Here is a 144,179-nt window from a genome sequence, read left to right on the forward strand (position 1 = left end):
TTTAGCCAGAGATAGATCACGGAATTGATGTTTGAGATCCTCTTCTTTAGAAAAAGCCTGAATGACAGAACTGAAAGGCTAGCAAAGCCACAGCATTCACCGCCAAACTAAAAGGGACAGAAGAAATGATAATTGTCGATGGTTAAAGCAGAATGCAGGTCAAAAACAAAACGAAGATAAATGAGAATGGCTCACCAGGACCTGAAACCCCAGGCTCTGGGGACAAATGGTGATCACTGACAAAGAAAATGGGGTGGAAATCCCCAGTGTGATGCAGATTTGTTTGAAGTTGAGTGCCCAGCTCCTAGAGATGGGAGTCCCCACAGGCCAGCTCATCCCTCCCCCACAGACCTTGTGAGCTCACAATACCTAGCCTTCTGATGGCAGTTGCCTTATAGGGATTTAAACTGATCAAAATGGAAAGATTTGGATGAGTGGAACCCGAGTCAGCTATAAGCGTGAAGTCTGAGAATTCAGAAGGCTCTGAAGTGTGGACAGGTGAGGCTGATGGGAAAGAGAACTCAGGGAACTCTGATTTATTTCTGTTCCTTTAGAGATTGAAGTTTTGGGCCTTGATGTTTACTTAAACCATATTTGTGGCATTTGGAGTTTAGGATGTATTAGAAAATAAAGGCCTTTGATTTTTTCTTGACCTTTTCCATCTATCAGCTAAATTTGACTTATTAACAATATCTAGCAAAAGGTGGCCAGCATACACAGAAGAACTATACAAAAAAGATCTTCATGATCCAGATAACCACGATGGTGTGATCACTCGCCTAGTGCCAGACACCCTGGAATGTGAAGTCAAGTGGGCCTTAGGAAGCATCATTACAAACAAAGCTAGTGGAGGCGAAGGAATTCCAGTTGAGCTATTTCAAATCCTAAAAGATGGTGCTGTAAAAGTGCTGCACTCAGTATGCTGGCAAATTTGGAAAACTCAGCAATGGCCACAGGACTGGAAAAGGTCAGTTTTCATTCCAAACCCAAAGAATGGCAATGCCAAAGAATGTTCAAAGTACGACACAATTGCACTCATCTCACACGCTAGCAAAATAATGCTCAAAATTCTCCTAGCCAGTCTTCAACAGTACGTGAACTGTGAATTTCCAGATGTTCAAGCTGGATTCAGAAAAGGCAGAGGAATCAGAGTTTAAATTGCCAACATCCAGTGGATCATCGAAAAAGCAAGAGAGTTCCAGAAAAAACATCTACTTTTGTTTTATTGACTACACCAAAGCCTTTGAATGTGTAGATCACAACAAACTGAAAAATCCGTAAAGAGATGGGAATAACAGACCACCTGACCTGCCTCCTGAGAAATCTGTATGCATGTCAAGAAGCAGTTAGAAATGGACATGTTAGAAATGGACAGCCCAGCGTTTCTCATGATGTTCTGCATATAAGTTAAATAAGCAGGGTGACAATATACAGCCTTGACATACTCCTTGTGAAATGCCAGGCTGGATGAAGCATAAGCTAGAATCAAGATTTCTGGGAAAAATATCAATAACCTCAGATATGCAGATTGGCATCACCCTTATTGCAGAAAGTGAAGAGGAACTGAAGAGCCTCTTGATGAAAGTGAAAGAGGAGAGTGAAAAAGTTGGCTTAAAACTCAACATTCAGAAAACTAAGATCATGGCATCTGGTCCCACCACTTCATGGCAAATAGATGGGGTAACAATGGAGACAGTGGCAGACTTTGTTTTCTTGGGCTCCAAGACCACTGCAGATGGTGACTGCAGCCATGAAATTAAAAGACACTTGCTCCTTGGAAGAAAAGCTGTGACCAACCCAGACAGCATATTAAAAAGCAGAGACATTACTTTGCCAACAAAGGTCCATCTAGTCAAAGTATGGTTTTTCCAGTAGTCATGTATGGATGTGAGAGTTGGACTATACAGAAAGCTGAGCACCGAAGAATTGATGCTTTTGAACTATGGTGTTGGGGAAGACTTTGAGAGTCTCTTGGACTGCAAGGAGATCCAACTAGTCAATCGTAAGGAAATCAGTCCTGAATATTCACTAGAAGGACTGATGCTGAAGCTTAAACTCCAATACTTTGGTTACCTGATGCAAAGAACTGACTCATTGGAAAAGACCCTGATGCTGGGAAAGATTGAGGGCAGGAGGAGAAGGGGATAACAGAGGATGAGATGGTTGGATGGCATTACCAACTCTATGGACATGAGTTTGAGTAAGCTCTGGGAGTTGGTGATGGACAGGGAAGCCTGGCATGCAGCAGTCCATGGGTTCAAAAAGAGTTGGCAACGACTGAGTGACTGAACTGAACTGAGCAAAAATCCTGTCCATTTGAAGACAGGATTATGTATCCTTGAATCTAGCTACTCTCCCTAATCCTTTGGGGAAAAGACCATATTCTCTTGTTTTAGTTCCATCAGAACTGACCAGGCAAAGGAAAGAACTGGGTTTTATACTATGTCTTAAAAGCAGGTAAACTAGAATCCCTAGAATGGAATCATCTCCAACTAGAAGCATAGCAGTATGAAAGAGTATTTCATCCATATACTCATAAAGATACCAACCAGTTCTTTTTAAATTAAAGGATCAAATGGGCATCACAGCAAGCCTTTTGGGGAAAATGAGTCAAAATTATACTTTCAAGCTAGTGATATCTGTAGACTACAAAAATCAACTAGAAACAAAACCAAAGACTGTAAGACTGATTCCAGTTCCAAAACAAATTCTGTAACTTTATCTTTTCTTTACCATGGATAATCCATTTGACCTGACATTTAGCATACTGCAGTGACAAAGAGCAAAGATCTAAAGCCCAGACATCTATCCTTTGGAAACTGAGTTCTAAATGCCAATGCAGTCACTTTCTAGTTGGATGATTTTGAAGTTATTTAAGTTAAGTTTTCTCATCTGTAAAATGGGAATAATAAAGGTTGTGTGTGTGTGTGTGTGTGTGTGTGTGTGAGTGAATGTGTAAACTATCTCCCTCTCAGACAGGAGGGAAAGAGAAAATACAATGTATTACACAGAAAGCACTTTTAAAAAATAAAAGTACTACCCTCAATAACGTAAGGATTACTCAGGGCATACTTCTGCCATCACACACAACAGAAATAGATTAAGACTAGTTTCTATCTATTGAAGTGGCTCTTTCAATCGCTTGTAGCATAAACAAGAAGCCACCAGAAGACTAATTCCCATTCAACATGAGGAAAAGTTAACAATAGTGGTCCTAAAACAGGCTGCTTCTGGAGACTTGTGAGTTCTTTGTAACTAGTAGCAGGACGTTAGGAAGGGGAATAAGATCAGAGGGGAATGAGCAAGGGACTCAAGGACATCCACATCATCTACTGGCCTGTACTGTATGAGGTATTTTTCAAACCAAAAAAATTTTTCGCTAGAGAAATTACAGAAGGAAATTCTACATGAAAGCTATACTCTTGACATAGGCTTCTCTGGTAGCTCAGTCGGTAAAGAATCTGCCTACAGTGCAGACCAGGCTTCTATCCCTGGGTCAGGAAGATCCCTTGGAAAAGGAAATGGCAACCCATTCCAGTATTCTCACCTGGAAAATCCTACAGAGGAGCCTGGCAGGCTACAGTCCACGGGGTCATAAGAGTTGGACATGACTTAGCGACTAAACCAACCACTTGCTTGATTCCCAATCAGTATCTTTCCTACACAGTTTTACACTAAAGAAAAAAATGTCATTTCCTATTGCTTTGCAAGTATTCCTAAAAACACCCAAGCATAGGGACTGAAAACCTAGCTCCATGAGACAGTGGTCTAAAAAGCAAAAGCTACATTAATGACGTAACACAGGATTTTGCAGTATTGCTCACATTTGTCAAAAACAAACCTTTACGTGTATATGTGAATTCAATTCTCCAGTTTATCTTGTTAATAAAATAGTTGCCTTTTCATAAGAATTTTAAGAAAAACAACAACAAAAATTTCTGGTAAGAGTATCTGAATGCCTATTTACTGTGTTTTTTTTTTTTTTAATAGTCTAGAAGCCATCAAACAGAACTTGTGGGTGATATACCTAAAAGTAGACCCAAGGCAGAGCACCTCCCTTGTCTCAGTGAGTGTAGAGACCAGGACTCTGTAACACAGTAGAAACACGCGCAGGACTCGCCTGCTGTCAAACCTCCTGATTCACTTCCTGGTGTTGCCATCTGCCAGCTACATGACCTAAAATAAGTTACTTGATCTCTCTGTATCCCAGTGACATCATCTTTTACATTGGAATAACACTCTACTTCGTGGACGTATTGAGAGAATTAAATTACAAAATACTGATAAAAACTGCTTGCACAATCCACAGGCATGTGAGTGACTGCTTATAAAATAATAGCAACTATTAACACAGTGGCTCCATCTGGACGGATGAGTGAAAACAGACCTTCTGAAATATTTAAAAAATGAAAGTTATTATAGAAATAACACGTTTAGTGTAAAATGTAGAAATGACTACAAAGAAGTTTAAAAGAACATTAAAATCCCCCTGATTCTACCAAGTAGAGAAAAGGTTATTTAACATTTGGTGTATGTCTTCTGTTTTTCCTCACAACTTTTTCCTAGTTGGTGATCCTATGTACACAGTTTGACAGAATGAAGACTAGGGTTTGGAACCTGGACTGTGAAATTATGTTGCACTTCCAAATTTGATGCATGTAGCAAGGCACCTAAAGCCCCTGCCCTGGAACAACCCAGAGGGATAGGGTGAGGAGGAAGGTGGGAGGGGGGTACAAAATGGTGGGACAAATGTATACACATGGCTGATTCAGGTTGATGTATGGCAAAAACCATCACAGAATTGTAATTATCCTCCAATTAAAATAAATTAAAAAAGCCCAACTTACTGCCTATAAAACTGCCATTGTGTAAAGCCAATACATGTCTGAAGTGAAGTGAACTTAAAGTTGCTCAGCCGTGTCCGACTCTTTGCAACCCCACGGACTATACAGTGAATGGAATTCTCCAGGCCAGACTACTGGGGTGGGTAGCCTTGACCTTCTCCAAGGGATCTTCCCAACCCAGGGATCGAACCCAGGTCTCCTGCATTGCCAGCAGATTCTTTACCAGCTGAGCCACAAGGGAAGCCCAAGAACACTGGAATGGGTAGCCTATCCCTTCTCCAGGGGATCTTCCTAACCCAGGAATTGAATCAGGGTCTCCCGCATTGCGGGGCGGATTCTTTACCAACTGAGCTATCAGGAAGCCCAATAAATATTTAGTTTTTTTAACACTAAAAAAAGAAAAAAGAAATTATGTTGCACTTCCTTCTTCAGTGTCAGAGGTGAGCTACTCCCAGTGACATCACCTTGAAAACCCTATTTTTCTTTTCCTATTCTTTTTCTCCAGGAATTTGCTATCTACCTAGTAAAGACATGGGCTTCCCTTGTGGCTCAGCTGGTAAAGAATCTGCCTGAAATGAGGGAGACCTGGGTTCGATCCCTGGGTTGGGGAGATCCCCTGGAGAAGGAAAAGGCTACCCACTTCAGTATTCTGGCCTGGAGAATTCCATGGACTGTATAATCCATGGGGTCGCAAAGAGTCTGAGATGACTAAGCGACTTGGACTTCACTAGTAAGGACATAGCCCTGTGATCCTTGGCTTCGTAATGTAAAATTTCTCACTTTCAAATGTAAATCTCTTTCCTGAAGACTCTCTGGAGGTACTCTCTCCTTATATAATTTACAACTTCTCTTTCTCCTTTCTCTTCAACACCCAAACTCCAGACTCAGTGAAGCTCAAAGCTTGGCCCTGCAGAATTTCTCCCCGCTCCCCACCCCTATTGATGTGGAGGATGATAGAGATAGAGCATCTTCCCACAACAATTTCCTTCAACATGCTTAAATATACAAATTACATAAAACTTCACAGATATAATTACCCCTTTATCCTTGTATTAAATGTATGACAAACATAGCTTTAATCTGGATAGTCAAGATATTGATTGTTCCCCACTCTATAATAAGGCACAGTGGTTGGCAGAGTCAGGGATCATCAGCTGCTACCATCTAATCCAGCATTTCAAAAAAAAAAAGTTTTATTCATTTATTTATTTTTGGCTGTTGCTGCACAGAATATTCTCTAGTGGCAGAGACCAGGGACTACTCTCCAGTTGCAGTACACAGGCTTCTCATTTCAGTGGCTTCATCTTGTTGCCGAGCACAGGGTCTACAGTACGTGGGCTTCAGTAGTTGCAGCTCCTGGGCTCTTGAGCACACGCTCAATAGTTATGGCGCACGGGCTTAGTTGCTCTGTGGCATGTGGGATCTTCCTGGATCAGGGATCAAGCCCATGCCTCCCGCATTAGCAGGCATATTCTTTACCACTGAGCCACCAGGGAAGCCCCTAACTTAGCACTTTTAACTCTAGTTCCTTCTGATTGCAGCTACTGCAATTTTCAGCAATAAAACATGTCACCATAATCACAAGGCACTATCCCTACCATCAGCAACAACCTTCCATTTATCATAGGCTTGAATAGTATATCTATTACTTTTTACATATACTACCTCACTCAATACTCAAAACAATCTGTGAGATCACCTATTTTGTAGGTGAAGAAAAATTCGAATCAAGGTCTGTTTTAAATCCAAATCCACTGAAATTTTATTCTATTTAATACCTTGAAAAACCTTCTCTGAATCACTCCTAATTCTGGAGCTTTAGCCCAATGGTGTTTCATGATACTCTAAAAAAAATCTTTTAGATTTATGCAGGAATACGAGAGCTGAGAGAGAAAGACAGTAAAACACACACACACACACACCCCTGTGTCCGGGAAGGCAGTCCTCTTTGAAAGAGCATGGTTGTTTCTGGAGGAAAACACACAAAGTGGGGAGACCCAGAGAAGATGCCTGTCCAACCAGTCAAATTGACTAAATCAATCTTGGAGTCAGCTATCACCTCCAGTATAACCACAGCCTCACAAAGCAGGCTGGTAATAACACATGCAGGTAACCAAATCCCTTGGAGAAACTGCAAGACAGTTCAGTGTCATGTCATCAAGTACTTCTGCTCTTTGGCTGACAGAATAGAGGTTCTAAGGTTATAACTTTCTTATATGACAATTATTCTATCACTCGGTGAATTATTTTTCAGTTGAAACCCTATAACCTGTAGAAACAGCGTAATCTGTGTATTTTCTTCTGAGGACTAAAAATAAAAGCTCAATTTTCCAAAATGCTCTGGAAAAAGATGCCTTTTAATTCCATTTCCCTGCCTCTCTGTGACAGGTCCTTTACTTGGCCAATGGCAGTGAGAGTAGCAAGGGACCCAAGCAGAACAAGCTGCCACTGTGCTTCAATTTTCAAGCCTCTCAAAATGAACAGAAAACAAGCTCAAAAATGTAATACCTGTCATCCTGTCTGCAATATCCATTGCTGGCCCTGCCCTACATTCACCCTCATTATCTGGCTTGTCTGGAGCTTCTGGCTGGTCTTTGCTATAGTTGTTGTTTAGTTAAGTCATGTCTGACTCTTCTGCGACCCCATGAACTGTAGCCCACCAGGCTCCTCTTTCCATGGAATTCTCCAGGCAACAATACTGGAGTGGGTTACGATCTTTTTTTCCAGGGGATCTTCTCAACCCAGGCATCTGACCTGTATCTGCTTCATTGCAGGCGGATTCTTTACCACTGAGCAACTTGGGAAACCCTCTGGCTGATTCCTCATAAAAGGAACTTCATCATTACTGATCTGACTAATGATGGCTCAGAGAGATCCAGGTTGAAGAGCACATGTAGCATACATATGTACTTTCATGCATGTGTACACACATGTACACACAAGATGGCCAGCATCACACATACACAAAGGATATACAGAAACAGCTGTACCACACAATTTAAGTAGCACCATGCTAGAGCATGAGCTTCCTTGGTGGCTCAGATCGTAAAAGCGTCTGCCCACAATGTGGGAGACCTGGGGTTCGATCCCTGGGTCAGGAAGATCCCCTGGAGAAGGAAATGGCAACCCACTCCAGTATTATTGCCTAGAAAATCCCATGGACAGAGGACCCTGGTAGGCTACAGTCCAGGGTGTCACGAAGAGTCAGACACAACTGAGCGACTTCACTTTCACTTTCTTTCATGCTAGAGCATAAGCAAATAGCTGGTATTGAGTTGAAAGGAAACATAAATGAACATCGATAACCAAATGAACTTATGTAGGAAAATTTAATCTTGAGAGTTTGACTGAATGGAGGTATGATTTCGTAAAACCAGTCCTTATTATGACCACATATAGAAAAAGTTCATAAAGGCTGTAAAGCATACTATTGATGCTAGTATCTTAATTTGATTGTTGCTCCATGATTTACCAAGGGCTGTCAGCCATTCTTTCATTAGGTCCTTACCATAGTTTAGGAAGGTGAAACCAAGACATTGTTTTTTTTAATATCCAATTCCTTCATTCCTTTCTTCCATAAAACATAGAATGCCTAACATGTGCCAAATTGTTTCTGAGGCACTGAAAATTCAGCAATGAACAAGACATATAAAAGAGTTGCTGTTTTCACTACAGTTTATGTTCTAGTAGGAGAGAGACAATATACAATTTGCTTACATACATAAATAATAAACAAATCATTTAGAATATAATAGGATGGTGAAGTAATTTAAAAAGTATAAAACACTATGGAAAAATAAATAAGGATATTGGGAAGTGCTGGGGGAGGACTGCAATTTTTTTTTTTTTTTTCATTTATTTTTATTAGTTGGAGGCTAATTACTTCACAATATTGTAGTGGGTTTTGTCATACATTGACATGAATCAGCCATGGAGTTACATGTATTCACCATCCCGATCCCCCCTCCCACCTCCCTTTCCACCCGATTCCTCTGGGTCTTCCCAGTGCACCAGACCGGAGCACTTGTCTCATGCATCCAATCTGGGCTGGTGATCTGTTTCACTACAGATAATATGCATGTTTCGATGCTGTTCTTTCAAAACATCCCACCCTCGACTGCAATTTTAAACAGCAGTGTCAAGACAGGTGTTATATGAAAGAGTATAACTGGGAGGAGAACAGTCTAATCAGAGGGAACAGTCTGTGTAAAAGTCCAGGGGCAGGAGCTTGCCTAGATTGTTCTAAAGTGCAACAAAAAGACCACTGTGATAAGGAAAATGATATGAGATGAAAACAGACAACGGAGAAGGGGGCGGAGCCAGGCCTTTAGGACTTTAAAGATCTTTAGCTTTTACTCTAAGAACAATGTGAAGCCATTTTGGCTGTTTTAATAAGAAAAGACTATAGGGTAACAAGAGTAGAAGCAGGGAGACTATCTAGAATGCTATTACAATAACCCAAGCAAAGAGATGACTGTAGCTTGGTTCATGGTTATAGCAGTGGAACTAGTGAGAAATGGATTCTGTATACAATGTGAAAGGAGAAGAAATCTCTTGATGAGGAATGTGGGTAGCAAAGACACATGGTGCTAAGGAAGCTGCTAACGTTTTTGGTTTGCGCAACTAAAAGGACAGAAATGCTACTTATTGAAATGAGGAAAAATGGAGCAGATGTGACGATGCTGTTAAAGTGCAACACTCAATAAATCAGCAAATTTGGAAAACCTGCCAGTGGCCACAGGACTGAAAAAGTTTTCATTTCAATCCCAAAGAAGGGCAATGACAAAGAATGTTTAGACTACCATACAATTGAGCTCATTTCACATGCTAGCAAGGTTATGCTCAAAATCCTTCAAGCTAGGCTTCAGCAGCACATGAACCAAGAACTTCCAGATGGACAAGTTGGGTTTAGAAAAGGCAGAGGAACCAGAGACCAAATTGCCAACATTTGTTGGATCATAGAGAAAGCAAGGAAATTCCAGAAAAACATCTACTTCTGCTTCATTGACTAGGCTAAAGCCTCTGACTGTGTGGATCACAATAAACTGTGGAAAATTAAAGAGATGAGAATACCAGACCACCTTACCTGTCTTCTGAGAAACCTGTATGCAGGTCAAGAAGCAATGGTTAGAAGCAGACATGGAACAACTGAGGGTTCAAAATTGGGAAAACAGTATAACGAGGCTCTATATTGCTACCTTGGTTATTTAACTTCTATACAGAGTACGTCATATGAAATACCAGGCTGGATGAATCACAAACTGGAATCAAGACTGCCAGAAGAAATATCAACAACCTCAGATATGCAGATAATACCACTCTAATGGCAGAAAGTAAAGAAGAACTAAAGAGCCTCTTGATGAGGGTGAAAAAGAAGAGTGAAAAAGCTGGCTTGAAACTCACCATTCAAAAAACTAAGATCATGGCATCTGGTCCCATCACTTCATGGCAAATAGATGGAGGAAAAGTGGAAACGGTGGCAGATTTTTATTTTCTTGGGCTCCAAAATCACTGTGGACAGTGACTGCAGCCATGAAATTAAAAGATGCTTGCTCCTTGGAAGAAAAGCTATGACAAACCTAGACAGCATGTTAAAAAGCAAAGACATCACTTTGCTGACAAAGGTCTGTCTAGTCAAAGCTATGGTTTCTCCAGTAGTCCTGTATGGATGTGAGGGTTGGACCATAAAGAAGGCTGAGCACTGAAGAATTAATTGATGCATTCAAATTGTGCTGCTGGAGAAGACTCTTGAGAGTCCCTTGGATTGCAAGGAGATCAACCAGTCAACGCAGAAGGCAATGGCAACCCACTCCAGTACTCTTGCCTGGAAAATCCCATGGACGGAGGAGCCTAGTAGGCTGCCGTCTATGGGGTCGCACAGAGTCAAACATGACTGAAGCAACTTAGCAGCAGCAGCAGCAACCAGTCAACCCTGAATATTCACTGGAGCCAAAGCTCTAATACTTTGGCCACCTGATGTGGGAAAGACCCTGATGCTAGGAAAGACTGAGGGCAGGAGGAGAAGGTGGAACAGAGGATAAGATGGTTGAATGGCATCACTGACTCAATGGACATGAATTTGAGCAAACTCTGGGAGACAGTGGAGGACAGAGAGGTCTAGTGTGCTGCAGTCCATTGGGTTGCAAAGATTCAGACACAACTTAGTGACTGAACAACTGCAGAGCAGATTTGAAGACTTTGAATTCAGTTTTGCAAATGTCAAGTTTTGCTATCTATTCAACATCCTAGTGGAGAAGTTGAATAGGCAGATAGATACATAGGGTTAACAGAAGTTTGGGTTGGAAAATATGGGAATCGTCTTCATTTAGTTGACATTTCCCTGGAGAAGGGAAAGGCTACCAACTCCAGTATTATGGCCCAGAGAATTCCATGGACTATACAGAATTCCACGGGTCGCAAAAAGTCGGACACGACTGAGCAACTTTCACTTTCATAGATGACTTAACACACATAGATGATTCAACACCACACGCATAGATGAAATCACCAAGTGAGAAAGAGGTAAAGACCAAGGAATGGTGCTCTCCAATGTAAAAGGTGGGAAAAAGAAGATTCAGCAAAGGAACCTAAAAAGGAACAACCATCAAGGGAGGAGAAAAACCAGGAGTGTGTGGAAATCTTTCGAGGCAAAAAGAAGACAGTATTTCTAGGAAGAAGAAGTGATCAATTGTACTGATGGCCCTAATGATGAAAATTAACTGACCACTGTATTTAACAATGTAGAAGCTGCTGTTATCAGAAACTCAACAAAGAGTTGCTTCTATGGAATGACGGAGATGAGAGCCTGATTGGGATGAGTTTAAAAGATTATGGGAAGAAAGGACCTTTGCTATTAAGACAATGGAGGAATGGTTAGTGAATAGATGGTATTTTTAAAATGGGAGAAATAATGGCATGTTTCTATGGTATTAGCAATAATCCACCAAAGAAGAAAATTGATCATGTAGAAGAAAGGGGAAGGATTACAGTGTACTTGAACAGAGTGGATATGCAATCTCATTCACAAACCAAGACACAGAAAAGATGCATTCATGATTACACAACCAATAAATGATAAGAGCCTGGATATGAACCCAAGCCCCATAGTCAACATTCTCTAACACACCATGATGGAGGAGGCCTATGTCACCTACTATAATATGCTTGGCAAATGGTCATCATCTTCTGCCTAATAACATTATTTCAGAGCATATGATTTCATAAGTAGTTCATTTCAACATATTCAATGTTTAATGTGTGTCAGACACTAGGTTGATGGGGAATGAGGAAAGAATATAAAGGTGAATGACACACTTTCTCTAAGGAAATTCACAATCTGGTGAAGCTTAAACAAATAACCAAGACAAGACAAAATAAATTAGAGTACTGCTGGACAGTTCTAATGATGAAAGTATTCCCTTACACTTAGGCACATTCTACCTCTAGAAAATGTCTCCCAATTTGCTTCTAAGTCTGCCCTCTCCAGCAATGACAATATCTATTCTTTAGGGTATGTAGATGAATCACAAGTTCTTTCTCACTGGTAGAAAATTATTCCAACTGGATCTGGGAATAAACAATAGGTCACAAGCCTAAAAGCATATACAATAAGGTAAAAGTAATGAAACCACCAATGTGAACCTATTTTATTACTTTATTTCAACCCCACCTTTTGTAGAATGAAAGACAATTCACACTTAAGGTATTAAGCTCAACAGTGGAACTAATTACAGGGCTTCACAATATGGAGATAGCTTATATCACAGGAAATACTCAAACTTCTTCAATTCTCTCAACTATATACATTAAATATTTCAGAAGAAGAATGCTTTCTGAGTATAAAAACATGAGTTCAATCCCTTAGCAAAATACCTTATATGTGTATGTGTGTGATTTATTCAGCTTGTTATAACTTTGTTGATTCTTTTTATTAAAACAGGTATATACTCCTCATTTAGAAGTCCTATGGACTTAGAGAAAACAGAATTTTGTGGTCTTAAGTATCTTTTTCTTTCTATCTAATAACTAAGAACATTTGCATGAAAAAAGGCATCCTCTTCTATCTAGGGTATTCTTTTTTTAGCCACAAGGCTTGTGGGATCATAGATGCCTGACCAGGGGTTGAATCTGTGCCTTCAGGAGTGAAACAATGGAGTCCTAACCACTGGATCTCCAAGGAATTCCTTACCTAAGGTGTTCTTTTATTAGAAACCAAATCACCAATGTACTGCATATGCAGCAACTGTGATGATAACTAAAGAAGAGTTAATATTTTGATGAAGAAAAACATTAGGAGCAGGCAGATATAATAAATCACGATCTATTCCCTCGGCCTGGAATTCCCATATGCACTCCTCCTAGCAAACACCTATTCAATCTTTTAAGAGCCTCTACAAATGTCAACTTGTAAAATCTTCCCCTCCTCATCCTTATACCCACTTTGTACTCTCTTTGCTGTACTCTAATAGCATTTTGTAAACAACTCTATTGTGAAACTACATTGAATTTACTGTCTCCTATTTACTTCCTTTAATTTATCTGCATTCCAAGTCTGTGAGTTTCTTGAGGGAAGAGGGTTACTGTATCTTTTCTTTGTGTTTCCAGTGTATCACATAGTGTCTGGAACATGGAAGGTATTCAATAAACGATGATGGAGTGAAAAATGATCAATGAGTCAGTGAATGAATGAAATGAATGGAAAAGCAAAAATAAGACTAAAGGTTAGGGGAAAATAAACAATGAGTTTTAATAACTAAGAGGTTCACTAATTTAGTCACACCCCCTTCATTTTACAGACAGGGAAACTAAAACTTGTATTAGTTAAATGACTTGTCTACATTAGTTACTGTCTATAGCAAGGCTATAGAGCAACAGGAGTTTGAACCTCAACTAAGCCCCTGACCTTTTTTCATTATTATAATACTGACCACATTGTATTGTCAGTCTTCCCCATCACATCTAATTCCTTGAAGACAGTAATGATGTCTTATCTATCTCTAATCTATTCTTTGATTATACTGACGAAGCTAATATTGCTCATGGTGCCATAGAAATAACCTCAAAATTAGACATGTGGACCTGCAATCCCCTTTAACATGACTTCTCTAAATTCCAGACATTCAAAAACATCTGAGTGTGCTTTATTGAAATAGCTATTGATTCTGAGCTTCAGAATCAAATGCAGTCCAGTTCAGTCGCTCAGTCGTTTCCAACTCTTTGTGGCCCCATGGACTGTAGCATGCCAGGCCTCCCTGTCCATCAGCAACTCCTGCAGTTTACTCAAACCCATCTCCATTGAGTTGGTGATGCCATCCAACCATCTCATCCTCTGTCATCCCCTTCTCTTCCCACCTTCAATCTTTCCCAGAATCAGGGTCTTTCCAAATGAGTCAGCTCTTCACATCAGGTGGCCAAAGTATTGGAGTTTCAGCTTCAGCATCAGTCCTTCCAATGAACACTCAGGACTGATCTCCTTTAGGATTGATTGGTTGGATCTTCTTGCAGTCCAAGGGACTCTCAAGAATCTTCTCCAACAACACAGTTCAAAAGCACCAATTCTTCGGCACTCAGCTTTCTTTATAGTTCAACTCTCACATCCATACATGACTACTGGAAAAACCATAGCCTTGACTAGATGGACCTTTGTTGACAAAGTGATGTCTCTGCTTTTTAATATGCTGTCTAGATTGGTCATAACTTTCCTTCCAAGCAGTAAGCGTCTTTTAATTTCATGGCTGCAGTCACCATCTGCAGTGATTTTGGACCCCGGAAAAATAAAGTCAGCCACTGTTTCCCCATCTACTTGCCATGAAGTGATGGGACCAGATGCCATGATCTTAGTTTTCTGAATGTTGAGCTTTAAGCCAACTTTTTCACTCTCCTCTTTCACTTTCATCAAGAGGCTCTTTAGTTCTTCTTCACTTTCTGCCATAAGGGTGGTGTCATCTGCATATCTGAGGTTATTGATATTTCTCCCAGCAATCTTGATTCCAGCTTGTGCTTCATCCAGTCCAGCGTCTCTCATGATGTACTCTGCATATAAGTTAAATAAACAGGGTGACAATATACAGCCTTGACGTACTCCTTTGCCTATTTGGAACCAGTCTGTTGTTCCATGTCCAGTTCTAACTGTTGCTTCCTGACCTGCACACAGATTTCTCAAGAGGCAGGTCAGGTGGTCTGCTATTGCCATCTCTTTCAGAATTTTCTACAGTTTGTTGTGATTCACATAGTCAAAGGCTGTGGCATAGTCAATAAAGCAGAAATAAATGTTTTTCTGGAACTCTCTTGCTTTTCAATGATCCAGTGGATGTTGGCAATTTGATCTCTGGTTCCTCTACTTTAGTGAAATAGTGTAACAACCCTGAGCTTCAGAATCAAATACACCTAAGTTTAAATCCTAGCCCAGGTGGTGCAGTGGTAAAGAACCTGCCTGCCAGTGCAGGAGATGCAGGAGTCGTGGGTTTGATCCCTGGGTCAGGAAGATCCCCTGGAGGAGCAAATGGCAACACACTCCAGTATTCTTGCCTGGAAAATTCCATGGACAGAGAAGTCTGGTGGGCTACTGTCCATGGGGTTGCAAAGAATCAGATGCAACTTAGCACGAACACATGCATTAGGGATATTATTTAAAACTTTTGAACTCAGGTGCTTCATCTGCAACCCAGATCAGAAACAGGTGGGTTTGTATGGGGGTGATTCAAAGATAATTCTAAGTTATTTAAAATAAATGGTTGATTAGATTATGATTCTAAAAAATATGAAGTAAAAAAAAAATTAAAAATAGGAAGTAAAAGGAAAAAAGAGGAGATTGGGGACTGGGAGGAAGGGAAGGACAAAAGATATTTTAAGACGTTAAAGCCTTTGCAAGTAACCACAAGAGGGCATTAAAAACAGAGGGGGAAAGATCTAAGATATTAAAAATTCTTGGTTGGAAATATTTCTTTAGGAAACAAAGCCACTTCTGACCCTAAACTGTACATTCATAAAAGAGACTGGGGTGGGCGTAGAGGACGTGGAGAAAACAGTTCATTCAGTGAGGCCCTAGAGGGCAGAAATAGGATCATAGAATAAATGTTGCAAGTAAATTTTGATTTGCCCCAAGAAAGAATTTTATGATAGCATGAGGACCTGGTTATGGAGTCACTAAGTCTGAGAGGCAACAGCTTTGCTTTGGAATCCCGGAAGCTTAAGTATCCCATTGTATGACTTTGGCCCAGTCATTTTACCCCCAACTTCAGCTGTCTCATCTGCAAAATTCAGACCAAAGGTTTTATCCTTTCTGTTTGGATGCTGGTGCTTATTAAGACACTTCCTACATCCCTGAGTGTAACAGAAGAAATTGATTTGTGACCATCAATGCATTTCCCAACCAAACGCAGATGAGTAAATGAGGATATAACTTAGATCAGGAAGAGGAGGTAAAACTTTGTGTATGAATTAGCTGATCCTCATATTCATCCTTTTAATGAATAACACAGAGAACACATGCATTTCTGTTTCTGCTTTGAGACCTCTCTTATCCGTTTTTCTGTTTACTCTTTCAAAGGTCATAAGTTTACCTCTGGGTGAATACATTATGGTAGAAGAGCTTTTATAAATTATAATAGAAAGACTTTTAAATCGATTTGGACACCTTGAAATGTATGTGAAATTAGCTTGGCAAGGCAGCCATCTAACAGAAGATAAGCTGCAGGTTAAATTCTCTAAACTGTGTTTTCTGATTGTATCTATACAAATTCTGTTTGGACATGGAAACTGTAAGTATCAATTCACCATGAAATAACAAATCTAAGAAAAGACACTAGGTCCTAAACATAAGTTTTCCACAATTTAGATAATATTTTTCTTAAGAGAATAGGGCACACTGCTAAAATTCTATTCAGAAAATGTGAATAGATTAAAAATGAGTTTGATAAATTAATACAGTAAAGTACAAGAAAATAAGATGTCTTATGGTCTGTATAACATTTTTTTTTTTTTAATAAACTAGAATAACGTTTATTTCTTGGACTGTTTTGTACATGCTGTATTTGTGGGAAATCACGACCTCTGAAGGAACTCGGAGGTCAACTGCATTCTGAGCTGGCTACAGTCAGGTTGAGCTCAGCACAGTTAGGCAGAAGCTTGCTTCTCTTTGTAGGTTGCCATCATCTTCTTGATTTCAGCAATAGCTTTCCCAGGATTCAGCCCCTTGGGGCAGGTCCGCGTGCAGCTCATGATGGTGTGGCATCGGTACAGAGAGAAGGGGTCCTGCAGCTTGGCCATGCGCGCTCCTCCGTGAAGTCGTCTCTGGAGTCGATCATCCAGCGATAGGCCTGCATGAGGACCGCGGGGCCCAGGTACTTGTCTCCATTCCACCAGTAGCTCGGGCAGCTGGTACTGCAGCAGGCGCAGAGAATACACTCATAGAGCCCGTCCAGTTTCTCACGGTCTTCTATGGACTGCAGGTACTGCTCCTTGCCCCCCTGGGACTCATCCTTCTTCTTTAAGTAAGGCTCGATGGACTTGTACTGCGCATAGAAGTTGCTCAGATCAGGAACAAGATCCTTTATCACATACATATGTGGCAGAGGGTGGATTTTGGAAACTTTGTTGAGGTTGGTGTCGATCCTGCGGGTGCACGCCAGAGTGTTGCCTCCGTTGATGTTCATGGCACAGGAGCCGCAGATGCCTTCTCTGCATGATCTTCGGAAGGTTAAAGTAGAATCAATTTCATTCTTAATCTTGATTAAAGCATCCAACACCATAGGACCACAGTTATTCAAATCAATCTCATAAGTCTGCATGTGAGGTTTGTCCCCAGTCTTGTCTGGGTCCCATCGATAGATGGCAAATTTCTTGATTCGTGGTGCTGCGGCTGCAGCTGTCTGGGCCCCACGGCAGGCCTGCAGGCGGGCCGCGCCAAGGGCTGCGGCCGGGAACCGGCGCCTCAAGGAGAGAGCGACCACCGCCGCCATCTTGGCTCCTGACGTTGGTCTGTATAACATTTGAGAATGTGTTCTAAAGAAAAATTGTTGTCCCTTTGATGTAACTTTGCAGAACTGAGCTAAGGGATAGGGGTATAACTTTGAAACTGAAAGCATCACTGTGCTAAATCAGAGGAAAATAAATCATAATTTAACATTTTTCAATTAAAGAAATCTGTTTGGAGGTTCCAAAACACTATTCTGTTTGATATAGGCAATCAGATTTAAATTCATTTTTTTCACAAGTTGAGAGGGGAAAAAGTTTTAGTAACTATTACTCAAATCATCTCTATGGTATGTATAAGGTACACAGTAAAGAGAAATGGCTGGTCATAGGAAGACTTGTTTTCTAATCCTAGGGTGAGTTGCTGTGTGGCTTCAGATAAGTCCCTTATTACCTTAATTTCTTCAGCTATATACTACCTAGTATGAACAAGGAGAATGTAAATGAAAATCCTTTGAGAGGTATAAATTGTTCTGCAATGAAATATCACTAATGCATAATTCTTTTCCTCATTCTATTAATGTTGAAATGTCCTTAATATATCTTTGGGATAACTCATAATTCTTTCTTCCCTCCACCAGATTTGTTAAGTAAATAATGGAAGGCATTTTGGTAAGATAGGTAAAAGATTTAGTGAAAAAACCTGCTAAAGAAATAAAGCCAAATGCCTCTGAAAAAGGTAAGGGTACATTAAATGAAAAAAGCAAAGATCTACATTTAATGTGTTCATAAGACAGATACTACGTCTTTATTTTTCAAATTTGTCAGTTAAAAACAAAAGTAGTGGTGTAATATACTCAAGAGGTTTAATGTTACATTAATCAGAGCTGACAACCATGAAAACTATTTATTGTTGTATTTGAACCACTAATTTCAGATGAAATCTAAAACAGTCACGTTCCGATTGTTAACACTGACATGCCAACAAAAACCTTAAGGAAATCTCTGTAGCTAGATCACACTGTTGTTATGCACTCACTTGAGAAAACAAAAATTGTATGTAACTAAATCCTACTGTACCTCTACAGAGGTTTTGATAAAACACACCCAGACAGTCAAAAGTTGAGTAAATTATACTATAAAGCTTAATTTAAAATCTATGTTATCACTCACTGACTTCTGATAACTACACTTTTCGATTTAGTGTATGTAGTTAGAGCATTGTCTAGCCTAAATGAATCCGTGGTTCCATTTCTATTCCTACAGGAGTCAGTTAACTTGAAAAAGAAGAAAAAAAAGGACTAAGATAAATTGTGTATGGACAACTTGGGCAAAAAAACTACTTGAAAAGCCATCTTTGCAAATGAAGTACAATAATGCTCCAAACTATAGATAAATAGGAAAAGAAATGAATAAGCTCTACTTAATCTAAATATAGAAACAGGGCACGCAGTGATCCAGTTAGTAAAAGGCTTTCTTCTCTATTGCTAAACCTAATACTTCCCAGAGCAGATCTTGTTCTGACGTGTGAATTTCAGCAAGTTGATTAAATTCTGATCTCCATAGGAAAGTTATGAGAATTATAGTAAACAGTGATTATATCTGTGTACTGATAGATGTGAACTACATTTCTGGGGGTGAGCACACTGTGTAGGGTTTAGAGACTAGAAGCAAAAATATGTTGCACACATCAAACTTACATAATGTTATAAGCAAAATTACCTCAGTAAAAAATAAATCTAAAGTTTAAAATGAGAGAAAAATAGTGAATACAAGCTAACTACTAAGTAAAAGCAGCAGTAGCAGGAATAGCAGCAGCCACTGGTCTCACTCTGTCCTGAATGCCTACATAAGTCTTGAGAATAAAAACTAAGAGCGCTTTACAAAGGAAAGGGTGATCAACTTTAGCCAGTGGTGAAGGAGTATCACTGGCTTTTGAATTTGACAAGAAATACCCTGTTTTAAGGGAACATTTTCAAAGCAGAAAGGTAGGGAGCCTGATTATAGGTGGTTAACAAAAACAAATGAAAATGGAGATGGCAGGATTGAGAAAAATAATATGACTGAGACTATCTTGCTCCATGGGTTCTAACTCACAAACACGAAAAATGTTTCATTAGTGCTTGACAATATATAAAGCTATTATGATTTCTACAGAGCACTTTGGTGATGAATTAAAAATTGGTAAGTAAAGTGGGCATGGGAAGGTGAGCCATATCTCTAAGTAGATATGGAGAATGAATTTTTAGCGATTGTAATTAAATGTAGTCTCATGCCAACTAGATTATTTCTACGCCATTGAGATCTACTGATAAAAGCTTCTCATTGACAATGTAAAGGAGAAGAGAAACAAAGTGGCTGAGACAAGAAGCAATAGGACAGGCAATTTCTTTCAAGCTGTAAAAAACTGCATGTTTTAAGGCGGATGGTAAAGACCAAGGGAAAGGGAAGAGAAGGGAAGATACAGAACAAGAAAAGCTTAGCAACAAAGTACCTCACATATTGGGGCTTCCCAGGTGGCTCAGTGGTTAAAAAAAAAAAAAAAAAAAAAATCCACCTGCCAATGCAGGAGAGTCAGGGCTCGATCCATGGGTCGGTAAGATCCCCTGGAGTAGCAAATGGCAACCCCTCCAGTATTCTTGCCTGAAGTTTCCATTGACAGAGGAGCCTGGCAGGCTACAGTCCATGTAACTGCAAAGAGTTAGACATGACTGAACACACACACACCCCTCACATATAAGGATAAGATTCACTAATATTAGCACCTAACATCTGCTGGGAACTATTATCATTTAAAAACTGTTATATTTATCATTTAAAAATTATCATTTTTAAATGATAATTTAAAAATTATCATTAAAAATTATCATTTAAAATTATTATCATTAAAAATTGTTATAATACAATTTACATCTGATTTTTATTGGTGTCAATATAAATTATAAATTAAGTAGAAACATTATTTATCCTTTCAGATTTATAATTTACCTTGAATTCATGTAGATTCATAGCTTACAAAAGCTTTCACATAATCCTCACAAAACAAAGTGAATCTGCAATCAGTTTTTTAATTCTTATTTTCAGGTAGAGAGATGGAAAGCTTGAAGGTTAAATGATTTGCAAAGGAGGCTTTTTTTTTTCCCTTAAGTACAAAGTTGATTATGAAGAGTTATTTTTCCTAGAGAATTTTTGGGGTTTGGGTAGATTTTTAAGGGGTTGGACTTCATGACGAGCACTTAGTCTTCCACAAAAAGTTTTGCTTGTGTTCAGATTCCCTCCTTCTGCTTCCCCAAAGACCTGTGCCCTGATGCTGCTCCACTTTTGATCAGGCCTCCTAGAGGCAACATAATATCCATGCACAGTTCTCATTTTCCCTCCTTATTCCCCCAATTTAACAACTTATTTCTCATTATTTTCAGAGCAATCTTAACTTCTCTAATTCATTCATTTACACTAATATATCAGAACTAACAACAGTTTAACAAATTACTTCCTCCCAGATTTGCATTTTAACCTGGGGCCTCTTAAACTGTTTAATAATGTGGGCATTTCTGACTCTGAGAACCAAGTCAAAGAAGCTTGGTCTTTTCTGGCATCCCATCACACCAACACAGCAAAAGCATCCTTTATAGGCCTTTTTGTAGGAATAATCCTAACCTTTATTTCATGTGCGTGCATGCGTGCTTAGTCGCTCAATCATGTCTGACTCTTGTGACCCCATGAACTGCAGCCCGCCAGGCTCCTCTGTCCATGGAATTTTCTAGGCAAAAATACTGGAGTGGGTTGCAATTTCCTACTCCAAGATCTTCCCAACCCAGGGATCAAACCAGCATCTCCTATGTTTCCCGCATTGGCAGGCAGATTCTTTACCACAGAGCCACCTGGGAAGCCCCTTATTTAATGTAGGTTATATTAAACAAAATAATATGGGGGAAATATTCACAGTAAGACTAGTTAAAATTATAATTCTTTTGTACAATTTAACTTTGTGATTGGCTAATGACTGACCCAGGGATTGAACCTAGGTCTCCTGCATTGCAGGCAGATTCTATACCATCTGAGCCACCAGGGAAGCCCCACAGTGATCATGTTAAAACCAGATTTCATCTTAATTCAATAAAATGTTATGGGCGTTAGCAAGTAAGTTATATGTGTAGGTCATCCTTTAATACTATGACTATCACTGATTTTTAAAGGGCTTTCCTGGCAGCTTAGCTGGTAAAGAATCTGCCTGCAATGCAGGAGACCCCGGTTCCATTCCTGGGGCAGGAAGATCCCCTGGGAAAGGGATAAGCTATCCACACCAGTATCCTTGGGCTTCCCTTGTGGCTTAGCTGGTAAAGAATGTGCCCACAATGCAGGTAGACCTGGGTTCAATCCCTGGGTTGGGAAGGTTCCCTGGAGAAGAGAATGGCTACCCAATCCAGTATTATGGCCTGGAGAATTCCATGGACTGTATAGTCCATGGGGTTGTAGAGAGTCGGGCACAGCTGAGTGACTTCCACTTCACTTCACTTCTGATTTTTAAGAAGAGAAGAGATAATTTCATAAGTGTTGAATGGTGAATTTATACAAATTTCCTATGATCATTCCTGAGGTATTTTAGAGTGTTCATACAAATAGACCAAAAAAGAAAACTTTATATATATATACACATATATATAAAGGAAAACCCAAAACTATTCATGTCACTTTTTTTTTCTGATTGACTCATCCTTCATTATTTTTTCTAAAGATCAGGAGCCACATATTTAGCTTTGAAAATTAAGAAATCTGTTTCAAGTGTCATTCTGCTTAGTTCTGTAAGTACTAGTTCCTGGATCAAAGATAAAATGAAGTAGATGGGGCTATCCACTTCACATACAATCTCCCTGCACCTTAAATGTACTGTGGAAATGTGGTTTTCTAAGACTTTATTAATCTCTGGTTAGCTGAGGGAAGGGAGGCTTATAGACACTGCTTACAGATGGCTGAACCAATGGTTATTACCACGAGGAACTTTGATCTGAAAAGGAGCAATCTTAAGATGGCAGAGAAAAGCAGGGTGATCACCCTAGCTCTTGCAGGTGAAGAACTGTTAGTTTTTTTAACTGCATACATATATCCTGAATCTACAGTACATGGTTTCCTTTGTATGATGAAGCTACCCACTGCCTTGACTGCTGTTTTCTATTCAGCTTTCTTGTTTTTAACAACCCAGGAGCAACACTGAAGGATTTCAATTTCCAAATGGTTTGGGAAGATGTAAATAATAATAAACAGCTATGGTTAACCAACTATGCTTTCCTTATTCTACCTTTTTTTCTTTTTTTAAAGATGTGAACCTAAAGACATATATAGAATATAAAATAAAACTTAGGTACCTCAATAATCTTCCCTCAAGAACGATTACTAGTATCTTCTGGCAAGGTTTACTAAAACTTTAAAAGGCAAAATTTCCACCCCTAACATTTTTCCTTTCGTTTCTCTCTCACTCTCCTTTTCCAGACCCTCTTCACCACTTTCTGTAAGAAAGGGGGACTAAAACATTGTCTGTGTGTTTCTCAGAGTACTGTAATGATTTTGAAACCTCATAGTATTTATCCTCCAACTGTCACTTTAGTACAGAAGCAAAACTCAATTTAGAGGATTATAAATATGAACAAAACTCAGTTCTTGACCTCAAGGAACTTTATAGGGTGGTAATAATCCTAAAAGAAATATTAATAATAATGATAAATACATTTACTTTTCTCTTTACACTTAAGGAAGGGTTACACATGCAAAACTTCATCTGATATTTTAAAATATCCTTGTAAGGAAGACAGGACAAATACTACTTTCCCAACATTACAGAGGAGATATAGATAAAACATGCAACTTATTTAAAGCCATAAAAATAAACTTATGTTGTGATTATAACTAAATAAACATGTTATAATTATCTATGTGTTGACCTTTGAACAACACAAGTTTGAACCACACAGGTCCACTTACACACAGATTTTTATCAATCAATAAATAATACTTTACCATAGGAACTGTGGTTGGTTAAATCTGAGGATGCAGAGGAACTGCAGGATACAGAATACTGACTGTAAAGATACACTTGGATTTCTGACTGAAGGAGGGGTTGCCACTTCTAAATCCCATGTTTTTTCAAGGGTCAACTGTATACACACACACACACACACACACACACACAGAGCTTATCACCCTGGAAATGTGTCTTGGCTTAAGAAAATATTTTATCACACTAATCTATAATGCTTAAAATTTCATTTAGAAAGTCCATGTGTGTGCGTGTGTGCTCAGTCACATCCAACTCTGCAACCCCATGGACAGAAACTCACCAGGCTCCTCTGTCTATGAAATTTCCCAGGCAAGAATACTGGAGTAGGTTGCCATTTCCTCCACCAGGAAATCTTCCCAACCCAGGGATTGAACCTGTGTCTCTTGCATCTCCTGCATTGGCAGGCAGATTCTTTACCTCTGTGCCACTTGGGAAGCCCTAGCAAATCCATACTCTACAAGTATCTATAAGAAGTTCCATTCGAGCACAGGCTTAAATAGAGAGAAATGCAAAAAAGATTACTGGATGCTATTACATTACAAGTGGGTCAGTTTAGTACATGATAATTGGGTTCCTTAGAAAAATCGAAGGTTGGGATTACTTTTTGTCCTAGAACAAAATGGGAAAAGTTTGATGGGAGGAAGGACAGAAAGGTCTTGATAGACTGAGGTAAAGCCCTGGGCACAAGCAGCCTGAGGATTTGTAAGAAACTGAATAGGGTAGAGGCAGTGAGGATGTTAAAAGAAGAGACTTTCTAGCCTTCCAATTTTGTTCCACTAATGCCAAAATCCTGGGCTTGGTTGCAGTTTCCAGTAGGCCTACATTGGTAATTCTCCTCCAAGACCTCTAAAGAAACACTTAATGGTCCTTTAAAATTAAATCAGCTTTGGTACCACCTACTTCTCAACTTTCACTTACCTCCCCTATCTGCCACCATCCTTGTTCTTTCCTAGGATTTTCTTTAAAAAACAGTAGTTCTAAAGCCATTTTTTTTTTCTGTTCTTTTCTCTCTATTCACTTACTGAGGTCACATCTTGCCATCTGCTGTTCTGTTTCAACACTGCTCTCTCAACTTCTTTCTAACATATTTTTCACAAATTTAAGGTTCTTTGGGTAGCTCATTAAAAACAAAATTTATGCACTGCACTGTGTTGCTGCAAGTTAATCAAACTTTAGGTTTTAGTTCTTCAGTATTCTTGCCCACTTCCTCCATTTAATCCTTGATCTCCTTGTAACATGTAAATGAAGGCTGTGGACATTTCAGTGCCTAGCATGGTACCAGGCTCATAGGTACTCAAAAAATATTTTTCATAACTTTAATTAATAAATTTATATAACTTTAGATATGAACATTCAGTATGTAAAACTCTGGAAATCCTTGGAAGTAGTTTCCTCAAAGTTAACAAGCTCATAAATTCATTCATGAAAGACTGGATTAGAAAATTCTACAAATCAAAGCATAAAAAGCAACTCTAATGTTTGCAAACTTTGCAGTGTTTTTTGTCTTCCTTTAATTCATTCATATCTTCTTCTCAGGATATAGAAACGTTTGTGTTGCACCCACTTCAGAAGAAGATGTATATGGCTTCAGAATTGAGTATGAGAGTCATTAAATTTTAATCTTGTTTAGGAAACTGCTTATCTTGGGAAAAGGGCAAGTTGCCATTTTTTCCCCATATGGAGACTGTGGAGACAAGGGAAACCCCTCCACATTTTTTCCACAATTTCATATTGTGCTAGAGAATTTCTGATTTTGTTTATTCATTAAACATTTTAAGACTATTTTTGGTTAGCACTGTACTGAGTGAGATATACGAATGGAGTCAAGTGCATCGTCCTTGCCACTAAAGAAGTTACAATGCAAAGAGAGAGAACCAGGCGCGGAACTCGGAACAAAAGCTGTGACTGCATAATAATATACTAGTGTGGGGTGGGGGATGGGGAACCTGGAAGTCCAGTGGTTACTAGGAAAGTGGTATCCAGGAGGTGAGAGCTTTTAGGCCGGCTCCCAAAGAGGTTGATTTTAATGATCTGCAGGAGTGAAAGTAAAAGGGCTTTCTACTTGGGAGATAAACATCTGCCCTGATTTAAATGTGGGAAAAGCCCGAAGTGTGGGAGACTTAAGGAGATTGACTTCCTAGCAGTCAAAAGGCGGATTTGGGAAAGGACTGATTTTGAAAATACAACTGATAAGTTTGGGGAAGTCAGTTGATAAAGATGGGAAAGGATAGAGATTTTTGTTGTGGTTGTTATTAAAGCTTAGATTTGATGTGGTGGGTAAACAATAAATAGAGAAATTACATGAGAAGAATGATTTTTATGATAGCTATGTAACAATGAGATTGCAATAGAGAGGTCCTGATGCTCAGGAAACAAGCTAGATATACCATATTTTAGGCTTAGGTTGGTAAGACCTGAAATAAAATGGTAGCTGAAGAAATTTCAAAGTTGAATAGATAGTAATAAAAGGAAAAGGCTATGTTACAAACTATCCCGTTACTTACTATTCTTTAATTATTAGCCCAATTAACAATGATTTCCAGATAATTTCTCTCCAGTCCTCCCTTCCCATTCAGCACCTCTCCCTAGTTTACACCTTTGTATCAAAGAGATTTTATTCAGGACATCCTTCTCAGTATTCTCCACCTATGCCTTACTCAGCTTGATTTTGCTTCATCATCTTGCCATTTCACTTCCTGCTGTTCATTGAGTCAAGTCATCAAATTATTTTAGTCCTTACAAGACCTTAAGGGCATTTATGATCTCAGAAAATTCTCTGAAATTCTGGCAACTAGGGACTTTGACCACACAACAACATAGGATTTATTTTCAAATTTAGAATTTTTGATTACTGATGGTACTCATTCTAAGCGTTTAAAAAAAATTATTGTAAAAACAAAAATTACTTGTAATCTTGCCACCATTATTGAAATGCTGATTTATTCCTTCCAAATGTTAAATGTGAATAATCTTCACATATTTTAAAATGCAGTACATATCTTTTAATTTAATGGGAGGATAATTGCTTTATACTGTTGTGTTGGTTTCTATCATACATAACATGAATCAGCCAAAGGTATACATATGTCCCCTCCCTCTCAGTACATCTTTGCATCTCGCTTTTAGTTTTTACTTTCATACGGTTATTTTGGAGGCTCCTAGAATTCAAGTAGCTCTACTCCAAATTTTGCTAAGACCCCTGCTACTGCTGCCTCCCTGTAATTCAGTCTCTACTCCCTGTATCCTCTGATTATTCATAACTTTTGCTCCTTTGTGGTTCTTGCTGCCTGGCATCCACCACTTGCCTACTCAATGCACCTTTAAATCATCATTCAGTCCACCTCAGTCCCTCTTTCTCCTTGCACGGTGTTTGTGGAGAGCTTTAACAAGCTTCCTACAGAATGGGAATGGCAGACACAGTTGTCTTGATCTATATTCCTTCATTTCTTACTTTCTGAAAATAAGGTTTTTGATGACTATATAATATTCTGTCCTGTGAATATTCCAGATGTACCTAACTGTTCCAACAATGATGAACAGTTAACATGTCTTTGATCTTCACTATTGTAAATAACAGTGAGATGAGTAGCCTTCTAAGTTGCCTGAATCTCAGGTAAAAACTTTTTGGATTTCTGAAAGTTGAACTACTACAGAGGTGGCAATCTTGATAAAGTCTGCCAAATGAACTTTCAGAAAGGGTTTTATGACTTTAAAATAGGAGCAAGGATTTTAACTTGTTATAGTTTGCTTACTAGGAACCACAGGGAAATCTATACCATATGCTAGAAATACTTATAAGAAATGTTTGCTTTTAAGAGATGCTCTCACATAATGAATTCAGTGCATTTTAGAAATGAAGATGATTGGGAAGATTACAAGACAGCAGTGCGTGTTTTGAGTGGGAGGAATACACTTGGGGGGACAGACTTGAATTGGAAAGATTATGCACTTAAGTATACAGAAAAAGGAATGAAAGGCATATTAAGCTATACAAATTCATTCCTTATCTTTAGCCTTCAGTGAATATTACATTTTATACAGTTGAACCTCCTTGTACATATTTGGTATCTTTCAACTATGAATTGATAAAGCTATTACCATTTTGTGATCTGCAGAAGAATTCCCGAGGCCAGCATCCTAGATGTTAGACTGTCCCCTTTGGTTAGAATTTTTTTCCCTTCAAATCTTTGTTGTTGGGATAGTTTTGGATAATACGCTATGAATACCTTTGTGTGCTCATTTTTTAAAAGCCATACCATTGAAAGATATTTCCCAAAGTGGAACTGTTGATTAAAAGATATGAACAACTGTATTGCTTGCATATATACTGCAAGATACTGTACTCCACTAACGTCTTAACTTTGCACGTTTGTATCACTGGTTCTCGCGTCTTGCCATTTTCCATCCTCTCCACGAGGTAGCGGAGCACAAATGGCTCAGAACCCAGCGCAAAGTATAATAAAAGCTCAATAAATACTACTGGATTAATCTTTCCGTACCTGTAGGCTTGATTTTTCTCCAGACTTTTCTCCCTCAGTCTCTTCGCTTCGTTTTTTTCGGAAACTACTTCATTACCTTCAATCGGCAATTTCAGGTAAAGTAATTTTGGACAGAGGCAACTTCCGCGTCCCTTACATCTTACTTCCCATTCTGGAAACTTATTTGCCCAATTGCCGTCTGAGGAAGCCAAATTCAAAGCAGTCACTGCCAGCTAAGCTCACACCCGGCTGCCTCCTCGGGAAGGGAACGTTTTCTTGAAAACTTTCTAAGCCAGTCAATGTAGGCAGATTTCGAAGAAAACGAGATGGCCGCGCGTTTCTGTCAACCAATTCGACGCTGAGAGGCAGAAATTCTATGAAGGGGCAAACGTCTGGGGAATATTTTGCATCTCACTAGCTTGGGGTTGATGTCCTCTCCCACGCCCCGACGGCTAAGACAGGTGCGAAGCCCGCCCAGGAGGAGCTTCTGCCTTCCGAGCTGAGCCACAGGGCGCGCAGGGGAACGTCCATTCCCGGATGCCTAGTTGGCGCCTGGGCGCCGGGTTCCCCCACACCTCAGGCCGCCAACCCGCGGGTCCGCAGTCGCCGCCGAGGCCGGGAGGGGGCTGGGGGCGGGGTCGGCCGTGGCGTCACCACTGACGTAGCCGCCCCACCGGGCCGCCGCCGCTGCACCGGGGAACGGGGAGCTGGGAGCGGGGGCGCGGGAGACGAGCGCTAAGATGGCCGCTCCGGCCGGGGCTGGTGAGTGTGCGTGAGGGGCGCGCGCGGCTGCGGCGGTTGGCGAACTGAGGCTCCCTGCGGGAGCGGAGGTCCGACGGGAGCCCCCCGGGCCGGGAGGCACCTGGCGGGGTTTTCCCGCCGCGCCGGGCGCAGTGGAGTTCCTGAGGGGAGGGACAGAGGGTTGCGGACAGACTCAGGGGAGCGAGCCGAGGGGCGCGTGGAGGAGGAGGTGGCGGCAGCAGCGGCGGCAGGTCCGGCGAATTTAGAATTGGCGCCTCTGGAAAGTTAAGGTGGGTCGAGTGATGCCCAGGCCGGTGCCGACCACCTCAGGAGTGCTCGGAGACGCTGCTAGGAGCCGCGTCCCCTGTGGCCAGGGATGCCGCGTAGCCACCCTGTGCTTTGCTGGGGGCGGAGGGCGAGTTGGGAGAAAGGGCGAAACTGGGAGACTTGGAGATGCAGACGGGGAGTTGTGCCCTGATCCGCGTTGCGGAGCGTGGAGAAGATGTAAGCGCAAGTGATCGCGTCTCTGATGCGGGCCGGGGCGCTCTGCGGAGCTGGCGCTGTGGAGATAAAGCCACATTCTGCTCCTGGCTCTGATTGCCGCCAAGTGATGCTAGAAGCGCCTCTGGGATGCTTTGGAAGGGCGGTTCTAGTCTTCCCTTTATAAGAAATGTCTTGCCTTCCCTCCATTGATCGGGCTCCGGCACTGCCAGCGGCACTGCCAGCACCTGCTGCCACTTAGAGACACTTAGACTTTTGAATACCAGCTTCTTAAACCATCCCGCTGGCTGCGAATAGGCTAAATTTCCTTGGGGCGCGTAAAGAAACATGTCACAATACATAAGCAGAAAAAACTACTCAAGTTTAAGAGATGGGACTCGCCCTCTCCCCCCACCTCCTCAATAAAAAAAGAAACTGAAACATTGTAATTGTTTAAACTGAAAATTTGAGTTGTTGTAAATGCTGGTAACTGGATAATTTTTTGCAGTTTTAATTTTGGAAGTTAAAAAAATAAGCAAGTCTTGAAAGAGCCTCTTTATCCTCTAGCCCCGTTCCCCATTTTTAAGCTTTAATTGTCAAGTCCTGCGAGTTGGAGGCTTGTAAAATTAGCATAGAAATACGACTTTCAGGCCGTGCACTTGAATTCCTTATTATCTCTTAAGTAGCTGCCTGTGGGGTAAAAGTATGGGGGTGGTGTTGGGCCTAGAATTCCACTTTGAGTTGTCTTTAAAACCAGCTTTAGGTGTAAACAAGGAAAAAGAATTGGCTGTTCCCTGTATTCAAATTCGGAAAGCCAAGCATAAGTTAAAGACCTCTTTATAGACTATTTCATAATCACCGTGAGATTCAGTACTCAATTGTCTTGAAAGAGATGAACACTTTGTATTCTTGGAACCCTGATCTTTTTATTCTGAATTTAGCGTCTCAGGATGTTTGAAGAAGATTTAATACATTTTGGTTCATTTAGCCTCTCTCCCCCACACTCCAGTCTTTCTAGCTTTTTGTGTATTAGCTATTATTTTGCAATGGATAGCAGATTTTTCAATCCAGCATTTATCATTGTAGACTATTCATGTTGAAATGTAAAGACAGTCTGATATTGAACAAGTAGTTCAGTACATATATTGCAGAAAGTTAGTGTTTGGGGGCTGATTTGGTTGTGCATGCCGTATTTTTCATTAAAAATATCAATTGTCCCAAGTTTTTTAGCTTAAGAACTTTTTAATGATTCGTGAATCTGCATTTAGTATTGAGGGAGGAAAGGAACAGGCCGAGCTGACTCCATCTTGAAAAAGAAGGAAACTCCATCTTGCACTTTCAGTGAGCTTTGAACTATGTGCCTGGTAGCAATGGGGATAACATACCTATGGCGGAACTGGCCTCCTGGACTGATAAACACCAGATTCCATACCAAGATTTCCCCTGGCCAAAAAGAATGTAATAATCCCCTATGTAGTCAATCACCTCTGTAATCTTTATGGCACCCTTTGTTGTAGGCTACATTGTATAACCAGCTGACCCTTCTGATTATGAATCATGGCTGTAACCTGATTGTATCTCTCTCTAACACTTTCCAGGCTAGGTTTAAGGAATTTGGGGAAGTGGGCTTGAGCAGTACACTTAAGGTATTTAAGATTTTCACAAAAGTTGGTTCGGGTCCTTGGCTAAGAGGAGACTTGCCTTGGGCCCACCTGTGTAATAAACTGCACTCTACTATCTGCATTGTCCTTCTGAGTGAGTTTGTTTCTCGAAACGCGTGGCTACAACAGTATAATACACCATAACAAAACATTTGGAATATTTAAAATGGGAAATCCATTGATGATTTGGGTTAAATGTTTGAAGTATATTGTTCTTACCAGATTGTCTTTACCCCTCTTTTTCACAGATTTTTTTTAACGTTATAAAAAGGAATCAGGTATCATATATACCCTCTACCAAAATTTACACCCTTGAATCTTACTGAGTATTATTGATAGCATTTGTGGTTCACAAGAGGATTTCCTGTTTGTTGGATTGCTTGAGAGCAGTCTCTGATTATATTTTATTTGTATCCATAGCACCTGACTTACTGCTTTAACATGAAGAAAAAAATCTCTGTAAATGTTGCTGAATTGGGTTTTTGGTTGGTAGAAGTACAGCGAGAGGCAACATTTTGGCATTACCAAGAAAGCAGGGGAAAAAAATGAGCTTTGAGGTTTTTCTCCTTTCTACAGTGTTAGCCAGAAGACACATTGCCTTGTCCTAATGAAGCTGTCTGGTTGAGGGAGAAGAGAGGCTGGAGCATGGGCTTAGGAGTCTAATCAAGATAGGAAATGTATGTTCAGTCATTTTCTGGATTCAGTAATGGGGACAGTTTTGCCATTAGACCCAGCCCAGGCTCCTCTATCCATGGGATTCTCCAGGCAAGAATACTGGAGTGGGTTGCCATTTCCTTCTCCAGGGGATCTTCCCGACCCAGGAATCAAACCTGGGTCTCCTGCACTGCAGGCAGATTCTTTACTGCCTGAGCTATCACTAGGTTAAAATATAAAAGGATTCTACCAATACTGACTTCTGGCAAAGATTACTGTAAGAAGTACAATTGATTTTTCATAGCATTTCAGACATCATAAAATCTTTATTATAAAGAATTCATTTTACATGGAGTTTTACGTGCCATAGAAAACTAATTTATAGTCCAAGAATATACTTGTTAGGCTAGATCATAGATGTGCTAGAATAATAGTCTGGCGTTTTACACAAAGTGTTTGAACTCAATTTATGACCCATAGTAGAATGCTCAGTCTTTTTATGAATGTTTCCTGTATTGTTATGAAATTAGCTACAGTAGGTTGGTATAATGATACGTATTTTGGAACAAAATTGCCTATGAAGGCAATACTTGTAAGTTGTGGTGGGTGAGGAAATCAAATAGTCTGGCAGCAGAACTTGCTTTTCAGGAGTTTTTTCGTGTATCATCAACTAGCTTCAGTCTCTGTGCCTCTGGAGAGGCGTGCTAGAGACTAGAAGACCCAGGGAAAGAGTCTCCTTTATTGTTTAATAAGGAGTTTCAAGCGAGATCAGAGTAATTACAGATTCTAGATCTCTAGGGGAAGAAAGAATAACCAGAGCTTTTCTAAGGAAAAAGGAAAGGAAATAACATCATGATTGACAAGGAGACATGCCAAAATACAAAACAGGCATAATAGCTTACCTAAGAAGGAGCAGGGAGAGTATGAGAGCCCATTTTATTTATTCGTTCAATAATATGTTCATTCAGAAATATTGAATCCCTTTCTATGTGCCAGGCACTATGCTTGACCCTGTGCATTTTATGAACATCTCTTGAGAGGAGAGGTACTATGGCAGTGAAATAAATGGAAAGTTGAAAACTGCCTATAAGGAGTGGATAGGCTTTACTCTGACATGGTGGATGTCCTTGCTGTGATTAGTCGCTCAGTCATGTCTGACTCTTTGCAACCCCATGGACTGTATGTAGCCTGCCAGACTCCTCTGTGCATGTGAATTCTCCAAGCAAGAATACTGGAGTGGGTTGCCATGCCCTCCTCCAGGGGATCTTCCCAACCCAGTGATCAAACCCAGGTCTCCCACATAGCAGGCAGGAATCTAAGCCACCAGGGAAGCAATACTGTGGATCATTATTTTCATTCTTATCCAAATGCATGTAAAGATTGTGGTCGTTAGTTAACTCCTAAGACCAACATCTTATTGAAATTCCCAATTCCTCATATCTTTTATTATGGAAAATAACAAAACTTCCTACTTTTAATAGCTTTTAGAGGATCTGTTTAGGGTATTTGGTATTTTAAAAGAAAAATCAGTCTTGTTACAAAAATTATTGGCTAAATACTCAGCATATGCCATTCTTTAATATCCATCTCTCTTGGGAAGTCTCAGGAGAATTTTTTTTTAATGAGATAAAGATGATTACTGTGACAATTTTATTTAAATATTCTACTTTACTCCCAGTGATACATTTTTTTTCTTTAGTAAGAATAGAATTTATATAAAATGCACATACCCATATCCCAGTTATGAAAGTTTAAAAAATTAAACTTATTCACATGTGGTCATTTGTATATAAAAATATTTTAACAAAAGATGTGTGTGAAATAGTTAATCATAGATCAGAGTAGAAAGGTACATATTGTGCCACAATTTGAAAACTCTTACAGGTCATGTTAAAGGAGTTTAGATTTATCATATGGTCTTTTAAGACTTTTAAACAATCCTTTAGTAATCATAAAAGCTGTGCCTATAAGATACACTAAGAATTATATAAAATATAAATCTTATGTGACGATTACTTGAAGTATGAACTGTGAAAGAGGAAAGTTTCTTAATAGAGCATGATGATGTTATGTTAGTGACTATTCAGATTTTAAAATACTCTTTCTAGAAGTGTATACTAGCCATTTCCCTCTTCTTTGTCACTTTTGAAAATAGTAATTTAGCTTGGCTATTTTTGTGTCTGTGTGGTAATGTCTAGACTTTCCTAAAAACATATTTTTAAAGAGAAAAATTTGAAAACTGTGCTACTAATGATACTGATTATAAAATCTAAATCACTTTCACATGATTGATCTTTGGTCCCTAGCCTCTTGTAGGAACTTCCAAAACTATAAGTAAATGGTAACTTTCCATGCTTCCTAAGTGTCTTCTAAAGAAATCAAGGTAGAGAGCAAGTAGCCACCTGAGAAAGATCATTGTGTTAAAGATAACTAAAGTTTATAGCAGAATGTTAATTTTTGAAGTAAAAAATTAGCCTTCCTAATTTTTCAGTGATTTTTGTAGCTTTTAGTAATACTTATATTTGGAGCACAAAAATATAAGGGTCTCTACATATCATACCAAAATTTAAAGTAACCAAATTAGGCTTGGGGAAGTATGTCTCAGTTTGCTTTTGTAGAAGATCAGTTTTGGGTATCTGAAAATTTGTAGCATGGAGCAAGATACATGGTAGGCTTTGGTTAAGAATAGAGGAAGTAGGATAATGATGTCTGTCACACAATATCAGAAAACTTTCTGAGCTGGTTAAGAGAAGGGGGCAGTTTTGGTCACTAGTGATCAGTGACTTTCTATTTTAAATTTCTGACTTAAAAACCATAAAGAAAACTGAAATGAGACCTACAATTAATCCTAGTTGATAGATTGTGCCAAGAATTTGGTAGCTTGTATGGCTGTAGAACCTATAGGATCTTCATAAAGCCTTTACCTTGCTTTTTTAATTAAGGAAATTAAAAAGATGTTTGAGAAATAGTCCCTCTGTTACCATAGGGAACCTCTCCAACAGATAGGTGGCAGAGTATGGATGTGTACACAAATAAACACAAGGATTCACTTTTGGCCTTTTAGGAAGTTAGGAGAGAACACACTTTTCTTAACTAGAAATACTTTGTGAAGGAGTTGAGGCTTGGAGGGTAGATACAATTTTTAAAAGGTGGAGGTGAGGGAATGAGGAAGATGAGTTCAGGAAATTGACTGGAGATGATACTTTTTGGCATGACAGGAATAATGAGGCAAAGAAGATAGGTTGAAATCTGGAGAATTTTGAAAGCATGACTGGCAAATGTATAATATTTTTCATTGCAGTATTTGAAAACCTGCCCTTTAGTTATTCGTGACCTGCATTTTTTTTAAAAAAAGAAATAGAATAGGAAATATCAGGATACATCATTTTTATAAGAGTTGTGAAACTTTTGTTCCAGGTATGTGTGTTATATGTATACACACATATACTGGAACCTGATGTAAAGTTTCTCTGAGTCTTAGTTGAAGTTGGAAATTCACAGCTTTATTTGACTATGAAGAATAGAGAATTTTAAGTACAAGTGCTAAAGGCTGAAAGTAAAACTCTAAGATTAATTTGGCAGGAGAGTAATAAAAAGGAAAGCAAGAGTCCTGATGATGGGAGATCAGTTTGGATATTACTCCTGTACTTGAAGAGTGGTTTGTCCATAATGAGAGTGATAGTTCTGGAAATGGGAAGGAATAAAGACTTGGGGAATGGTAATCCCTATACACATGGGCTTCCCTGGTGGCTTAGTCAGTAAAGAATCTGCCTGCAATGCAGGAGACCCAGGTTCAATCTCTGGATCGGGAAGATCCCCTGGAGAAGGAAATGGAACCCACTCCAGTATTCTTGCCTGGAAAATTCCATGGACAGAAGAGCCTGGTGGGCTATAGTCCATGGGGTTGTAGGAGTCAGACACGACTTAGTGACTAAACCACCACCAGCCCTATGTATGACAAATTGAATGTTCACATGGAAAAGATGGGAGAGAGAAGTCAAATAAAAAACACAAAAACATTAAAAATTTCTAGCCTGGGTATTTGAATGATAATACAGCATCTTTAATAAGAGAATATTGGAAAAGCTAATTCTGTGATGTCAAGATGTGTAGGTAAGCTGACTTTGAAGTGCGCCTGGCACTGGTTCAGAAAGGCTAGGTCTAAAGATAGACTTGGTAGGCAACTATCTAGATCTGACCAGTCTCTGTTGGTACAGTGAGTTTATTACAGGAAGAGATTTGAAGAGCCCTTAAGATAGATTCCACAGTCCTCACTGGGTGATTCAGTTCAGTTGCTCAGTCATGTCTCACTCTTTGCAACCCCATGGACTGCAGCATGCCAGGCTTCCCTGTCCATCACCAACTCCCAGAGCTTGCTCAAACTTATGCCCATCTAGTCCATAGTGCCATCCAACCATCTCATCCTTTGCCGTCCTCCTCTTCTCCTGCCTTCAATCTTTCCCAGCATCAGGGTCTTTTCCAGTGAGTCAGTTCATCTCATCAGGTGGCCAAAGTATTGGAGCTTCAGCTTCAGCATCAGTCCTTCCAATGAATATTCAGGACTGATTTCCTTTAGGATTGACTGGTTTGATCTCCTTGCAGTCCAAGGGACTCTTGAGAGTCTTCTCCAATACCACAGTTCAAAAACATCATTTCTTGGTGAAGTCAGGTAGGCCTTAGAAGCCATCACTACGAACAAAGCTAGTGGAGGTGATGGAATTCCAGTTGAGCTGTTTCAAATCCTGAAAGAGGATGCTGTGAAAGTGCTGCACACAATATGTCAGCAAATTTGGAGAACTCAGCAGTGGCCACATGACTGGAAAAGGTCAGTTTTCATTCCAGTCCCAAAGAAAGGTAATGCCAAAGAATGCTCAAACTACCACACAATTGCACTCATCTCACACGCCAGTAAAGTAATGCTCAAAATTATCCAAGCCAGGCTTCAGCAATATGTGAACCATGAACTTCCAGATGTTCAAGTTGGTTTTAGAAAAGGCAGAGGAACCAGAGATCAATTGCCATCTGCTGGATCATCAAAAAGCAAGAGAGTTACAGAAAAACATCTATTTTTGTTTTATTGACTATGCCAAAGCGTTTGACTGTGTGGATCACAATAAACTGTGGACAATTCTGAAAGAGATGGGAATACCAGACCACCTGACCTGCCTCTTGAGAAATCTGTGTGCAGGTCAGGAAGCAACAGTTAAAACTGGACATGGAAAAAAAGATTGGTTCCAAATAGGAAAAGGAGTACGTAAAGGCTGTATATTGTCACCCTGCTTATTTAACTTATATGCTGGGTACGTCACGAGAAACGCTGGGCTGGAGGAAGCACAAGCTGGAATCAAGATTGCCAGGAGAAATATCAATGACCTCAGGTATGCAGATGACACCACCCTTATGGCAGAAAGTGAAGAACTAAAGAGCCTCTTGATGAAAGTGAAAGAGGGGAGTGAAAAAGTTGGCTTAAAGCTTAACATTCAGAAACCTAAGATCATAGCATCTGGTCCCATCACTTCATGGCAAATAGATGGGGAAACAGTGGAAACAGTGGCCGACTTTATTTTTCCAGGGTCCAAAATCACTGTGGATGGTGATTGCAGCCATGAAATTAAAAGACGCTTGCTCCTTGAAAGTTATGACCAACCTAGACAGCATGTTAAAAAGCAGAGACATTACTTTGCCAACAAAGGTCCGTCTGGTCAAGGCTATGGTTTTTCCAGTGGTCATGTATGGATGTGAGAGTTGGGACTATGAAGAAAGCTGAGCGCAGAAGAATTGATGCTTTTGAACTGTGGTGTTGGAGAAGACTCTTGAGAGTCCCTTGGACTGCAAGGAGATCCAACCAGTCCATCCTAAAGGAGATCAGTCCTGGGTATTCATTGGAGGGCCTGATGTTGAAGCTGAAACTCCAATACTTTGGCCACCTGATGTGAAGAGCTGACTCATTTGAAAAGATTCTGATGCTTGAAAAGATTGAGGGCAGGAGGAGAAGGGGACAACAGAGGATGAGACGGTTGGATGGCATCACTGACTCTATGGACATGAGTTTGGGTGGACTCTGGGAGTTGGTGATGGACAGGGAGGCCTGGCATGCTGCAGTTCATGGGGTCGCAAAGAGTTGTACACGACTGCGTGACTGAACTGAACCTAACTGAAGCCTTCTTTATGGTCCAACTCTCACATCCATGCATGACTACTGGAAAAACCATAGCTTTGACTAGACGGACCTTTGTTGGCAAAATGTCTCTGCTTTTCAATATGTGTCTAGGTTTGTCACAGCTTTTCTTCCAAGGAGCAAGCGTCTTTTAATTTCATGGCGGCAGTCACCTTCTGCAGTGACTCTGCAGTGAACATGTGGAGCCCAAGAAAATAAAGTCTGTCACTATTTCCATTGTTTCCCCATCTATTTGCCATGAAGTGGTGGTACAAGATGCCATGATCTTAGTTTTCTGGATGTTGAGTTTTAAACCAGCTTTTTCATTCTCCTCTTTCACTTTCATCAAGAGGCTCTTTAGTTCCTCTTCACTTTCTGCCATAAGGGTGGTGTCATCTGCATATCTGAGGTTATTGATATTTCTCCCAGCAATCTTGATTCCAGCTTCATTCCAGCCTGGCATTTCACTTGATGTACTCTGCATATAAGTTAAATAAGTAGGGTGACAGTATACAGCCTGGTCGTACTCCTTTCCCAATTTGGAACCAGTCCGTTGTTCCATGTCCAGTTCTAACTGTTGCTTCTTGACCTGCATATAGGTTTCTCAAGAGGCAGGTCATGTGGTCTGGTATTCCCACCTCTTTCAGAATTTTCCATAGTTTGTTGTGATCTACATAGTCAAACGCTTTGGCGTAGTCAATTAAGCAGAAGTAAATGTTTTTCTGGAACTCTCTTGCATTTTCTATGACCCAATGGATTTGGCAGTTTATCTCTGGTTCCTCTGCTTTTCTGAATCCAACTTGAACATCTGGAAGTTCATGGTTCACGTACTGTTGAATCCTGGCTTGGAGAATTTTAAGTATTACTTTGCTAGCGTGTGAGATGAGTGCAATTGTGCGGTAGTTTGAGCTTTCTTTGGCATTGCCCTTCTTTGGGATTGGAACGAAAACTGACCTTTTTCAGTCCTGTGGCCACTGCTGAGTTTTCCAAATTTGCTGGCATATTTAGTGCAACACTTTCACAGCATCATCGTTTAGGATTTGAAATAGCTCAACTGAAATTCCATCACCTTCACTAGCTTTGTTCCTAATGATGCTTCCTAAGGCCCACTTGACTTTGCATTGCAGGATATCTGGCCTTAGGTGAATGATCACACCATTGTGGTTATCTGGGTCATTAAAAAGATCTTTTATGCATAGTTCTATGTGTTCTTGCCACCTCTTCTTAATATCTTCTGCTTCTGTTAGATCCATACTATTTCTGTCCTTAATGGAGCCCATCTTTGCATGAAATGTTCCCTCGGTATCTCCAATTTTCTTGAAGAGATCCCTAGTCTTTCCCATTCTATTGTTTTCCTCTATTTCTTTGCATTGATCACTGAGGAAGGCATTCTTATCTCTCCTTGCTATTCTTAGGAAATCTGCATTCAGATGGGTATATCTTTGCTTTTCTCTTTTGCCTTTTGTTTCTCTTCTTTTCTCAGCTATTTGTAAGGCCTTCTCAGACAACCATTTTGTCTTTTTTGCATTTCTTTTTCTTGGGGATGGTCTTGATCACTGCCTCCTGTAAAATGTCACAAACCTCTGTCCATAGTTCTGGGTGGTACGTATAAGCAATTTTGTGCTGGTGAACCACAACAAGTTGAATATTTTACCTATAGTCTGATGTGTGCGTGAGTTAAACCCTTGACTAAAAATACTATATCTAATAAAATTTTGTTTTATTTCTCTTCTAGTCATTTTAGCTTTTTATTTTATAATTGCTTTAATGGTATGCTAACTCTGTAAAATAATTAGCTTTCAACAAGTCAAATTATTTTGTAAACTTTAGAGATTTGCTGAAGGAAATTTTAAAAATAAAGGTGCTTGTTCATTGATATAGCATGAAAAGTTTGAATAACTTGGTTTTCTTTGAATAAATTAAAATTTTTGTTGTCTTTAAGCAGTGAAGAATGACAGAAGCTTTCAGAATATTTATAAATCCATCTGTGGTTAAAATAAAGATAGCATATTTGGTTTAAGAAAAGCCTTTTCACAGCTGTTATTTGGAATTTCAAGTGTGAAACTTTTTAAAAAATGTATGAGAAAATGATATAGATAGTTTTAATCTTTATATACAGATTTCATTCAGAACATCTTGACTATTTGTATGTTGCTATTATATATAAGTACAGGTAATATTTTACCAGAATCTATATGGGGAATGCAAAAATGTTTTGTTAATTCCTTGTGAAATGAATATACTGCCAAAAATTACTTGTGCTATGTGCTGGAGCCAGAGTTAATACACAGCCTCTCAGCAGTGGATTAGCAAATGAAAAGAAGTGCTCTGAACCCTGGAGAAGGAGATAAGTGTCAAGAAATACTCCCATCCCCCTTTCTTCTCTTCTTGGCTTTTAGATCTTTGTGTGGTGAGGCTCCTCTGGGGATACCCTAGTAACTATCTCTGAGCTGTGGCTCCCAGCAGCAAAGCAAACTGGAGATCCCTGGAGGCTGCAGCCTGGCTCTCTAGACCCTGCTTTCTTCCCTGCCCTTGCCTTGGTTGTCCACCCCCTACTGGTTTCTTTCATAAATAGACTGGGTGAATGGGCCCCCTACTCTAAAATATTGATCTCGTGGTCTGTCATTCCACTATTCTGATTTCACTTCTTTGGATTTTTAAAAAGATTTTTTCTGAAAGATCCCCTTTTAAAATGCAAATACCCCTGGGAGAGGTCAGACCTCAGTCCTCAGCTAACATCTCAATTGTCAGTTAGCACCTAAATTCACCTTAGTACACATTTGCCTGAGAAGAACCCTGGCTAAAAGTGATAAAACTAGTGGGAAGCTAGCATTTATAATAATAGTAATAGTAGTAATATTATTATTGGAAGGTAAGATGTACTAAGAGCCAAATTATTAGCAGCCAAGAATTGTTGTAAGTGCTTTACAAATATAAATTTTCCTAATTCCCTCATCAACCTGTTGTTGTTATTACCACTGTTATTTTACAGATAAGAAAACAGGTATGTGGAACGTAAATGCTTGTGTGAGACTCAGGCATTTGGATTTCTTAGGGCTCTCTGTTTTGCTGTGAGACCTTCCCTGCTATATGGCCTGTCAGAGAAGTGGCATCTGATCAACATCACCATTTTGACAATTTTGCATCAAATGCAATCATGCTGTTTGATTATCGGCCACTTCCTGTTGAAGGTCAGGGGTCTTGCCATCATCTAAATAGATTTTTTAGTAACAACTGTAATGAAATTGACAAATTCCTTGTAACTAAGAGAATGTATTTGCAAGATATAGAGGAGAAGGAAGTAAAGAGACTAGTTTATAATTTAGCACTATCTTTCCTACTTAAAACTTATACAAGTAACACATTCGTTATTTTGAGGAATTTAAACTATGGATTAATAAAATAATTTACAGTCTGATCCTGAGATAACCCAAAAGTGAATGAATGAATATATGTGTGTATATATACATATGTTTTCTTCTCTAGGCTTTTTTTTTCTTTTGAGCCTTATTTTCTGAATGTTCTGCAAGATGTCAACTCATACTACCTCTTTAAAATTTCAGAATAAGGGACTTCCCTGGTTGTCCAGTGGTTAAGACTCCACACTTCCAATGCAGGGGACGTGGGTTCAATCCCTGGTCAGGGAGTTAAGATCCTGTATGCTGCATGTGTGGCAAAATAAAAAATAAATATATAAAATAATAGAGTAAGAATGAAATAATTTTCCTTCAGTGTAAACAGCATTTCCCACTTCATCTCTGCAAGAAGTTGAACTGATAATTATTGTCTGTGACTTGCCAGAAATGTGTTTAACAAAATTTTCTCTGTTTTCTTTTTGTGATCCCTTTCAAATAAAAAATAACCCTAGGTTCTTCTCTTGACCGCCATATTGAGTCAGTTCTTTGAACCAATGTTTGGTCTGCACTGATCTACCTCTGCTTCTATCTTGGCTTCAACAGTGCTACATCTTTAATTTCCTTGTAATATTTGGAACAGAAGTCTCCTTTAATCATACTCACCCTTCCTCTAGATCTGCCATTCAGATCCCTCTGTACCTACATATCTGATGGTGTCATTCTCCTTTATAGAATTCTAGAGTGGCTTCTTATTGCCCCTTGTAGACCATGGAAGCAGGCTTTGGGAATGATTCAGGCAGCGAATTCTCCAGGTCCCAAGTAGCGGTTAAAAGGGAAGTTTGGAATGTATTCTTGTTCCAGGTGGCCACGTCCCCTTTACTCTGCTACTGCACATAATGAGGAACAGGAGAGCCCCTAAAGTGTCAGGTCTGGGCCCCCATTGTTTGATGAAGTGTGCTGCTGCTCTGTGGAGAGTAAACTTTCAGTGGCAGCAAGTATCAAAAGTGGGAGACCACTAGGAGCCTAACTGCAGTAATCCACTTGACTTTGGCTTTGTCCAGGGTGGTAGTGGTGGTGGTGGTGTTCAGTCACTAAGTTGTGTCTAACTGTTTGAGACCCCATGGACTACAGCATGCCAGACTCTTCTGTCCTCCACTGTCTCCTGGCGTTTGCTCAGATTCCTGTCCATTGAGTCAGTGATGCTATCCAACCATCTCATCTTCTGCTGCCCCATTCTCCTTTGCCTTCCATCTTTCCCAGCATCAGGGTTTTCTCCAGGTAGAAAAGGTGAATTGGCTGTTTGCACCAGGTGGCCAAAGTATTGGAGCTTCAGCATCATTTCTTCCAGTGAATATCCAGGATTTATTTCCTTTCTGATTGACTGGTTGATCTCCTTGCAGTCCAGAGGACTCTCGAGAGTCTTCTCCAGCACAGCAGTTCAAAAGCGTCACTTCTTCAGCACTCAGCCTTCTTTATGGTCCAACTCTCATATGTATACATGACTACTGGAAAAACCATAGCTTTGACTATATGGACTTTTGTTGGCAAAGTGATGTCTCTGCTTTTTAATATGCTGTCTAGGTTTGTCATAGCTTTCCTTCCAAGGAGCAAGCATCTTTTAATTTCATGGCTGCAGTCACTGTCCATAGTGATTTCAGAGCCCAAAAAACTAAAACCTGTCACTGTTCCCACTTTGATTTCCGCTTTGATTTGCCTTGAAGTATTGGAACTGGATGCCATGAGCCTAGTTTTTTGCATGTTGAGTTTTAAGCCAGCTTTTTCACTCTCCTCTTTTACCTTCATCAGGAAGCTCTTTAGTTCCTTTTCACTTTCTGCTGTTAGAGTGGTGTCTTCTGCGTGTCGGAAGCTGTTGATGTTTCTCCCGGCCGTCTTGATTCCAGCTTGTGACTCACCCAGACGCATCTCTCATGTTGTCCTCTGCACATGAGTTTAACGGGTGATGGCATGCAGCTTGGTCATACTCCTTCCTCAATTTTGAACCAGTCACTTGTTCCGTGTCTGGTTCTAACTGATGCTTCTTGACCCACATACAAGTTTCTCTGAAGACAGGTAAGGTGGTCTGGTAGTCCCATCTCTTTAGGAATTTCCCACAATTTGTTATGATCCACAATCAGAAGCTTTAGCATAGTCAATGAAGCAGAAGTAGATGTTTTTCTGGAACTTTCTTGCTTTCTCCATGATCCCATGAATGTTGGCAGTTTGATCTCTGGTTCCTCTATCTCTTCAAAACCCAGCTTGTACATCTGGAATTTCTCAGTTCACATGCTGCTGAAGCTTGGCTTGAAGGATTTTGAGCATTACCTTGCCAACATGTGAAATGAAAGCAATCATATGGTAATTTGAACATTGTTTGGCCTTGCCCTTCTTTGGAATTGAAAGGAAAACTGACCTTTTTCAGTCCTGTGACCACTGCTGAGTTTTCCAAATTTCCTGACATATTGAGTGCAGCACTTTAATAGCATCATCTTTTAGGATTTTAAATAACTCAGATAGAATTCCATCAGTTCCACTAGCTTTGTTCATAGTAATGCTCTCTAAGGCCCACTTGACCTCACATTCCAGGATGTCTGGTTCTAGGTGAATGACCACACCATTGTGGTTTTCCAGGTCATTAAGACCTGTTTTGTATAGTTCTTCTGTGTATTCTTGCCATCTCTTCTTAATCTTTTCTGCTTCAGTCAGGTCCTTAACGGTTTCTGTCGTTTATCATGCCCATCCTTGCGTGAAATGTTCCCTTGGTATCTCCAGTTTTTGTAAAGAAATCTCTAGTCTTTCCCATTCTGTTGTTCCCCTCTATTTCTTCACATTGTTCATTTAGGAAGGCTTTCTTATCTCTCCTTGCTATTCTCTGGAACTCTGCATTCATTGGGATATATCGTTCCCTTTTTCCCTTGCCTTTCACTTTTCTTCCTTCCTCAGCCATTTATATAGCCTCCTCAAGAACTACTTTGCCTTCTTGCATATTTTTCTTGGGCATGGTTTTGATCACCACCTCCTATTACAATGTTATAAACCTCCATCCATAGTTCTTCAGGCAGATTCTTCAGATCTGTCTACCAGATCTAATCCCTTGAATCTATTTGTCACCTCCACTGTATAATCGTAAGTGGTTTGATTTAGGTTATACCTGAATGGCCTAGTCGTTTTCCCTTTCTTCAATTTAAGCCTGAATTTTGCAGTAAGGAACTGATGATCTGAGCTATGGTCAGCTCCAGATCTTTTTTTTTTTTGCTGACTGTGTAAGGATTCAGGGTGAAAAAGTAGAGATAATAAGTACTCAGATTCTAGATATATTTTGACAGTAGAACCAAATATTTTTACTTACGGATTGGTGTGTGGGGACAGAGAGAGATTGGAGACAAGTATGATCTCAGGATTATTAACCTCAGGACGTGGAAGGATTTAGGATAATGGAGTGTATTAATCACTGATGTCTTACTTTTGCTATTAGCAACAATTGTTGTTTGCTTACTCAAATAAAATACTATATTTGAATGGATTTTGGACCTCAGGAAATCTTGAGGGAAGAGGAGTGCACATGTGAGGTCTGGGGTTGGTAATTTTAAATCTATACTTGACAAACCCTGTATCTAAAAGTGAAGAAATTGTGGTAGGCAGGAGTATCTGATTGCTAAGACATTTTACAAGCAAAGAGGTGGAAAGAAAGCAAAAGTCAGCTTTACCTTTGCAGTTTTCTTAGGACCTGGAGATGTCATTTGCAAGTACCATTGAAATTCATATTGCTGTCCTAAAAATTTCAACGCGTTGATCATGCTGCACACAATGTTCTGAGTGTTCTGTATCTAGATCCCCACTGCAGCCCAAAGTTTGTGTTCAGTTTATGTTAAATCAATGAAGAAAACACTTCATGATGTCCTACTTTTTAACTAGATTTTGTTTTATTATTTTTAGGTACAGGTAGCAAATGTGTTCTTTTAATTGATAAAGGAACAAGTTTGATCAAAATCAGATTTCTTTTATTATGTTGGGGTTTGGGGATTGTGGGTTTGTGTTTTGGAGTAAGCCTCTAATTTCATATAATGTTTAGGCATGCAAGAATGTAAAAGATCATTATATTGACACTGATTTCTTATTTTTCCTTTTTTTCCTGTTGTTTGCTTATACATCTTTGCACATTCCTGAGAGTCTAGTCAAACACAAAAGACAGAAGGGAGAATACTTTTCTCTTAAGGCAAATTGTCAAGTCTATCAAATCAGAGTATGTTACAGAGCCATGAATTAAATAAAGGTCATTATGGGTATACTACTGGAAAGCCAAATTTTAAATAGTATTTAAAATTAGAATATTTAATATTATTTAAATAAATAGTATAACATTGATTTATTCTCTGTAGATGTGTGTCAAATATTTATTGTTTACTGAACATTTGCTATGTGCCAGATATTTGGTTATTTCAGTCCTTTAACAATTCAGTGAGGGTGGTATGATTTTCCCTGTTTCACAGACGAAGTTTAGAGAAGTTAAAATGTTTGCTCAAGTCAGATATAAAGCAGTATGTGGCAGAGGTAACATTCAAACGTAAGTTTTTCTACTTTAGCCTCTATGCTTATAACTATGATTATATTTTAGTAACTCCACTTAGGGCTCTTGGAATGTAGATATTAGTAAGATGTGTTTAGGTCTTGCCAGTCCCAAAGAAAAAGGAATGACAATTGGTAAATGGAATGTGAAAAGTGGTCACTACCATTCTTTACCAGTAGATGGTAGCATAAAATTGAAAACAATGTTTTTGAAAGGGAACCGTCAGAGAAAGTAATGTGTGTGTTCTTTCAGAGCAAGGCGGATGAGAGATTAGTGAAGTCTAGTGTAAATGAAAAGTGAGAATTGCCTTTGGTATTATGACAGGCAGCCCAGATATTAGGACCAGTGAGAGCAAATTAACAAAATTATTCCTGGAAAAATAATTCCTGGAAAAATACCTTGTAAAAAGAAAAATATTGGCTTTTTGTTTTTCTTTTATTAAAAATTGACATTGTTCTTAGTTTTCAGATGCTTCAAGTGTTGTCAACAGAGAGTTGTTTGGATTATGTGTTCCTCAGCTAGATTAAATAAATGCTAACAATGGATAAGTGCCAACACATTGGGCAGTTGCGGCTTGCTCAAGACCATTCCATCCTCAACCCGCAGAAATGGCATTGTGTGGACTGCAATACAACTGAGTCGATTTGGGCTTGCCTTAGCTGTTCTCATGTTGCGTGTGGAAGATATATTGAAGAACATGCACTCAGGCACTTTCAAGAAAGCAGTCATCCTGTTGCATTGGAGGTGAATGAGATGTATGTTTTTTGTTACCTCTGTGATGATTATGTTCTTAATGATAATGCAACTGGAGACCTAAAGTTACTACGAAGTACATTAAGTGCAATCAAAAGTCAAAATTATCACTGCACCACTCGTAGTGGAAGGGTTTTACGGTCTATGGGTACAAGTGATGATTCCTATTTCTTACATGATGGCACCCAATCTCTGCTTCAAAATGAAGACCAAATGTATACTGCTCTTTGGCACAGGAGAAGGATACTCATGGGTAAAATCTTTCGAACTTGGTTTGAGCAGTCACCCATTGGAAGAAAAAGGCAAGAACAATTTCAGGAGAAATTAGCAAAAAGAGAGGTGAAGAAAAGACGACAAGAACTATTAGAACATCAAGCTAAAGCAGAATTAGAAAGTATGCCTCCCAGAAAGAGTTTACGTTTGCAAGGTCTAGCTCAGTCCACCACAGTAGAAATAGTTCCTGTACCGCTGCAAACCTCAGCATTGCCAGCAAAAGATAAAGTAGTATCTACCTCAGAAGATGTAAGATTTAAAGAGGCTGATGACTCCTCTGTTAAACGAAGGCCAACAGTAACTCCTGGTGTAACAGGATTGAGAAATTTGGGAAACACTTGCTATATGAATTCTGTTCTCCAAGTATTGAGTCATTTACTTATTTTTCGACAATGTTTTTTAAAACTTGATCTGAACCAATGGCTGGCTGTGACAGCTAGTGATAAAACAAGATCATCTTATAAGCATCCTCCAGTCACAGATACAGTATCTCAAATGAATGAATGTCAAGAAAAAGAGCCATATTCTGTGCACTTCAGACATCCAAGTTTATCATCAGGACTAAGCGGCGGAGCACCAAAGAGTAGAAAGATGGAACTTATTCAGCCAAGGGAGCCAAGTTCACAATACATTTCTCTTTGTCATGAACTGCATACTTTGTTCCAAGTCATGTGGTCTGGAAAGTGGGCCTTGGTCTCACCGTTCGCTATGCTACACTCAGTCTGGAGACTAATCCCTGCTTTTCGTGGTTATGGCCAACAGGATGCTCAGGAATTTCTTTGTGAGCTTTTGGATAAAATACAACATGAACTAGAGACAACTGGTACCAAGTTACCAGCTCTTATCCCTACTTCTCAAAGGAAACTTATCAAGCAGGTTCTGAATGTTGTGAATAACATTTTTCACGGACAGCTTCTTAGTCAGGTATGGATTTTTTAAAAATCTTACTGTCATCTTGGGAAATTCATAAAGTGAAGCCTAAAAAATGCATATGCTTTGTATAGCTAATATGTTAGTGCTAGTACTGTTCTCAGGTCATACTTTTACAAGTATGTATGAAGACGTCAGCTCATTCCAACAGTTGTTTCACCTTCATGAATCATTGGAAGTAGTTTTATGTCCATGGTATTAAAGCTTTATGATGGGGGTGGGGCAGGAATTAGGAAACAGAGCTTCTTAGGTTAATAATACTGCATTCATTCTCTGAGGGATTGAGATGAGTTTAATTGCACAAGGAACAGATTTGAAGATACTTTTGTACTAGGAATGGTTTTGGTGCACACTTAGTAGTTTCAGGAACCAAGAAAGTAACCCTGGAGGATTTCCTGTAAAACCAAAGGGAGCAAGGACTGAAAACTTAAATAGGTAGATAGGAAAGTTTCAAGGTAAATAGATGTGATTTTATTTAGAAAGATCCTAAATAGTTTTCCTCTATTTTAATTATAGCTGTAAAAACTTCCCTTTGTGACAGTCACAGAACCAGAATCTTCCATCTAACTGATGATTCTCTAGAATGAGTAGACTCTTGGGTAGACTATTACTAGACATCAGCGCTCTTCTTTTCCAGAGCATAGAACTTTAAAAAATGTGTGTGTTGTTATTTTTTAACTGAGGCAGTTGAGTCACTTATACACATATTCAGTTGAACTGTTCCTCAGTTAATTTCTATGACGTTTATTTTACTTCATGTTTCAGAAATGTCTAGATTCTACATTGTGTGACTTAGCAAATAAGAGTTGTGGGGGTTGCATGCAATATTATTTTTCTATCATCTTTCTTTGTCATTTTTAACTTTTTATGTTACCTATATAGTACAGTAAATCTGTGTAGAAGAAAAGAAGAAAATCATACATTAGTCCCAGAGCTCCACACAACCCATGCATAAAACTATGAATATTTTGGTATATTTCCTTCTAGTTTTTTCTGAATATCTATACATATTTTTGCTCTAATTATATGGTCATGTTGAATTTACCTGCTTCTTTTTCCAAATGATTTCCTTAAGACAGAGTCCTGGAATTACTTTGTCAAAGGGTAATACTTTTGATATGTGGTTGCAGATTCTTTTCCAGAAAGTTACCATTTCATGTTTTGAATAGTGTGAGAGTGTATGTACTTGTTTTTTTCCTTTATGGATGAATTTTGAATTTAATAAAAGTTGTTATGCCATCACTTTGCTCTCTTCCTTTCTAATGTGTAATAAATACTTAGAAAATTGGTCTTTTCAGAAGATTCAGAGGTTGGTTGCTGGAATGGCTTTTTGAACCTGCCATATTCAAGAAACTGTTCTCAAAAGGTCAAACCTTGGTCCTAGTGAGTCCCCAAACTATTAACACTAGGGGTATTCTTCTTTTCTTTGTGTCAGTGTATTTAATTTAAAATGTAGATTACAATTGGCTTCTTTATTTTGTTGTGTGTTCCAGGAATATAGCTTTTGTGAAAGTGTTTAGTAATATTTCACATCATGTGGATTATTAGATCTTTAAAATCTATCTTCAGTTATGGGCAGTGTTGGCATTAAATCCTGCTGAATGCTTTACCAAAGTTATTCTTTCCTTTTTCAGTTACTATATTTCCTATGTAAGTTGTCAGAAAGGCTTCCTGTTCTTTGAGGTTCCTATATTTTGATCAGGATTTTAATGTAGTGTTGTTTGCTTTAAGTGGAAGTATTTGTATGTATTTTATATATACTATCTTTTGAAATTAGTGCTTCAAAATTGGTATATACTAATTCAAAATTGGAAATTGGTAGTACTTCAAAATCTGTATATACTAATATACTAACATAAAAGTATGCTATATTTTAAAATTTGCATATAAAAATATACTGATAGCATTTTACTTGCATTATGGTTAAGAAGTTATAGGGATTTGGGAAGAGAAAACCCATCAGTGAAAGATGAGAAAGGAAAAAGGGCAAAGAACTTCAAGTCTAATTAATCTAAGCACATTAAATGTATATAAATATATATTATATGTATAGACACACATACACAACACATACGTATACACACAGTGTATATCTAATTAAGTGAGCCCATAGTTTGTTTGTTTGTTTTTACTAAATTCAGACTTGACTGAACTTAGTAAAAAAAAGCCCATAGAGCTTTTTGAATGCCTCATAGTTAAAGCCCATCAACGCATAGTGGGTTTATGGAAGAAAATATTATTCCCTGAAAATAATATAAAGCAGATCATTCAGAATTCTGATAGTACATTTTCAGAAGAAAAGCTTATTTACAGGTAATGACTTCTAGTGAAAGGAGTAAATATTTTGACAGAAGGATTGTAATCTGAGAAACTAATATTTCTATTTGCAGGTTACATGTCTTGCATGTGACAACAAATCAAATACCATAGAACCTTTCTGGGACTTGTCACTGGAATTCCCAGAAAGATACCAATGCAGTGGAAAAGATAGTACTTCCCAGCCGTGTCTGGTTACTGAAATGTTGACTAAGTTCACAGAAACCGAAGCTTTAGAAGGAAAAATCTACATGTGTGACCAGTGTAATTGTAAGTAGAGGCTGTATATTCTCTTTGTTTTTCTAAGGTTAGCAAAGAGAAACACAAATGAGGGGAAACTGGAAGAAATTCCCTAAGTAACAGGTATAGAAATAAATTATTTATCAAAAGAAATGTGGGCTACATATTTCTGCTTTTTAATTGATGTTTGTGAACTACATGTTTGTTTTGCCTTATTGATGACATTAAAATATTTTTGATCCTATAGTAAGTTGTAGAAAAGATTCATAAAATAAAATTTAAATTTAATATGTGAGTAGAATAAAGTAGTGAAGGGGAATAGTAAAAGGTATTTAGTACTGAATGAAATGATTAGTTTATGAGTCTTTTTGGTGCACATTAAAACATTGATATATAGATAACATATGTATATGTGTGTGTATACACACTTATAAAATAGGAAATAATATACACTGCTGGACTGCTGCAAAGGACATTGGCTTCATAAAAACAAAGATTTATTAAAAAATCATCCATTGACTGTCTCCTATAATTAGTCATTGTTCTAGTCATTGTGGAAAGAGGAAAGACACTTTCAAGATGCTCACATACCTAATGGAGGAAACAGGTAGACAAGGTCTACTGTGATAAGCTCTTCTAATGGAAGTGAGCATAGGAACCCAGCACTGGGGGATGAAACAGTCGTTTCAATTAAACAGAAGCATCCTCTTCCAGAGAAATGGTAGATAAAACCACATCAGATTTGCTACGTCTTCATCCGGTTTCTTTATCTCTAGCAATGTGTAGTACATGGCATTTTAAACGTTTATACTATATATTTGCAGATATTCTCCTTAATCTCCATGTCTGAAAAAAAAAATGACTCTTGGGTGTTCGATAATAAACTCCTAAGGTAACATAAAAGAACCAGTGGCTGTTCCAGCATTAAAAAAATGGCATATAAGTTGCTGGTGTTCTAGAACAACTTATACCAACATTGTTTTCCGAGTGCTGCCTATTATGAAATCTGTTGTAAATAGGAGCCTAATATTTATAAGATTAGAAGAAAATAAACCTTTATTGATAAAGTGTATAGTGTTTATTTTCTTGAACATAAATGTGAATGGTCCTAGATGTTTTCTTCACCAAATCTGGGAGTAGAAAGATATGAAAATAAATGCAGAAAATGATAACATGTTTATATCTGCTGGGTCCACCAAATAAAGGCCTAAAAGAGCTGTTTGAATTTAATCTATGATGGCAAATGTTTAAAACTATAATTCAAGGAGTTAACATCCTTTGTCTAGCTACACTTGTACCATATATTCTGGGAGACAACCCAAAGTTAAGTCCCTAAGATCTTGCAGCAGTCTGATACCTGGATCTCCGGAGCATAGACCTGGAGGAAAGACTTCTGGTGGAAAGAGGAGTTGGGTTAGAGGACAGCCTCATGGTGGACTGATTCCACTTCCTATAAGAAGTAGCTTCTCCTGTGGCTGGCTTTGTGGTTGATATACAAATTGAAGGATAACTCCTGGATATCAGGAGCAAATTTTGGTAGCCAGTGGCCTAGAGAGAAGCTGCAGCATAAGGTCCATAGGTGGACCTCTAGAGATAGCAGAGGGTAAAAAGAATCCTCAGTTCCCCTTGTTTGAGATCTGGTACTAAAATACCAAGACATCGAAGGAGATCTCAGATACAGAGCTAATGAAGGCTTGCTTTCTCAGGCGGTGCTGGGTTGGATCTCCAGGAAGTGGGGAGGGGTGCTCTGGGCAAAAAGTTTCCATGCCCATGGGATCCTGATTAGCCTCAAGAAGTGAATTGACCATGATTGATTAGACTTTGGTAAGAGTATATTACAGTATGTGTTTAGGGAGTAATTTTTCCTTTTAGTTGGCATAGCCAAATCAATTTAAAAATATTATAGCACTATATCTTTCTGTTGCCTTATTTCAGGACTATATTAAATCATATACAGTGTAATGTAGGGGATTGGTTCCAGGCACACCTACTTATACTGAAATCTGCCAATCTGCCAAACCATCCCTGAAGATTTCACATCTACAGATTCAACCAACTGGATGTAAATTTCAATCCATGGTTCGTTGAATCTGTGTGTGCGAAACATACAGTCAACTGTGTCAACTGTGATTGAAAAAGATAAAAATCTGCATGTTAGTGGACCCATGTAGTCCAAGCCTTTGTTGTTCAAGGGTCAGCTATGCTTATTATTTGTTTACCTGTCTGCCTTGACTAACTCATAAGTTTTGTGTGTGTGGTTTACATGATTGTGGGATTCCCTGGTGTTTCAGATGATAAAGAGTCTGCCTGCAGTGTGGGAGACCTGATTTTGATCCCTGAGTCGAGAAGATCCCCTGGAGAAGGAAATGGCAACCCACTCCAGTATTCTTGCCTGGACAATCCCATGGACAGAGGAGCTGTCCATGGGGGCTACAGTCCATGGGGTCACAAAGAGTCAGACACGACTGAGCGACTTCACTTTCACTTTCTTTTACATGATTGTTAAGTGTCTTGAGAGCAAGGCCATGCCTTTATCTTTAGCCCTGTATAATGCCTATAACTCAGTAGATGTTTAATTGATAATACATGTCTGAATTATTTTGAGTTTACTCAAGCATTTCATTGTATCCTTAAATTTGCATCTCATTCTGTCTTTGATATCATAGCAAAACGTAGAAGGTTTTCCTCAAAACCAGTTATACTCACAGAAGCACAAAAACAGCTTATGATTTGCCACCTACCTCAGGTTCTCAGACTCCATCTGAAACGATTCAGGTTAGTAGTAGAATAAAGTTTAATACTTGACTGGGAGACTTATCTACTTCTGCTTTTTTTTTTTTAAAGGAGAAAAAATTCTGTCATTATCTCTAGCCCTAATCATAAACAACATGTTCAGTAACTATCCTTCTGATACTATCTTCCCTTATAGAATACATTGCTGATAGCAGACTCCTTGCATTTTGGTTTGCGCAGTATATTATTGTCCTAGTCTCTGCTTATAGTGTATAATATTCAGCATGTTTTAGGTACAAAATTTTAAAATTAAAATCTATAGCTTGAGAGTATTTGACCCGATTGCTTCATGCTTGGAAAATGCCCGATGTCCATATTCTTTGGGGAATATAATGTAGAATTTTTTTCTCAAGATTATAGTCAAGCATTCACAGAAATAATGATGAAGTAGAAATACTAAGTACCACAAACTACATACAAATGAATTTATCAGAGCCCTAGAGGAAGGCATTCGCTGATATCTAAACATTCCCAAAGCCTCCCTAATGGCACAGGGGACTTCATGTAATTTAAATCTCAGTTCATATGTCATCTCAGGACTTTTTCTGACCACCGTATTTAAAAGTAGCACCACCAACTGTGTCACATTACCTACCCTATTTTTGCTTCTTGGCAGAAACCAATATCTGCAATAGTTGATTTATTAATACCTGTTTCTGTCCCCCTAAACAGAAGTTCAGTAATGACAGTGGTCTTGTCTTTTCATTCCTGTATTCCAAAATCCAGAACTGAGCTCAGTACATAGGTGCCCCAAAATACTAAGTGAATGAATGGGATGTATGCAAGAGGAGGAACACTTTAGCCTCAAAGCAACATGAACAAAGGTATGAAGGAACAGGAAAGGGTACACAACAAAAGGTTTAGTGAAGAGTCTGGGTGAGACCTGCCAGGGTGTGTGAAATCAAGTGGAATGAAAATTGTTTTGTGTTAATATTGTCCAGGGGGCTTCCCAGGTTGTGCTAGTGGTAAAGAACCCGCCTGCCAATGCAGGAGACATAAGAGACAGGTTTGATCCCTGGGTCGGGAAGATTCCCTGGAAGAGGGCATGGTAACCCACTCCAGTACTTTTGCCTGGAGAATCCCATGGACTGAGGAACCTGGTGGGCTACAGTTCATAGGGTCGCAAGGAGTTGGACACAACTGAAGCGACTTAGAATGCACGATATCGCCCAGGGCCAGGTAGCAAAGGCCCGGGAACATGGAGAGGTCAGACCATATATGAGATTTTATAGATAGAATTAAAAGGGTTTAAACTTCTGGTACTTAACTGGCTACTATCAATCACTGAACTTTTTGTGCTTCATAATTGCCTCTTTAATCTGCCATTTGAAGCTCAGCTTAATTTAAACCTATTTGCCTCCCTTGCATCTTCTAACCAAAATATTTGTGATGCTTCCATGCCGTATTTCTGATTCAGGGACCATTTTTATGCTGCCTTTACCACCACATTTATCTTTTTCCTTTCTCTTCATCTATTAAAAATGTACTATTATATTTGCCAGTATATAAAACATATAGGGCATATAAAAAGGAGAATGGGATTGGGGAGGGGCACACAAGAGCTTTAGAAGAAACGTAAGAAACAGAACATTTCTAATGCCTTACAAGCTCCCCATTGTGCCTCCTAGTCCTGTTCCCTCTCTCAGAAATAAATCATGACTTTTTGGTGTAGTGTTATCTTGTTATCATTTTACTATATTTTTATCAGCAGACAAAAAGGGATATCCTGCTCATCAACGGAAATAAATTATTTTCTAGTTACTGACTAGTACCAACTGACAAGTACTTATTTAGCATAATTCAGTAAATAAAGGTTTGAATTTTATGGTATAATAAAAGAGAGAGAAAGTGAGAATGATAGGAACTTACGTTAAGCAAGTGCCCTTATTTCACATGCTTGGTACTAAGAGTAAAGTTGCACTGGATACAGGACTCTGTACACGTAACAGGGAAAGACTGGGGTATGACTCCTAGTGTGGCAGGCGACACAATCTGCAAGTCTCATCTTTAGTTCCATACAGTTTTACCTCATACTAATTAAGCATTTTCACAGTTTTTTTCTTCATAAAACCTATTTGCCTTTCTCCCTACTTTACCTGCTGCTGTCTTAACTGCCTGCTTTAATACACTGATACTGTATTTTCAGCTGTTTTTTGTCATTGTACCATAGCACTCCAAGTTGTACTATAATCTCTTGAAAGAACCACCATTTATTACATTATTTTTCCCCTGTAGCACCAATTCATACTATTCGATGATAAAAGCATTGCTTTACATGCATAGATCCAGTACTGGGAAGCATGACCAACAGATTGAGAAATTGACAGTATAGGAACGATATCTGAGTTTTGTCACTAATGGGTATTATACTGATTTACACACAGGAAGGGTCACAGTTTCTTTTTTTTAATTATGAAGAGCTCTTGAAGTGTTCTGAGGAATTAGAGGTGCCTGTTTTGTTTGGGTTTGTTTTTTTCCCCACACCTGGCCAAGAAAGATCCAGATTATGTCTCCCAGGAACAAATTCTAGGTCCTGGGATATCCTCCTCAAAGTATTAACAAGACAGTAAAGAATTAAAAACCCTTTGGTGCCTTGAATTTCTCACTTCAAAGGGGGAAAATGCCGTAAGGCTGTATTTCTTCTGAAAGTTAATTTTCTTCCTATACTATCCTCTAACTACAGAAGCCAAATAATTTATTTTAGAACCTCACTCTACTTGTTTGGTAAATAAGCCTAAATTCCTCTATTGTAGCCAACTTCAGTATTTAAAGGATTTACTATTTACACTTTTTATATAGGATTGTACTCTCTGGTCTCTGAGGTTTTCTATCATGAGTTTGGACCAGGTACGTGGTTATGGTCCCTTGACTTTGTTGATAATTTTACCCTGATTTGTTTGCAGGTGGTCAGGACGTAATAACCGAGAGAAGATTGGTGTTCATGTTGGCTTTGAAGAAATCTTAAACATGGAGCCCTATTGCTGCAGGGAATCCCTGAAGTCCCTCAGACCAGAATGTTTTATGTATGACTTATCTGCTGTGGTAATGCACCATGGGAAGGGATTCGGCTCAGGACACTACACTGCCTACTGTTACAATTCTGAAGGAGGTATGAAAAAAAGTATTTTACCTTGGGGTAGGCTTTTGGAAGCCACGGTTCAGTCTTCATGGATTTCTAAACTAGACACTGAGTAATCTTAAGAAAAGCCACTTAATTTGTTTTCTTTCAAGAAGAAGAAAAAAACAGGGGTTTTGTGCAGAAAATGGGATATTCTATGATGCAGGACTGTGGTAGTTTTGTCTCATAAAGGCTGAAGGGATAAAATAGTAAGGATGGTCTCTTTAGTTACAAGTCAAAAAGTGCGAAAGGCACACTTCCAAGAGTAGGTCGTCTGTTTTCCGGTTGAATTCAGGTAATTTTGTTCAAGAACAGAGCACCTAATAACTGGGGAATCACAGCTATTTGGAACAACTTTGATTTCAAGTTCTAACATGAAACTTTCGCATACTGCTTCCATGAACCTTAGAAAAAGAGGCATGGACAAAAAGTCCGTATAACCCAGGAGGCAATTAACATTACCATGAGTTGTACAGCTTTATAATTACCAGCAAAAGCATTAACTGGTAAGATTATACCAGGAATTAAAGATAGTGTCAAGCAAACGAATCAGATTCTGTAACCTCAAATTACTCCTAGGACAAAGGTAGGTGATTCGAGTAACATACTGCCCAAGCTGTTATTTCTAATTTAAAGAACTAAATTGGCTAGACAATTATTTTTCCTTAAAAAAAAAAACAAAACCCTCAACTCTCACTGAAACTCTTTAAATCCATGTTTTCATTTATACTAGAAATTTCTAAAGTTCCTTTGTGAACATTAAGACGTATTTTGTGCTTCACTCTAGGGTTCTGGGTACACTGCAATGATTCCAAGCTAAGCATGTGCACTCTGGATGAAGTACGCAAGGCCCAAGCTTATATCTTGTTTTATACCCAGCGAGTTACTGAGGGACATTCTGAACTCCTGCCTCCAGAACTCCTGAATGGTAGCCAACATCCCAGTGAAGAAGCTGATACCTCTTCTAATGAAATCCTTAGCTGATCCAAAGACAGTGGGGGTTTTCTTCTTGTGATTTGTATATATACTTTTTAAAAGGGCTGACTTAACAATTGTGGGCTTCACTGTTTTTATTTTTACTTACTAATCAGTGCACACTGTGTTTACACATTTTGTATCTAACTGCAACAGATCTTTTTACAGAGATTAAGTTAGCTTAAGTATATGTGTATCAATGTCAGTAGGTAATTTTTGTTAAATACTTGGGAGTTTTAAACTTTTAGTGTTTACCTCAGACTGATGTTACCTCTTTCTTGTGTTTTGATGTCTTAATTGGCTCAGATCATGAATTTGTGCAATCTTCTACTGAAGAAGTTCAGATGGCATCATTTTATACATTTATCTTTTATAGTTATTTTCTATACAAATTCTTATCAGACAGATTAAACTTGCTTCACTAAGTCTTACCAGAAAAAGGGCATTTCTTTCAGATTGGTGTATCAGTTCAACTACTGCAAAGTGAAATATTACCTACTCATCTCAATATCCCTGAGGCTTTGTGTGTGACAGGACTCAATAGACTTTACTTTGTTAAACAGAACTTCAAGTTTGTTGTAAAAATTATTTTTTACTTGGCATAGTCAAACTGTTATACAAATGAAGATGACAGCTTTATAAATAGCATGTTTAAATGGCTTCAGTACTATGGACATGAAAATAATAATGGCTGAGATATTAATAATAGTGATTTGTCTGACAGCAAACGTTTGTCCAAATTCTAATAAAGCAGTCATTAAAAAAAAAAATGAATGTAGCAAACAGTATATTATGGTATAATACAAGTACAGTTCAGCTTGGATATGAGTTCATTTTATATATTTAACATTAGATCTCTTAAAGTTTTGTACTATTGTATCTTAAGATTTTTGGTTTAAAGGGATAGAAATCAGACTTGAAGAGAAAAAAACTGCATAGGACAGAGAATGTTCAAAATTGGCATTTGAGCAAAATGTTCAGCATCTCACTTAGAATAAGTAACTAAAGCCGCATTAAATTGCTCTTGCTAGTATTATATGACTACTAAAAGCCTCTTAGATATTCTAACATTGGGTCCTTTTTGAAATTAAAATCACACTTGCATTTTATTAAAAAAAAATATAGTATGAAATACTCATTGCTCTTCCCTAACAACCTCATTAGATATCTTTAAAGTCCTACTGCTGCTAACTTTATTTGGAAAGAAGAGACTCCTCTAACCTCTACAGATCGGTGTTAACCACTGGAAAATCAATTTTCTTTTTTCTTAATTAGGTTTGCTTGCAGGTTGAAATTATCAGGGGCAGCTGATCATGAAGTGCAATGAGAATTTATCACTTCACAGACAAATCATTCATGCCAAAACTACAGCTTGAGTTTAAATGGCTAAGGTTTAAAATTATTCATCTATTAAATACCTATGCAAGTTGTTACCTCAACTGTCAACGTAATTATACCTCATTAAAGATTTATTGTGGTCAAGATACTTGAGTCTAGCCTTTTTTAACACCAAGGATTACTTTAAACTATACTTTTTAGTGTACCTAATTTTAGTGCAACAGTTTAAAAACAACTCAGGAAGCTATGTTGTTTACAGTGGTATAGTTACTAGCCATTTACTTTTTAAACTCTTAAAACTAAAACCGATGGGGGAGGCTGTGTGTGTGAAGTCAAGGAAAGGGGACTACAGGAACTCTACTTTATGCTCAGTTTTGCTATGAACCTAAAACTGATCTAAAAAAAAAAATTAAGGCTATTTAACAAAACTAAAACCAAGTCAAGATTTCTTACAGTATATCTCAATGTGGATTTCTACATTGGTAAATTTATCTAACAAAAAAACAACGTATTTTGGTTGTAAAATAATTTACTAAAGGCACTATTGTTAAACATCAAACTAATAATTTGTTACCAATAAGGTACATCATTGTAAACATGACAAAATGATTTTCAAGAGATACATCACTACCAGGAAAATACAATTTTTCTTTTTTTTAAGTAACAGCTTTCCTATTTACAGGATCATACTTCTTCCAGCCGTTTCAGGGGCATGCAGTAAAGCCATTGCTCCCAACTTGGGAAGGGAGCTTGGAGCTTACAATTAGTAGAGGGTCACTACTGCTAGAGATCTTACAAAGCTCCAAATTCTTGACTCAGTCCAAAAGTTCTTGGGTTTAGAAATTAAAACACTTTATACCTCCCACCCAATCCCCAAAAGAGCTAGCTGGAAGGTCCAAGCCCTGTAACATGTCCAGGCATGAATTGGCGAGCTCTGCCACTTGCACATCATCACAGGAAATGGAGAAATTATTCAAAGGTAGCTATTGAACATTAGCACCATAATAAACATGGCTCATATAGCTAAAACCTAGGCTGTGTATGCCACAAGATAACATTCATTTGTACCTCTAATATGAAGGAGCAGCTTTTTAATGTATAATAAATGATTTAGTACAGAAGTCAGGTTTCTCCTGTGAGAAAAATGTTAAACAAAACACAACCTAAACAGCATCCCCGAGGCAATCTGTGCTAAAGCATATACAAATTAAGGCTTTACCCTGGTACACAACAATTTTGAAATTATGTGGGAACATTCCCAACAAATCATTTACACAGAATTCAAGCGATCTGTTTTAAGAACTGTGGGATTCAGTTCAAATATTTGGTATCTTACATTCAACTTACATACTTAGCTGCTATGAGTGTCACTGTAACTTCACTTCCTGAAAGTGAAATACCACCCATGATGTTATGACTTCAAACCAGTCCAGGGGCAGGGTGCTAGAGAATTTGGTTCATAATGAAAAAGTAGTAACTGAAATAACTAGAATGAGATCTAAACATGGAAAGTACTGTTTCTCTCTGTGTGGTTTTAGGTGCCCTTTCGGCTTACTGAGTAAGCAAAATACATTTTTCAATAACTACCACCACTGGACAGAGGGTCTAAATGTTGAGATGTTAGTAAATCAAGGTTTTAAGTTGGCACAATGTTCCTACTAAGTTATGTTTTAATTATATCTTTCTAATATCAAGGGGTTAAATGAAAGACACGCATTAATACTGTCCTAAAAAAAGTAAAGGCAAAATGTTCCTAAAGCTGTTTTTAACTTATGAAAATTCTCCTCCCACTTTATGTATGTATAGTTCTTGTTTTAGCCACTCAGTCAGAAGGAAAGTTTCAGTGTGGGGGTCTACAATCCAGACAAAAGGCTCTACATTTTCCTACATTATGCTATGCTAAACTATTTCCTATAGAGAATTACAACCACAGACATTGAAATATAGCTCTCAGATCTGAAAATGTCTTTATTTTTTAGAAAATGGATTCCAGGAAGGTTAAAAAGCAATACCAGAGGGTATATAGGTGCAGAACTGGATGTAGTCATTCAAAGCATTCAATTAAGAATATGGCAATATAAATATCTGAAAAGCATCTCTTAGGTGTTTGAAACAAAATGTATGTCATTCCTAACTATTTGGAGCTTTACAGACAGAAAATGGTTAACATTTCAAAGTCCTGGAAGCTTTTTCCTTGGTTAATAACATTAAATGGTTTGCCTTTGATCAAATTCCTTCCTTTTTAAACATGGATAAAAGTATTACATAGGTCCACTGTTAAGACAACATGTTGCAAATTAAATCTGGTATAATGTATTCCAACAAAGCTTAGAAAATAAAAGGTGTTGTGGTGGCTTTGGACTAAGTTTAATAGTCGTCTCCTCGGCTGACAACTTCTTTACATGTTGGACGCAAAAGTATGGTATGTTCAAACTGTGCTGTATATGATCCTTTAATGTCACATAATGGTGGATATGGGTCTACAATGCCCAAGTCACACAGATTCTTCAGAGCCATCAAGTATTTACTTTCTCCCAAACGATCCAGCCATCTGCGGCAGAAGGCGAGAGTGCCAAAGTTTTCATTGATGACATTTAACAAGTGTTTTGTTCTTGGAAGCCTAAGAGAAAAGTCCAATATTAATAGTTGGCTAAAAAGTTACCAACTCATTTCCCCCATTAAGGAAAACTCAAACAAAAACTATGACTTTACTTAGTAATTAAAGTTCAAAAAACTCTCTTTGCTGCCTCTTTCAACTTCCAAAAACCAGAATGTGTAATACTCAATTACAGATGGCAGATGGAAAGAAGACCAGATGAAGGTTATCTTATATTTACATGTCTATGCACACAGTGTTAAATTTCAAGTACAAACTTATCAATAATATTAAGGTGGGAATGCCCCTTTTGGGGGAAATTTCGGCATCAAGCTGAAAAAGATCTGATCATAAAGAAGATGCTTCAATCATCTCCAAAAAGTTTTTAAAAAGTAAATAAAAATACAAAGTTTACCAATGGGAAAATAGTAAAAACAAAAACCTAGGAATACCAGCAAAATAATAATCTGTAATTATTACAATTATTGGAAACAAGATATGAAGAGAATGCTTAGATCATTTCATCTCAGTTAACATTTCTAATAGGGCTTTTTTTTTTTTTTTGCTGAATTATAGAAATTTACAGACCTTATTGTTAGGCTATAGAACTGTGCATTTATGAATGTACCACTGTGGATATTCATCACACATTTTAAAATGCTGTTAACCGGAAAGAGAAACTCATCAATCTTATAAAAAGAATAGCCTCTCACCTTATTGGCACATGTCCAACATCAAAATTTTTCATGTAATGTGAACATTCCATATCATCATGAACCACACCTTTTCCTGTGCTACCAAAGGTTTCGATGGCATATACTTCTCCTTCCTAAAAATATATGAGTCAAGGGAAACGAAGAAAAATTCAGAATGAATTAAAATTCCCATCCTAGCTTCAGGTTCAGGTATTCCCCATTTAATGTAAGAAATCACACACCTGGCAATCCTTATCTACCTTTTCCTGATTTACCTCCTTAGCACTTTTGATCTCTGTGTGGTCTATTAGAACGTAGACTTTATATGGGCAGGAAATTTTGTTCACTACTATTATACATCTCAGTGCCTACTAAAGAGACTGGCACCAACAAGATGCTCAATAAATAACCAAGTATCAACAAAACCTTTGACATGCCTTACTTGCACAGCCAACTGAACCCCAGTGTGACCAGACACAATCTGCACATTTACACAGCCCAATTCCTGTTGGCGTTAGTATGAGTGGCAAGTTAATTTTGCTCAACATACTATATACTCAACTACTACTAGCTTCATAGTTCAGAAGAAAAAAAAGTCAAAATGCTTCACAGAAGAATAGTGCTAATGTATACATACCTCCATTCTTGTTGCCTCTCCTCCTTTCACAATGGGCACTGTTTTCCCAGCATGTATTCTATATGGCCCAATTGAATGTCCATTTAGATTACGGATTGGTTTCACTGGCATAATAGAAAAAAAACTTATTCAGGGTTTCAAGGCACAAACAGATCTCTTGGCCTTTGGTACAGAGTTCAAGCATTTACTTAAAAATCAGGTTTGGTGCTGTTAAATAACCCCACATTAGTGGTCTAGTGGTTTAGTCACTAAGTTGTGTCTCATGGACTGTAGCCTACCAGGCTCCTCTGTCCATGGGATTTCCCAAGCAAGAATACTGGGAGTGGGTTGCCATATCCTTCTCTCCAGGGGATCTTCCCAACCTAGGGATCAAACCTGGGTCTCCTCTGTTGCAGGTGGATTCTTTACCAGCTGAGCTACCAGGGAAGCCCAAGCCTACCTGAAGATAGTTAAATACAAATTGGAAAACTAGAGGGATATAAAAAGTTATCTGTTGCAATGTTATAGATTAAAAACCAGAAGGAGTAGGGAAAACAATGCAAAAAGAATAAATTATGTGATGAGGACATAATGGGGGTCTATCTACGGACCATCTATGGTCCATCTAGGCATAAAATATCATATATATAAGCATTACAAACAAAAAAAATATGTATTATTATGGTTATGAACCAAAAGGTAATTTGAAAATGAGGATTCTTTGTCAAAACAACAGTATTAAGAAACGCTAAATTTTATTATTATATTAGCATGTCAAGTGGTAAAAAAGAAAATCGAAACAACCCCAAAGTCCTAAAATCAATGACAGAATAAACAAACTGTGAGTATGTTTACACAGTGGAACACTTATTCAACAATAAAAATGAAAAGCTAGGGATATACTGACCTGAGATACAACCAAATGAGCAAAAAGCACAATTATATAGATATGGTACAATCCTATATATATACATGTACACATACAATTCAAAATTAAGCACAATATGCTAAATGTTTAGGGATGCATAATTAGGTAAAGATAAAAGGAAATGCAAATCTTTAGATAATAGCTTATTTGAAAAAGCCTTCTGTAACCGAGAAGGGGGTATATAAAGCTGGGGGGCTTCTGTAATGCTGGCAATATCCTATTTCTCAAGGGGTGAGGTTACATATGGAGAAGGCAATGGCACCCCACTCCAGTACTCTTGCCTGGAAAATCCCATGGACGGAGGAGCCTGGTAGGCTGCAGTCCATGGGGTCGCTAAGAGTTGGACACGACTGAGTGACTTCACTTTCACTTTTCACTTTCATGCACTGGAGAAGGAAATGGCAACCCACTCCAGTATTCTTGCCTGGAGAATCCCAGGGACGGGGGAGCATGGTGGGCTGCCGTCTATGGGGTCACACAGAGTCGGACACGACTGAAGAGACTTAGCAGCTTAGCAGAGGTTACATAATTTTTACAACTGTTTAGTTGAAGTTTTTAAGTTGTGTGTATTTTCAGTTTTTGTTATATTCCACAATAGAAGCTTAAAAAAAAAAATCTAGTTTTATAGTATTAGAATTCTCTGTAGAATCCAGTGTGAGTTACCTTTCTTCTAGGGCAGAATTAGGTAGCAGGGGTTTGGTTTTTTTTCCCCCAAATCTTTAGCAATGATGAGCATATTACAAATTTAGGGGTGCTCCAGAAAAATAAGACTCTCAATTAGCTTTTTTAAAAAAGACTTCCTTCTTATTAAATGACAAGCTAAATTTGCTTTAAAATTCAGCAAGCATTACTATTCCTCCAAGACCCGACAAACGACCCCCTAGATCAACCAAAAACACACTTTAAAACATCTCTTAGCTATCCCAACCTAACACATATAACCAAGTTACATAGAAGAAGCAGGGCTCAAGGTATACAGGCTGTGGACAGTGGCAGGCTAATTCTGGAACCAACAGCTATCATGGTTATTTTCTAATTCTATAGCTTCCACTCCCTTGATGGCCTGGCCTGGTTCTGTTACATGGATTAGGGAAATTGCTTCTTAAAGTTCAGCCTGTAGTCCATTTCTTCATCTTCTAAATGTCATGATCTGTCTATACTCTTTCTGCTTAGACTAGTAAAAATGAAATCGTGCTACCTAAACTAAGAACCCTGATCAATACAATAACTGACAAAAAAAAGCAAATGCTGAAAGAATAGAACCTAAAATGCTGCACCGGCTTAGTGGCAGAGGTAAGAAAGTAGGTATTAAAATTTCAACATTTCACGCTAGAAACTGTTCTGTGGTGACTAAACATTAAGTCAAACTGTCACCTACTGTGCCTTGAAAGGCAGACCACATTCCAACCAAGGTTGTAGAATAAGGAGAAAATGGAAGGAAGAGATGATCTGAGAGACACTCAAGTATTATTTGTTGCAGACCAATCCCAAAACTGGGGGTAGGAAACAATAAATATTTTTTGAATATTAATAAATTCCAGGCATGTCATAAAATTTACATTTCTCAAAAACAAAACTGGAAACATGGTATCATGACTCTCATTACAGTCAAAGTTACAGATGTTATCTAAAGCCAGCACTGATGAAGCTAACTGCAGAGCAGCACTGCAGACACAGACCTAGAGAACACTACGGACACAGCTGCAGGGGGAGGAGAGGGTGAGATGGATGAAGACAGCAACGTGGCAACACGTATCACCATACGTAAAACAGCCAGCCAGTGGGAATTTGCTGTGTGAGTCAGGGCCTGATAACCACCTAGAAGAGTGCGGTGGGTGAGGAGGGTGGGAGGGATGTTCAAGTAGGAGGGGACATGGGTACACTTATGGCTGATTCATGTTGATGTTTGGTAGAAACCAACACAATACTGTAAAGCAATTAATCCCTCATTTAAAAATAAGTACATTTTAAATAATTCTAAACCCAAAAATAAAAAGAAGTTATCTAAGCTCAAAGATAGACTTGCCTAACTTCAAAGCAAGTTTTCTTCATTAGCTGTTAACACATCCCATCCATGTGTGAGAAGCCTTAAGAATTTTTTTTTTTTTTTTTGCCTTAAGGATTTTTTATGTGCGACCTCCCTGGTGGTGCAGTGGGTAAGAATCCTCCTGCCAATGCAAGGGACACGGGTTCTATCCCTGGCCCAGGAAGATTCCACATGCCATGGAGCAGTTAAGCCTGAGTCGCAAATACTGAAGCCTGTGCGCCTAGAGCCTGTGCTGCGTAACAAGAAAAGCCACCACAATGAGAAGCCCGTATGCCGCAATAATGACTGCAGGCAGCAATGAAAACTCACTGCAATCAAAAAAAAAAAAAAAAAAAAAAAAAAAACCCAAGTAAAAAGTAATGAAAATTTAAAAAAAAAAAAGAATTTTTTATTTGTACATATGTTCACAGGTTTAAGGATCTGCAAGAGAGCAACAAGGCACCATCAAGTCTTACAGGAAAGAAACACTGTGTGGTTGGGAAAGACACCACAGTCCAAAAGTATCAGCAGGGGAATGCAAAGGACACTAAATGATCTGAGTTTCCTGAGGGGCAAGGAGCATGAGAGTCTCCATGCTTCCTCAGATTACAAGGAAGAGTCAGGATCTGGTTAAAGGAAATGTAGGAAATATCCCACAGGGAAGTTTTTAAGACAAGAGATATAGAGAGCAATGAGCATAGATTAGGAAGGAGAATGGTGGCTGGAAAGTGGTCAGATAGACCCTGGAAAGTGGAGAAAGGCTGGACTGACACCACCAAAATGCACAGGTGATTCTGGGATTGTGTAATTGGCAATGGCTGTGAAAGACTAGGCAGCAAAGGGAATAAACATTAAAGGAAGGAATAAACACAAGGAATTAACTGGCCTCTAAATTTTGAATTCAACATAAAAATAGAGGGGAGGAGTCATCAATGGAAAGGGCCTCTTACTTCTGCCTGAGCCTTGTAACTAGTCACAGAAAATCTAGCCTACATCTGGTCACCCTGGGATAAATCCTCCCATGTCTTAACAGCGACCAGAGTAGACTAACAGTTCCTAGCAACTAGCTACCACAGAATTCCTACCATGAACAGGTCACTTCCCTTGTTTCCCCTCTTTATATTCTCAATTTCCAAGAGAGAAAGAGAAAGCAGCTGACCCAAAGAAAGCACTCAACACCATCATGCAAAATTATTTCTGCCAAGTTAAGACATTTCAAAATAAGATGCATTTTTAGATAACATACCTTGATATGTCTTCCCATCTATTTCAACTTCATAGGATTCCATAACTTCTTGGATTGCCTCACCAACATCACAGAGACGAACATCAATTCCAGCACACTAAGAACAGAATCACGTATACTCTGTTATTCAAGATACAGAATTTTATGGGAACTTAACTTTCTAATGTCTTAAAATATGGGACAATCAAAAATCACCTATAAAAGCTTTCTATACACTGTACTACAATAACTCATTGAAAACCCTAAGGGTGGTAGACCAGTCTTACATAACCCAAAGTCCTTAAACAGACTATAAAGTGCTCAAAATATATTAAATGAGATGGTGCTTACAGTTCACATACCTTTATTCCAGTGTTAGTGGCATCTTTTACAGCTTTTAATAATGTATCATATTTGGGATTAAAAGTGACAGTAAAAGCACAATCGATAATCCTACCTGAAAGAGAAAATTTGTGTTTAATTATCAGTTAGTCAAATTACCTACTTTATAGCATCTACATTATTAATTAACCTTGCTAATTAACAAAAAAACAAAATGATGGGATCAAATGAAGGCAGAACTTCAAGCACCTAGACAGCATTCATAAGCAAGTGTTTCAAAATGACAAAATTAATTCCAGGGTTACTTCAAGACAGCACCAATTCAGTACTCACTAGGCAGTTATACAAAAATAAAAACAAATCAAACTGAGAAAGCCTGGAGAACTAAGTAGCACAAGTGGGCAGAGAAAATGTACAGGTCCACAGGACACTAACCATCAATCTAGCTTCTCCAATTTAGTAAAACCTCAAATGTTTAAGCTTTGCTTTCTCACCTGTTAAGTGAAAGTAAAAGGTACTTACCTAAAAGGGTGTAGGAAAGAATTGAGAAAAGCTAACAATTATATTCAAAGGTTGGTAAACTCAAGGGTTCTGAGTAAATGTTTATTGTTACTCTACAAATAAAAAAGTCTGGAACAACGACCTGAATGAAAATGTAAGATTCTATTTTTCAATCCTTGCTATGATAGGTAACAAACCTCAATTACCCAACAGTTTTCACTGAATTCCATTAAACAGGATACTTTAACATAAATCTCAAAATCTGCCTGAACGTATTAATAGCTCTACTGAAAAGTGAGACATCAAAAAGGGAAAATGTTAAAGAGTTCCATATCTACAGCCCTACCCAAGGAATTATTTCTAAGAACTCACCACTTATATGTGTTCCAAAGTCTATCTTACAGATGTCATCATACTGTAATACTGTTGTGTCACCAGCATTGGGAGTATAATGGGCAGCACAGTTATTCAGAGAACACCCAGTAGGAAATGCCAGGCCTGCGTTTAATCCATTCTCTTTTATTAATTTTCGTGAACAGTCTTCCAACTTCTCACTAAAAAAAGAGAAAGAACTTCTTTACTTTTACATTCTTACCCTTGATGTACCTTACAGCTCATCAAGTTCAGAAAGTTGACTGAAACTCTTAAATTACTTTCTGGGAGTGATCTGAGCACCTTCTGGATGTGACTAAGTAACAGTTCTCCAACTAAGTAACTACTATGAAAACAGTTCATCTCTAAAAAAATTAAGAGAATTTAATCCACTAGAAATCCATTAGAAAAACAGGAAAACATGATCCATTTTCAACTTAATTTATCAGGAAATAAGATTCTTGACTCAGACCAAAGGCTGATTACATTTTTCTCAATGTTACAAGTTTTAAAAATTCTTAGAATCAGAGAACTAAGTTGCAGCTAATTATTAGCTATAGCTAATTATTTCTCAAGGGGAAAACTGGAGAAATAATCACTTTCTTCATTGCATTATAAATGTTTTGTGTCCCAGAATTTTAATTTAATATCCCTTGTTGGCTAGCAAAATAACAGGTTTCCAAACAGAAAGTAAGAACCAGTAATGTGTGCATCTGTACATATGAGAACACGAGTACAAAACAGGGTAGATGAGATGCAAACATCCTCTTACAGTTTCCTCATTACATCAACACTGTAAGGTTTACAGAAGGTATTTCTAGAACCTTCACTTAAAGATCTTTGGCAAGGCAGTAATGAAAGACAAACATAAACCTGAAGAGTTAGAGCTAAGAAAACTTTTTTATCACATTCTTACAAAAACATATCCTTTTTTACCAGATTTCTATCATTGTCATCCCAGGCTTGATCCAGCTCATAACATATTTTCTAACTTGTCGATGTGCTTCTGCAGCTTCTCGAAAATCATTCCAAATCTCTTCGCTAGCTTGATCTAATGCTTTCTTTTCTTCACTTGTAGTTCTCCAAGCAGCTGTTCGCCTTTATAGTATGCATAGTATAGCATTAGTTATTTAAGAAACAGCAAAATAAGAATAATAGCTGAGAGATAAAATACACTAAGATATTCCAAGCAAAAAATTACATACTCAGATTTTTATTAAAAGTCAGCAGTTTCTGAAATACAAGTACCCAACACAGTTACAACCAAGCCAAATCAAGTTAAACCTTTTGTAAGACTCTTAGGAAAAAAGTCATTCTTTCACTCCAGGTAATATAAATTTTAAAGGTGGACCAAATATTAGCATTTAACTTCACCAACAGAGCAAGTACTAAATCCAAAGACTTGACTTAGCAATCTGCATTTATCTTCCTCAAAACATAAATTATGTGCTTTTGCAGGATTTTTCTAATTTTAAATATATATATATATATATATATATATATATAAAACATCTTCTTTGAAGGAGATGGCTCATATTCTAAAACTGCTAGGGTGACTGATTTTTATATTCAGTATTTGGGAATGAAGAGATCTACTGACTCCCTTTTTAAGCAGTACATTTCAAAAACAGTAACTTTTCAAATGAAAGTCTTTTGTTTTTATAATTTTCACAGATTCTTAAGCAATACTGAATACAGAATTCACAAGTCAGTGATCACTAAAGTAAAAATTATACTTAGTATAATAGTGATGTCATCAAGAAATAATTTTTATTTGCCTCAAAGTTAGTGGTCACCAAACTACAGCCTGCAGGCAAATCCAGCCTGGCACCTATTTTGTAAATAAAACCATTCTGTGACATAGCTTTGCTCATTTATTTACATATCATGCATAGCTACTTTCATGCTCAACAGCAATGAATTAATACTCAAGACCTAAAATATTTACAATCTGAGTCTCTATAAGAGTTTACCCAATTGCTTTAAACTACAGCCCGCTAAAATAGTGACTCAAAATGCTTTGAGTTTTTCTATGTGTCAACATCAGGTTCACTAGGATTACTTCCCTGTTGCAGCAGCAGCTACCTGTGCCAACATCTACTACCTCTGATTTGCTAGGCCCAAAGGAGCTGTCCCATGTGAAACTGGGAGTATTTAAGAATCACAGAGGCTTCTTTAGCTGTTTACTGTTTGGAAATATTTTTTGGATCTATCTACTGATATTTTCAGAAAACTAAAATATTACAGTACCACCAGTTTAAGGTCAGTTTTAAACCCATTACATACTTATCAGTCTAGCCTTTTCTCTCCCACAAGTCCAAATCTCTTCCCTGCAAACCAGGAACCCAAATGTTCTAAGAATAAATCATTCTGAGGCACAAGAGTACTGGCTTTATTTTCAAATAATTCTGGCACATATAGTTACAGCCATACCTGGCAGCAAAGGCTGAAACACCTTTTGCTTCAAAAGCCAAAGATTGTGTGGAAAGCAAAAGTATCAGCTAATGTTTACTCTACAGAGTGGTAAGACAAAAGGCTATGTCCACAGGGAACTGATGGACATCATGAATTCAGGGCAATGAAAATGGAATCGGTCATTATGAATTTCCAATTTCTTCTCAACCCAACCATTAAGATTCTTCAAAGTGATTTCTTATAGGTTAAAACATAAGTTTAATTAAATTTCAAATGATATTTGACATTTTACAATCAGAACATGATACAATAAAGATCCCCAATATTGAAGTCAACAGATCTCATGACTATCTTACACTTCTGAAGGTTGCATGGCTGACTCTTGAAGCAGCGGATTCTTCACAAGATTATATAATGTGCTGCACTGTTAGTGAAGAACTATCGATCAAAAACTGAATTTAAATAAATTATTTTGCTAAGTCCTGAGTTCAAGATGAAAGTCATTAGAGATACTGGAGAACCTTGTCAGGGTCTATAATTTTAATTCAAGGCCCAAGTGAAAGAGAAAGTATGAAGGAGTCTCCCTTTTCTTAAGTTTGATTTTTTGATGTTCAGTTTACTTAACAAAAACTTATAAATAAGATTAAAAAATCACTCTAAGTCATAACAAATATTTTAGAAAGGAATTAATTAAACTGACAGGTGACATATCCGTTTTTACAAAATTATGCCTGCAAAACAAAACTATCGAAACAGTTGCTTGCAAGAGAATCTTTACAGGAAATGTTTATAGAATATGTAAATTCTTCACACCTCTTTGATTTCTGAGTCTTAAATATTTCATCACTTTTATTAGTGGATGTGTTAAAAGCAGAAAAAATAGAAGACCAAAAGACACAAACAAAGGTATCTGAAAGGCTCCTCTGTCCATGGGATCCTCCAGGCAAGAAGACTGGAGTGGGTTGCCATTCCCTTCTCCAGGGGATCTTCCTGACCCAGGGACTGAACTCACGTCTCCCACATTGCAGACAGATTCTTTACCATCTGAGCCACTATTTGCATTTTAAGGTACTACATGCCACATTTACCAAAACCATTTAAAAATGCATATCTTAAAAAAAGACATGTCGTTAGCCCAGAAATAATAAAGCACGCATGTTGACACCAACTCCTGCCTGTGAAAAGCGGTATTTAAAGAGAAAAAGAGGGAATTCCCTGGTAGTCCAGTGGTTAGAACTCTCCGCTCTCCACTGCCAAGGGCCTGGGTTCAACCCCTGGTCAGGGAACTAAGATCCCACAAGCCGTACAGCTTGGCAGGAAAAAAAAAAGAATGCGTGTTTAAACTGCCTATGAGAAGACAGTACAGTTGGTTCCCAACTATAGTTGGTAAAGGAAAATTCTTCTTATAGAATAATGTCAACAAATAAATGTAGAAAAAATGTTGGAATTAGATATTCATCATTCTGAAGTCCTCATAAAATAACTGACAAAGCAAGGATCATCAACAGGTATTAAAATAATTAAGATTGTTTAAAAAAAAAAAAAAGAATATTCTAACAGTACCCTACAGATTACTTGGAAACTGCAAAAAGAACTTTAAATAAGAAACAGCTGGCTATAACCACATTAATCAAGAGATCAAATAAGGTAAAACTCATCACAGACAGTAAACATTTTAATTCACAGGCAGATTTACAGAAATTTCTATTTTCTTCTTTTTTGCTTATCTATATTCTCTAATTGTACTACCATGAATATGTATTGCTTGTAATATTAACAAATGTCCCCAAAACTGCCTAGTGAATTCAGAAATACAAATCAAGAATTTCAAAAAATTCTTTGTTCCATTTCTAGTGATCCAGAATGAGAAAAATTAGATTCAATTAACATACCAAGATGTTCATCACAGAAATTTCTCTAGTGGTAAAAAATTGAAAACAGTATTAATACTTGAAAATAGGGAAATAACTAATAAAATTAGGCTAGATACAGAACAGAACATCATTAGAGCCATTAAAAATTGGCTTCAAAAATTTTAATAACACAGAAAATACACATAAAGTTTAAGAACCCTAGTAAAAACTGATTTCCAAAATCATGAATTTCTACATGTAAGGAAGATGTTCCTAAGGAATGAGATGTTTACCTTCTCAAAGTAACTTCCCCAAAATTACCAATTACAAGAGGGAAAAGAATAATGATACACCAAAAGAAACTGAATAATATCTTACCCAAATGAAAGAAACTGACATCAGGAGCCTGCATATGTGACAACCACGAAAAGGACAATATATCCACGTATCTAATAACCCACCAAAAATGTACAACGTACTCTCAAATACTTCAGAAAAATAGTACATGTATTACTCCAAGAGATATTATAGTATATAATATCTTCCTGTATTGTTTCAAAAACAGAAGCTACTTTACTTACACAATGTTTAATTTGCATCAGAAAATGACAGCAAAAAGGAAAGGGTAGTTTCTAAGATATACAAAACTTCAATTTTTTCCTTGTATTAAACATTACTTCCAGTTTCCTATTAACAGTGTGTTAACAAGTATAGGAAACCAATGGCTTTCTGGCCCTTCAGTAATTAGAAAACAGAAATGGAAATAAAAATATCTCATTCACATCAGTAACAGAATAAAACCTTTACAAACAAATGTAACAAAAAGAGGACATACGTTAAAAAAAATCAGAATGGGTTGGAAAATATATAATGACAATGGATACTATGATACAACTGTCAATTTTCTGAAACAAATACATAATTATGATGGGATTCCAGTAAGAAGGGCATTTTTCTGTGCATATGTGTGTTAAAACTAAAAATATGACCAAAAGTACCTAAGAAAACTATAGGAAGAGTTATGTTTGGTTGGGCTGTATATAGCAGAGAAGAAGCACATTGACTCATCAAACTATCAAAATAAATACTACAGAAATAGAGATGAGTGGAACAGAATAAATAATACAGAAACTGGTTCCATTATACAAGAGAATAGAAATAGAGTTCCATTACATGAGAATAGAATATGGCAAAAGCGGTCATTCAATTAAATAGAATGAAACTACTAAACAAACAACTCTAACACAACTGACTACTGATTTAAAACAAAATAAAATTAGCACTCCCAACCTTAGACAAAAAATTCCAGACCAATTCAAGATGTAATAAAACAAAAAAAAAATAGTTTTGAGAAAATAAGAGACAGCTAAGAACACAAAAGTACAAAATATGAATATATACTGTTATTTAAAATCTTTAAACTTCTATAAGAGCAAAAGAATAAAACCAATAATCAAAAGACACTCAAAATCACTAGCAATGTGGGAATCATAAAATATTAATATGTTAATTTGGCAATTCCACTCCTGAAGAACTATCACGTAATAAAACCGTCAGCATATATGGAGATATATATGTGTCTATCCAAACACATATATGTATACATACATATATATGTATAAGTATATATACATGCCTATTGCAAATGGTTTATAATGGCAAAAAAAAAAAACTGGAGGCAAAGTGAATGCTCATAAATTAAAATGGTGGAATAAAGCACTATATGATCACACCACAGAATATTATGCAGCCATTCAAAAGAATAACAGAGCTTATTAATCAATCAATATTTTGATTGACTTGGGACTTCCAAGATGCAGCCCTGATGAGAAAAGCACGGAGGAGAAAAAACTATACCTACAATTCTATTTTTGTACACCAAATAATAACCAAAACACTCTCCTTACACAAGTAGAGACAGATGTACACATACATGGACATAGAAAAATATGGAAGGCTACCTGCTAGGTGGTTACATGGGTCTGGAAGAAAGGGAAGGAAGAGAAACAAGCAGGCAAAAAAAAAAAAAATCAAAAAGATTATATTGAAAAATAAGTGTGATCACATCGTATGTACCATGAAAATTTAGGTAATTAATACAAAGCTCCATGTTTATGACATCCTAAAATGCTTAAGATACAGTGACTGATGTATTCAAATTCAAAGAAAAAATGCCCATGCCATAAGACATAACATCATGTTCCTTTCTAAGTTTAAAGAAAAACAATGATGTCTTTATATAGGTCAAGGAAACAATGGTACAGTAGAAGCTTTCTTAACCAACTATTGCAACCACTGGATTAACCAATGCTCCTGATTATCCTTATAAACTGTATGAACCAATGCTCACTGTATTCTGAATATCAGTGGTTGGGTTCCTGTTCTGAATAACAGTAGCTAACACTTAATGCTTACTACGTGTCTATCACTCTACTAAATACTAAATATTATTCCTCACGACGCTATTAAGTGCCCATGTTATGGATTAGGATATGAAAGCACAAACATGATAAACTACTTGCCCAAGTCACAAAGCTAATAAGTGTTAAAACTGGGATTCAAATGCAGATAGTTTGGTCACAGCAACCAGAATCTTAACTAGTCTGCTAACCAGAAAAAATGTACTCTTTCAGAACACTTCCAAAAGTCAAGTGATCTGTGCCCAAACCAGTCATCTGTACTTGTTACTGCAATGATGTAATTTACTTATATATTACTAAAAAGAATTGTTTCTATGCAAACTAAATTGACTACTCAGAGAAGTTTCATTCAAGGCAAGCTATCAAAAAATACTTCTGTCAAATGGAAATGATTTCAGAAAAAAGATGTAAAGACACAGCCATCAGCCCTCAGATTACTTAGTTCTTGCTGTTCACAGAAACTCAAAATGGAATGGACTCAGTGCATTATGAATACAGCTCACAGGAAAAAAAAAAACTGGAGTCCAATGCGATCTACGCTTAAGGATCAACAATGATGAAAAACAAATGCCTGTTTTAAGTTAACTCTTATCAGTAATGATTAACCAACTACTGGTCCCAATCATCTTGGATAAGAGGGCTTCTACTGTATTTTCTCTGCAACAAATTCGTAAATTTTTTTATTTAGGTAGTAGAGCAAAGTTCCACGAAAAATCAAATCTGCTTTATTGCTAAGCTACCATTTTTGAACGTCAAACTGCAAGTTATTTTGTGATCCTTACCCATCTTGTGTGGGTGGGTATTCGCATTCTTGTCCTTTGGGAAATACACCATTAGGATACAGGTCACATATTGGAACTGAGGGAGGGTCTGTTTGAACTTTTGCTGTGAGATACAAATAAAGCATTAACTTCTGTAGTTAAAAACAAAATTAAGCAGTTATCATTACAGTTTTTCTCAGTTCCTAATTGTTATTACATGTCCTGACTAAGGAATCTCCTTGTTATCACTTTTACAGTTAAAAACAGAAGACATTTCACCACAGTGGCCATCTTCTCTTATTTACAGTTATTTAGGAATAAAAATATCCAACTCCTCATAATTCCATTATGTATTTAAACAGTATATGCTCTGGCACAAAGAACACTTCTAATGTTTCTGTCTTCATTTACTATACTGGAAACAGAAGAGCATATAGAAGAAGCTTTCACAAATAAAAATCAAAGAAGCGACAAGAAAATAAAGAAATCCTACAGCAATAAAAGAAAAATATAAAGCCATTATGTATTAATAAAACAGGTAAAAAAATTATTGGAAGGGTATATGACATATAAAGGTTAAAGAATATACATTCTCAGTGCTAAAAACTTTAGAAACCACATACAAATTTCCAAATACTTGGAAAGTTTCAGTACTTAGCATATTTTTTAAGGACACATTATTTCCCAAACTATATTCTAAGACACCACTGTTCCAAAATGCTTTTTAAAATATTTAGAGATGTGTCTTTTAAAAGTCTGCATAAGACCTAGTTATATACTTCTTACTCTATGAAGAACAATGCTGTATCCAAGGAATGTCAGGAAGTTACATAATTTATTCAATAATACATGACTTTTGATGTATACCTGCAGCATTTACGAACTACCAAGTTGAAGTGCTAACCCTAACCCTAATTTTGATTATAACCTTGGTTATCTTTTGATTATAACCTGTCTTATGTTACAGGTTTTTTATCTGAAATTTTAACACATATTTTATGACAATTGAGCCAAATCATTTATCTACAGAACCACTTTTTGGTTCCTTCTTTTAATGGAATACTCAGTATTTCACGAACACTATTTTCCTCTTTTTGCGTAGTGTTTAGAATTGTTCTACGGGCAAGTAAACTTGGGAAACATCATTTTAGCTTCCTCATAAGAGGGAACATTTAGAATTTTAAATAAGAATGACGTTAAATGTCACCTAATTAAGCTTCACATTCAAATCCAGGAATCCTCTAACATCCCTGACAGATGGCACTACATGCCTGACAATGAAGGCAGTCATTAACTCCACAGCTAAAACCCATTCATTCTGGGAGAACTGTAACTGTTAGAAAGCAATATCCCCATTACTTTCATCTCTTAGCTCTACTTTAGTCTTTGCAGTTAAAAAAATTTTACTCTTCATTGCTACTGCTTCCTTCCTATCTATGATAAGAAGGCACTTTAACACTTTCACTCATACTCACCAGCCTTCTCAGTGTTTAAGTTGGTACTAGATTTGACTTCTACTAATAGTTCAAATAAGGTATAATCAGTATAAGACTACATTATTGATTCTAAAAATCCTGCTGCTACTGAAAGGTCTGGATTCCTAGCATTTTCCTTCATTGTACAAGCATCCAAAATCCTTAGGATCCTACCTATCACCTTACACTAATTTTATATATGCCTATTTAAATTTCAGATTGTTAATAATTCAGTTTTCTTTTGAAATCTTGTTTTTTATCAATCAAAGGATTATCTCATAATCCTGAAATTTATTTCATCTACAAATCTAATAAAGATGCCTTTTATATTGTCCACAAATTACTAAGACAAGATAAAGGACTCAAAAAGATCATCAGAGATAACATAAAGAATTTGTAATCAAAGTAAGTTAAAGCCTAACCTTTACCACTTATTAGCTGTGACTTGGACAAATGGCTAAATGTGCTAAGCCTCAGTTTCCTCATCTACAAAACAAAGAACTAGATGAAATCTTGGATAACCTTTGAAAATTATAATCTACTATGTCCAAGCTATTATCTAAAACTATGAACAATTAGAAGTATCTGTATTGCACTTAATTGTTAACTATCATTTACAATTCTCTCACTTTATAGATGAGGAAAATGAAGGCAATAAACTGCTCCTGATTACATTACTTGGATTATTTCAGAAGTGATTTATGACACAAATAAGACACATTCAAAGCAAATTAGAAAGCAAAAAATCTAAACACAGAAAGAATCTAAAATAGAACCTGAAATAAGGCCAATACAAAACTAGATTTGGCTCTAAATCCTCTAGCAGTCAATTAAAAAAAAGGGGTGGGGGGGGTTAGATTATTTGCATAGTTCATATTTCTGCAAAAAAACACATTAAAAATACTCAGGAAAAGCACAATTATTCTTGATACTAAGATCGGACAAAGAGAGGTCTTTCAAGAGTGCTCATAAAGAAATATAATTAACAGCAAGTTCAACAACCTCCTTAGAGGAGGCACAATAAAGGCTGATGGTATCATACTAAAATGCCTATCAGTGGAAGAGTCTATCAAGTGCAAATACAAAGCAGCCTCTTAACACTCCTCCCTGCTTATCTACCTTCATTAGGAAGCAATTTTAGAGTATTTGAGAAATAGATCTCTCTCAAGCCATTTTCAGGTAACATTATGTCTTAAAAGCACTCTATGAACAATTTTTGAATGAAAGGAATGTGACATTATAATTCCTAGAGATTCCTAGAAAGCAAATAATCTATGTTCATTAAATACAGATTATGCTAGAGGCAGAACTGAAGTCCTGAGTAGAAGGATCTAACCAGAATAGATGCCTGACTAGAAAGAAAGCAATCCCATCTACATCTAGAGATGTATGTATCAGGGAAATGTCTGGCAGAGTTAACAGCTTTTTTTAAAAATAAGTATTTTCAACACAGAGATAAAAATGAAAGTCAAACCCTCAATATTCTCATTCATAAAACTTTATCCTAAAGATTTAGCCAGACAATCAATGGTCCCTGATGCCAAAGAGCATCCAAGATTAGAACTCATTCTGATTCCCAACCCAATCTTTGTTCCCCAGTACTACAGTCACCCCTTATTCTCCCTAAGAGTTTCAGGTCCCTTAAGATGTTTGGCTGTATTATTTATAGAAACAAAATACAAGTAGGATCATATTTTAAGTGAATCTGAAATAGCACAATACAAATATTCCTAATAAAAATTCACCATATTCACAAATTTTAAATAATGGGATTCCTCATTACATATGTCAAGAATCTCTTTAATATCAAAACTGGTAAGTGAACTGCAAATTGTTTATTCTATTATCACATGGTGGCATTATTTAAGTCATCACTGACAAAATTATCTGAATTATTAAGATTTTAAATTATAAAAAGTTTTTTAACTTGCAGTAAAATGCAACAAACTTATTATTAATATTCTTTGACTAAATAACTGAAGAAAATAAAATAACAAGACTGTTAAAACTACTTGCCAAACACTAGTAAGTTTCACTAAATTCTAACTCTATTAGGCCATCACTCATTTCCCTAACATATACCAGGATCTTAAGCAACTTCAAACCTACTCTTCAAGCCTGCTGATTAATAACCACTTGTAATTTGGCAAGTAGGATCAACTAAAGACACTAACGTCCTCTCTTCTTCTTCTTCTTTTTCTTCTTCTTTCCAGCTGCTCCATCTCCATCACCATCTCCATCTAAGAGAAGACATGTCAGATTCATTTAAACCTTATAAGCAGAGGGACAAAACAAGCACACAAGGACATAGAGTGCATCTTAAACAGCACAGGACAAAGTTGACCCAATACTCTTAGAATTTTGTATATTATTAGCTTCAAGTATCAGAATTTGACTTGTGCAATCAAAGGCACTAGTAAACTTTAATTTATTCTAAATACAAGAATTATTGAATAAGACATTTTAAGAAATAATGTATTAAATAACATTTTTTTAAAGCTAAGAAAAATAACTAGTGTTACTTAAATGCCAGTATAATAATGACTATATGACTTCATCTGAAAGGATACTAGTTACATTTGATATATGCTTTGCAGTTAAATACTTGTATTTCACAACCTCATGTGATTCTCAAAACAATCCTAACAAGAAATGTTTAAGGGACATGCCCAAGATAATCCTAATAGATAAATAGTAGAAATGGACCAAGAATATCACTTGATTCCTAATCCAGTGAGAAGTAACTGGGGTCTCATATTTTTTTTTTTCATTTATTTTTATTAGTTGAAAGCTAATTACTTTACACTATTGTAGTGGTTTTTGCCATACCTTGACATGAATCAGCCATGGATTTACATGTGTTCCCCATCCCGATCCCCACTCCCGCCTCCCTCCCCATCCCATCCCTCTGGGTCTTCCCAGTGCACCAGCCCTGAGCACTTGTCTCATGCATCCAACCTGGGCTGGTGATCTGTTTCACCCTTGATAGTATACTTTTTCAATGCTATTCTCTCAGAAAAAGAGACATAGATGTACAGAACAGACTTTGGGGTCTCATATTTTAAAATACCTTTTCCTACCTAGTTGTTATCAGAGAAAGAGTTCTCTTTATGCATCAAATTGTATACAAAAAAAACAAAAAACTTACTTTTCCTAGGTTCATAGTTCTCAGATTCTCAAAAGCACCTGATGACCAAAACTGAGAACTATTTCAAAAAAGTTGGCAAAAGACTATCCAAAACAGCCACAATATGCTTGTCAGTTTTTATGATAACTTTCTATGCAGCCCAAAGCCCATAAACTTAGAGAAAAAAACAAAGAATATAATTATGACCAAGATTACATAGGGAGTTAAAAGTATTTTAAATAAAGGTATCAAAAATAGACCTAAGTATCTGAATTTCTAAAAACGCTGCTCAATACGTTTTAACAATCATTTCTGAAGTATGCTTATCTACCCACAAATAACATAACTAAGAAAAAGGGATGAATGGGACAGTTTCCGATAATTAGAAGTTGATAGTTTAACAGTATGCCTAGCATATAGTATTTTTTAAAATGTTTCACCTAGTGGTAGTAACTCATGTTTATTTAGCATTAATAATTTTAGTAAAATCCACCCTCATCAAAAAATATCAAATGAGTGCTTATATTTTCTGTTCAAAGTGCTCCCTTTTTACTGCTAGACTGATTAAAGCCATAAAAGAAATCTCACCACACTAACTATATATTCTAATTATCACTCAATCACTGATTTATACTGACCTCTACTTGTCTGTGAGCTCCTTAAGGATTAGACACCATTAAGCACAGTGCCAAGCACGTGATAAATATTCAATCTGTTCAATAAATGAGTGTTCTTTTAGTTTATCCTGTTTATATTTATTTTCACCAAATTGAGAAATAGGAAACAGAAGTTTGGCAAAGAGGGAGGTAACATAATCTAAGGCTTTAATGGGCTGAGTGATAGGAAACTACAACTATTTGACAATTTTTGACCAACAAAATTACGTTTCTTATATTCAATCTTATAATATCAACAGGAACACAGTAGGAAAAACAAATACTACTGATTTACTCATTAGTGGTTTCTGAAGTCAAAGCTTTAACAAAAACAACACTAAAAATTTTGGAAAACACAACTTTCAACATCCTCATGTGTCAAATAATCTAATTAGCATATTGTGCTTTACAGTTTTAAGAGCAGCCTTCTTCATTCATTCAATAAATGTGTGCTGAGTTCTTCAGTGACAGAACAGTAAACAAGACAGTCTTTGTTCTGGACAAACATTCAATGTAGCACACTGCAATTTACTTAGACTGAACCTGCAACAAAGGCTTCATGATGTATAACCAGTTTTAAACACACATTCAAAATCATACCAGCACTGTGACCTTGAGCAAGTTAATTAGCCTCCACCACCATGGTATCTTCAACTTTAAAATGGGTAGGATGAAGCTCCTCCTCTGATACTGGATCATCCTTCTAAGGTTAATTATTTTATCCAATGTCCAAGGTTGCTACTCAGCACAGAAAAACGGCCACTTGTGCTAGAATGATGGTAGAGCCAGGGTATAAATTTTAATACCATATGCTCATACTTCCACCTACCATAGTGAAGTGAAGTCGTGTCCGACTCTTTGCGACCCCATGGACTGTAGCCTACCAAGTTCCTCCGTCCATGGGATTTTCCAGGCAAGAATACTGGAGTGGGTTGCCATTTCCTTCTCCAGGAGATCTTCCCAACCCAGGGATTGAACCCGGGTCTCCCACACCGTAGGCAGATGCTTTACCGTCTGAGTCACCAGGGAAGTCCTTTCCACCTATCATACCATGCTACAATGTATGTTTTTAATGTCTGTCTTTCAGAGCATCTCAGGATACTCTAAATAGACAGAGACCATTCTTTTCTGCATTAGCACCATGCCCAAATCAATTAATACTTGATATGACAACTGGACATCAATATGCAAAAAAAAAAAAAGAATCTCAATCCTTACCTTATATAAAAATTAATTCTAAATGGACATAGACCTAAGCATATAAAACATTATATACATAAAGCAGTTCTTCCTTTTAACATTTACGACACATACAAAACTTACTGAAAAGAATACAAGAGAAAAATCTTCATGACTTTAAAGACATCAATTATTTAACTTTTGGACAGGACACAAAAAAACATGACCCAGAAAGGAAAAAAGTTGATAAACTGGACTTCATCAAAATTAAAATCTTTTCTGCTACAAACAATACAAGCATGGGGGAAAAAGGCTGTAAAATATGTAACTGATGAAGAACTTGCATAAAGAACTACTTACACCTCAGTAAGACAACAAATAACCCAACTGAAAAATAAACAAATGGTACTGAACATACACTTCAAAGATAAATGAAAGACAAATAAAAATATGAAAAGATGACATACCACTATACACCTACTGGACTAAAATTAAAATAAACAGTACCAGTGCTTATGAGGATACAAAGGGACCAGAACTTTCAAACACTGTTGACAAGAATGCAAAACAGTTTGATAAGCTTCTTATGAGGTTAAACATACACTTACCACATTACCAGCAACTGTACTCTTAGGTATTTACTCAGAAGAAATGAAAACATAAGCCTACACGTATGCAAATGATCACAGTAACTTTATCCATAAAAGACAAAATCTGGAAACAATCCAAATAGTCATTAACTAGTAAATGGACAAATTTGGAATATTGCTCAGCAATAAAAAGTAGTAAACTACTGATACATATGCAACTGGATAACTCTCAAAAACATCATGTGAAGTGAAACAAGCCGAACACCAAAATGGCTGCATACTATAAAAATTCCATTCATACAGTATTGTAGAAAAAACTATAGGAACAGAAAATATATCAAAAGTTACCAGGAGTCAGCAAATAGAGCAAGAGAACTGACTACAAAAGGGCAAAGGGAACATTTTGTGTGGGGATGAAAATGTTAAATGGATATGATATATGGTCTATATGTTGGGTGTGGTGCTCAGTTGTGTCAGACTCTTTGAGACCCCACAGACTGTAGCCTGCCAGGCTCATCTCTCTACAGTTTCCCAGGTAAGAATACTGGAGTGGATCTTCCTGACCAAGGAATCAAACCCCAGTCTCCTGCACTGCAGGCAGATTCTTTATCATCTGAGCCACCAGGGTTAGTACATTGCCAAATACCCACAGGATTACCTTTCCACATCAACACCCCCGTTTGCAAATAAACAAATCTAAAATTAAACACAGCATAACCTTTTTTGCCTGCAGCGCCCTCTTCTAATCTCTGAACCAACTTTCCCTCTGTACCTCACCATTTCAATCAATGGTACCAACATCCAGTCACCCAAACTCGAAACCTAGACCCCTAGAGTCTGCTAATTTCTCATCTATCCTCCTCTCCAGATTTCGTTGTTGTTTAGTCATTAAGTCGTGTCGACTCTTTCATGACCCCATGAAAGCCCTCTATCTAGACTGAAAGCCACTAAATCCTTTGAATTTTGCTTCCACGATCACTGTTCCATTGGACCCTTCCTTTCCATTCTCATTACCACATGCCTGAGGCTACTGTCAACTGGCCTCCAAAATGATCTCCATGCCTCTATTTCCTCACTTCTAACAAACCTGCATGTACATGAAGACTATATTATCTTTTCATAACATTCTTCTTTTAAGAATGCTCAAATTCATAGAAAAAGGGATCAGATTTGAGGTTACCAGAGACAGGGTGGGCAGATGAAGGTGGTCAAAAGGTACAACTTCCAGTTAGAAGATAAATTACTACGAGGGCTTCCCTGGTGGCTCAGACGGTAAAGAACTTGCCTGCAATGTGGGAGACCCAGGTTTGATCCCTGGGTCAGGAAGATCCCTGGAGAAGGGAATGGCAACCAACTCCAGTATTCCTGCCTGGAGAATTCCATGGACAGAGAACCTGGCAGGCTACAGTCTGTGGGGTCACAAAGAGTCAGACACAACTGAGCGAAACTCTGTCTTTGAGAGATGTAAGGTACATGATTAACATAATATTGCTTTACGTTATATATGAAAATTCTTAAAATAGTAAATCCTAAGAGTTCTCACAAGGAAAAAAAAATTTTTTTTTATTCTGTATCCATATGAGATGATGAATATTCACTAAGCTTACGTGGTAATCATTTTACGATGTACATAAGTCAAATCATTGTGCTATATACCTTAAACATACACAGAACTGTATGCCAATTATAAAACTGGGAGGAAAAAAGAATTAACAAATGAAAAATGGGAAAAAGGAACTGATCAAAGACTCCCTCAATGAATCACCTCATAATGAGGCCAGTATGCACTGTTTACTACACTTTGAATACTCTCTCAGCATTGTCCTGCCCCACAATGGTCCTGTTTGCTTGGCTTTTATTTAAGTTCCATTCCTTCAAATGAGCTTTCCTTCAGCAATCAGCTCACAATTCCACCTCCAAATTTCATAACTTTTACTGTAGGTACCAGTATACTTTATCACCTCTATGTTTTGTCCTCCACAATGATCAATTTTCCTTAAGAACAAAGATGCTGAACTATTAGCTTTCCATCCACTCAGATTTCTCACACAGTTACAGTATTGGCTGATCCTCATTATCAAAATGAATTAGGAATATGATGAACCAAATTGGAGAAAACTAATATTTCTAAAATCTGCTTTAATACATTGAAGATTTCCATTCTGAAAAGCAAAATTTTCTCCTTCAATGTCTAGAGATTCATATAACTCTGAAGAAGTGCAATGAAACAAGGCATTATCTTCAAAGCACCTGATACCCTACACATAATGAGTCAACAGCAACCTGGAATTTATAATTACTGTTCTTGTTAAGAGTTCAAAATATGTTCATAATCTGAAGTATAAACCAAGGCAGAATGGACAAGACTTCTGCTTAAAGAAAACAAAAATCTAACTATTTTCCTTTTCCTTGAGTCTGAAACCAAGCAGGACTCTGTAGGACAGATCCTGCCTCTTGGTGGTAAAAGAGCTTTAAACTCTTGGGCTTTCCCTGAGTTCCAAAGAACAAATTTAACCAGAGACATGAGAAAAACCCAGAAACAAAGGACAACAGTCCAACAACACAAAATCATAATAGTTTAGCCACACAGAGTAAAGGACCTTTAGTTTCTCCTCAAGGGCTATAGATAATACCGAGCCACATTCTTGAGTTGGTTTGCAGATACTAAACCCCCTACCAGGCAGAAAAGTTAGCTGTATGCTGACTCCAGGTAAGTTGAGGCCAGAAAACTGATAACTGAGATTCCCAAAAAGTCACCCTGATAGTGCACAAACAACCGATCAGAAGAATGTCCACAAGCTGATCAGACACATGGCAACCCTCACCCCTAATGCTGCCTTTAAAAATCCTTCCCTAAAAGCCTTGTTTTAGAAGTTCCAAAGAACAGCAAGGAGAAAAAGAAAGCCTTCTTAAGAGAACAACGAAAAGGAAAACAATAGAATGGGAAAGACTAGAGATCTCTTCAAGAAAATTAGATACCAAGGGAACATTTCAGGCAGAGATAGACACAATAAAGGACAGAAATGGTATGAACCAAGCAGAAGATATTAAGAAGAGGTGGCAAGAATACACAGAAGAACTGTACAAAAAAGATCTCAATGACCCAGATAACCACCATGGTGTCAACCAGTCACCTAGAGCCATACATCCTGGAGTGTAAAGTCAAGTGGGCCTTAGGAAGCATCACTACAAACAAAGCTAGTGGAGGTGATGGAATTCCAGCTGAGCTATTTCAAATCCTAAATGATGCTGTGAAAGTGCTGCACTCAATATGCCAGCAAACTTGGAAAACTCAGCAGTAGCCACAGGACTGGAAAAGGTCAGTTTTCATTTCAATCCCAAAGAAGAGCAATGCCAAAAAATGTTCAAACTACAATACAATTACACTCATATCACATGCTAGTGAAGTAATGTTCAAAATCCTTCAAGCTAGGCTTCAGCAGTATGTGAACCGAGAACTTCTAGAAGTACAAGCTGGATTAGAAAATGCAGAGGAACCAGAGATCAAATTGCCAACATCTGCTGGATCATGGAAAAAGCAAGGGAATTCCAGAAAAGCACCTACTTCTGCTTCACTGACTACGCAGATCACAACAAACTGTGGAAAATTCTTTAAGAGATAGGAATACCAGACCACTTTACCTGCCTCCTGAGAAACCTGTATGTAGGTCAAGAAGCAACAGTTAGAACCGGACATGAAACAACAAACTGGTTTCAAATTGGGAAATGAGAACGTCAAGTCTGTATACTGTCACCCTGCTTATTTAACTTATATGCAGAGTACATCATGTGAAATGCCAGGCTGGATGAAGCACAGACTGGAATCAAGACTGCCGGGAGAAATATCAATAACCTCAGCTACACAGATGACACTACCCTAATGGCAGAAAACGAGGAGGAACTAAAAAGCTTCTTGATGAAGGTGAAAGAAGAGAGTGAAAAAGCAGGCTTAAAACTCAGCATTCAGAAAACGAACACCATGGCATCTAGTCCCATCACTTCACGGCAAATAGATAGGGAAAAAAACGGCAACAGTGACAGACTTTATTTTCTTGGGCTCCAAAATCACTGCAGATGGTGACTGCAGCCATGAAATTAAAAGATGCTTGCTCCTTAGAAAAGCAAAAACACCATTTTGCCGACAAAGGTCCGTACAGTCTAAGTTATGGTTTTTCCAGTAGTCATGCACAGCCATAAAGAAGGCTATGTGCCAAAAAATTGATGCTTTCTAATTGTGGTGCTGGAGAAGGCTCTTGAGGGTCCCATGAACAGAAAGGAGATCAAACCAGTCAATCTTAAAGGAAATCATTCCTGATTATTATACTGGAAGGACTGATGCTGACACTAAAGCGTCAACACTTTGGCCACCTGATAGGAAGAGCCGACTCATTGGAAAAGACCCTGATGCTAGGAAAGATTGAGGGCAGGAGGGGAAGGGGACGACAGAGGATGAGATGGTTTGATGGCAACACTGACTCAAATGAACATGAGCTTGAGCAAATGCCAGGAGATAGTGAAGGAAAGGGAAGCCTGGAGTGCCACAAGCCATGTGGTCGGCAAGGAGTTGGACACGACTGAGTGACTGAACAACAAAAAGCCTTCAGAGCTTTTGAGCATGAGATGTCCATTCTCCCTGTTTGGCATTTTGCAATTAAGCACTGTACTTTCCTTTGCTACAACCCAGTGTCCATGTTCGGTATCAATTCTCGGCAATTTTTTTTTTTTTACTGAATTTGACCATAATCTCCTTGAAGGCTTACAGAACTTATCTTCCTAAAGGAAGCACAACTGCTTTGCATTATCCTAACACGAGAAAAGTACAACAGGTATTTGTTGCTAAAGATTGGAAGGCATAAGCCCTAGCTGGCAGTGCTTGAGGAAGAATAGCTCACAGCAGTATATAATTAAGAATGGGAAGCCCCATCTCCTCTTCTGCCTAAAGAGGCTATAGAATAATAGTTCTCCCAACTAATCACTCCCTCCGCTGTCTTATTGATAGCATCAATTCCTACAATTCCAAGAATTGTTGTTTTTATAGAAACCTTTGGCAAAAGCTCTAAAATACAAGGATTTGGGGCCAGCAAATTCATAATAGGTTTTAGAAGCACTCCAATGTGCTCCTTTGAAAATAAATAAAAGTACCTTTGATAGAGTACAAGGAACAGACTTGGAATCAGGAAGATCCCTTGGAGGAGGGCATGGCAACTCACTCCAGTATTCTTGCCTGGAGAATCCTATGGACAGAGGAGACTTGCGCTACGGTCCATATGGTCACAAAGAGTCAGACCTGATTGAAGTGATTTAACATGCACAGGTGCTAGATTTGAAACTGACTTTATTTACACATACTAACTGTGTCAGATTGGGCAAATCATGTAACTATCATTTCCTGTTTGCTAGGTTTTTGTGAGGGTAAAATAAAAATGGATGGAAGTATCCTAAGATAGTGCCTAGTACATATTAGTTGTTCAATAAAAGATCAACATTCATTCAATTTTATCTTATTAATACTCATCTACTACTTGGCTTTTTACCAAGTACATTTTAAAAAGCTGAGATCTGTGTTACTTAAGCATTCAACATATCCAACTTTTTAAAGAGTTGCTAATAAATACCTTTTTGTTTTTACCTGTGACATTAAGGTTTTAACATCAATTAAGTAAAATATCAGAGAATATTGGATTATATTGACAAATAAGCAGCTTTATATTCTCTTGCCCTCCTAACCATAAAATTCAAATGAACCATTTACCTTCATCGTCATCATCTCTTTCTTTCTCTTCCAATGCTTGTCTTTCCAATTGTCTTGCCACCTCATCAACTGAGGCTCCTGCTTCTTTATCAGGTTCCTGTTGTCCTGTTGATCAAATATAACAACTAAATCAAATCTGACAAAGGTAACTTCCCACTAGAATATGTTCTAAGGAAGCTAAAAAACACATAACTCTTCCTGACAAGTGTTCAGGAAACAAAAACAGAACCATTGTAAGGAGAACAGAATTTATTTAATGAGAGAAAAATCTTCCATATCTAAGTGGTACTGCCCATTTAATAAGATACTCATTAGGAGGCATTCTCTGTGCTAAGAGCTAATGATGAGGTGGTCCCTACCCTTAAGCAGCTTAACTTTCTAAAGTATTTAACAATTAATCTACAGCAAATACTTTATTAACCAAGCAGGAACTTAAGATGAGCAATAAATGGTGAAGGCCTTAGTAAGATGATATCTGTGGGAAATCCTGGAAGCTTCAGGGGTTCAGATAGAAACTCAAGCTGAGCAGGGTAAAATCAAAATATATAGGAAAAGTTATTCCATTACTAAAAAAACCAAAATTCCCCAACAGCTAAACACAAGACCAGGCCCTGCTCTAGAAGGGATTACAATCTAGCCATAAGAGTAATACGTAAAAAGAGGTAGCATTACCAGGTAGTACATGAGGTGACATGCTAGCTACCATAGAGAATTCATACTGAGATACACAACTGTTAAAAACATATTAGGGTTGGTCTGCTAAACACCGTAAAGGACAAACTGAAGAGTTTGGATTTCATCTGAAAACCAGGAACAGCCACCAGACTATGTCCTGAAATTAAATTTTGCTCTTGAAAGTGTCCCAGCATCTACAACTCTTCCCTCTTCAACTCCCAACTAATCAAAATTTCAGAAAGATACAGATTAACTGTCTTCAACCTCTCTCAACTCCACTTCATCATTTCTGGCCTTTCCATTTTTCTCTCATTCTTTCCGCAGCTGATTTTAACAGTACAAATAATTTTTCCTAAAATGAAGGCCTTGATGCATCAAAAACAATGACTTTTCATATTCAAATATTTAAGTTTCTAACTTATAATCTAACTGTAAACTTTCAGCTGTTTTCTCTGCCTTACCAGTGGATTTAGAGTAGCTTCATTCAGACTCAAGCATATTCTACCCAGACTGCCTACAAGTGGCATCATAATTCAGGCCTAAAGCCCCAAAGCTTGATGATACTGTAGGATTAGGAGGTGAGGATTCACACCGCCGCCACACATCCTGCTATTACTACTCAGTGACAAGAGCACATTCTCAGACACACACACCCCCAAATTCACACACACACACACACACACCCCCCAAAAGTGCAGCGCGCCACAAAATCACACATCCACACACCTACCCACCCAAACAGTGACAAGAGCGCATGGGCATTCTCTCTCACACACACCCCAAATTCACACACACACCCAACTCCAAAGTGCGGCGCGCCACAAAAATCCCTCCGTAAACTAGGATGATAGGGGGAGGTGCGATCCAGGCACTAAGACTTGCCCACTCCACCCCCACTCTCGACGAAAAGATGTCCCACGTCTCTCCAGCACAGAGGCGGCAGTGTGGTCAGAACCAGATTTTCAAGGAGGAGGCCAACCCGCAAGGTGGGAGGGCTGGGCCCGGTGCATGGCTTCAAGTCCGTCGCATCGTCTGCATGGGAGCGAAGTTCCGGCAATTTAGAAGCTCTGTCCCAGCAACCCCACAGAAACCGAGGCACCCTCTTCTCCGCCACCTCACACCCAAAAGACGCCTGGAAGAAGTCACCTCTTCCCGGGACTGGGAATCTGTAGCGCTCCCGTGACACACGCTCAGTCCTGGGAGTCACTCCACGGTGCTCAGTTCCCAGGCCCTGTCACCAACGCCGAGCCCGATCGAGCGGTTTGGCCATCCCGGCGGGGACTGGGAAAACATAAAACTCCCCTTTACCTGGGGCAGCCCCTTTACTCTTCTTCTTCTTCCGTCTTTTTTTCTTGGCCGCCTCTTCAGCCATAGAGGCAGCTCCCTCTTCCCTGTCGTCTGGATCCAGGTCGCCATTCAGGTGGCTCCCGCAGGACGCTGCCTCCTCCACACCCGCCATGTTGCCCGAGAGAGCGCGAGGCACTGAAACAGAAGAGCGAGGGCCCGCTCCTTCTTCACCCACCTACACCAGCGACGCCGGAAGTTGCTCTCGATGGTAGAGGCGCGGGGAATGCTGGGACTACGGAGGACTCGACTGTGAGGGCGGTGCGCGGGGAGGGGCCGGGCTCACCCCCAGCTGGCGCGAGCGTGGCCGAGGAGACGTGAAACACCTGGCGAAACCAGACTTTTCCCCCTTCTCTCGCTTCGGGCAAACTTGCCTGCTTAGGGTCAGGTGGAAAGCCCGCGCCTGATTTGTGGACAGGTGTTCACCCCGCGGGAGAGAGGCTCCTCGACTGAAACCGAAAACTTTTAGATTTCGTGGTTTTATACTGCGCACCAGAAGCGAGGAGAAGGTCGAAAAAATTGCATTAACTTGTACACAGCTCTTTTATGACTCGAAAGGACTGCGTTTTTATTCACTATTACAGCTCACGGCGAGGCTGTCCAAGCTGTTAAGAAGATATACCTACAAAGGCCCTGACTGAATCAGTCAGAGATAAGAAGACGTTTATTCATAGAGAAGCCAAAGGAAGACAGTGTCTCAAGGAGGGAGTAACCAACTGCGTTGAGTGCTGCTAAGAAGTAAGAGAGTGAAAAATGTCAGATGTATATAGTAGCGTGGTAGCCACTGGCAACTTTAGCAAGAGCTATTTAGGTAGAGAGATGGAAGTCAGTCTAAAGAGAGTTGAGGAACGAGAGGAAATAAGAGAATCTCTTCATCCTTCAAGTTTCAACTTAAATGCCATTCCCTCAGAGATCCCTCCTCAGCAATCTAAATCGGTCCCTACTCTCACTAAATTCTTAATTTTGTTTCATGGCGGTTTGTAATTATTTATGTCATTATTTGTTTTTTGTGTGTCTCTCCAACTGTTTGAAGTCCGTGAAGACAAGAACATTACCAGTTTTGTATTTTTCTTAGCAGCACCTACCTCTAACTAAAGCATTGTAGGAACCAAGTAGACTCATTGTATAAATAGCGCTTAAGAAGTACCCTGTACTTTACATTCATTGTCTTCTTTCATCCATTTTTGAGTTGGGGAAATTCGAGCTATAATTTTGGTAACTTGCACCAGGTCATACAGGAAGTAAATAGGGTTAGAATCCAAACCCAGATTACTAAGCACCAGAAATTTAGTAATTCTGTATTCTAACGTTCCCATTGAAATTTCAAATCAGTCCAATAAATATGTATTGATTGTACATTAGCACTAATTTTTCTTGGTGGAAGCTACAAAGTGAAAAATAAATACTCTCAAGAAAGTTTTGCATTCAATGAGACAGACATATCACTTCAGTTTAGTCGCTCAATCATGTCCAACTCTTTGTGACCCCATGGACAGCAGCACACCAGGCCTCCCTGTCTATCACCAACTCCGGGAGTTCGCCCAAACTCATGTCCATTGAGTTGGTGATGCCATCCAACCATCTCATCCTCTGTCGTCCCCTTCTCCTCCTGCCTTCAATCTTTCCCAGCATCAAGGTCTTTTCAAATGAGTTGGTTCTTTACATCAGGTGGCCAAAGAATTGGAGTTTCAGCTTCAGCATCAGTCCTTCCAATGAACACTCAGGACTGATCTCCTTTAGGATGAACTGGTTGGATCTCCTTGCAGTCCAAGGAACTCTCAAGAGTCTTCTCCAACACCACAGTTCAAAAGCATCAATTCTTTGGCGCTCAGCTTTGTTTATATCCAACTCTCACATCCATATATGACTACTGGAAAAACAATAGCCTTGACTAGACGTCCTTTGTTGGCAAAGTAATGTCTCTGCTTTCTAGTATGCTGTCTAGATTGGTCATAACTTTTCTTCCAGGGAGCAAGCATCTTTTAATTTCATGGCTGCAATCACCATCTGCAGTGATTTTGGAGCCCGCAAAATAAAGTCTCTCACTGTTTCCATTGTTTCCCCATCTATTTGCCATGAAATGATGGGACCAGATGCCATGATCTTAGTTTTCTTAATGGTGCGCTTTAAGCCCACTTTTTCACTCTCCTTTCTCACTTTCATCAAGAGACTCTTTAGTTTTTCTTCGTTTTCTGGCATAAGGGTGGTGTCATCTGCATATCTGAGGTTATTGATATTTCTCCCGGCAATCTTGATTTCAGCTTGGGCTTCATCCAGCCCAGTGTTTCTTATGATGTACTCTGCATATAAGTTAAATAAGCATGGTGACAATATACAGCCTTGACATACTCCTTTCTTTATCTGGAACCAGTCTGTTGTTCCGTGTCCAGTTCTAACTGTTGCTTCCTGACCTGCACACAGATTTCTCAAGAGGCATGTCAGGTGGTCTGGTATTCCCATCTCTTTCAGAATTTTCCACAGTTTATTGTGATCCACACAGTCAAAGGCCTTGGCATAGTCAATAAAGCAGAAATAGATGTTTTTCTGGAACCCTCTTGCTTTTTCGATGATCCAGAGGCTGTTGGCAATTTGATCTCTGGTTCCTCTGCCTTTTCTAAAACAAGCTTGAACATCTGGAAATTCATGGTTCATGAAGTCTGGCTTGGAAAATTTTGAGCATTACTTTACTAGCGTGTGAGATACGTGCAGTTGTGCGGTAGTTTGAGCTTTCTTTGGCATTGCCTTTCTTTGGGATTGGAATGAAAGCTGACCTTTTCCAGTCCTGTAGCCACAGCTGAGTTTTCCAAATTTGCTGACATATTGAGTGCAGCACTTTCACAGCATCATCTTTCAGGCTTTGAAATAGCTCAACTGGAATTCCATCACCTCCACTAGCTTTGTAGTGATGCTTCCTAAGGCCCACTTGACTTTGCATTTCAGGATGTCTGGCTCTAGGTGAGGGATCATACTATCGTGATTATCTGGTTCATGAAGATCTTTTTTGTACAGTTCTGTGTCTTCTTGCCACCTCTTCTTAATATCTTCTGCTTCTGTTAGGTCCATACCATTTCTATCCTTTATTGAGCCCATCTTTGCATGAAATGTTCCCTTGGTATCTCTGATTTTCTTGAAGAGATCTCTAGTCTTTCCCATTCTATTGTTTTCCTCTATTTCTTTGCACTGATCACTGAGGAAGGCTTTCTTATCTCTCCTGGCTATTCTTTGGAACTCTGCATTCAAATGGGTATATCTTTCCTTTTCTCCTTTGCTTTCCGCTTCTCTTCTTTTCACAGCTATTTGTAAGGCCTCCTCAGACAGCCATTTTGCTTTTTTGCGTTTCTTTTTCTTGGGGATGGTCTTACTCCCTGTCTCCTGTACAATGTCACGAACCTCCGTCCATAGTTCTTCAGGCACTCTATCAGCTCTCATCCCTTGAATCTATTTGTCATTTGCACTGTATAATCGTAAGGGATTTGGTTTAGGTCATACCTGAAGGGTCTATTGTTTTTCCCTGCTTTCTTCAGTTTAAGTCGAATTTGGTAATAAGGAGTTCATGATCTGAGCCAGCTCCCAGTCTTGTTTTTGCTGAATGTATAGAGCTTCTCCATATTTGGCTGCAAGAATATAATCAGTCTTTTTTGGTATTGACTATCTGGTGATGTCCATGTGTAGAGTCAGACATATATATAAGAATAAAATAATACTAATACTCTGCTTACATCATTTATTATTTTCTATTCCAAGTTAGTCTGTCATAAAGGTGAGGAATTTTAAAAGGATCTAAAAGATCTTCAGTTTGGAGGCAAAGATGTGACTATCAACCTCTGGAGAAATCAAAGCTCACCCTTGTTGAGGTGCAAAGCTACTTCCAGAAGCTTTTTAACATACTTATGAGTAAGATATGCTGTATTAAAAATGCCTTCTAGCTTTGTTGTGACTCTTCCCAGTTCCACAAGTTCAGGGAACACTTGGGCCATGGCTATTATTACCTTAGTCCTAGTGCAGGACACTCAGGATCTTGGGGGACAGAACATGTAGGGTCAGTAGGTAAATTCTGACAAAAGGTTTCTTGAGGTATAAGTTGATCTACAGAATTATCAATGTCAAAATAAAATCTTTTCAGTGAAAAAAATAAGATGCTAAAATATAGTGATAAAATACTGTTTCTTTGTTGCAAAGGAATTTACTCTGCTTTTCACCTTTTCTTTTCTGAAAAGAGACAAGAAAACAAAACTTCTAAGGTAATAGTAAAAAAAAAAAAAAAATCCTGACAGTATGGTAGTGAATATTTGCTGGATACTAATTTTCCATGACTCTCCAGAATTTGAAGTAACTGAGTAATTATATTTAAAAGCCTGTAAAAGTGAAGTTGCTCAGTCGTGCCCAACTTTTCACAACCCCATGGACTGTAGCCTACCAGGATCCTCCATCCATGGGATTTTCCAGGCAAGAGTACTGGAATGGGTTGCCATTTCTTTCTTCAGGGTATCTTCCTGACCCAGGGATAGAACCCAGGTCTTCCACCTGTTGCATGCCTTATTTTCACCATTTTTCTTCATTTGTTTTTTTCTAAAAGAGGAAATTGAATGGGGTAAAGGAATGAGAAATGTGGAAAACCTAAGTAAGATTATAGGGGATTGAACACTGGGAGCCAAGCCTGCTGCTCTGTGATGACCTATAAGGATAGGATTGGGGGAGTGGGTAGGGAGGCTCAAAAAGGAGGGGAGATATATATACATTATATATATATTATACATATATATGTATAATATATATATATGACTGATTCATGATGTATAACAGAAATCAACACAACATTGTAAGCAGTTATCCTCCAATTCCCTGATAGCTCAGTTGGTAAAAAATCCGCCTGCAGTGCAGGAGACCCCAGTTTGATTCCTGGGGGGGGAAGCTCCCCTGGAGAAGGGATAGGCTACCCACTCCAGTATTCTTAGGCTTCGCCTGTGGCTCAGCTGGTAAAGAATCTGCCTGCAATGTGGAAGACCTGGGTTCAATCCCTGGGTTGGGAAGATTCCCCTGGAGAAGGAAAAGGATATCTGCTCCAGTATTCTGGCCTGGAGAATTCCATGGACCGTATAGCCCATGGTGTGGGTTCAATCCATGGTCTGCAAGCTAAGATCCCACATGCCTTGCAGTCAAGAAACCAACACATAAAACAGAAGTGATATTGTAACAAATTTAGTTAAGACTTTAAAAATAGTTCACATCAAAAAAAAATTATTTAAAAAAGAGAAGAAACCAGAACTCCTGTAGATCTCAAGACCAGCACAGATTAGGTGGGTTTTTTTGTTGTTTTTTTTTATGCCAGAAGAACAGTTTCTTAGTTTCTCAGGAGCCTTGTGAGCAGTTTTCCCTTTTGGCACTGAATATACAATCCAATACAATGATAATAAGGATTTCTCATTGATAGCTACATCATGGCTCAGAAAAATCTGTCCCATCATATTATATATACTTTTCTTTTTTTGAAAATATTCAAGGGACTGATTCAGCATGTCATGTTTCCAAGTATCTTTTTAATATTGCTGGCTTATTGATGCTTTCATTGGCAAGAGTATCATTACAAATAATGCATTAGTATATGTCACTTTTGGTTTTGTACATTTGATAAAGTCTTTTAAAACACTGTCTTACTAAGCTTATCCTTTTTTTTTGGCTGTGCTGGGTCTTGCTTGAAGTGTGGGCTTTTCTCTAGCTGCAGAGAGTGGGGGCTACTCTCTAGATGCGGTGAAAGGGCTTCTTATTGCAGTGGCTTCTCTTTTGGAGCACCGGCTCTAGGGCATGCGGGCTTCAGTGGTTGTGGTGCAAGGGCTCAGTAGTTGCAGCTTCCCGGCTCCAGAGCACAGGATCAATGGTTGTGGCACACAGGTTTTGTTGCTCCAAGGCATGTGGGATCTTCTCAGACCAGGGATCCAACCCACGTCTCCTGCACTGGCAAGTGGATTGTTTACCACTGAGCCACCATGGAAGTCCCTACCCTTTCTTCTTGCTGCTGCTGCTAAGTCGCTGCAGTCGTGTCCGACTCTGTACGGCCCCATAGACGGCAGCCCACCAGGCTCTGCTATGCCTGGGATTCTCCAGGCAAGAATACAGGAGTGGGTTGCCATTTCCTTCTCCATAGGATATTTTTTTAAGCTAATTATTTGAAGTCATTTTGTCTCAGATGGTTAACTAGATAAGCAAGCAAAAATAAGATTTTTTTCCCTTAGCGAGATACTTTTCCTACTGTAAAATCAATTTATTGCAATAAAATATTTATTATTTTGTCCAAAAAATGTATTTTTTGTGAGAAAACCTTATTCCAAAGTGGACAACATAATTAGCCCCCACCTTCTGTTCTTTGAAGTTATTGTTAATGGTATGGCTTGGGACAAATAACTTGATCTCTCCAAATTTCAGTTTCCTTATTTGTAAAATGAGGGCAGTAATAGTGCCACATCATAGAATATGGAAATTAAATCTCAAAATGGAGAGAAAGCACTTACAATTGAATATCTGACACAACAGTGATATGCCAAACAGTGATACAGCCAAGGTTGCTGTTAATAAGCCATGGTCTTGAAATTTTTCTATTTGTATGGAATTCATGATGGCCTAAATATTTTCAGGCACACACATATTAGGTGACTTTTGGCAATGGGTTAATAAGAAATATATTAAGAAAAAAATGGAAAGTTTGTTTTCTTGATATTAAGGGAAATACTGAGGATGTTTTTCATATGTTTATGAAAAGTGTTTTATAAGTTTTTAAATATATAGATATTACCGTATAGATACAGACATAGATATAAGTTCAATCACATTTGGGAGTGGGGCTTCAACATGTGAATTGGAGGGAATACAATTTAGACCATATTGGTGAAGGAGGGTGGGCGGTAGGGAATTGCTCCTGACTTAGAGCCACTGACATAAAGGCATGAAAGAATGTGGTGAGAAATAAAATATTTCCTGCCATAAACAGACAATAAACAAAGGATGTCAAAGTCATCAGTGATTGTAGCCACCCCTGATGGTGAGCTCTGAGGAATTCCTGCCATCTAGCAGCCATCAGACTGCAGTCACCCCTAATAATGCAGCCTAAGGACACTCCTGATGAGTAAATAGGATACTGGGCCCAGATAGCTGAGGTGCATATCAAAGGAATGATTTCAGTGATCCCAGACTGTTACATCATCCAATACATAGAAAGGTGCTAAATTCCTTAACTTGGGATATCTAGTTTTCTTTTATTAATAGTAGCCTTTTATTCTGACTATGTGGTGGTGCTACAGAAACTCCTCTATGTCCTGGCTTCCCTCTCTTACTCTTTGGAACAGTTTTCTCAATGTTTATCTGAAAGGCTGTCTGCCAGGCTTAAAGTCCTAAATATATCTGCTGAATAAAATATAACTCTGTGCTTTTAGATTGTGCATTATTTTTCAGTTGGCAGTGGCATGTTTAGGGGAAGTTCTTGCCAAGGAGTAGGTAAACTGAGACCAGATTATAAATGGCTTTCTACCCTACCCTAAAGAGTATGGCTTTTATTGTAAGGCCTCAAGGTGATATGTGACAGGGAATATTTAAAATTAATATTTTTTAAAATGCCTAAAATAAACTACCACAGGCATGTCCATAGCATGCAAACACAATGAACAACACTATGTAGCCGGGACCTCCCTGGTGGTCCAGTGGTTAAGAGTCTGCCTTGCAATACAGCGGACTCGGGTTCAAGCCCTGGCCAGGGAAATAAGATCCCACATTCGGCAGGGCAGTTAAGCCCGTGCCACAACTAGAAAGAAGTCCACGTGCCCGCCACAAGTCCATTGGCACAACTAAGACCCATGCATGCATGCCGTCACTTCAGTCGTGTCCGACCCTGTGTGATCCTATGGACAGCAGCCCACCAGGCTCCTCTGTCCATGGGATTCTCTAGGCAAGAATACTGGAGTGGGTTGCCATTGCCTTCTCCACAACTAAGACCCAATACATCCCCAAAATAAATATTTTTTAAAAACTGTATAGCCATTAAAAGCCAGTAAAATGATATTCATGTAGATTATGTGGATAAATGTATATATTTATGTAATACTTACAGATGTCTTCAACCTAGGAAAACATTGTCATTTGTAAAAGATCATTCTGATGGCAGTTTAGATTCTAGAGCAGTGGTTCCCTTCAAGTAAATCCCTTCATTTATTTAAAAATTCAAATACATTTAAAGAACTGTTTTCTGAGAGTATGGTACTTTCTAGTTTTTGAAGTTGGACGGTCTTCTAAAATTATTATTATGACCTAACAGAGTGGAGAGTGATTTCTTGTGCCCAGACAAAAATTTTTTTAAAGGGGGCCTGGACTATGTCAGTTCTCAAAACCATTTTTAAACTTTTATCAGTAGTGATATCCCTAAGTCTGATGGCTTATATTCTAAAGAAAGTATTGGAAATGGCAGAGCCTGCTGGTTGGGGATACTTGCTAAGACGTTATTGTTGATAACAATATTGATGAGAACTTACGTGAAGGCTTTTGGGGGACTAGAGAGAAGAGATTGGATTGCAGAAACACTTCTAATTTAAAATTAAGAGAACTTAATGGTCCATTATGATTCCCTGGTGGCTCAATGGTAAAGAATCGGAGTGCAATACAGGAGCCACAGGAGACATGGATTCAATCCTTGGGTCCGGAAGATCCCCTGGAGGAGGGCATGGCAACCCACTCCAGTATTCTTGCCTGGAGAATCCCATGGACAGAGGAGCCTGGCAGGCTACGGTCCGTAGGGTTGCAAAGAGTCGGACGTGACTGGAGCGACTTAGGATGCACACATGCAATGGTCCAGTATCTGTGAAGAGGGAGGAGCTGAAGAAGACACTCCAGGCCAGCTTTCTGGCTTGGGTTTCTGGGTTGATAGTAGTACCACTCCCTGAGATAGCAAATAAAGGAGGAGGAAGAGGTCTTGGAGGAGGTTCAGGGAAAGATAAGCTTTGAGCATTTTAAGTTTGAGATGCCTACATGGCATCCAGGCAGAGATATCTAGTAGTAAGTTAGAAATATGGATCTGGAGATAGAGACATGAGAGTTATTAGGCTTGGGTGTGGTAGAGGCTAAGAATGAAGTAGTTGAGAGAAAAGTCTTAAAAAAAAAAAAAAAAACCTGAACACAACCTAGAGGGACACTAGTATTTGGTGGTTTTGTTTATAACAAACAGGGGTATTATAAGAAACAAGGAAGGGAAATTCTGTAAAGGAAACTACAAAAGAAATGTAGAACAAGGAGAAAATACATTAGAAATAATCACATGGAAGTAAGAAGAGAAAAAAGTTTTACAAAAGTTTGGTCAGGTATATGAAACTGCTGAATAAAGATCAAGGAGTACAAAGTCTTAAATTAGACCATTGATTTTAGCCTTGGTGACTTTAATGAGATCAGTGTAATTAAAGCATATCAAAAAAATAATTCTCACAAGAAATTTTGCTGCACTATCCCAGACAGTAGGTCATGAAGCAAAGGATCCTTTTACCTTAAACCTACTTCATCAGCGATCTTGCAATGCTCTCCTCTTTTGTTCTTTTGAAGAGTGCCTTTCTTGAAATTAAATGTGACTCTCTTGCCACGTTCCCTTCTGTAATCCTTTACCTATTTTAGCTCTGTCCAACAACATCTTGTTACCTTTTATATTACAATATATTATTATCTCTTTTTATAACTGGAGAATAGTTAGATCCTTAATGATAGAACTTTACATTCCCCATAATTTCTATGTAGCATCCAAGTATTTAGTCTGAACTTTGGGAAAGATGTATATGGCTCTAAGCAATGTTCCCATAGGCAAGACAGCAGGAGCATTATTGCCCACATGGAAGTTTCAAGTGTTCATTGACCAGGGCTACATGGGAATCGGTATCCAGGGTTCACAAAAGAAAGATCAGAGTCACATGAAATACTGGAGGACAAATGACGGTTTTCTTCACCGCTCTCTCTATCCATCTCTCCAATTAATGATTCCCACTCCTTATTAAAGAATGAAGGTTATTTTAGTGTTGAAGGCAGAGGTAAGTAGAGTTGAACTAGGATTATTCTGTGGGTAAGATTTTAATATGGAAAAGGATTAGACAGAGGTTCTCAAACTTTTGGTCACAGGCTCTTTTCTATACTTTAAAACTTATAGAGGACCCACAGATTTTATATACATACACACACACACATACATATATATAATTTAGCACAGACGACATTTGTTTCCCAACTTCATATGTTGGAACCTATATGATGGCGTTTTCAGGTGGGGCTTCTGGGAGGTGATTTGGTCATGACGGTTCTGCCCTCTTGAATGGGATTAGTACTTTTATGACATATCCCAGAGAGTGCCTTTGCCCCCTTCCACCATGGGAGGACACAAGGAGAAACCCACTCTCTATGAACCAGGGAGCCAGACTTCACCAGACATTGAATCAACTCAGCATTGTCTCATAGTCACTGAGGCTTTGTTGATTTTGGTTTTATTTATTTTTAAAATAATTTTGCTTATTTATTTTTGTCTGTGCTCGTTCTTTGTTGTCGTATGGGCTTTTCTCTGTTTGCGGCGAGTGGGGACTGCTCTGCAGTTGTGGCCAGTGGGCTCAGGAGTTGCAATTTCCAGGCTATAGAGCACAGGTTCAGCATTTGTGGTGCACAGGCCTAGTTGCTCCTAGGCACATGGGTCCTCCCAGACCAGGGATCCAACGCGTGTCTCCTGCATTGGCAGGCTGACTCTCTGAGTCACCAGGGAAGCCCCTGGTTTTATTTTTTGTTTTTCCTTTTTTCTCTTTTGCTTCAGTTTGGATGACTTCTTGTTGCCTTGCCTTTAAATTCACTTTTATTCTATAGTATCTAATTCTTGTCAAGCCCATCTGCTTAATTGATTTAAGATACTATATTTTTCAGTCCTAGAATTTCCATTTGGTTCTTTTTATAGTTTCCATTTCTCTATTAAGATTTTCTGTTTATTCTCTTATTATATTTATATTTTCCTTTAAGTAACACATTTATAATAGCTGCTTTAAAAATTGTATCCCCTATTTCCATCATCTCTCTCATTTCTGAGTTGATAAGTTTTTTCTCCTGGTCAAGAGTAATATTTGCCAATTCTCCTCATGCCTAATAATCTTTGTCTTATGCTGGATGCCATAGATTCTCCTTTGGGCAATTTTTGTTGTCTTTCTAAATAGAGTATGCTTAATAATTAACTTTTTAATAGTTGTTCAGGTAGTCAATTTACTTGCATTTCAGTGTGGTACTTTCATGGTTTGTTTTTAAGCTCTTTTTTTTTTTTTTTTCATTTATTTTTTCAGTTGGAGGCTAATTACTTTGCAGTATTGTGGTGGTTTTTGTCATACATTGACTTGAATTAGTCATGGATTTACATGTATTCCCCATCCCGATCCACCCTCCCACCTCCCTCTCTACCCGACCCCTCTGGGTCTTCCCAGTGCACCAGGTCCAAGCACTTGTCTCATGCATCCAACCTGGGCTAGTGATCTGTTTCACCCTAGATAACATACATGTTTTGATGCTGTTCTCTTGAAACATCCCACCCTCGCCTTCTCCCACAGAGTCCAAAAGTCTGTTCTGTACATCTGTGTCTCTTTTTCTGTTTTGCATATAGGGTTATCATTACCATATTTCTAAATTCCATATATATGTGTTAGTATACTGTAATGGTCTTTATCTTTCTGGCTTACTTCACTCTGTATAATGGGCTCCAGTTTCATCCATCTCATTAGAACTGATTCAAATGAATTCTTTTTAATGGCTGAGTAATATTCCATGGTGTATATGTACCACAGCTTCCTTATCCATTCATCTGCTGATGGGCATCTAGGTTGCTTCCATGTCCTGGCTATTATACACAGTGCTGCGATGAACATTGGGGTGCACGTGTCTCTTTCAGATCTGGTTTCCTCAGTGTGTATGCCCAGAAGTGGGATTGCTGGGTCATATGGCAGTTCTATTTCCAGTTTTTTAAGAAATCTCCACACTGTTTTCCATAGCGGCTGTACTAGTTTGCATTCCCACCAACAGTGTAAGAGGGTTCCCTTTTCTCCACACCCTCTCCAGCATTTATTGCTTGTAGACTTTTGGATAGCAGCCATCCTGACTGGCGTGTAATGGTACCTCATTGTGGTTTTGATTTGCATTTCTCTAATAATGAGTGATGTTGAGCACCTTTTCATGTGTTTGTTAGCCATCTGTATGTCTTCTTTGGAGAAATGTCTGTTTAGTTCTCTGGCCCATTTTTTGATTGGGTCATTTATTTTTCTGGAATTGAGCTGCAGGAGTTGCTTGTATATTTTTGAGATTAATCCTTTGTCTGTTTCTTCATTTGCTATTATTTTCTCCCAATATGAGGGCTGTCTTTTCACCTTACTTATAGTTTCCTTTGTAGTGCAAAAGCTTTTAAGTTTCATTAGGTCCCATTTGTTTATTTTTGCTTTTATTTCCAATATTCTGGGAGGTGGGTCATAGAGGATCCTGCTGTGATTTATGTCGGAGAGTGTTTTGCCTATGTTCTCCTCTAGGAGTTTTATAGTTTCTGGTCTTACATTTAGATCTTTAATCCATTTTGAGTTTATTTTTGTGTATGGTGTTAGAAAGTGTTCTAGTTTCATTCTTTTACAAGTGGTTGACCAGTTTTCCCAGCACCACTTGTTAAAGAGGTTGTCTTTTTTCCATTGTATATCCTTGCCTCCTTTGTCAAAGATAAGATGTCCATAGGTTCGTGGATTTATCTCTGGGCTTTCTATTCTGTTCCATTGATCTATATTTCTGTCTTTGTGCCAGTACCATACTGTCTTGATGACTTTTTGTAGTAGAGTCTGAAGTCAGGCAGGTTGATTCCTCCAGTTCCATTCTTCTTTCTCAAGATTACTTTGGCTATTCGAGGTTTTTGTATTTCCATACAAATTGTGAAATTATTTGTTCTAGTTCTGTGAAAAATACCGTTGGTAGCTTGATAGGGATTGCATTGAATCTATAGATTGCTTTGGGTAGAATAGCCATTTTGACAATATTGATTCTTCCAATCCATGAACACGGTATGTTTCTCCATCTGTTTGTGTCCTCTTTGATTTCTTTCATCAGTGTTTTATAGTTTTCTATGTATAGGTCTTTTGTTTCTTTAGGTAGATATACTCCTAAGTATTTTATTCTTTTTGTTGCAATGGTGAATGGTATTGTTTCCTTAATTTCTCTTTCTGTTTTCTCATTGTTAGTGTATAGGAATGCAAGGGATTTCTGTGTGTTAATTTTATATCCTGCAACTTTACTATATTCGTTGATTAGCTCTAGTAATTTTCTGGTAGAGTCTTTAGGGTTTTCTAGTAGAGGATCATGTCATTTGCAAACAGAGAGAGTTTCACTTCTTCTTTTCCTATCTGGATTCCTTTTACTTCTTTTTCTGCTCTGATTGCTGTGGCCAACACTTCCAAAACTATGTTGTATAGTAGGGGTGAGAGTGGGCACCCTTGTCTTGTTCCTGATATCAGGGGAAATGCTTTCAATTTTTCACCATTGAGGGTAATGCTTGCTGTGGGTTTGTCATATATAGCTTTTATTATGTTGAGGTGTGTTCCTTCTATTCCTGCTTTCTGGAGAGTTTTAATCATAAATGGATGTTGAATTTTGTCAAAGGCTTTCTGCATCTATTGAGATAATCATATGGTTTTTATCTTTCAATTTGTTAATGTGGTGTATTACATTGATTGATTTGCAGATATTAAAGAATCCTTGCATTCCTGGGATAAAGCCCACTTGGTCATGGTGTATGATTTTTTAATATGTTGTTGGATTCTGTTTGCTAGAATTTTGTTAAGGATTTTTGCATCTATGTTCATCAGTGATATTGGCCTGTAGTTTTCTTTTTTTGTGGCATCTTTGTCTGGTTTTGGAATTAGGGTGATGGTGGCCTCATAGAATGAGTTTGGAAGTTTACCTTCATCTGCAATTTTCTGGAAGAGTTTGAGTAAGATAGGTGTTAGCTCTTCTCTAAATTTTTGGTAGAATTCAGCTGTGAAGCCATCTGGTCCTGGGCTTTTGTTTGCTGGAAGATTTCTGATTACAGTTTCGATTTCCTTGCTTGTGATGGGTCTGTTAAGATCTTCTATTTCTTCCTGGTTCAGTTTTGGAAAGTTATACTTTTCTAAGAACTTTTCCATTTCTTCCAAGTTGTCCATTTTATTGTCATAGAGCTGCTGGTAGTTGTCTCTTATGATCCTTTGTATTTCAGTGTTGTCTGTTGTGATCGCTCCATTTTCATTTCTAATTTTGTTAATTTGGTTCTTCTCCCTTTGTTTCTTAATGAGTCTTGCTAATGGTTTGTCAATTTTGTTTATTTTTTCAAAAAACCAGCTTTTAGCTTTGTTGATTTTTGCTATGGTCTCTTTAGTTTCTTTTGCATTTATTTCTGCCCTAATTTTTAAGATTTCTTTCCTTCTACTAACCCTGGGGTTCTTCATTTCTTCCTTCTCTAGTTGCTTTAGGTGTAGAGTTAGGTTATTTATTTGACTTTTTTCTTGTTTCTTGAGGTAGCCTGTAATGCTATGAACCTTCCCCTTAGCACTGCTTTTACAGTGTCCCATAGGTTTTGGGTTGTTGTGTTTTCATTTTCATTCATTTCTATGCATACTTTTATTTCTTTTTTGATTTCTTCTATGATTTGTTGGTTATTCAGAAGCGTGATGTTTAGCCTCCATATGTTTGAATTTTTAATAATTTTTTTTCCTGTAATTGAGATCTAATCTTACTGCACTGTGGTCAGAAAAGATGACTGGAATGATTTCAATTTTTTGAATTTACCAAGACTAGATTTATGGCCCAGGATGTGATCTATTCTGGAGAAGGTTCCGTGTGCACTTGAGGAAAAGGTGAAGTTGATTGTTTTGGGGTGAAATGTCCTATAGATATCAATTAGGTCTAGCTGGTCCATTGTGTCATTTAAAGTTTGTGTTTCCTTGTTAATTTTCTGTTTAGTTGATCTATCCATAGTTGTGAGTGGGGTATTAAAGTCTCCCACTATTATTGTGTTACTATTAATTTCTCTTTCATACTCGTTAGTGTTTGCCATACATATTGCGGTGCTCCTATGTTGGGTGCATATATATTTATAATTGTTATATCTTCTTCTTGGATTGATCCTTTGATCATTATGTAGTGTCCTTCTTTGTCTCTTTTCACAGCTTTTATTTGAAAGTCTATTTTATCTGATATGAGTATTGCGACTCCTGCTTTCTTTTGGTCTCCATTTGCATGAAATATTTTTTTCCAGCCCTTCACTTTTAGTCTGTATGTGTCTCTTGTTTTGAGGTGGGTCTCTTGTAGACAGCATATATGGGGGTCTTGTTTTTGTATCCATTCAGCCAATCTTTGTCTTTTGGTTGGGGCATTCAACCCATTTACATTTAAGGTAATTATTGATAGGTATGGTCCTGTTGCCATTTACTTTGTTGTTTTGGGTTTGCATTTATACAACCTTTCTGCGTTTCCTGTCTAGAGAAGATCCTTTAGCATTTGTTGAAGAGCTGGTTTGGTGGTGCTGAATTCTCTCAGCTTTTGCTTGTCTGTAAAGCTTTTGAGTTCTCCTTCATATCTGAATGAGATCCTTGCTGGGTACAGTAATCTAGGTTGTAGGTTATTCTCTTTCATTACTCTAAGTATGTCCTGCCATTCCCTTCTGGCCTGAAGGGTTTCTATTGATAGATCAGCTGTTATCCTCATGGGAATCCCTTTGTGTGTTATTTGTTGTTTCTCCCTTGCTGCTTTTAATATTTGTTCTTTGTATTTGATCTTTGTTAATTTGATTAATATGTGTCTTGGGGTGTTTCACCTTGGGTTTATCCTGTTTGGGACTCTCTGGGTTTCTTGGACTTGGGTGGCTATTTCCTTCCCAATTTTAGAGAAGTTTTCAGCTATTATCTCCTTGAGTATCTTCTCATGGCCTTTCTTTTTGTCTTCTTCTTCTGGAACTCCTATGATTCGAATTTTGGGGCATTTCACATTGTCCCAGAGGTCCCTGAGGTTGTCCTCATTTCTTTTGATTCTTTTTTCCTCTCTGCTTCATTTATTTCCACCATTTTATCTTCTGCCTCACTTATCCTATCTTCTGCCTCCGTTATTCTACTCTTGGTTCCCTCCAGAGTGTTTTTGATCTCATTCATTGTATTATTCATTTTTAATTGACTCTTTTTTATTTCTTCTAGGTCCTTGTTAAACATTTCTTGCATCTTCTCAGTCTTTGTCTCCAGGCTATTTATCTGTAACTCCATTTTGCTTTCAAGATTTTGGATCATTTTTATTATCATTATTCTAAATTCTTTTTCAGGTAGATTCCCTATCTCCTCCTCTTTTGTTTGACTTGGTGGGCATTTTTCATGTTCCTTTACCTGTTGGCTATTTCTTTGCCTCTTCATCTTGTTTAGACTGCTGTGTCTGGAGTGGGCTTTCTGTATTTTGGAGGTCTGTGGTTCCTTTTTATTGTGGAGGTTTCACCCAGTGGGTGGGGTTGGACGATTGGTTTGTCAAGGTTTCCTGGTTAGGGAAGCTTGTGTCAGTGTTCTGGTGCGTGGAATTGGATTTCTTCTCTCTGGAGTGCAATGGAGTGCCCAGTAATGAGTTTTGAGATGGGTCTATGTGTTAGGTGTGACTTTGGGCAGCCTGTATGTTGACACTCAGGTCTATGTTCCTGCGTTGCTAAAGAATTTGCGTGGTATGTCTTGTTCTGGAGCTTATTGGCTCTTGGGTGGTGGTTGGTATCCATGTAGGTATGGAGGCTTTTGGATGGTTTCTTATTACTTAATGTTCCATGTATTCAGGAGTTTTCTGGTGTTCTCAGGTTTTGGGCTTAAGTCTCCTGCCTCTGGATTTCAGTTTTATTCTTCCAGTAGTCTCAAGACTTCTCCAACTATACAGCACTGATAATAAAACTTCTAGGTTAATGGTGAAAAGATTCTCCACCATGAGGGACACCCAGAGAGGTTCACAGAGTTACATGAAGAAGAGGAGAGGGAGGACGGAGATAGAGATGAGCAGGAGGAGAAAAAGTGGGACTCAAGAGGAGAGAGACAGATCTACGCAGTTGTCTGTTCCCAAAGTGTTCTCCGTAGCACAGACACCCACAGAGATTCACAGAATTGGATTGGAAAGAGAAGGGGAAAGGAGGGAATAGAGGTGTTCTGAGGTAGAAAACAGAGAGGCAAAAGTGGGAGAGAGTAATCAACACACTCCTGAATAGAAATGGGAACTGAATATTGGATTCTTAAATGTCCAAAATTTATATCACATACTGAAAAACAAAGATTAAAAATCTAGCGTAGAGGTTAGACTGTTTAAAATACAATATTTAAAAACAAAAACAAAAACACCAAAAAAATTTAGAAATATATATGAAGTTCGGTTTAAAAATAGGGCTTCTCTCTTTTTTTTTTTTTGCAAGGTTATAGTGAAATGAAAATGAAAATTAAGGAATAATAGAGGAGTATTAAAGGACTTTAAAAGGAAATAAGAGAAAAAACAAGAAAAAGAAAAAAAAAGAAAAAAAAATTTTTTTCCCAAATTGTAAAAATACATGAAAATGAAAGTTAAGGAGTAATGGGGGAGTAATAGGGAATTTTAAAAGAAAATAATAGAGAAAAAATAAAAAAGAAAAGGAAAGAAAAAATTTTTTTAGTTAAAAAAAGAAAAAATATATATATATATCTAGGAACTTCTCTGGAGCTGTTGCGGTCAGTGTGGGTTCAGTTCAGCTTCAGACAGCTCCTCGTTCCAGCTTACACTTCTTGATATCTATAGGCCCCTTCCGGTGTAGTCTGTGTTACCTACAGGGATTTTAATCTGTTGCACCAGTCCTTTCTGAAGCGGTTCCCTTTGTTTATTTGGCTTCTGTTCGCTGTCTCTTCAGTGTCTAATTTCCGCCCTGACACAGGCGGGCGGAGGTGATCTCTTATTTAGGTTCGCTAGTTCAGTCCTGCTATGGGGAGGGCGGGGCGCTGCAGACAGATATCGTTGTGTGTGGGTAGCACTCACCGTGTTCCAGCCACACTGGGTTTGCCCCCGCTCACGGGTGTGTGCTTTCCCTGTCTACACTGCTCAGGCTCCCGGCTGCTCTATAGGGAGCATGCCCTGCATTGCCTGCGGTTCCAGTTTTCGGGTACTCCACAAAAGCACGGACTCGGTTGTGCCTGCGTTTTGTGCCTTCCCCGGCCTGAGCGGCTCAGGCAGCCAGGAGCTTGATGGGCCCCCTCTCCCTTCCGTGGCCCCAGCCTCAGTTTCTGCACGCGCCGGTCGGGTGCCAGCGGCTTGTGTTTGTTCTCAGGAGCTGGCCTCTAGCCGCGACCCTCCCGGCGGCGGATGTCAACCATCCAGAATCTCAGGGAGTCTTTGGATAGAAACTGGAGGCCTGTTTGCAGTGTGGGAGGGGATGCCATCTCTGGGGCCGAGTCTGCCCCTTCCCCCTCCCCCCTGCCTCCTACCTCCGGCCGGGATGGGCGATCAGCCGCAGCTAGCTCTTCTCTGGAGTTTCTCAGTCCCTTTGTTTTGCGAACGGCTGGCAGTGTGTTCTGGCCGGTTAATTTTCTCTCTTGCTATCCCACAGTTTAAAAAAGCTCCCTCCGATTGCTCTCAGGGCCTTCGGGCCGGTCCTTACCCCAAGCAATGCCGCCCGCTCCTCTCTGTTCCGCCCCAACTTGCTGGTGGCGGATGCGGGTGTCTGTCGTACTTTTCTGCTGGGAATTGCTTTTAGGCACGTAATCTGTGGGCCTTATTTAATTTTTCCTCCCAGTTAAGTTGCCCTCCGAGATTCGAAAACTTCCCCCAGACCCGCCAGTGCGAGGGTTTCCTGGTGTTTGGAAACTTCCTCTATTAAGACTCCCTTCCTGGGACGGGTCTCCGTCCCTAGCTCTTTTGTCTCTTTATCTTTTATATTTTGTCCTACCTCCTTCCGAAGACAATGGGTTGCTTTTCTGGGTGCCTGATGTCCTCTGCACCTGATCAGAAGTTGTTTTGTGAAATTTGCTCAGCGTTCAATTGTTCTTTCAATGAATTTGTAGGGGAGAAAGTGGTCTCCCCGTCCTATTCCTCCGCCATCTTGGCTCCTCCTTAAGCTCTTTTTTATACAGAACTAGAGTGACCTTTACTCTAAGGCACCACTGTCCTATGTGAAATTCACTAGCCATGTTTAGCTGTTAAGCCCTTGAAGTGTGACTAGTCCAAATGGAAGAGTGCTGTAAATGGAAAATGAACACTGAATTTCAAGGCTTAGTATGAAAAAAATGTAAAATATCTCATCTTCTATGTTGGGTACATGTTAAAATGACAATATTTGGGATATGCTGGGTTAAGTAAGATATTTTATTAACAGTTTTATCTGTTCATTTTTATTTTTTTCAAGAGATTACTAGGAAATTTTATTTATTTATCTACCTATCTGGGAAAATAACTTTATTTTGTTTGGGGCAGTGAGTAGGGATCCAGTCTCAGAACTTCTGGAACTGTTTCTTGGTGCCAGTAGCCTTGGTGACCTTGAGCACATTGAAGCTCACTGTCCCTTGCAAGGGCAAGGGACCTGCACTTGCCCACTGTGACAATGTCCCCGATCTGTGACAATGTCCGCGATCCAGATGTCCTTGAAGCAGAGGGAAAGGTACAGAGACATGTTCTAGTGGCATTTCTGGAAGCAGTTGTACTTTTGGATGCAGTAAAGGTAGTCTCCAGATGACAACAATCCCCTGTGTCTTTATCTTGGTCACCATCCCAGACAGGATCTGCCCTTGGATGGAGACATTACCAGTTAAAGGGCATTTCTTGTCAATGTAGGTGCCTTCGACGGCCTCCTTCAGTGTCTTGAAGCCCAAACCAACGTTCTGGTAGCATCACGGGAGCTTCTCCTTGCCACTTTCTGCAAACAGGACCCTCTTCTTATTTTGAAAGTTGGTAGGTTGCTTTTGGTAGACACACTTTGTCTGAAGGTCCACCATCTTCCTGGTTACTTGAAAAAAAGGTAGAAATTTTATGTTTGTGATATCTTGTATTTCCCTTGAATAATGCTGCTGTAGTGCTGGGTTTTCCCTACTAGTAAGACTCAGCCTTTCTAGGTTGTCTACTAAATTATTGGGATGGTTAATGGATCTCCACACTGTGGTTGGTTGAAACACTAACATCTCCCATCCCTGTGCAATCTCTGGTCATTGTTCAGATCATAGTTCCCTGTAAGTTCTCTAATAGCTGTTCTTTGCCTAGTCTCCTGGGGTCCTTTCCTGTGCACATTTCTTTGTGCAGCTTTCTTCTCCCTGATATCTGATCTGTGTCACCTCAGATCAGTGACACCACCATCCTTTGTCTGGCCCTTCCCTGTGCTGTAGTCTGAAGAGTGCGTACACACAGAAAGCTGTGGTGATCATGAAGCTTGTTCATTTGTTTCCCTTTTATTAGGGATCAGAATTCTATGTTTCCTATTGACCAGTGTCTAAAAACAGTTGTTTTACTGTGGAAGGTCTTTTGTTCAATATCAGTTATTATATCCTGATTGAAACGAGAAATCTTTATCATGATCTTTCATTTCCATGTTTCCGATTTTCCTTAACTGTCTGATGTGCATTGCTTGCCAAGACATAATGTTATATGAGGCAGTGTAAAAACTGACTGTGACTTTTGTGTCAATGGGGAGGGCTTTGTCAAACTGGAAAGTTTTACTTTAATGAGAATGCATGCTAAGTGGATCATAGACTTTGTAGCCTCATAATAGGCACTTTTGGATACCTATCCTGAATTCATTTTAGTTTTTCTCTTGCTAACATAGGCCTGTTTAGGTCCAGGTGTTTACTCTTTTCTGCCTAACCATGTTCTGATTGGGTGAATCTGTCCTGAGTTCAAAGATGCATCCTGGTTGAGCTAAGCTAAAACACAACAATTCCAGTCCCTCTTCCTATGAATTCTTAAGGCACAGAAATGTGTTGCAGTTTTGATCTATGAGACATGAAGAAAAGCCACTGAGAACTTCCGGAAAAGGTTCCTTAAATCTTAAAAAAAAAAAAAAAGAAAAGAAAACACAGTCCCTTTTCTTCTTTTAGATGTTCTCAAGTCTGAGAAAATGATCCCTGGGGATGAAATCTGGAGAAGAATAGAAAGATGCTGGCCCTTGACTGTATTATTCAGCCTCTGACTTGAAAAACACTATGCTAGTCACTCTTCCTCCAAACATGTAAGATGTACATCTCTATATTGTTAAAACAGATTTCTGGTATTTATAAAGTCATTGTAACCGGTACAAATTCAGAATGTAAAGGAGTTAACACTCAGTTGGGCATACTTGGTCTAGATATTCCAAGCTTATATTTCCAGTGACTGAGGATTACTGATGAAAGACTTGAACGGAATCAACAGGTCTTGAAGTTCTGAATGGAACACTGGTACTAAGTTATTTTGGGGTTAGAATCAACAGCTCTCTAGTATTCTTTGGATCTGAAAACTGGCAGCAGCTGGTGAGACAGAAAGTAGGTACCTTTTAAGGCATTCACATATTTTCAAGGACCTGATCTCTGGAAGTTGGCATGTCTAGGTTGGAATGAGTTGAAGTAAGAACTAGGTGAAGCTCTTGGGTACCCCTTTTAAAAATCTCAATAATTTACATGCCACAAAATTCACCATTTTAAAGTGTACAATTCTGTGGTTGTTAGTGTAAGTGTACAGTTACCACCACTATCTAATTACACAACATTTTCCATTCATCAGTTGAAAGATGTTTGGATTGTTTTTATTCTATGACTGTTATGACTAATTGCTTTGGCAATTCTGAGTCTTTGTGGTTTCATATAAATTTTAGGATTATTTAGTTGTTGAGGATTTTTGCATCTATATTCATGAAAGATATTGACCTATAGTTTTCTTTATTTGTATTGTTTTTTCCTGGTTTTGGTATTAAGGTGATGGTGGCCTCACAGAATGAGTTTCAGAGTTTTCCTTCCTCTTGAATTTTTGAAATAGTTTGAGAAGGATAGGTATAAATTCTTCTTTGAAGTTTTGTAGAACTTTCCAGTGAAGCAATCCTGTCCTGGACTTTTGTTTGCAGGGAGTTTTTTAAATTACAGATTCTATGTCCCTTCCAGTGATCTGTCCAAATTATGTTTCATCTTGACTCAGTTTTGGTAGGCTGAATGTTTTAGAATTTGTCCATTTCTTCTCAGTTGTCCTTCGTTGTCAAATAATTGTTCATATATTCTCTTATGATTTTTTTTTTTTGTATTTCTGTAGAATTAGTTGTTATTTCTCCTCTTTCATTTCTTTGCTTAGTGAGCTGGGCTAGAGGTTTGTTGATTTGTTTATCTTATCAAAAATTCAACTGTTAAGTTTTATTGATTTTTTTCTATTTTTTAAAAATCTTATGTATTTATTTAATTTTTTATTTTTATTGTTTCATTCCTTCTACTGACTTTGGGCTTTGTTTGTTCTTTTGCTAGTTCTTTTTTTCTAAGTTAGATTGTTTATTTGAGATTTTTCTTTTTGTTTTTCTTTTTTTATCTGAGGAAGGCCTGTATTGTTATGAACTTTCCTCTTAGAACTACTTTTACTATAGATTTTGTAAAGTTGTGTTTTCATTTTTCTTTTCCTCAAGGCATTTTCTAATTTCTTCTTTGATTTCATTGTTGACCCATTGGTTTTTTAGTAGCATGTTGTTTAGTTTCCATCTGTTTGTTATTTTCCCATTTTTCTTTCTGTGGTAATTTCTAGTTCTATACCACTGTGGTCAGAAAAGATCCTTGAAGTAATTTCAATCCTCTTGAATTTGTTGAGGCTTGTTTTGTGACTTAATGTGTGGTCTATCCTAGACAATGCCCCATGCATTCTGGAAAAGAATGTGTATTCTGGATTTTTTTGGATATAGTGTCCTATAGATATCAATTAAATCCAACAGGTTTATTGTATCTAAATTGTGTCATTTAGGACCTCTGTTGCCTTTTTGATCTTCTGTCTGGATGAACTGTGCATTGATTACAGTGAAGTGTTAAAGTCTCCTACTGTTATTGTATTAGTGTCAATTTCTCCCTTTATGTCTTTTAGTATTTGCTTTATATATTTAGGTGCTCCTATATTGGGTGCATATATGTTAACAAGTATAATATCCTCTTCTTGTGTTGATCCCTTTATCATTATATAATGCTTGTCTTTGTCTCTCTTTGTGGCCTTTTATTTTTTATGATATGAGTATTACTACCCCTGCCTTCTTGTTGTCTCTATTTACATGAAATATCTTTTTCCATTCCTCTTACCTTCAATCTGTGTGTCTCTCACCCTGAAGTGAGTCTTTTATAGACAGCACAGTACAGATTCATGTTTGTTTGTTTTTTAATCTAGTCTGCCACTCTGTGTGTTTTGATTGAAGCAGTTAGTCTATTGACACTTAAAGTAATTATTGATAGATATGTATTTATTGCCATTTTATTCCTTGCTTTCCAGTTGTTTCTGTAGTTCTTTTTTGTTTATTTCTACTTTTTGTTTCTCCTTTTATGGTTTGATGATTTTCTTTTGTAGTATGCTTGAGTTCCTTTCTTTTTATTTTTTTTTAATCTATTGTATGTTTTTGACTTGTGCTTACTATGTAGTTCAAATATGTTGACCCATAACTATATCGATTTGCTTTAAACTAATGGATATACAAGTTCACACGCATTCTAAAAGGTCTACATTTTTATACTCCCCTTCCCCACATTTTTCAATTTTGATGTCTTGTTTTACATCTCCCTGCTTATCCTTTTACTGTTAATTGTAGTTATAATTGTTTTATAGTTTAATTGTTTTTAATCCATTTTGAATTGTGGCTTTATTTTTGTGATGTCTGATTTTTGTATCAGGGTAATGTTTGCTTGGTAGATTGAGTAGGGAAGGTTTTCTTTTTCTATTTTTTTGATGAATGTAGGATATTCTTTGTGCTTGAGTTTTTGAAGCTCCAATTTTCCTTTTGTTGTGTGTCTATGCTAGAACTGTTTGAAGTTCTTTAATGTTTGATGTTCTCAGAATCATCCTTTTACTGCCTTCTTTTTGCTATCCTTACCTCTCTGATTTCTTCAAGGCCTGCTCTCTGTTTCAAGCTGATAATGACCTCATATGAAACACTCTATATTTATTTTTAGCTTAAGCTATTTCTTCTCTCTTCCCAAAGAAACATGTTGTCTCTATCACAATTTCTGTTTCTATAATGCAAATTAACTAATTATTGTTAAATAAGTGAATGATTTCAGTGTAAGTAGAAATTGTCATTCTCAATTTTCCATACCTGATTTTTCTAGTAAAGTGGGGGTCACAGAAGTAACAATTGGACAGGGAAAAGTCTTCAGTTCAGCTGCTGCATGGGCAAGAGCTCTTTCAACTCCTAAAAAATAAAAAAATCTAAAAATGAGTGCTAGTACCCAGGAATCGTTTTCCAGAAGGGCACACTCCCAGACTTAGGGCTTTTAGATTCTGGTAGGTTTAATTTCTTTCTGTACCCAACTTAAACTCAATCCCATTGGCAAGGTCTACTTCATCAACATTACTTCAGTACTCATAAATTTGCATTTCTACTGTTTATTTTAAATATCCCCTGAGGCATCTTCTGGCCACGGCTGCCTGCTTGGACTATTTAAGCTCTTTGTGTGGTGCCAATTACTGTTTTTCTTTTGTGCTCTGGTTCCAAAGTGGCATACATTTTAACTAGTGTGTCCTAATCTTATTTTTCTCATAAACAGAATTATTTTTAGGGCATAATTTTACAAAGCATGATGTTTTTCACAAATGTATATATCAGAGCATAAATACGAGTATTTACACTTTAACCAGGGATTTTGGAGATACTGAATTTATTCAAAATGGAAACTTTAGCCATAGCGGCAAGACAATGAACTAGAGATGTTTAATTAAACAGGAGCTAAAGAGTCAAGCCTGAGCCTTGGAAAAATTTTCTTATTAATAATAATAGCCAATAATCCTCAGTCCACTGCATGTCCCAGTTCTTTGATGCTGTTGCTGCTGCCCAGTCTTCCATTGTGTACTCATCTTCTTCATTGCAAACCCATGAGGGCAATTTAACAAGGTCTCAGGTGATGCTGATACTGCTGGCCCAGGGGCCACATTTTTAAATTTTTTTATTTATTTTTTATTTGGTGGAAAATTGCTTTTCAATTTTGTGTTGGTTTCTGCTTTACAAGGATATGAATCAGTCATAATTATACATATATCTGTATAATTCTATATCCCTTCCCTCCTGAGCCTCCCTCCCCTTTCCCAACCCACCCCTCTACGTCATCACAGAGTGCCAGGCTGGACTCCCTGCGTTATTTAGCAACTTCCCACATAATAGTGGATATAGGTCAATGCTACTTTCACAATTTGTCCCTTGCTGTGTCCACAAGTCCATTCTCTACTAGATTTCTCAGTACCATTTTTGTAGTGTCCATAAATATGCGTTAACATGTGATACTTGTTTTTCTCTTTCTGACCTACTTTACGCTATATAAGAGGCTCTAGGTTCATCCGCATCACTACAACTGACACAAATTCATTGCTTTTATGGCTGAGTAATATACCAGTGTATATATGTACCACAGCTTCTTTGTCCATTCATCTGTTGATGGACAACTAGGTTGCTTCCATGTCCTGGATATTGTAAATATTGCCACAATGAACATTAGGGTACAGGTGTCTTTTCGAATTGTGGTTTTTCTCAAGGTTTATGCCCAGTAATGGGATTGCTAGGTCATATGGTAGATTCATCCTAGTTTTTTAAGGAATCTCATATGTTTTCCATAATGGCTATATCAGTTTACATTCCCACTAACAGTGCAGGAGGGTTCCCTTTTCTCCACATCCTCTCCAGCATTTATTATTTGTAGATTTTTTGATGATGGCCATTCTCACTGGTGTGAGGTAATACCTCATTGTAGTTTTGATTTGCATTTCTCTAATAATGAGCAAAGTTGAGCATCTTTTCATATGTCTATTGGTCATCTGTACATCTTCTTTGGAGAAATGTCTTTTAGGTCTTCTGCCCATTTTTTGATTGGGTTTTTTGCTTTTCTGGTATTGAGCTGTATGAGTTGCTTATATATTTTGGAGATTAACCCTTTGTCAGTTGTTTCATTTGCAGTTATTTTCTCCCATTCTGAGGGTTGTCTTTTCATCTTGTTTAGTTTACTTTGCTCTGCAAAAGCTTTTAAGTTTTATTAGGTCCCATTTGTTTATTTTTGTTTTTATTTCCCTCAAGCTGGAAGGTGGGTCAGAGAGAATCTTACTGCAATTTGTCAAAGATTGTACTGCCTATGTTTTCCTCTAAGAGCTTCATAGTTTCTGGCCTTACATTTAGGTCTTTAATCCATTTTGAGCTTATTTTTGTGTATGGTTTTAGGAAGTGTTCTGTCATCCTTTTACACATAGCTGTCCAGTTTTCTCAGCACCACTTAGTGAAGAGGCTATCTTTTCTCCATTGTATATACTTGCCTCCTTTGTCAATGATAAGGTGCCCATAGGTGTGCAGGGACCACATTTTGAGTTGCACTGTTCTGATGACTCTACCATCAGTAGTATCACTCATCTTCATAAGCACCAGATCATTCCCTATCAAAACTTTTGTCTCTTGGCCATTACACTAGCATAGTCATTCCCAATAAGAGGCAATTTTAATTCCCAGGAGACATTTGGCAGGGTCAGGAGACACTTTTTGTTGTCTGAGTAAGAAGTTATGATACTAGTGTCTGGTAGATAGAGGCCAGAGATGCTGCTAAACATTCTACAAGGCACAAGGCAACACTTTACAGCAAAGAATTATCTGGCCTAAAATGTCAGTAGTATCAAGGTTGAGAAACTCAGTATTGACATGAGCATGAAATCCTGATTGCATCAATGTCAAGTCAATAGCCTATGAAATGAATGTAGAGGTAAAGGGAGGGTTGTGCCCCCCCCCCTTAATTTTTTTACACTTCATTGAAAATAAAATATTTAAACTTTAAAACCATCAAGTACTTTGAAATATTACCTACAAACCTGATAACTTAACTTCAGAATTCCAGTTTCTCATTCTTAGGTCTCTTGGTAGAATGGAAGACTTCACTGAAATTAAATTTTTGGACACTGGACCCATCTATTTTTTTGATCAGGTAATAATATAGCTCAGTTTTGTCAAGTTATAGTTTACCTTTTTAAAAAGTAACTTAACTTTTTACTGATATTTTTTGTCTTTTTTAATCAGAAAATTTTCTTTTCTTTTAGATAAAACCAAAAAGGAAAATATGGGAAAAGAGAAAATGTGAAGACCACTTACCCTTTTTGGAATGCACTGAAGGAGCTAACTATAAGTAAAACATTTGGAATTTATTCTCTATTTGATAGGGTCACTTTACATTCTCAAAAGGTTATAAGGTGGTCAGGACCAGTCCTTCCCTATTCCTCATCCCCCAAGAAACCACATCAAGGAATTGCCATTTCAAAGTTGATTATGAAGCCAATGGAGAACTTTATTTTGGCCAAATTATTGGTTGATTTAAGCAAAAGTGGTGAAATCAACCAATCATCTGGATTTCCTTGCTATTTCACAACAAATCCAGCTCCACTTTAGCCTTAGGCAATTTGTTCTAGATGTTTCTTCAGCTTTCTGCACTGTTTACTCTCTATTCCCTTTAAGTCTTTATTTAAGTATCACCTTTGTGGTAAGACTTTTCTTATTTGCCTTATCTCAAATTTCCACTGTATGCCCATTTTGGTATTCTTTAGTCCCCTTCCTAACACTTCTGTTATTCTTAATACTTTCTAACTTTATAAATGATGTTTCTATTTATTTGTTTGCCCTCTCTCTCCTCATGAAAGTGTCAAGTCTATAAAGGTTAAGATAGTTTACTTACTCAATCACTTCTCTATCCCCAGTCCCAAAAATAGTGCTTGACATATAGAATGTACTTAATAAGAGATTTGTAATTAACAAGCATGAAATTGTGTAAAGCCCACAAAGATAAATGAAATAATGAAACTAGTCACTCCACAACATTTTTACCCTCCAGTTACAATAATTTCTTAATTTGTGAAGTGGAAATTAAAATACCTCAACATGTCCTAGAACATATATCACAAAGCTTAAAAGTTGTCAATCTATGAGTTCTCAAGCAGGCACAGCTTCCCCAGCCCATTCCAAACCAGGGATGTTTGGCAACATCCAAGGGCCTCCTTTGTGGCTCAGCTGGTAAAGAATCTGCCTGCAATGCAGGAGACCTGGGTTCAATCCCTGGGTTGGGAAGATCCCCTGGAGAAGGGAAAGGCTACCCACTCCAGTATTCTGGCCTGGAGAATTCACACTATACAGTCCATGGGATTGCAAAGAGTTGGACACAACTGAGTGACTTTCACTTTCCCTTCACTTTCACTTTTCAAAGACCTATTTGATTGTTAACAGCTAGGCAGTTGTGGCAATATTGTCAATCTGGTGTGTAGAGATGCTGCCAAATATCCTACAATGCACATAACAACCAAAAACAGAGAATCATCTGGTCAAAGATGTCAATAATACCAGGGTTGAAAAGCCCCAGTAAATATTATTCTGGTCTGGGGTTTTTTGAGCCTGCTATAACTTTTCTCAAGACCCCAGCAAATTGCTTCTCTTTTCAGAAGTCCGTCATTGTCTCTTCATTTTCAACTCTTTCTGCCTAAATGCAATTCAGCATAACTTGGTCAGTTTGCATCCACAATTGGTCTTAAATTGGCACTCAGTGGATGAAATCAGATTGTCTTGTGAGCATTGAAAGTGAAAGTGAAAGTGAAGTTGCTCAGTCATGTCCGACTCTCTGCAACCCTGTGGACTGTAGCCTACCAGGCTTTTCCGTCCATGGGATTTTCCAAGCAAGAGTACTGGAGTGGGTTGCCATTTCCTTCTCCAGGGGATCTTCCTGACCCAGGGATCGAACCCAGGTCTCCCACGTTGTAGACAGATGCTTTGCCATCTGAGCCACTAGGGGAGTCTTCAGCATTAAGTAGGTCTGAGCATTAAGCATGTGAGCATTAAGTAGCTCTATTTATATAAAGCTTCAGAGGTTTATTGGCTGCCCAGCTTTTTCATTTAATGCCTTCCATCAATTGGCTTAAGCTTTGCTTCTGTCAACTCTGATTGGTAATACCCTCTTTCTTCCATTGGCTTTCCTACTGCAATCATTGCACCGAGAATAAAATCCACACTTCTTATCATGAACTGCAGGCCTTTCTGTGATTTCCTCTCCCACTTGTCCTCTGACCACCTCGCATACCACTCCATGACACATACTATGCCCCAGCTGTTATGTGCTATGAATTCATTTAACAATCAGGCCATCCCTACTTTAAGTTCTCTGCATTTGCTATGCACTCTGCTTCAGATGTTTTTCTTCCATATAATTTTATGGTTGACTCTTCCTCATCATCGTCTGAATGTCACTTTCTCTGAATGTCATCATCTCAACCTGAATGTCACCTCCTCTGAAAAGATATCCCTGACCTCCCAATTCAAAGGAGCCAAACACACAGACCCCATCATTAATCTTTTATACTGCCCTGTTTTAATTTTATCATTAGTTACCACTACCTGTAATTTCCTTTCTCTTTCCTCTCTTCCTCCCTTCATTCTTTCCTTCCTCTCCTTCTCCAATGAGAATGTAAGGTCCATTAGGGCAGAGGTCAGTCCTCTTCACCATGTCTTTTCAGCACCTGGAACTGTGCCTGTTGAATTTTGCTGAATGGTTTCTTCACACGTGCTGTGCCTGGAGAAGTGGGGCTACTTTAAGACTGGGCCAGGTCCCAGCCCCTTTATTGTTGATCATCTCTTGTCAAGATTATTAAATCCGGGGGCCTCCCTGGTGGTCCAGTGGTTGAGACTTTGCCTTCCACTGCAGAGGGTGTGGGATCAATCCCTGGTCAGGGAGCTGGGATCCCACGTGCCTCATGGCCTAGGGGCCAGGGCATGGAGCAGAGGTGATATTGTGGTGAATTCAGTGGAGACTTTGAAGAGGTGGTCCACATCAAAGAAGAAAAAAAAGGATTGTTTCATCTGGTTTTGAACTCAACAGTCGATTATTTGAGCTTTTGTCTGAAAAGTAAACCAAACATATAAAGATTATTTTTTTCAAATGTACGTTAAATTTCTTAACAACTCTATGAAGGAGCTATCATTACTGGCATCATTCTACATGTGATAAAATTGATTAACCTGGGCCCCGTGCATTGGGAGCACAGTCTAAGCTACTGGGCCACCAGGGAATTAATAAATGACAGGTGTTACTATAATTACTGTAATAAGTACAGTCTCTATCATTTTATTTATTTATTTTAAATTGAACTATAGTTGATGTACAGTGTTTTGGGATAAACAGCAAAGTGATTCAGTTATATGCATTTCCTTTGTCAGATTCTTTCCCATTACAAATTGTTACAAGATATTAAATATAGTTCCCTGTGCTATACAGTAGGGTCTTTGTTGTTTATTTTATATATAGTAGTGTATATATTTTAATCCCAAACTCCTAGTTTATTCCTCCCCCACTCCCCCTTAAGTCTGTGAGTCTATTTCTGTTTTGTAAATAAGTTAGTTTGTATCATTTTTTAGATTCCATATATAACTAGTATCATATGACATTTGTCTTTATCCAATCTCTATCATTTTATTTGAGCAATAGATAAACTTACCACTAATGCATATATATATATAGGATTTACAAAGAAAATAACATAAAATAGAGATAACACATTAGCTGACTCATAGGGTGAGTATTAGAAATTGATAAGGTGATATTTATGAGAGTGATTTTTAAGCTCTAAAAATATAGAAATTTAATGAATTATTACTATGAAAATATATTCAATGTTTGCAAAAATGGGCTTTCCAGCTTTTAAATATCAATGTAATAATATAACCAGTGCTCAGAGATAAAAAATTTAAGATCCACATTTAGAATTCTTTTATTGTTTGTTTTTTTGGCTATGCCATGCAGCTTGAGGGGTCTTAGCTCCCCAACCAGGGTTAAACCAGGCTCCCACAATGGAAGTGCCAAGACCTAAACACTGGACCACCAGGGAATTCCCCACATTTAGAATTCTTTTCCACGTCAAATATCTTTGATCTTAAAACAATGTTCCCTTTTATTTCACGTTAAACACTTAGCTAGAAAACCTATGTCATTTTTTTCAAACTATGCTAATGGAAGCATGATTTAGAAGAAAAATGCAAGTGGCTCCTTTGCGCTGTGGACCATTTTATAAAGACAGCATTCAAGTGAAACTCCATCAGGTGTTCCAAACTGCATGGTTCCAAACCACAGTAATAAAGCAAATATCACAATGAAATGAGTCACACAAATTTTTTGGTTTCTCGGAACACGTAAAAGTTGTATCAAACTAAATTGTAGTCTATTAAGTGTACAATAGCATCATGTCTAAAAACCAATGTTAACATCACACTTTAATTAAAAAATACTTTATTGCTGAAAAATGTTAACCATCATCTGAGCCTTCAGCAAGTTTTAATCTTTTTGCAATAGTAACATGAAAGCTCATAGATCACTATAACAAACATAATAATGATGAAAAAGTTTTAAATATTGCAAGAGTGACCAAAATATCACACTACTGTATTTGAGATGAAAACCAGCAAGGACCTACCATAAAGCACATGGAACTTTGCTCAGTGTTGTGCGACAGCCTGGATGAGAAGGGAGTTTGGGAAAGAACAGATACATGTGTGTGTGTGTGTGACTGAGACCCTTTGCTGTTCACCTGAAACTATCACAACATAGTTAATTGGTTATACCCCGTTACAAAACAAAAAGGGTTTTAAATAAATAAATACTGCAGCTCTCTTTTAAAAAAAATAAAAATTGTTTTTAAAAATAATTTGAGGGCTAAGATGAAGTTATCTTGTTCTGAAGGAGATTTACGTTTGTTTGTGTCAGAGGCTTGAGGAAAGAGCCAGGGGTCACCTTAATGCAGTTTCAGAGAATGCAGCCATTTGAAGCTGTCTTTGAATGTGCTGGTCTAGGTCTACTTTTAGGACAACTCTTACTCCTAGGATGCAGCCTCCCGTTGGAAAGCCTGGACTCCAAAACCCTTCAGTTCAGTTCAGTCGCTCAGTCGTGTCCGACTCTTTGCGACCCCGTGAGTCGCAGCATGCCAGGCCTCCCTGTCCATCACCAACTCCCGGAGTTTACTCAAACTCATGCCCATCGAGTCGGTGATGCCATCCAGCCATCTCATCCTCTGTCGTCCCCTTCTCCTACTGCCCCCAATCCCTCCCAGCATCAGGGTCTTTTCTAATGAGTCAACTCTTCGCATGAGGTGGCCAACGTACTGGAGTTTCAGCTTCAGTGTCAGTCCTTCTAATGAACACCCAGGACTGATCTCCTTTAGGATGGACTGGTTGGACTCCTTGCAGTCCAAGGGACTTCCAAGAGTCTTCTCCAACAGTTCAAAAGCATCAATTCTTCGGTGCTCAGCTTTCTTCACAGTCCAACTCTCACATCCATACATGACCATTGGAAAAACCATAGCCTTGACCAGATGGACCTTTGTTGGCAAAGTAATGTCTCTGCTTTTTAACATGCTATCTAGGTTGGTCATAACTTTCCTTCCAAGGAGTAAGCGTCTTTTAATTCCATGGCTGCAATCACCACCTGCAGTGATTTTGGAGCCCCAAAATATAAAGTCTGACACTGTTTCCACTGTCTCCCCATCTATTTCCCATGAGGTGATGGGACCAGATGCCATGATCTTAGTTTTCTGAATGTTAAGTTTTAAGCCAACTTTTTCACTCTCCTCTTTCACTTTCATCAAGAGGCTTTTTAGTTCCTCTTCACTTTCTGCCATAAGGGTGGTGTCATCTGCATATCTGAGGTTATTGACATTTTCTCCCAGCAATCCTGATTCCAGCTTGTGCTTCTTCCAGCCCAGGGTTTCTCATGATGTACTCTGCATATAAGTTAAATAAGCAGGGTGACAATATACAGCCTTGACGTACTCTTTTTCCTATTGGGAACCAGTCTGTTGTCCCCTGTCCAGTTCTATCTGTTGCTTCCTGACCTGCATACAGGTTTCTCAAGAGGCAGGTCAGGTGTTCTGGTATTCCCATCTCTTTCAGAATTTTCCACAGTTCATTGTGATCCACACAGTCGAAGGCTTTGGCATAGTCAATAAAGCAGAAATAGATGTTTTTCTGGAACTCTCTTGCTTTTTCGATGATCCAGCGGATATTGGCAGTTTGATCTCTGGTTCCTCTGGCTTTTCTAAAACCAGCTTGAACATCTGGAAGTTCTCGTTCACGTATTGCTGAAGCCTGGCTTGGAGAATTTTGAGCATTACTTTACTAGCGTGTGAGATGAGTGCAACTGTGCGGTAGTTTGAGCATTCTTTGAGATTGCCTTTCTTAGGGATTGGAATGAAAACTGACCTTTTCCAGTCCTGTGGCCACTGCTGAGTTTTCCAAAACCCTTAGCCTCCACAAAACTATAAAAAGCCCTGATCAGTCTCTAAGCCTCTCAAATTCCTCTTTGGATTTCCATCTCTCTAGGGTATTGATAGTAGCCCTTCACTGTCTTGTTAGTTCTCTATTGCCTTTAACGGGAAATTTTTTTTATATTCTGTTCAGCTTCTCTAGTTGTCTTCCAAAGTCAGGGTGGGGTACTTTGGATTACCCAGATGCTATTACCAAAAGGGGAGGACCACTTGGAAGTTTTAAACATTGTATGCCTAGTTGTTTTATAAACTGTGGCTTATAAAATTCCAATACCTGAAACGCCTAGTCTTCTGTGAGTCTGTCTTTGTTGTCCGCTTTAGAATTTTAGTGTACTATAGTAACATCTAATAGGTGTGTGTAGAGTGGGCTACAGGAACACAAAAAATGTAGACTAAGAAATTCAGGGAAGGGTTTCTGGAAGAAGTGATCTCTGTCTTATCTTATAATTAAACAGTTGAATAAACACATATTGAAAAACACATATTGGTTTTTATCTTCTGTGTATAAACGTAATAAATGTTCATGTAGAAAAGTTAGAAAAGTATAAAAAGAGAAAATAAAAGGTGACTTCTATAATCTCACAATGTTTGCTTTTGGGTGGGCATTTGCTTGTCCTTTTAATGCCAGATATATATATATGATATATATATATATATATATATATATATAATACATTTGAGACCTTTCTACACATGCAATTATGTATTATACTTTTATATAATATTATAACATAAACATTTCCCCAAGTTATTAAGAGCAATTTTCCAAACAATTTTTATTTACACAAAAACCTGTTGTATGGGTATGGCATTATTTACTTAATTATATCTGTATAAGGCCTTTGATTCTTTTCCATTTTTTTCCTATATCAAAAATTATGCTGTAGTTAGCAATTTTATGCATAGATGTTATAGTTTTTTTATTATACCTTAAGATGGGTTTCTAGAAGTCAAATTACTAGGTTAAAAAGTATAAAATATCTTTAAGGTTCATATGTGTTTTTTACAGTCCTACAAGGAGTATATTTAAAGAACTAGAGAAAGCAAAACTTTCTACAGTAGCTGAATGCAAGAAGAAAGATGAGTTCATCTCATTTGGTGTCTCACAAACTTCTAGTGTTTCTATGTTATCTACTAATTTTAAATTTTCCAAACTACAACTGCAAAAGTCTCTGTTTGAAGAATACAAAGTCACTGCTGCTGAAATACTGTTCGAACTTGAGGAGATATTAGAGAAATATGCTGTGTATAACATTGCTTTCCCTGTGGGAATTGTAAATCTTGTGGATTACAGTTGGCACGATCTTACTGCAGATGCTTATAAGTATGCAACCAAAAATCCTATGTTGAAGAAATGTAGTGCCTTACAAGATGATACCAGTATCATGACTGTGATGGACTTAAAGGGATACAAAATCAACAGCTGTTCAAGAGAAGAATATCATAAGAAGAACTGCCTGGTAAAAACAAAAGAAGACCATCATGTTGCAGCAAATAAACCTATGGAAAAAACATGTAAGTATAAGTTACTAGTTAGATTTATAAATAATCCTCCAGTTTTAAAAATAAAAATGAAAGTGGTGAGTAAGATATTGAAAACACATTATATTAATGATATTTGGTTTGCATTTATCATTTTAATACATTATTAGTGAAGATCAGGAATAAGATACAAAAATTTAAATTGCTTTCAGTTAAATAAAGCATCTATTATGCTTCATATTCATGTGATATGAAGTCTCCACCTCAGGGGATCCTACAGATTCTCATACAGCAGCATGGTCCAGCACAAATAGGATGCTAGCCACATATGTAATCTTTAAAATTATACTTTTTGTTTTGTGAAAATTATAGACACACATGTGTAAGAGTTAATACAAAGGGATCCCATATACTATTTACTCATTTTCTCCATATGACAACATCTTGGAAAACATCACAACCAGAATATGGACATTAACACAGTCAAGCTTCAAAACATTCCACCACAGCAAGGATCACTTATGTTGTCTTTCTTTAATCCGATCCACATCCCTCCTGTCCCCACACCCTCTTTAACCCGGGCAACCACCAATGTGTTCTACATTTCTGTATTTTGGTTTATTTTTTTATTTGTTGCACCGAGTCTTCATCACTGTGTTCGAGCTTTCTCTAGTTGTGGCGAGTGGGGACTACTCTTTGGTTAGGTAGGCGGGCTTCTCATTGCAGTGGATTCTCTCGTTGCCGAACACAGGCTCTAGGCACGTGGGCTTCAGTAGTTGTGGTGCATGGGCTTAGTTGCTCCTTGGCTTATGGAATCTCCCAGATCCATAGGTCAAACCCGCGTCCTCTGCACTGGCAGGCGAATTCTTTTCCACTGTACCCCCAGGGAAGTCCCATGTATTTTTGTTATCTTAAGAATGTTGTAAAATGAAATCCTACAATGTTTAATTTTTGGTGATTGTCTTTCTTCAGTCAACTTAATTCTCTAGAGATTCACCTAGGTTAGATATATATCAGTAGTTTGTCCCTTTTTATTGCTCGGTAGTGTGCATTCCATTGTATGGATGGCCCGCAGTTTAACCATTCACTCCTTCAGTGGGTGGGGTTTTTCTCCCCCCTGGTTTTTGAATATTATGAAAGCTGCTCAAACATTTATGTACAGATTTTTGTGTAAATATAAGTGTTGATTTCTCTTTGATAAGTGCCAGAAGTACAATTGCTGGACTATGAGGTATTTGCATGTTTCCTTTTATATGGAACTGCCAAATTGTTTTCTAGAATGACTGTGCCATTTTATAATACATTTCTACCAGCAGTGTTGAGTGATCTCCTTCCTCCACATTCTTACTAGTATTTGGATATTATAACTGTGTTTTATTTTAGCCTTTCTTGGAGATGTGTAGTGTTATCTCATTGTGGTTTTAATTTGCATTTCTCTCATGGCTAATGATGCTAAATGTCTGCCATCTGTATGTCCTCTTCAGTGAAATATCTTTCATGTCTTTACTCATTTTCTAATTGGATAATATATTTTTTTACTGTTGAGTTTTGCAAATTCTTTATATATTCTAGATATTGGTCCTTTGTTATATATGTGCTTTACAAATATTTTTCCCAGTGTCTCCTCATTCTTTTACTTGGATCTTTTGCAGAGAAAAAGTTTTAAATGTTGAAGAAATAAAATTTATCAGTTTTTTAATAAATAGTGCCTTTGGTATCAAGACTGTGAACTCTTTGCCTTGCCCTAGATCCTGAAGTTTTTCCCTTTTTTTCCTAAAAGTTTTATAACTTTACGTTTCATATTTAAACGCATTACCCGTTTTAGGTTAACTTTTGTATACATCTGAGACCAACTTGAGGCTCATTTTTTGGGTTATGGATCTCCAATTGCTTCAGCTTATTTGTTGAAAATACTGTCTTTCCTCCTTTGAGTTGCTTTTGCATCTTCGTCAAAAGTCAGATGTGCATAGGTATTTAAATCTATTTCTGGGTTCTGTTTTTGTTTCTGCTGGTTCTCATTCATGTTCTCTTGACTCCCTGTGAATATGATTATTTTTTATTTTGTGCCAGACATTGTATTTGAAAAATTGTTTTTAAAAATATTTGAGGCCTAGGATAAGGTTATCTTCAACTGGAGGTGATCGTAAATGGGAAATCAAACAGATTTTTGTACAACCAGTGCTCAGAGCAGCACTATTCATAGTAACCAAAATGTGGAAACAGCCCAAATGTCCATCAACAGATGAAGAGATAAACAAAATGTGGTATATATATATATATAGAAGGATATCATTTAACCTTGAAAAGGGGTGAAATTCTGATACATGGTACAGCATGGATGAACCTTGAAGGCATTTTAATCTAGAAACAAAACAACAAATATAGTATACTCTATAAAAAACAAACATAGTATGAGGGACCTAGAGTAGTCAGATACATAGAGATAGAATGTAGGATGGTGGTTGCCAGGGACTGGGAAGTGGGGGCAGGGCAGTAATTAGGGAGTTTAAGTTTAATGGGTACAGAGTTTAGTTAAGGATGATGAAAAATTTCTGAAGCTCGATGGTGATGATGGTTGTACAGTAATGTGAATGAACTTAATGCTACAGAACTGTACACTTAAAAACTGGTAAAGTGATAAATTTTAAGTTATGCATATTCAACCACAATAAAATATTTTACTGGTTAAAAATGGTAATTTCATTATGTCTATTTTATCACAATGGAAAAAAGGGATAACCAAGTCAATGTGAAAAATTGAGCTTTACTTTTTATAAGGGGGTAAATAAAAGGAATTGAGCAGAAGGACAGGTGTATCCAAGGTCATAAAGAGCATTTAATTAATTTCAGAGAGGGGAGTAAAAACTTGAGTCTGTAAGCCTAGAATTAGGAACCTGTGATAATGTTATATGTATGTGAAATAGTACAAACTGGCCCATTTTAAAGGCACTTGGGTCAATGCTGGTTCCACAGGCCATTTCTTCCCACCACTGAAGAAGAACTGCTTGTGTTCCCTCACTGCCTGGACTACGTTATGACTTTTGTGGGTTCTGGGCACTTTTGCCTTCGTGAGTCCCTACCTCCATAAAGTTACTAAAAATAACTTCTTATGACTGCATTGTTATGAAGACAAATATAATTCAGTTAGACTTGTATATTCATTGTTGTCATATTCAGGTTTTTTCTGTTTGAGAAGAAATTAAAATTAACACATTTTCTAGGTTCGTGAAAGGGTTGTGTGCCTAACAGAGAGATCAGTCCTGCTGCCTTCTTCCTTCACTTCTGAGGTACCATTCACCTCTCTCAGAATGTTGCTTCATCCCATCATATACTCTTAGTCTCCATGGTTTTCACAGCTAAAATGAAGTTTACTATTTTATTTCCAAGAAATTGATGCTATTCTCAGATGCTGAAACATTTGCAAGCCTAGAAATGTTTTGTTTTTTTTTAAATCTTAGGGATCTGAAGTCATTGCTGATAATAATTTCAGAAAACTTGATAGGGAACTATGAGTAACTAGCACAGTCATGCAATTCAAAAAGGATGAATGTCTTCATCAGATATTAGCACTGCACAGTGAAGAGTATTGGTAGACCCTGTTCTGACTCCTACTAGAGTGAAACTTTATGTTCAGAACCTTAATATTTCCCATTTCACCTTCTATTGTGTTGAATATATATAAGTAGATTTAGATGTAGCAAAAGAGCTATTTTAAAAAAATAAAAATCATTTTAGTTGATAGTGTTTTACAGATCATAGAAATTGCCAACATCTGTTGGATCATAGAAAAAGCAAGGGAATTCCAGAAAAACATCTGCTTCATTGACTATGCTAAAGCCTTTGACCATGTGGATCACAATAAACTGTGGAAAATTCTTAAAGAGATAGGAATACCAGACCACCTTACCTGCCTCCTGAGAAACCTGTATGCAGGTCACGAAGCAACAGTTAGAAGTGGACATGGAGCAACAGACTCGTTCAAAATTGGGAAAGGAGTATGTCAAGGCTGTATAGTGTCACCCTACTTATTTAACTTCTATGCAGACTACATCATGCGAAATGCCAGGCTAGATGAAGCTCAAGCTGGAATCAAAATTTCCAGAAAAAATATCAATAACCTCAGATATGCAGATGACACCACCAGCAAAGAACTAAAGAGCCCTTTGATGAAGGTGAAAGAGGAGAGTGAAAAAGCTGGCTTAAAACTCAACATTCAAAAAATGAATATCATGGCATCCAGTCCCATCACTTCAGGGCAAATAGATGGGGGGAAAAAAGGAAACAGTGACAGACATTACTATTTTGGGCTCCAAAATCACAGTGGACGATGACTGCAGCCATGAAATTAAAAGATGATAGCTCCTTGGAAGAAAACCTATGACGAACCTAGACAGCGTATTAAAAAGCAGAGACATCACTTTGCTGACACAGGTCTGTACAGTCAAAGCTATGGTTTTTCCAGTAGTCACACACAAATGTGAGAGTCAGACCATAAAGAAGGCTGCGCGCCAAAGAATTGCTGCTTTCAAATTGCGGTGCTGGAGAAGACTCTTGAGTGTCCCTTGAACTGCAAGGAGATCCAACCAGTTAATCCTAAAGAAAATCAACCCTGAATATTCACTAGAAGGACTGATGCTGAAGCTCCAATACTTTAGCTCCCTGATGGGAATAGCTGATTCATTGGAAAAGACCCTGATGCTGGAAAGATTGAGGGCAGAAGGGGACTACAGAGGATAAGATGATTGGATGGCATCATCGACTCAATGGATAGGAGTTTGAGCAAATTCCAGGAGATAGTGAAGGATGGGGAAGCCTGGCATGCTGCAATCCATCAGGTGGCAAAGAGCCAGACATGACTTAGTGACTCAACAACAACAGATCATAGGGAACATTCTAACCATTGTCTAATTTAGTTGTCCTGATATTCCTGTGGGATAGCTGATACGGTTTCTGTTTCACTAAGGGCTGAGTAACTTGCCCAGAGCCACACAATTTCTGATAGATCTGTGACCCCCAACTCTGGTCTTCTGACTCCCAGTATATTGTTCTTTATATTCAGTTCAGTTCAGTTCAGTCACTCAGTCATGTCCGACTCTTTGCGACCCCATGAATCACAGCACGCCAGGCCTCCCTGTCCATCTCCAACTCCCGGAGTTTTCTCAAACTCATGCCCATCGAGTCGGTGATGCCATCCAGCCATCTCATCCTCTGTTGTCCCCTTCTCCTACTGCCCCCAGTCCCTCCCAGCATCAGGGTCTTTTCCAATGAGTCAGCTCTTCGCATGAGGTGGCCAAAGCACTGGAGTTTCAGCTTCAGCATCAGTCCTTCCAATGAACACCCAGGACTGATCTCCTTTAGGATGGACTGGTTGGATCTCCTTGCAGTCCAAGGGACTCTCAAGAGTCTTCTCCAACACCACAGTTCAAAAGCACCGATTTTTCAGCGCTCAGCTTTCTTTACAGCCCAACTCTCACATCCATACATGACCACTGGAAAAACCATAGCCTTGACCAGATGGACCTTTGTTGGCAAAGTAATGTCTCTGCTTTTTAACATGCAATCTAGGTTGGTCATAACTTTCCTTCCAAGGAGTAAGCATCTTTTAATTTCATGGCTGCAATCACCATCTGCAGTGATTTGGGAGCCCCCAAAAATAAAGTCTGCCACTATTTCCACTGTCTCCCCATCTATTTCCCATGAGGTGATGGGACCAGATGCCATGATCTTAGTTTTCTGAATGATAAGCTTTAAGCCAACTTTTTCACTCTCCTCTTTCACTTTCATCAAGAGGCTTTTTAGTTCCTCTTCACTTTCTGCTATAAGGGTGGTGTCATCTGCATATCTGAGGTTATTGATATTACTTTAGCCCTAACTCCCATTCTACTATCATAATAATGATAATGTTTTGACAATAAGAATAAATAGTAGTTGTAGCTATCCCTACAGCAACCCCTTTGAGATAGAGAAGTAATCTAGTTGTAGAGGTTACACTTTTGTTCTTAGGATTGTTGTTCAGCCACCAAGTCATGTCTGACTTTGCAACCTCAAGGACTGTAGCATGTTAGGTTCCTCTGTCCTCCACTATCTCCCACAGTTTGCTCAAATTCATGTTCATTGAGTCAGTGATGCTATCTAACCATCTCTTCCTCTGCCGCCCCCTTCTCTTTTTGCCTTCAATCTTTTCCAGGATCAGGGTCTTTTCCAGTAAGTCAGCTCTTTCCCATCAGGTGGTCAGAGTATTGGAGCTTTAGCAATAGTCCTTCCAATGAATATTCCGGGTTGATTTCTTTTAAGATTGACTGGTTGGATCTCCTTGCAGTCCGAAGGACTCTCAAGAGTCTTCTCCAGCACCACAATTTGAAAGCATCAGTTCCTCAGCACTCAGTCTGCTTTATGGTCCAACTCTCACATTTACTCATGACTACTAGAAAAACCATAGCTTTGACTGTATGGACCTTTGTCGCCAAAGTGGGGTCTCTCCTTTTGAATATGCTGTCTAGTTTTGTTTCAGCTTTCCTTCCAAGAAGTAAGTGTCTTTTAATTTCGTGGCTACAGTCACCATCCGCAGTTATTTTGTCACTGCTTCCACTTCTGTCACTGCTTCCACTTCTTCCTCCTCTATTTGCCATGAAGTGATGGGACCAGATGCCATGATCTTAGTTTTTGAATGTTGAGTTTGAAGCCAGCTTTTTCACTCTCCTCTTTCTCCCTCATCTTTAGTTCTTTTTCACTTTCTGCCATTTGAGTGGTATCTTCTGCATATCTGAGTTGTTGATATTTCTCCCAGCAATCTTGATTCCAGCTTGTGATTCATCCAGCCTGGCATTTTGCATGATGTACTCTGCACAGAAATTAAATAACCAGGGTGACAATATATAGCCTTGTCATACTCCTTTCTCAATTTGGAATCAATCAATGTTCCATGTCTAGCTCTCAGTGTTGTTTCTTGAACCACATACAAGTTTCTCAGGAGACAGGTAGGTGGTCTGGCACTCCCATCTTCTTTTTTTTATAAAGTATCCAGTTTATTGCAGGACACAACTAGGACGAGTAGCAGAAATCATCTGTCTCACACCCTCAGGCAAATTCCTCCCTATCTTCACAATCTCCTCCTTCCAAAAGCCAGTACAGTGGCTCCATTATGGACTGTAGATTCTGAACCATTTCCACCAGAGAACATTTAGTATAACCTTCTCAATCAATCAACCATAATCTATTATTGTTGGAAAGGACATGCTTTCTTCATCTTTTCAAAAGTAGGGAACTCCCTTTCACACACAGATGAGCGAGGGGATGCTCAAGGACAAATTTCAGTCAACACTTGGAGGAACCCCATAGTTCAGACGTGAACTTAGCTGAAAACATCCAAACGTGTTATGGAAGCATCATACTCATAACCTCCAGGGCTCCATTTCCGAGATCAGCATCCTGGACCAGAGCCGAGAGGGTGAAGCTGCCGCGCGCGCGCGCGTGGATGGAGGGGACCACGCCCACGCCCACGCCCGCCCGCTGGGGGGACCGTCACACCACGAGAATCCCGCCCAACGTTCACGAGGCCCATGACTACCGAGAGCCCGGAGGGGCGCAGGGCACCACCACGTCCATCCCGTCCACGTGCGGACATGGACGCGGCTCGAGAGGCAGGAAGCCCGGCCGAGATGCGGAGGGTACGCGGTGGCAGGGTGGACGCCGGGCTCACCTCTCCTCCGCGGCACGGGAGCGTGAGACGCCTGAATGTTGAGTTTGAAGCCAGCTTTTTCACTCTCCTCTTTCTCCCTCATCTTTAGTTCTTTTTCACTTTCTGCCATTTGAGTGGTATCATCTGCATATCTGAGTTGTTGCTATTTCTCCCAGCAATCTTGATTCCAGCTTGTGATTCACCCAGCCTGGCATTTTGCATGATGTACTCCGCACAGAAATTAAATAACCAGGGTGACAATGTATAGCCTTGTCGTACTCCTTTCTCAATTTGGAATCAATGTTCCATGTCTAGCTCTCAGTGTTGTTTCTTGAACCACATACAAGTTTCTCAGGAGACAGGTAGGTGGTCTGGCACTCCCATCTTCTTAAGGATTTTCTACGGTTTGTTGTGATCCACATAGTCAAAGTCTTCTAGGTCCAAATCCTAGCTTTTCACTCCATAGGTGCGTAACTTGAACACATTTTGTAACCTCTCTTTGCCTCAGCTTCATTATTTGTAACATGATACTACAAATTATACCTCCTTCCAGTGTTGTTGGGAATATTAAATAATCACTAAAGCACTTGGAAAAGAACCTAAATGTAGCAGACGCTACATATTGTTCTTTGCTATTTTATTATTATTATCCTTATTCTCTTATATGATCCTAATGATAACCTTTAGTATGTAAGTATTATTGTTGATTCCTGATGATTCATGAGGCCCAATATATTTGCTTTCACAAGATGATTCCAGCAATAGAATTTTTACTTTTTAAGAAAAAGTGATTGCTCTTAATAAAGGGGTTGAGATGCCCTGTAGTAGTTGTTATCAAAGTGTGGTCCCTACACCAGAGCATCAACATCACTGGGAACTTGTTAAAATAGCCAATTTTCAGGCCTTATCCTAGACTTATTTGATTTCCTCATTATAAAATGAGAGAGGGAGAGGAATTAATGGTATAACTTTGTTGAGAAAATTAAATAATACAATGCTTTTAATGTACTTAGCATAGTGCTCAATAGATGAAACTCATGGTTACTGTGCAATTTCTTACCTATAGCCTATTTCTTTTGCCTTTTTTTATCATTGTGATTTTCTCATTTACTTCTGCATCTGATACAGCATATTTGTTATGGGATCCTGGACTTACAGACCTCCTAATTTACATATAAAATTTAAGAAGCTCCCATGAGTTTTGCTTTCTTTTCAAAATATATCTAAATTTTGTATTTAGTTCAGTTAAGTTCAGTCGCTCAGTCATGTCCGACTCTTTGCGACCCCATGAACTGCAGCACTCCAGGCCTCCCTGTCCATCACCAACTCCCAGAGTCTACCCAAACCCATGTCCATTGAGTCATCTCATCCTCTGTCGTCCCCTTCTCCTCCTACCCCAGGGTCTTTTCAAATGAGTCAGCTCTTCGCATGAGGTGGCCAAAGTATTGGAATTTCAGCTTCAGTGTCAGTCCTTCCAATGAACACCCAGGACTGATCTCCTTTAGGATGGACTGGTTGGATCTCCTTGCAGTCCAAGGGAGTCTCAAGAGTCTTCTCCAACACCACAGTTCAAAAGCATCAATTCTTCTGTGCTTTGTATTTAGACAGGTTTTAAAATGTATATGTTTTCTCTGTGGGATGAATTCATTCCACTTCATAGATTAATAAATGTATTGTCTTAGATTTATATTTTAGCCCAAAACCTAATGATACTGAAAGGCTTTGTGTCCTTGAAGCCTTCTTTTTAAATTGAAGTATAGTTGGTTTACAATGTTGTGTTAGTTTCTGGTGTACAGCAGAATGATTCAGTTATACACACCCATATTATTTATTACAGGATATTAAATATAGTTCCAAGTGCTATACAGTATGACAGTACTTTTTGTTGGTCTGTCATATATATAGTAGTTTCAATCTGCTAATCCCAAACTCTTAATTCATCCCTCTCCCCACCCCCTTTCCCCTTTTAGTAACCATAAGTTTGTTTTCTATGTCTGTGAGTCTGTTTCTGTTTCGTAATAAGTTCATTTGTGTCATATTTTAGATTCCACATAGAAGTGATATCGTTTGGTATTTGTCTTTCTATTTCTGACTTACTTCACCTGGTATGATAATCTCAGGCCATCCATGTTGCTGTAGATGACATCATTTCATTCTTTTTATGGCTGAGTAGTATTTCATTGTGTACATACACACATCTTCTTTATCCATTCATCTATCAATGGACATTTAGGTTTTTTCTGTGTTTGGCTATTGTAATAGTGCTACTTTGAACATAGGGGTGCATGTATCTTTTCAAATTATAGTTTTCTCTGGATAAATGCCTGGGAGTGGGATTGCTGTCTCACATGGCAACTCTATTTTCAGGGTTTGGCTTTTTTTTTTCCAGTTTTTTAAGGAACTTCCATATTGGCTGCACCAATTTACTTTTCTACCAAGAGTGTAGGAGAGTTCTCTTTTCTCCACACCTTCTCTAAGCATCTGTTTGTGGACTTTTTCATGATGGTCATTCTGACTAGTGTGAGTTGGTACCTCACTAGATTTGATCTGCATTTCTCTAATAATTACCTTTGTTGAGCATGCCTTTTTTTTTTAAAAGCCAACAACAGGCTGCTGTTATCCAGTTATTAAACGAAGAAATTAAAGAATGAATCCTTTTTCAGTAGATCTCATGTGAAAAGGCAATTCTTAAAAGCATTAACACAGTCCCCTAATAAATTAAGAAATTATGCAGAGGAATCTTCTGGTTTTCTCTCCTTTTTTTTTTTTTTTTGAGAATAAATCTATGCTCATTTAAAACTTTTTAATTGATTAATTATTTAATTTTGGTTCTGCTGGGTCTTTGTTGCTGCATGTGAGCTTTCACTAGTTGCAGTGATTAGGGGGTTCTCTTGTTGTAGCAGGGACTTAGTAGTTGTGGTGCCTGGGCTTAGATGCTTTGCAGCATGTGGGATCTTCCCCAACCAGGGATCGAACCCATGTCCCCTTCATTGGCAGGCAGATCTTAACCACTGGACCACCAGGGAAGTCTGGCATTTTCATTTGGAAAGACTGACTCCAGAACTAATGAAAATATTTTATGGGTAATTTTGGATGCTTATGGAAAATTTTAATTCCCTGGTAAGAATGTTAAAATATTGACAATTGGATTTTCTGTTGATGATGGTCTGACAAAATGCTTTCTTTTTCTCTTCCTTTCCCTCTCCCTGCTCACATTCCTCCTTCTTCCTTCTTTCCTAGCTCTTGTCGATCAAAAGCAGTGTTCCCAGATCTCCCGGGAAAGCAGTTTACCTGTTGTCACCCACTTCTCACTGACATCCAAGATCTGTTTAGAAAATGGTAAGATCCCCTTATGCAAAAGTCAGCAACCAAAGTGAGAATCACTTCCATTCTCTGAGTTTGGAAACTTTCTCCCAGCCATCCTCTTGGTATAACCCCAATAAGAGTCAGACATTTAAGTTTATGGATTCCAAGTCAAACTTTTCAAAGGCATCCCCCTCTAATCCAGCCACCTCTGGTTTCTCCACTCTAGTACCCTGGGGACTTTTTCTTCAGGGTTCTGAGAAATCAGCTTGGGTAACAAGGATGTTGGACTCCATGCTTCAGGGACTCTTTTTCCAACTCTGGCTGAATTCTACAGTTAGACTCATTTCATACCGTAAAGAAGATGTCACCCCCAGCCCTAAATTCACATGTTCCCTGCCTAGGAAGAAAGTGCTCTTCTCCTCCAATGTCCACATAATCTCAAGATATTGGGGTTGACTCTGTGAGTAGTCAAGGTAGTGACTCTGATGAGCTCTGCTTCAGTTAGGTACCCACCTTATGGCCCAATGATGGTTGCCTTGAAATTGGAGTAATACTGTTGGTCAAACCTGGGTCTTTGGCTCATGTGTAGTAAAGAACTGTAATTGTCAGCCCAACTTGAGCTGCATGAGATGGGGGTGGCATGATGCCTCAAAGAAAGGGAAGTCAAGTAGTTCCATAACTTGGGAAGAGAAGATTAAGCCTGTCCTTAATCTCATGTTAAGGTGGGGATTCAATTCAGTTCAGTCGCTCAGTCGTGTCCAACTCTTTGCATCCCCATGAATTGCAGCACGCCAGGCCTCCCTGTCCATCACCAACTCCCAGAGTTTACTCAAACTCATGTCCATCAAGTCAGTGATGCCATCCAGCCATCTCATCCTCTGTCATCCCCTTCTCCTACTGCCCCCAGTCCCTCCCAGCATCAGGGTCTTTTCCAGTGAGTCAATTCTTTGCATGAGGTGGCCAAAGTACTGGAGTTTCAGCTTCAGCATCAGTCCTTCCAATGAACACCCAGGACTGATCTCCTTTAGGATGGACTGGTTGGATCTCCTTGCAGTCCAAGGGACTCTCAAGAGTCTTCTCCAACACCACAGTTCAAAAGCATCAATTTTTCGGTGCTCAGCTTTCTTTACAGTCCAACTCTCACATCCATACATGACCATTGGAAAAACCATAGCCTTGACTAGATAGAACTTTGTTGGCAAAGTAATGTCTCTGCTTTTTAACATGCAATCTAGGTTGGTCATAACCTTTCCTTCCAAGGAGTAAGCATCTTTTAATTTCATGGCTGCAATCACCATCTGCAGTGATTTTGGAGCCCCCAAAAATAAAGTCTGCCACTGTTTCCACTGTTTCCCCATCTATTTCCCATGAAGTGATGGGACCAGATGCCATGATCTTAGTTTTCTGAATGTTAAGTTTTAAGCCACCTTTTTCACTCTCCTCTTTCACTTTCATCAAGAGGTTTTTTAGTTCCTCTTCACTTTCTGCCATAAGGGATTAGAGGTGAACAAAGTGGGGAGGAGCCAGAATGCCCTGATTCAAAGTTTCACCTGGAGTTATGGTTAAAATGAAGAGCTCATGACTAAGGCAAAAAATCTGGAGACAGAGTAAACAGTAAACATTCTCATTGCAAAATAATGCTTTAAAGTACCTATTCTCAGGGGAAAAAAATCTGGAAGGAGCCACACCAAAATGATAACAGTACTTGTGGGGTAAGATACCATATCCTTCCCCATGCCACTCTTTATTTTCCAAATTTTCTTCTATATGTAATTTACTGGTTTATTTAATGCATTAGACTTGGAATAAAGAAATAGCAGGTTTTCCTCTTCCCTTTAGCTCCTTGAAGCTGTTGGTGGATCCTTCCATATGTTAATTACTAGGGTAGAGTTTTTATAAAGGAAGAATTATAGAGCTAAGAGGCCTTAGAAATCATCTCATTCAGCTCCCCCATTTTACTGATGAGAAAACTGAAGCCCAGAGATGTTGAGTACCCAAACTACTCAGTAGGAGAATCAGGAACTGAACCCAAATCTATTAACTGCCTGTAAGATGTTCTCTCTGATAGATGAGATTCTGTCCTGAGGATTCTAAAATCACAGGATGTGAAGGCATTCTTGAAAGGCCTCTTAATACTTTAGATGTCATCATAGGGGGTTAAAGATATGATCCCTTCAGTGTAAATCCTCCTATAGGAAAGATCATTCTTAAGCTGATAATTATTTGTGCTTTAATATAAATGGATTTGGGTGTTTCTTTTTGTTAATTTTTTTTACCAGGTAGAGTTTGGTAGACTGATGACTGGATAGGGTCTACTCAATGAGTACTGACTCAGTATATATTTTGAAATATCGCTTTTGTTTTAATATGTCTGTCTTCTTTTTTAAGTTTGGGTCCTACAGCATCCTTCCTCAAAATTGGAAATTCTAAAATGGAAGACAATTCTTGATACTGCTGTGAAGAAACTACAAGTAGCCATAATGCAAATGTAGGAGCCCTTTGCAGTCTTTAGAATTCTGTACTTTTATTAGGTAGCTGATACGGCATGTGGGTGTTAGTTGCTCAGTCGTGTCAGACTGTTTGCGACCCCATAGACTATAACCTGCCAAGCTCCTCTGCCCATGGAATTTTCCAGACAAGAATCCTGGTATGGGTTGCCATTTTCTTCTCCAGTGGATCTTTCTGACTCAGGGATCAAACCCAGGTCTCCCACATTGCAGGCAAATTCTTTACCATCTGAGCCACCAGGGTATAAACAAGAAGAGATGCAGAGCCTATGGGACTCTGGACAAGTTACCCTATCACTTTGCCTATTGTATCTGTTCTATAAAAAAATATACATACTCACAAACCCTTCTCTTCCTGGTAACCCATGGAAAGGTCACTCTGTGGTACAAGACTTACCAGTCAGTCAACCTTGTTAGGTAGGCTGTAAAAGATCACATGTGAAGACGATGGGGAGGAGGAAGGGAAGAAATCGGGGAAAGAAAAGCCGGCTATAAGCAAAGCACTGTTCTAAGTAAACATAAAATCAGTCCCTGTGTTCAAGGAACTAATGGGAAACTAAACATCTCTGCAAATTAACGATCAATACATGACAAATCAAACAAATGGGAGGAGGTAATAACAATAGCAAGCACTGGAAAGCGTCTACTTTGTGATGGACAGTGGACCTGCCACTTTACAGATGTTATCTATACTCCTTACAAGGACCCAACAGAAGAGGTCTGATTATCACTTCCAGGTTATAGATGAGAAAACTAATGTGCCAGGAAATGTGGCAATGCATTGAGTCATATAGCTGGAAAAAGGCAGAGCATGGAGGGGTAAGACCCAGCCCTATCTGACTCCAAAGTCCACTCACTCTCCACCATTCTCTAGTTCCTCACCAGGCCACTGGTGTGAAACTCACCACTTATCACTTTGGGGATTGTATTTTAAATATAATATATGCGTGAAAGGGAAAGTCGCACAGTCATGTCCAACTCTTTGCGACCCCATGGACTAAAATAAACAGAATTCTCTAGACCAGTTCTGGAGTGGGTAACCTTTCCCTTCTCCAGGGGATCTTCCCAACCCAGGGATCGAACCTGCATTGCAGGTGGATTCTTTAGCAATGAGCTATCAGGGAATCCCAATATATGCTTAGTATTTAAAGTATTTAATGCTATGTACATGTAAAAAAGAAAAAAGTAAGTCGCAAAATGAAAAGTGTTTAGATGAGAAGCAAATAAGTTTTGACATTTAATAAATCTAAATTAAGAGAGATCTTATAATAAAATGTCAAATTCTTTTTTTTTTTTTTAATTAATAAATGTTTTTGGCCACACAACACACAGCATGCAGAATCTTAGTTCCCTGACCAGGAATCGAACTCGTACCCACTAGGGTATGAGCACCAAGTTTTTTAACTTCTGGGCCATCAGGGAAGTCCAAACAATGTCAAATTGTTTTTTAGATTTTTCTGAAATCTTGGCTCTTTCCTACTCTGGACAAGAATAGAGCAGTTTGTGCAACACAACTGGGAAAGGAAGACCTGCATCCGTCTGACTTGGTCTCTGTTAATGATGTCTCTCCCACCAAACTCCTTTAAGGAACAGGAGAGGCAGAGCAATCACCAGAGTTCAGATCGTGGCGAGCAATAAGATGTTAAAAATACTGTTCTGAAAGCTCCTGGTGATTTAATTGATAAACAGTAGATTTGAAATTTTCTAAAAATTGAAATCAGGGTTAAAATTTTTAATGTAATTTAAATTAGTAAATTTAGTATTTAAACTTACACTACATTAAAACACCTACGTGTGGTATCTAACTCTTATTATTGTTCAGTTATCAATGTTTTGTTTTAAGATTTTTTTCTCATTGTTTTTATAACTGGAAAAAACCTTTCCTTGCTTTCAAGTTAGATAGCTCTATCCTATTTTTTTATTTCTTTTTTCTACATTTAGCTGGAAACTTTGTTGTGTATGCTGTGAGGTAATGAGATTCAAGTTTTATTCCTCCCATGCCAGTGATAATGATAGCTAGTATTATTGAGTGCTGATAAAGATAGTTAGGGTATATTAAGAGATCATTTTGTATAGGGCACTACATGAAGCAATTTACTGACAGATGCCTTCGTGAGTAAGTCACTGTTTTTACACCAAGGTCAGAGAGCTAATAAGTGGGTAAGCTTCTGTATAAGCTTAGGTTTATTGGATACCAAAGCCTGTGCATTTAACCATAACACTGTATTACCTCTTTGCAGGCTTTTATTGAATACATCCTCTTGTTATCCACTAATTTGAGTTCTCAACCTAATGATAGCTTCAGTTTCATATACACAAGTATGCTTTTGAGCTGTCTATTCTATTTCATTGATCTGCCCATTGAGATTTCAGCTATTTTTTAAATTTAATTGAAGTATAGTTGATTTACAATGTTGTATCAATCTCTGCTGTACAGCAAGGTGACTTGGGCTTCCCTGATGGCTTAGTGGGTAAAGAACCTGCCTGCAGGAGATGTAGAAGACTCATTCGATCCCCAGGTCGGGAAGATCCCCTGGAGAAGGAAATGGCAACCCTCTCCAGTATTCTTGCCTGGGAAATCCCATGGAGAGAGGAGTCTGGCAGGCTACAGTCCATGGCATTGCAGAAGAGTCAGACATGACTGAGCAACTGAGCACAAAAAGTGACTCAGTTATATACATATAGACATTTTTTTTTAAATATTCTTTTCCATTATGGTTTATCACAGGATACTGAATATAGTTCCCTGTGCTATACAGTAGGACTTTGTTGTTTATCCATCATATATATAATAGTTTATATCCTCTAATCCCCAACTTCCAGTTTTTTCCTCCACCATGCCTCTCCCCCTTGGCAACCACAAGTCTTCTCTGGTGTCTGTGAGTCTTTTTCTGTTTTGTAGATAGGTTCATTTATGTTATATTTTGTGCATGCATGCTAAGTCACTTCAGCTATGTTCGACTCTTTGCAATCCTGTGAACCATAGCCTGCCAGGCTCCTCTGTCCATGGGATTCTCCAGACAAGAATACTGGAGTGGGTTGCCATGCCCTTCTTCAGGGGATCTTCCCGACCCAGGGATTGAACCCACATCTCCTGTGGTTCCTGCACTGCAGGTAGATTCTTTACCACTGAGCCAATGGGAAGCCCATTTTAGATTCCACATATAAATGATATCATATGATATTTATCTTTCTGTTTCTGATTTACTTTACTTGGTATGTTAATCTCTAGGCCCATCCATGTTGCTGAAAATGGCATTACTTCATTTTTTTATGGCTGAGTAGTATTCCATTGTGTATATGTACCACATCTTCTTTATCCATTCGTCTGTCAGTGGACATTAGATTGTTTCCTTGTCTTAGCTATTGTGAATAGTGATGCTGTGAACATAGGGGTTCGTGAATCTTTTCAAATTATAGTTTTGTATGTGCCCAGGCATCTGGTCCCCTCACTTCATGGCAAGTAGGAGGGGGAAAAGTGGAAGCAGTGACAGATATTATTTTCTTAGGCTCCAGAATCACTATGGATGGTAACTGCAGCCATGAAGTTAAAAGATGCTTGCTCCCAGGAAGGAAAGCTATGGTGAACCTAGACAGCATATTATTAATAAAAAGCAGAGCCGTCACTTTGCTGACAAAAGTCCATAAAGTCAAAGCTATGGTTTTTCCAGTAGTCATGCATGGATGTAAGAGTAGGACCATAAGGAAAGCTGGGCACCAAAGAACTGATGCTTTCAAATTGTAGTGCTGGAGAAGACCCTTGAGCGTCCCTTGGACTGCAAGGAGATCAAACCAGTCAATCCTAAAGGAAATCAGTCCTGAATATTCATTGGAAGGACTGATGCTGAAGCTCCAATACTTTGGCTACCTGATGAGAAGAACCGACTCATTGGAAAAGACCCTCATGCTAGGAATTTTGAAGGCAAAAGGAGAAGGGGATGGTAAAGGATAAGATGGTCAGATAGCATCACTGACTCAGTGGATACCAATTTGAGTAAACTCTAGGAGATAGTGGAGGACAAAGGTGCCTGGTATGCTGCAGTCCATGAGGTTGCAGAATCAGACACAGTTTAGCAACTGAACAACAACAAATGTGCCCAGGAATGGGATTGCTGGATCATATTGTAATTCTTAGTTTTCTGAGGAACCTCCAGACTGCTCTCTATAGTGGCTGGACCAGTTTGCATTCCCACCAACAGTATAGGAGGCTTCCCTTTTCTCCACACCCTCTCTAGCATTTGTTTTTTGTAGACATTTTAATGATGGCCATTTTGACCAGTGTAAGATAACACCTCATTGTAGTTTTGATCTGCATTTCTCTAATAATTAGTGATGTTGAGCATCTTTTCATATGCCTTCTGGCCAGCTGTTTGTCTTCTTTGGCGAAATGTCCATTAAAGTCTTCTGCTCATTTCTTGGTTTGTTTCTGTTGTTGTCATTGAGTTAAATGAGCTGTTTGTATAGTTTGGAGATTAAGCCCTTGTCTGTCACATCATTTGCAAATATTTTCTCCCATCCTGTAGGTTGTTTTTCCAGTTTTGGTTTTTTTTTCTGGTTTCTTTTTGTTGTGCAAAATCTTGTAAGTTTGATTAGGTCCCATTTGTTTATTTTTGTTTTTCTATTGCCTTAGTTGACTGACCTGAGAAAACATGGATATGATTTATGTCAGAGAATGTTTTGCCTGTGCTCTCTTCTAAGAGTTTTATGGTGTAATGTCTTATGTTTAAGTCTTTAAGTCATTTTGAGTTTATTTTTTTGTAAGATATGAGGGTGTGTTCTAACTTCATTGATTTACATTCATCTGTCTTTCTTACCTAGCACCACTTGTTGAAGAGACTCTCTTTTCACCATTTTATATTATTTCCTTTTTTAAAGATTAATTGACCGTGGGTATGTGGGTTTATTTTAACTATTTTAATTATTTAGGTTATATAGTATGAGACAGGCAGCTGTGATGGTAAGAAAGAATCCTTGAAGCCAAAATCCCAGCTCCATCAACTCATGTGACCTTGGGAAAGTCACTTAATTGCCCTTTGCCTCATTTTCCTCATCTGTAAAACAGGGATAATCTTAGTAGCTACCTTTTATAGTTGTTGTAAAGATTCCTAGCACAAATAGGCATTCAATAAATATTAATTATTACTATCTTAGTATCTGGTACAGAAAATCTCCTCAGGTTACTCTTTCTACTTCAAAGCATCTTAATTAGTTTCACCAACTCATTCTTCCCAGTGAATTATAGAATTAGTTTTTCAAGTTTAAAAAAAGGCCTCAGAAGATATGGAGCAAGCAGCATATTTTAATGAAAAGGAAACTAAACTTGCAGGGCGCATATTGTACTCTATGTACTTTCCACTCAATTCTGCTGTGAACCTAAAACTCTCTAAAAAATATATCTTTTTAAAAATTGAAAGGAAAAGAACTTGGAGTCAGAACACCCAGGTTCTTTAATCCGTGGGCATGAGATCTTGGGTAAGATCCTGAACTCCATGAACCTCTGTTTCTTTAGCCATTTAGAGATA

The 144,179-nt window shown here is 38.3% G+C and overlaps 3 protein-coding genes and 1 pseudogene across 3 annotated transcripts; 1 reads left to right on the plus strand and 3 right to left on the minus strand.

The window, feature by feature from the left end:
- Window positions 1-16,863: 16,863 nt before the first annotated feature.
- On the minus strand, window positions 16,864-17,832 carry LOC122427289 (succinate dehydrogenase [ubiquinone] iron-sulfur subunit, mitochondrial-like). The gene is given in 2 exon segments (XM_043446645.1): window positions 16,864-17,114; window positions 17,117-17,832. Coding segments are annotated over 2 exon segments (843 nt in total). The 5' UTR covers window positions 17,804-17,832; the 3' UTR covers window positions 16,864-16,958.
- An 11,128-nt stretch (window positions 17,833-28,960) lies between these two features.
- On the plus strand, window positions 28,961-58,028 carry USP44 (ubiquitin specific peptidase 44). The gene is made up of 6 exons (XM_043446597.1): window positions 28,961-29,048; window positions 46,361-47,849; window positions 50,246-50,441; window positions 53,078-53,186; window positions 56,108-56,313; window positions 57,110-58,028. The coding sequence occupies exons 2-6, from the start codon at window positions 46,431-46,433 to the stop codon at window positions 57,304-57,306; spliced, it is 2,127 nt and encodes a 708-aa protein (XP_043302532.1). The 5' UTR covers window positions 28,961-29,048; window positions 46,361-46,430; the 3' UTR covers window positions 57,307-58,028.
- A 2,557-nt stretch (window positions 58,029-60,585) lies between these two features.
- On the minus strand, window positions 60,586-90,377 carry METAP2 (methionyl aminopeptidase 2). The gene is made up of 11 exons (XM_043446598.1): window positions 90,148-90,377; window positions 88,165-88,269; window positions 79,035-79,100; window positions 75,407-75,509; window positions 68,873-69,034; window positions 67,937-68,118; window positions 67,084-67,178; window positions 66,743-66,839; window positions 62,564-62,667; window positions 61,945-62,060; window positions 60,586-61,255 (listed from the first exon to the last, which is right to left on the minus strand). The coding sequence occupies exons 1-11, from the start codon at window positions 90,296-90,298 to the stop codon at window positions 61,003-61,005; spliced, it is 1,434 nt and encodes a 477-aa protein (XP_043302533.1). The 5' UTR covers window positions 90,299-90,377; the 3' UTR covers window positions 60,586-61,002.
- A 19,302-nt stretch (window positions 90,378-109,679) lies between these two features.
- Window positions 109,680-110,180, minus strand: LOC122427834 (annotated as a pseudogene).
- Window positions 110,181-144,179: the final 33,999 nt, after the last annotated feature.

Source organism: Cervus canadensis, chromosome 25, assembly GCF_019320065.1.
Source record: "Cervus canadensis isolate Bull #8, Minnesota chromosome 25, ASM1932006v1, whole genome shotgun sequence".
Lineage (NCBI taxonomy): Eukaryota > Metazoa > Chordata > Mammalia > Artiodactyla > Cervidae > Cervus > Cervus canadensis.

Coding starts and splice junctions, on each gene's coding strand:
- USP44 (XM_043446597.1), top strand. CDS start 46,431: ATGCTAACAATGGATAAGTGCCAACACATTGGGCAGTTGCGGCTTGCT. Junction 47,850..50,245: donor ACGGACAGCTTCTTAGTCAG/GTATGGATTTTT, acceptor TTCTATTTGCAG/GTTACATGTCTTGCATGTGA. Junction 50,442..53,077: donor CATGTGTGACCAGTGTAATT/GTAAGTAGAGGC, acceptor TTGATATCATAG/CAAAACGTAGAAGGTTTTCC.
- METAP2 (XM_043446598.1), bottom strand. CDS start 90,298: ATGGCGGGTGTGGAGGAGGCAGCGTCCTGCGGGAGCCACCTGAATGGC. Junction 62,061..62,563: donor GAGAGGCAACAAGAATGGAG/GTATGTATACAT, acceptor ATATATTTTTAG/GAAGGAGAAGTATATGCCAT. Junction 61,256..61,944: donor GTTGGACATGTGCCAATAAG/GTGAGAGGCTAT, acceptor CTTTTCTCTTAG/GCTTCCAAGAACAAAACACT.